The sequence below is a fragment of the Glycine max genome, chromosome 4 (genome assembly GCF_000004515.6).
Source record: "Glycine max cultivar Williams 82 chromosome 4, Glycine_max_v4.0, whole genome shotgun sequence".
NCBI classification, from domain to species: Eukaryota; Viridiplantae; Streptophyta; class Magnoliopsida; order Fabales; family Fabaceae; genus Glycine; species Glycine max.
In genome coordinates, this window is record NC_016091.4 from 12,856,820 (window position 1) to 13,000,998 (window position 144,179).

Here is a 144,179-nt window from a genome sequence, read left to right on the forward strand (position 1 = left end):
TTAATAGAGTCACTCATTATTGTTTGGCTAGAGTTGATTTTTTCATCCTCTACCATTGTTTCAAGTGGATATAGAGAAGGATTTAAATTTAGAGGTATTTCTAGGCTCTCAATGTCTCCTTCCAGCATCTCCACTACTTTGTTCATAGAGGGACGATCATTGGGTTTTAACTGTATACACCAAAGTGCAACTATGATCATCTTCTTTGCTAGTTCCTTCTCATCCTCTGTGACATCTTCCATTTTTATATCTCTCTTTTCCAAGTTGATCATAAATCTAAAATGGAAAGTAAAGTTGGCTTGAATGCTCTGCATGAGGATCTAGGTTTTTCCTCTTGCTTGCCATCTCCATCAAAAGCATCCCAAAGCTGTAGACATCAGCCTTATGGGATATTCCTCCAATATTTTTATAAAATTCTGGAGCTATATACCCAATTGTCCCTCTTGCTAAAGTCATAGTGACAATGCTATTATCTATTGGATATAACTTTGCCAACCCAAAGTCAGATGCCTTTGGGGTGAATTTTTCATCGAGTAGGATGTTGTGGGGCTTGATAACAAAATGCAAAATCCGCATCTCACACCCATGGTGGAGATAAGCAATCCCACGAGCTACTCCAATTGATATATCATATATTTCTTCATAGCTTAAATGTATGCTTCCATCTTTGGGAAAAATAAATTTGTCAAGGGATCCATTAGGCATGAATTCATAAACAAGAGCACATTTGGAACCCTCAGCACAAAATCCAATTAGTTGTACTACATTCGATCTGATGATGTATTCTTCCAATTGTTGCAACTTCACTTATAAAGTCGTGTCCATTACCTTTCGATTTGCCCAACATTTTTATTGCTACACAAGGCCCACTACGCAACTTTCTCTTAAACACAAAGCCATAACCTTCCCCTAATTTGTCCTTGAAACCTCCAGTTCTGAATTTCCTCGTATGAGTATCCCCAATAGGCATGAAGTTATTTTGTTCTAGATAATTTTCAATATTTTCATATATTGACAAATAATTATTTTTTGCCATTTGCATAATAGAAGCACAATAAACAATGGCATTCCAAACAAAAATTTGCCAACCCGTAATATACAAATATAAGTGGTAGCATCTGCAAGAAAAAATTACTTGAGTGAATAAATTGTGTAATAAAGAATCATTTGATTACTTTGTTAATTTGAAATGTAATGAGTAAGGTATTTGTTTAGGCTATGTTTGGTAAAATTATGTAAACTATCAATCAAAAGTTCGAAAATTAGTTGTTTGTTGAAAGCTAAAAATTGTTAAACTAGCTTATAAATAATAAGTCTTTGATAAAATTATTAGTTGAAGTAGCTCATAAACATAAATGATAGCAATGAGCATGTTTATATGATGTTTTTATACAAAATTTTATTTTATTACATGAAAAAATATATTTTTTTATATAAATTAATTATTTAAATTATATTTTGTCATATTGTAGATTCCAATATTAATCTTAGATTATATCTTAAAATTAATGTTTCAACCAAGTTTAAAATGAAATCAAAACATAATACTTTTATTATATTGATTAGTGTGATGATACCATTGCATATTATTATTTTCATTTTAATTTATCAATATCTTGAAGTACAATGATAAAATAATAAAATAAATGATGTAAATAGTATAATAGTTAAAATAAATAATGTAATACAAAAATATAAAAAAATATTATAAAAATAATAATAAAGACCAATAAGAAGAAGATCTAACTTTGGCAAATATCAATCAATTTGGCTGCTAATGTTGGCGCATATAAGTCAATTTGTTCTTTAACGTTAGTGCGCATCTAGGACCCAATTGACTAATGTTTATCGAAATTGAAAACTATAGACTTGTTTAGTTCTGTTTTAGTTTTCTGTTTTCTTTTTTGTTATTACTCTTAATTACAAAACTGCTATCTTGTTTTCAATCGGCCTGTTTTCTATTTTCAAATTTCAAATATTTGTACAATAAACAGAGAGACAAAAAAAACTTGTTTTTACCATTTTCTGTACAAAATTTTGAAAATAGGAAACAAATAAAAAATAAAGTGGCAATTTTGTAATTAAAAGTAAAAATAAAAAACATTTTCTCATAGTAAACGAGCCCTAAATTACCTTTTTATTATATAATGCGTCAAAATAAACAATAATGTCAATATTAAGGACGGATTTGATGTTTTACTTATATTTTTTTTTCTGAAGGATACTTAATATTGGTTGTATAAACATAGCTTATATTGGTTATATATATAAACTATGTTGTTATATATACAATGAAATCTTTGTTTAAAACTGCTACATATTCAAGCAAATGATTCTACTCATCTATATGTATATATATTAAAAATATTTGGTTATACATAAATTCGTATATTTATCAAAAATAGCATTTTGTTTTGATAAATTACTTCATATACACTTCTCAGTTAAGAAAATAAGAATCTAAATAAACTTTTTGCATAAGTTAAAGAGTGAGAAAAAAAGTTATATACTAATAATATAAAACTGTTTCACACTCTTAATACATAAATATTAAATTTTAAGTTAAAATTAACTTATGCACATAATTTTTATAAGAATTCCTTTCATTTATTTTTTCCAAAATGAAGGTGGATAAATTGATTTTAGCTTATGTAAAATTTAATGCATTCAGCTTTTTTCCCTTTCACATGTGTGCATAGTAAAGTTTTGTTAAATGGCTGTTGAATTTGAAATTGCATATATTAGATTTAATACATTAGGTAAAAGTATATATCATTGAATATGATAGGCATAAAGCATCAAATTAACTTTTTTGTTATTATATATATATATATATACGCACATATATAATTGAAGCACAGGTGAATTAAGATGATACAATTATTACATGTTGTAGTTGATAGCAGCCACCATATCCCTACATCACAAAAAGAAAAGACAAAATAACAATTTCAGGATTCTTTTGATAATAAACGATGAAACAAAGAAAGACATGAAGTAAAAAAAAAAAAGCTTAAATATGTTTTTGGCATCTAGTCCCTAATAATTTTTTTTTTTTTCGAATCAAGTCCATAATATTTTAAAAGTTTTGTCCGAGGTTCCTATCTCGGGATCCTTTATCTATTTATGTGGCTGTTAATCGAACAAGTAGGTATGCGACGTATGGTACCTCGTGTGACTGCGATTCCACCCACCACATGGGATTGCACGTGCCAATGCCACATCATCAATAACCCCTTCAACCTCCTTTGTGACTGTGGTTCCACCCACCACCACTCCCCCTTTGACACCGACCAGTCCTCCTCCTCCTCTGCCTGTGCACATGCAGTCAAAACCAATTCAAAAGTTTTCCCATTAGGTGGCACCCTTGCTTGCTTCGTCTATTGGAAAACCAATAAACCATCACACCCTAAACCATTACTTGTGTACCCAGCAATCATCAAATGCCATGAAGCGATGTTTCTGTCCAACATTTGATCTAACACTCGACATGCATTCTTCTCACTACCACATTTGCAGTAAACCCCAATCAATCTTTTGCTCAATTCAATGTCCCCACAATAGGTCTATCTTCTCATAATTCCATGGACCTTTTTCCCCGATTCGAGTGACCTCATGCTCTCACAAATTCAAGAGCGTGAGATAAACGCGATAATCAGCAACTACACCTTGACCCTTGAGTTCCAATACTTGATCAAGGTTACCCTCTTCACACAGGGCCGCGAAGTCCACATTCAACAGGTTTTGGTTTTGATGGTCGAGCTTCAATTTTTGTTCATTGGGATGTTTCTCCTTAGGCAAAAGAGGGATTTTATGAGTGGAACAATTGTTGGTGTTGTCGTTTCGATGCCTGCTAGCATTAGGAACCGCATAGGTATAGAAAGGAATGAAGGAAGAGAAATGGGTGAAGACTGTGTGTGGAATGGAAGCCATTGATGCGTGGAGTTTGAGCTTCATGCTTTCTACTTTGGTAGTGTTCCAGCGGTAGATAAGGACAATCACCTGGATGCGAGGGAGGTGGTGGAGGAGCTAAAGTAGGTGCGGAACAAAACTATTACAACGGTGAAGGAGAGAAAGAGCTAGGTTTTTTGAGGTAGAAGAGAGATCACTCAAACAATGTTGTTTTTAATTTAAAAAAATTTCTCGTGTAATCCCACTCAAGCAACGAGTACACGTAGCACCACATGTCGCATGTCTGTGTATTCAGTTAACGGCCACGTAAGCCGATAACAGATCTTGATTAATGATAGGGACCTCGGACAAAACTTTTAAAATATTAGAGATCCGATTCGAAGGAAAAATTTATTAGGGACTAGATGTAAAAAATAAGTATATATAAGGGACAAAAACATATTTAAGAAAAAAAAACACAATGAAAGACTATTTGCATTATGTCATAAAGGTTATTGTTATTAACAAGTTAAAAGCTTTGCCTTTTTATTTAAAACTAACTAACGTTTTATTTAATGCACGGGTTCTTATAAATAGGTAAAATATAATAATCAATTAAATTTTTTGTTTGAAAATAAATTTATTAATTGGATGATGTTTTATGATATTGATAAATATAAATTAAAAGATAAAAATAGACCCATCAATTTGTTTTAAAAATCTAAAATATTTATTTAATTGATGAAAGATGGCTTTTGTGACGACTTGTAAATTTCCAAATATGTAAAATGTTAATGTTAAACAAGATAAATAAGATTTTTTTAATTAAATAATTAATTAAAGAAAAAGTTTTAATTTAACCTGGAAGCACTAGAAAATTATAATTATACTTGTCTTGGATGTTCCAAATGAATGAAATTTATTAAAAAAGAAATGATAAAGATTAAAGCAAGGAGTAAAATAATAATTAACTTATTGAAAAAAGTTTTTATAATAACATACATCATCCATTTTTCTTTGTAAATAAATTTTATTCACTTTCTATATATTCTTAAATTAAAAAAAAGCATGTCATGGTTTAAGCAAAAAGGTGCGAGAGGTTCAGGCAAGGACAGATGTGACACCCTCTACCCCTCACATATATACTAATAAGAAGAAAAAAAAATTCAAATATTAGTTAAAAGTATTTTTAAAACATTTTTTTTTACAAGTCTTTCAAAGGGGAAAAAGGCTCACATTCATTTTCTTCTACATCATATTCAAACTTGTCCAAATAAATAATAAAGTATTCTCAACTTAAACAAGGTCGTCTAAGCTTCATACAATTAATATAGAACCTATATCCTAATGTCACATCCTATCAGAGCGTTGTGTTCCCGTGTCCTCTAGCATGAGGTTCTTCATAGTCATCCACCTATTCATCTGCTCCCCCGAACACAAGTTCAAGATCATCACAGGATCCAAACACAACAACACACAGGGAGTGAGTTATCACATTCCTAGCTAATAGAGAAACAAGACAATTAAATATACATATTATATAAATGAGATACCACTTGCTTAAACATAGCTCACGTAACTTCACCACTTCGTCATTCAAAATTCACTTTTCAATCATCAATCACATTACACAAGAATCCCACACTTCGATCAAGATATAATAACACATCAATTAGCAAGCATATGCAACAGTTATGCTAAGACTCAATCCTATATACAATGTGGTACCATGTCAGTGAAAAATCACCCTGGGGCGCTTAGGAGTACATAACAAGACACACCACACCATGAGTTTGTCAGGTCACTCTCACAAAGTAAGATCATAGGGAGACCAGTCAGGGTCACGATGTTTTGCGAGAATGCTCCAACCATATGGGATCAACATAGGCTTAAAGGAGCACTCAAACCCGGTGACCCCCAAGGCCTACACTCCGAAGAGTCCGTCAGGGCCTCTCCCTCCTGATTCAGGTCCAACCCCTAAAATATTTTTTTTTTGCATGCAGACACTGCTCATGAATTATACAATACCAACGACCTTACACTCGTGTTTTAAACACGTTCAACACAATTGCGCTACGATTTAACACTGGTTCCTAAATAGGAAACCTACATTTTCTCTTTAACATTGTGCATCAACGCTTTTCTCAAGATAACGCTGGTCAGGTTATTGTACAATTCATAACTTACAACACAAGTAATTTCACATCAAGTGTTAACTACACACTTATCCACAACTAGAACTCATTCACAATTTCCCATCTCATAGTGTCATAATCCACCATCACATGTTTACACGTATCTCACAAATTAACACATGTTCAACTTTACATTTATACTCAATCTCAATAACAAAATTATAATCTCAAAGCAACATGTTATTCTAGAATTCATCACATACTCACAATTTGAATCATCATTTCATATCCTCAATATAACAATTTATATAAAAGACTATCACAACATGAGGACTAAAACCCCTCAAATAATATTACACAATTATATCAAAATCATAGGTCGAAATATACAAATATCAAGAGCACAATTTATCAAGCCATTTTTATTAGCACATCAATATTTTATTTATAATCATAAAGGAAAAATTGCAATTTAACAAACATCCCAAAATAAAACCTCAATTTAATCCTCTAAGGATCCCTACACATGTTCTCACTAATTCCCAACTGTGAATAACTCATCCTTACCTCTAAACGGACTCACGTGTCTTCCCACAGCGATAGCATCATCTCTAACGGTTCCCTAAGATTCCTCCAGTTTTTCCTCCGACTGCTCCGATAGAGTTCCCAAACGTCAGAGAAACGGAGAAAGGATTAAAGCCTCCATTTGGACTATCTTCATGCGATTCCTTTTTCTCCCTCCACAAACATTATATCACAAATTCCAACGGTCAAAGCGTGAGCAACTGAAATTCAAACAATATATCCAAATTTTGTGATAATCCAACGGTTAACGAAACCGGGATCGTAGTTTTACCAAGACAGCTCTGGGTTTCTGGGGGAAAGAAAAATGCTACAATGCGAGGGGTATTTCTCTTGGCTCAGACATCATATCAAAATTACCAACGGTGAGAATTCTCGGAAATGGGTTTCAAACATGTTGTTAAAATTTCACGACGATCCAACGGTGAATGAGTCCGAGATCGTCATTTTATCTAAGATAGGTTTGATGGCCTGCGGGAAAAAGAGAGGATTTTAGGAGAGAAAGAGAGAAAAAACGAAATTGGTAGGCAGAGGAGACTGAGAAGTCAGTCTGAAAACTGACCTAGCATGTCACTATTTATAACTAGGGGTATTCACGACCTATTATTTACTTTATTTATTTATTTTTATTATTTTATAAAAAAAGAAACTCTATTTTATTCTCCATCAAATGAATAATAAAATACCCTTCTTATTTTCTCTCAAACCATTATTTTATTATAACTATTTTGCTTTATTTATTTAATTATAAAACATCATTATTCTCTAAAATTTTATATACGAAAAAAATTGGGATGTTACAACAGACATCCCAACAACATTGGCATCCTCTCCCCAACCTAAACTCGGTTGCCCTACAAGATTTGTTTAATATAAAAATTAAAAATTGTAAGGAATTATAAAGAAATTAAAAATATACTAAACGCTATTTTGAATTTTGGAAATAATAAAACAAATTCATAATACGAAAGAAATTACTTAATACTAGTTTTTACTTCCATATATTACCACAGATAATGCCGCTGACTGCCAGAGAATTGCAGTAGTTGCTGTTTCCGAAGCATTGCAATGTCTGTATGGAAGAGTCGAAAAAACAGTTCTTTCCCCGACAATGATTCTCCCAGATGAGATGCACCAACGAAATCTCAAATCCATATAGACTAGTGCCCTATGTATCAAGGAGTAGGATAATTTAATTGTGTTCAAACCCCACCAAGATGTGGTCGCAACCATCTTTACATGACAACCAACTTGAAAGTCCTTTGCTTTTAAGTCACCAGCAATGGCGTATGAATAGCCGTCGACGACACAGGGAGTAGCATCCACATGCTTACCATTGTCAGTTACTGGATGGTTACAATTCATGAAAACTACATGCTGGAAAAGAAGGCGTCGCCAACTGAAATATGGACGTTGACCGGCAAGGTATGGATCCGTCACGTTACGATGAGTTTTGCTAAAATTCAATCGGGACAAGAAGATGCGTGGGGGGAGGAGCAATTTGGTTCTGGAACTCCGGGATCAGCCACTTGGAAAGGTGAAATTATTGTAGTTGATGGCCTGCACATGATATTTTCCGGAGTACAAATATAACACAGGGATCCGTAAGGTTATTTTCACATGCCAACTCGTACCTTTTGTCACCGCAAACTTATGGGTCGCCTTTTAATCGAAATAGATAACTTATGTTGGAGTACAAATATAGTGCTGCCCCTCCAAAGTGATTCCATATTATTGATCACACCGCTGCTAATGCTCCTGTTTATCAAAAGTAGTAGTAACAAGTGCGAAGAATCGTCTTGATGGCCTAATGAACCACCTATTAGATTTCCCTTTAAACTCGTGAAGGGGATGAAAGATGGATGTGGTTATCCCGGGTTTTGTCTTTTTTGTACTGAAAAAAGTGAGACCATGCTTTTGCTCCCTACAATAAAACTCCAAGTCAATAAAATAAACTACCAATCTCAGAAAATTTTGTTGACTGACCCAGAAAATTGTCTTCCGAACAAGTTTCTAAAACTCAACAATTCTGTCAATCCTCTTTAGCCATATGAATAAGAAGAAACAAACTTGAGCTTCTTCAACTGGAAATCGACAACTGAGAAACATGGAGCAAGCAGATCCATATTCAGAAGATACGATCTCCTGTCCGATTTACATGTTTGATTCAGACAACAGTGTCCTCAAATTGGATTTAACATCCTGTACCAAGATGTTTGACATTGTTGCGCCAGTCAAGGAATTCAACCAACAGGATAATTGGTTGGCTTTGAGATGGTCCAAACCAAATTGTACTGAGTGTGAAGCGAAAGGTAAGAGATGCAAATGGAAGAACAACAACACAGGAGACATTGAATGTTTTGACTGCAAGGGCAAACAAAATGGAATCCAGATTCCCAGATCATTGATTTTTGCTGCTACAGGTGAGACCAGACTCTTTCACACTACTTCACTTATCTTATTCATCTCTCAGGCTCTCTTTTTCAATCATTTGTCTCCTACTGTTTTTGTATGTTCGATTCTTTTGGGGCTGGTGGTCATTGCAATCTTTAAGATAATACACTACTTTAGAAGAAAAGAAGAAGACCAAGCACGAGTGGATAAGTTTTAGAAGATTACAGGACAGAAAAGCCTGCAAGATTTACCTACGCTGATGTTAAAAGAATCATGGGTGGTTTCAAAGAAAAGTTGGGGGAAGGAGCTCATGGAGCTGTATTCAGAGGAAAACTTTCAAACAAGATTTTGGTGGCTGTGAAGATCCTCAATAATACAGACAAAGAAGGGAATGAGTTAATCAATGAAGTGGAAATTATGGGCAAAATCCACCACATCAACGTTGTTCGTTTGCTTGGCTTCTGTGTAGAAGGACATCATCGTGCTCTTGTCTATTGTCTATTTCCAAAAGGATCCCTACAAAGCTTTATATTTCCACCGGAGGACTGTTAGAACTTACTGTTCTTGCTCACACACACAAACAAAGAGGTAACTCGAGGAAGGATAAAAGTGAGAGAGGTTCAGAGAGAAGCAAAACTAACAGAATAAGGAGAATGAAAGAATCGAAAAAATTATTATTGAAAGAACAATGAAACAATATTTATACAAGAGGGACAAAGACTGAATTGTATTTTGCATTTTGGTCCCTCACTAACAACTTGATTACATTCGTTATTAACTAAACAACTAACTTCCTATATTAGGAAGGCTTAACAAACAAAGTTAGAATTACTATCATTTCTAACACTCCCCCATAATTCTGACTCTCATTCAATCATGATCATCATCTTGTTTCTCAAGTCTTCAAATCTGTTCTTCTTCAAAGGTTTGGTTAGTAAGTCTGCAAGATTATCTTCTGACTTGCAGTATAGCAGTTTTACCTTCCCTTTGCTCACCTTGTCCCAAATAAAATGGTACCTTGTTTCTATGTGTTTACTTCCACCATGATCAATTGGATTTTTAGCAAGGCTAATTGCAGATTTTTTGTCCACCAGTATGTTTATAGTTTCAGTCTTCTGGATCTTCATTTCTTTCAACAGTTTTCTTAGCCATAAGCCTTGACACGAGCACATTGATGCTGTTATGTATTCAGCTTCACAAGTTGATAAGGCAACCGTATCTTGCTTCTTTGAACTCCATGACACCGGTGCACTTCCAAGTAGGAAAATATATCCAGCAGTGCTCTTTCTATCATCATTATCTCTTCTCCAGTTTGAGTCAGTATAGCCAACCAATTCCATGTTTGAACTCGTGATGATATTTGGCAGTAGAATACCATAGTTAATTGTGCCTCTAATATACCTTAGAATTCTCTTTGCTGTCATCATGTGAGGAGATTTTGGAGCTTGCATAAACCTACTGATCAGTCCAACACTGAATGCCAAATTAGGTCTTGCATTGCATAAGTACCTTAATGAACCCACAATCTATATGTACTGAGTTTCATCAGCAGGTTCTCCTTCATCTCACAAACTCAATGCCAATCCTGTTTCAGCTGGGGTGGCTGCTGCATTGTAGTTAGTCATTCGAAACTTCTTCAACAGGTTTGTAGCATATTTGCTTTTATGCATCACAATTCCAGCTTCAGTTTCCTTGAACTCAATTCCAAGGAAGTATGAGAGAGATCCTAAGTCAGTCATTTCAAACTGATTCTTCAGCAATTACTTAATCTTGTCAATCTCTATCTTGTTGTTTCTTGTGATGAGTAAATCATCAACATAGAGGCAAAATATTACTAAGTCTGACTCATTTTCTCCTTTTTCATATACTCATTCTTCAGTTTGCATACCTTTCCTTCATGTCCAACAACTTCAAATCCTGGTGGTTGCTTGACAAACACTTCTTCTTCAAGAGGACCATTCAGAAATGCGGATTTTACATCAAGCTGATACATTGACCAGCCTTTCATGCTTGTTATTGCAACTACAAGTTGTAAATGTATGTGTACATGATTTTGATGATGTCAAAAGAAGAATCAAACAAGGCTCATTTGCTTCAAGATTAATACAAGATTGCTTCAACAAGCAAAGCCTTGCTTCAAGATTAACTCAAGATCAAGCCTTGCCTTAAAACAAAGTGCTTTCAAGACATTCAAGGCTCTGGTAATCGATTACCATGCAGTGTAATCGATTAGCAGAAGACAGGGTTGAGAAATAGCTGTTGAAAAGGATTTTGAATTTGAATTTTCAACATGTAATCGATTACCATATGTCTGTAATCGATTACCAACAACGAAACTTCTGAAATTCAAATTCAAAAGTCACGACCCTTCAAATTATAACTGTGTAATCGATTACACAAACATTGTAATCGATTACCAGTGAAGAGTTTTCAGAAAATATGCCAACAGTCACATCTTTTCATTGGATTTGTGAATGACCATCAAAGGCCTATAAATAGGTGACTTGGGCACGAATTTTAAGATAGAGTTTTGATTGATCAAAATGTCTTATCCTCTCAAAAGACATTGAGAGAGATTTCAAAAGAACTTCATTGTCAAATGCTCTCTCAAAAGAAATCCTTGGCCAAACACTTGCCAAATCTATAAGGATTCTTACATGGATCTTCATTGTAATATTCTTCTCTTGAAGAGAGAATTCTTCTTCCATTCTTCTTACTCAATGAAATTAATTAAGGGACCGAGGGTCTCTTGAGTTGTAAGGATTCCTAAACACAAGGGATGGGTTGTCCCTGTGTGGTTCAGAAGTTGTAAAGGATTTTCCAAAGATAGTGGAAATCTCAAGTGGGTTGCTTGAGTACTGGACGTAGGCACGGGTTGTGGCCGAACCAGTATAAAACTGTGTTTGCATTCTCTTTTCCCTTATCTCATTTATGTTATTGCAATCAATTTTGCCTTGCATGTTTAAAGAACATCATTAAATTGATTGTTGCTGCTTCTTCTGCATTCTAAGTCTATCCCTCTTAGGATTATTGAGGCCACAAGGTTCAACAAGTGGTATTAGAGCAGGATTCTTGTATAATGTTTAAAAAAATTCAAGAATAGATATGGCCTCATCCAAATTTCCATTTTTTGAGGAAAATTCTATCAATAGGCTCTTATGTTCAATGGTGAGGGTTATCATTATTAGAAAACCCGAATGCAGATCTTTATAGAAGCCATAGATCTAAAGATATAGGAAGCCATTGAATTTGATTCATTTATTCCTACAATGGTAGAGAGAAATGCAACTACATAAAAAAACTAGAGAAGAAAGATGATGATGAAAGAAGAAAGAAGGTTCCTCTTTAGCCCCAAAATGCTGAGTGTGATCAACTTAGGCACATGAGATTCAATTGTCCTGTGTTTAAAAGAAGAATGAAAAAATCCGACAAGATGAATTTCAAAGAGAAGCAAGAAAAGAAAGGATATATCACTTGGGAAGATAATGTCATAAATTATTCAAGTGATTCAGAGAAGAAAATCATAAGTCTGGGTATCATGATGAAAGACTATGAAAATGAAGAAGAGCAAAGTCGATACATTGATAGAAATTTCTCCAAACACATGGCATGCATCAAAGTTTATTCATATTTCTCCCCAAGATAAATGAATATATAATTTATGGAGACAACAAACGAAGGCCACATTTCTCCCCAAGAAAAGTGAATATGCGATTTATGGAGACAACAAGCATAGACCACTTGATCAACAAGCCCAACAAGTAATATCAAATGATGCCAACAGGTCACTTATCTTTGATTGAATATTTTTGATGATTTTTGTCTATGATTGTTAACTTTTGATTGACTTTTGATGCTTGTTTTCTACTTGAGTTTAGATTGTCCTTGATGATTGTGATTGTATATTTGATTGATTGTGTTTGATTGTGTTTTTTATTGATGTGCTACTATACTTGTTTTTGCTTGATCAATATTGAATGATTGATTTAATGCCTTTTGGTATCACTTGATTCTCATACATTACAACAAGTGGTAACATTTTTCTGCTCTCTATTTATGATTTGTTTTTTATGTTGACAAAGGGGTAGAGAAAGATAATAGATAAAATAGTAAGAAAAATTATCTATTCTTTATGAGACAATTTGTTTACATATGAAAAATAAGAAATCTTCAACTGTCTCATACAAGCAATCATTGCAAAATCAAGAGGGAGTAAACTATATGCAAATAGATATTTTTCTTTGTTTTTGCTCTTAACCTACAGGTGGTTGTCATCATCGAAAAGGGGGAGAATGTAAATCATGAAGATCTTGATGATGTCAAGAAGAATTTTCTTGAGAAAGGGGGAGAATGTAAATCATGCAAGCTTTGATAGTGTCGAGAAGAAATCACAAGTTTGTCATCATAAAAAAGGGGGAGAATGTAAATGTATGTATACATGATTTTGATGATGTCAAAAGAAGAACCAAACAAGGCTCATTTGCTTCAAGATTAATACAAGATTGCTTCAACAAGCAAAGCCTTGCTTCAAGATTTACTTAAGATCAAGCCTTGCCTTAAAACAAAGTGCTTTTAAGCCATTCAAGGCTCTGGTAATCGATTACCAGGTAGTATAATCGATTACCATAAGACAGGGTTGAGAAATAGCTGTTGAAAAGGATTTTGTATTTGAATTTTCAACATGTAATCGATTACCATATGTCTGTAATCGATTACCAACAACGAAACTTTTGAAATTCAAATTCAAAAGTCATGACCCTTCAAATTATAACTGTGTAATCGATTACACAAACATTGTAATCGATTACCAGTGAAGAGTTTTCAGAAAATATGCCAACAGTCACATCTTTTCATTGGATTTGTGAATGACCATCAAAGGCCTATAAATAGGTGACTTGGGCACGAATTTTAAGAGAGATTTTTGATTGATCAAAATGTTTTATCCTCTTAAAAGACATTGAGAGAGATTTCAAAAAAACTTCATTGTCAAATGCTCTCTCAAAAGAAATCCTTAGCCAAACACTTGCCAAATCTATAAGGATTCTTACATAGATCTTCATTGTAATATTCTTCTCTTGAAGAGAGAATTCTTCTTCCATTCTTCTTACTCAATGAAATTAATTAAGAGACCGATGGTTTCTTGAGTTGTAAGGATTCCTGAACACAAGGGATGGGTTGTCCCTGTGTGGTTCAGAAGTTGTAAAGGATTTTACAAAGATAGCGGAAATCTTAAGTGGGTTGCTTGAGTACTGGACGTAGGCACGAGCTGTGGCCGAATCAGTATAAAACTGTGTTTGCATTCTCTCTTCCCTTATCTCATTTATGTTATTGCAATCAATTTTGCCTTGCATGTTTAAAGAACATTATTAAATTGATTGTTGCTGCTTCTTATGCATTCTAAGTCTATCCCTCTTAGGATTATTGAGGCCACAAGGTTCAACAAAAGTCTCACTATTTCAATCCTTGCCACAGGGGCAAAGATCTCACCATAGTCTACACCTTCTTTCTGTAGGAATCCTTTTGCCACCAATCTGGCTTTGTGTTTAACTACTTCACCAGCAGGATTTCTCTTTACTTTAAAAACCAATTTTACAGCAATAGGTCTTTTAAGTTTAGGTAACTCCATTAGCTGCCAGGTATGATTCGTCTCAACTGATTTCAGCTCCTCTTTCATAGCATTGACCCACTTGTCATTCTTCAAGGCTTCTTTAAAACTCACAGGTTCAACATCTGCATATAGGGCAAAGTGTACAATATCACCTTCATTTGTGATTTGGCTATCTTTCATGACTTCATAATCTTTCAACATTTGTGAGGGTTGCAAAACCCTTTGAGACCTCCTGGTTCCTCTTTTAGTGTTCCTTGTAAACAGTTCATCAGTAGTGTCACTCAATTCTTCTGGAATGATTGAATCTACCAGAACCTTGATTGTATTGTTTATAGGGTCCTTCTTCCACTCATATTCCTTTAGTTCATCAAATATCACATCTCTGTTCATAGAGACCTACTTTGACCTTGGATCAAGTAGCTTGTAACCTCCAGTTGCATGATAGCCTATAAGGATCATTTGTTCACCTTTATCATCCAGTTTCTGCCTTAGCTGCTCAGGGACATGCTTATAACAAAGTGAACCAAAAATTTTGAGTTGATTCACTTTTGGTTTAGTACCAGTCCAGGCTTCTTCAGGTGTCACTCCTTTCAGTCTCTTGGTAGGGCATTTGTTGAGTATATAGACTACTGTTGCAGCTGCTTCACTCCATAGGAAATGAGGTAGCTTCTTAGTCTTCAACATGCTCCTCACCATATTCAGGATAGTCCTGTTTCTTCTTTCAGCAGCACCAATGTGTTGTGGTGTATAAGGTGGAGTGAACTCATGAGTGATACCTGCCTCATCACAAAACTCAGCAAATTCCTTGGAGGTGTATTCACCACCTTCGTCAGTTCTTAATGTCTTTATACAGTGGCCACTATATTTTTCTACTGAGGCTGTATATTTTTTGAAAATTCTAATCACCTCATTTTTCTTCTTGATTATATAAATCCAAGTCATTCTAGTCAAGTCATCTATGAATGTTACAAAGTACCTGTTTCCTCCCAGGGATTCAACCTGAAGAGGACCACAGACATCTGAATAGATCACCTCCAATTTCTGTGTTGACTTCACTGGTACAAATTTCTGAAATGCATTCCTTGGTTGCTTTCACTCCAGGCATTCTCTGCAGTTTTCTGTCATCTGTCTCAGCTGAGGTATTCCTTGAGCCATTCTGTGCAGTTGACTCAAATCCTTGAAATTCAAGTGTCCAAATATGTAGTGCCACAACCATTCCTCTCTACATGTCTCAGCCTGCAAGCAATTGTGCTTCATGACTTGAATACCAACCGTAAAAGTTCTATTCCTGTTCAATGGAGCTTTGATGATCAACCTTTTGTCCTTGTCATAGATCATCATTTCTTTGTCCTCCATCACCATTTTGTATTTCTTTTCAAGTAGTTAGCCAAGACTCATAAGATTGCATCTCATGTTTGGAACATAGAGCACATCCTCAATGTATGACACTGTACCATCCCTTCTTTTAATCACAACCTTGCCATGACCTTCAACTTTTATAGTGTTGTCATCTGCAAATCTGACCTTGTGATTTACTGACTCATCAAGGCTAACAAACCAGTCCTTGTGACCAGTCATATGTGTTGAACATCCTGTGTCCAAGTACCATTAATCTTTTGCATCGGCTCCAGTCTTTGTTGTGACCAACAACAACACTTGTTCAGTGTCAGAAACAGCTCCTATGGCTGATTGCGCTTCATCATCAGCGTTTTTCTCCTTATACCAACATTCTTCTGCATAGTGACCTCTTTTTCAACAATTAAAGCATTCAGCATTTCTTTTATCCCATTTCTTTTTGCCTCCTCTTCCACGAGTACTAGAACTACCACTTCTTTTACTGCAGCTATCTCCACTTCTTTGATCAGGTTGAGGTTTGCCTTTATCTTTGGAGTAACCTCCTCTACCTCTTGTGTTTTGGAATCTCCCTCTTCCTTTCTTGCCTTTGTGATTATTAGAACCACCATTTCTTGACTGATGGTGTGCTTGCAGGGCTTGTTCTGTAGCCTTATCATTTGCTCTTTCTTGCAATCTTTGTTCATGTGCCTCAAGTGATCCTTGTAATTCATCAACAAATAATGATTCCAAGTCCTTTGATTCCTCAATTGCAACCACAATGTGATCGAATCTTGGATTCAAGGTCCTCAAAACTTTCTCAACTAACGTCAGATTAGTAATTGTATCACCACAACTAGTGATTGAATTTGCAAGAACCTGCAATCTTCCAAAGTAATCTTCAATGTTCTCAGTCTCTTCCATCTGCAGCAATTCAAATTGCCTTCGAAGAGTCTGAAGTCTCACCTTCTTGATCTTATCAGCTCCTGCATAAGCCTTGTTCAGAATGTCCCATGCTTTATTTGCGGATTTAGCATTTGCGATTTTCTCAAAGTGAGAATCATTGACACATTGATGCAAGATCACCAAGGCTTTGCAGCCTTTCTTCTTCAGATCCTTGAATTCAGTCTTCTGTGAATCTGAGGCTCCTTCTTTTGGAATTTCTATTCCATTCTCAATCACATCGGTCAAATCTTGAAATCCAAGCAAGGCTTTCATTTGCACACTCCATATGTTGAAGTTCTTGCCGGCTAGAATTGGAAGATTTGAGGGAAAATGACCATTGGAAGCCATGATTGGAGAATTGGTCCCTTTTTCGAACCTAGCTCTGAAATACCACTGTTAGAACTTGCTGTTCTTGCTCACACACACACACGAACAAAGAGGTAACTTGAGGAAGGATAAAAGTGAGAGAGGTTCAGAGAGAAGCAAAACTAACAGAATAAGGAGAATGAAAGAATAAAAAAAATATTATTGAAAGAACAATGAAACAATATTTATACAAGAGGGACAAGGACTGAATTGTATTTTTCATTTTGGTCCCTCACTAACAACTTGAATACATTCGTTATTAACTAACCAACTAACTTCCTATATTAGGAAGGCTTAACAAACAAAGTCAGAATTACTATAATTTCTAACAAGGACAAGGACCATTTCCTTGGCTGGGAGAAATTGCAATGAATTGCTCTTGGTATAGATAAAGGGATTGAGTATCTTCATCAAGGTTGTAATCATCTCATTATTCACTTTGACATCAATCCTCATAACGTGTTACTTGATGACAATTTTACTCCATAAATTTCTGATTTCGACCTAGCCAAATTGTGTTCCAAGAATCCTAGTTTGGTGTCCATGTTAGCTGCTAGGGGAACCTTGGGATACATTGCACCTGAAGTTTTCTCCAAGAACCTTGGTAATGTGTCTTATAAGTATGATATTTACAGTTACGGAATGTTGTTGCTAGAAATGGTTGGAGGAAGGAAGAATGTAGACATCTCACCTACACAGAATTTCCATGTTCTCTACCCAGATTGGATCCACGACTTGGTTGATGGAGATATACATATTCATGTTGAGGATGAAGGTGATGTTAAAATTTCAAAGCAATTAGCAATTGCTGGACTTTGGTGCATTCAATGGCAGCCAGTAAACCGTCCATCCATAAAATTAGTTATAGAAATGCTAGAAACTAGAGAGAAAGACCAGTTAACTGTGCCTCCTAATCCATTTCAATCAACAACGGCCACCAATATTAGTGGACTCACTTTGGCAAGACGACCTTTAAAGTTGGAAGCAATTCAAGAATGAGAGAATTGCAACTTTTACACTCACAAAGATATGTGTTTTATTGATTTATTCTCACTAGGAGAAAATAATGAGTATTTTAATTGTGGAAAAAGTAACAGTTGTATATTATGTAGTCAGATTAAATCCAAACCCTAGTACTTCAATGTATTTGGTTCTACCCTAGCTAGAAAGGAAAAAATGTTTTGCTAATTTGAATATGTTGTAAAAAATCATATCTGACAAAGAAAAACTTAAAAACATGAAAGATAGCTAGCACAAAGAAGAATTTGTTATATATGAAAGCAAAAGATAATTTACAAAATTGAATAATTTAATTAAGAAACTCAAACTCTCATAAATCTTTGCAGATTTGATTCTCATGTGTTTCTTCTTTTTTTAAAACTTTTTTTCCTACAATTTCTTGCATCACCTTTTTATATTAGGTTGCAAGTAACACGAGCCTCTCGTCTTGAATAGTTCAAACCACAAATTAATGAAATAATGTTTTACACTTATTTACTAAATATAGTAATCCTCAAACCATATGCTACAAATCTCAACTTTGGCTTCCATTTTTCTCGCCCTCACTCTCCCATCGCAACTCTCTCTCGCTCTCTTGGATGGCACATATATTTTGATGGGAAAAAAATCTCCCTAAAAGAAAAATGGTTGCTCAAAATATCCTTGGCACAACTTATTTTTACAATATTTAATTATAATCACTACTAGAAAAAATGATTTTAACATCGCTAACTTAACATCGATTTTTGATAAAATGGATGTTAATAAAAATGTGGTGGCATATTCATAAATTAAATGAGTTTGTTAAGATCAATTTTTTCAAAAACTGATGTTAAGATGAGTTCATTAATGCCGATTTTTAAAAATCGAAGTTAACGAACTCATGTTAACAACGGTTTTACAAAATGAATGTCAATAAACTAAGGTTAACATTGATTTTTGAAAAATCGTTGTTAATAAGAGTTCATTAACATCTATTTTGTAATAAATTGATGTTATGAAATGATCAGTTAACATTGGTTAAAAAAATCGATGTTGGACTTGCATTTAAAATTATATCTAGCCTCCATGAGCCCTAACTCATTTAATTTATGAATATGCCACCACATTTAAAATTATATCTTGCTTTTAAATTGATGTTGGACTTGCAGTTAAACAAAAACATTATGTAGTAAAGAGAGTGATCTAACAATGTGGGAGGAGTCACAAGAGGAAAGATAAGAAGGACAAATGTGTCTTTTAATTGTTTTGTGTGGAAGACAAAAATTTGTCCTATGTTTTAGTAAGATACAACTCTTGTGTTTTTTGTCCTATCATCCTTTAATTTGATACTTATTTTGTTTTGTCATACATTTATTTTTACAATCAAACATGTAACAAGAAATTTTGTGTTGTCTTGCCCTTTACTTTTTTGCAAATCAAACAGACCCTCAAAGGATCGTGGATGTAGATTTTGGCAAATAATTGGGTTTCCTTGAAAACATATATGTGCATGCATATCTCACAATAGACTAGAACCTGAGATGTTTTGTGACGATTCACATTCCACAGCTGAGTTAAGAACTACATATGCTAAAATAACAAGGGTGGTTATCCTGATATTGACCTAGAAGGCCTAGAAAGGCTACAAAGAAAAGTGTTGTTGAGGAGCCATCAGGAAATCAACAACGTAAAAGGTCCAACACCTTAAGGTGCTCTACTTGCAATCAATTCGAACATAGTAGTAGAACAAGTCAAAAGGAAGAAGTGAAGAACAAAAAAAAGGTGAGCATGATGTTATATATTGTGATTTGTTTGTAGTAATTGCCTAAATCTGATTTTTTTTTTTGTTTTAACATAGACAAATAATGGTGAGCAATCTTGTACCTAACCACATGGTAACTTTGGAACCTCTCAGCATGTGCAAAGTCGGGTTCCTCTTTCTCAGCAATCAACAACCACAACTATGGTAATCTAAAAACAATTAGAATATAATTTATACCCAAAAACAATTTTCAGCTAATACATGATTTTTTATATTGATTGGTGGTTTTTGTGTACATAGAAATGCAAGTAAATTCATAACTTCCTACTTCATCGTCAACTAATCCAAAAGAGAGAAAAATACCAAGAGCAAGCCAAAGAACAAGCCTGATCAACTGAAGTGGAAAATTCATGTGCTGCATTTTTTGAAAACAACTTGTTGAACTATTTTTTTATAGTACAAACATGTTTATATGGTATAGACAGATTTTAGGAAACTCTTATGTTTAGAAATGCTGATTTAGGTTTGTTTAATGGGTATAGTCAAAGTGTTCTTACTTATAGTTCACTTGTGAAGGGTAACTACGTATCTTTTTTTGGGTATAGTCAAAGCATTATGCTTGTAAATGGGCCGTTTATTTTGGGTAACACACTTATGTGTTGCTTATTTTATGAACAAATTCAAAAGGGACAATATTTCAAGGGGGAGAATGGCATGTAGATTATTTGTTTGGGCAAATACAAATTTAGTTACCTCCTAAAGAACCATCTTAATGAAGATACAATACACCTAACATAATTTCTTATTACAAAACAAATTCAAGTAAATACCAAACATCTAACATAAAGACCATCTTAATTAAGTAGCTACATCATTTCTAAAACCATACAAATAACAACTACATACAATTAGCTACTCACTTAACTATAATAATTAAAATTCCAATAACAATCACAATTAAAATTCCTTCAAACACTTTCAATTTTTCCTTCGATTTGGAAATCTTTGCCTTCACACTACTAAAAACGTACCGTGATACCCCAGGGCATTTATGCATTTCTTCAAACTCATGTATGTACAGTATGCAATCATTAGGGCATAGATAAATTTTCTAATACTCCATACCGATCAGACACAATATCTTATTCTTCTGATAATAAATTTTTGGAAACATTTTTTCCTCTAGAAGCATATCGTGCACTACTTGAAGCAGTGAAGTGAAGCTTTTGTCACTCCACCCATATTTGGCCTTGACATTAACCAGACTTAACATTGCTGACAACAGGGTCAAAGACTTCTTGCACCCCGGATACAAAGACTTCTTTGAATCACTTTCCAATGTATCATACATAGGGGAATGTGCTTGCTGAAAAGACTCTTGCCCAAGATCACGAATCATATCCTCTAATTGATCTCTTATTTCTACATCAATCGGTTCAGTTTGGGACCCCCTTTGTATGTCTGTCAATTCACTATGTCATATTCATGTCATATAATTTTTCTCAATCCCATCACACAGAAAATGTTCCCGTATGTCGTCTATTACTTGTCGTCTCTCATTCAAACAGTTTATACAAGGACAAAAATATTTTTCCTCCTGATCCGGTCTACTTCTTTCGGAGACAAATTGCAAGAACTGTTCAACGCCTTCCACATATGCAGGGCTCATGTGACTTGCATTCATCCAACTTCGATCAATCTAATTAATAACTCTGTGATACTCACAAAGTTATTCCATGCATGAAAACCTCACTTTTTTCATTAAAGGTATGGCCATATCCCATTCAGGAAGACATTTTTTTATAGTAGATTCATACGTAAAGGTTAAATCTCTTTTCTTAAATTTGACAAAATTTCAGCAACATTTCACATTGATCTCTAAGTACACGACATGAAAGGGGTGACATGAATTCATCCACAATCAAGTATGCACTCAAAGAACAAAGTGAAATGCATTGTACCAAAATTTCATTAAATTTAAGAAAAAAGACTTAACTTATACATATGAATCTACTATAAAAAATGACTCTTTTCAAACTGTCCAAACAGACAATTCAAGATTCAATACAACAATTAATCTAAATTGTTCAAAAAAAATCATTATATTCAATCTCAAACGAGAAACTAAGGTTCACTCATAATGAACATAACTTGTATATAAAGCAATAGTACACCATTAATCACATAATATAAGTTATAAAAGCCTTCGTAACAAACAAAAAATCCCGAAAATAGTATGACAAACATTTGTACTTGTGAAGATGGTCACTAACAATAACAATGAATGATCATGATGGAAACAAGAAAAGAAAAAGTGCCTACAAATTACAATTACAACTACAAAATTTTATTTAAAGGAACTAAAATAAAAATAAAAATATTTAAAGTACTAAAATAAAAAAAAAAGATTACTCCTACCAAAATGTTATTTAAGCCTAAAATAAATTAAAAAATTATAAATTATTTTCATAAGGTCAAGTGAATTTTATATAATTATTTTCATAATGATAAAAAATTCAAATAATTTTTATGAATTCTTAAATTTAAATTAATTATTGTTTTATACAATAAAAAATGTATTATGATGCTGAATATAAGAAAAAACTTAAGTCATGCTAATTAAAAATGAAAAATAGTGTCATTTAATTTTATCAATTTCATTTAAATAAAATGTCCCTCTTAGGTTGTGGAATTTCATTTAATTGTATCAATTTCGATACTCTTGTTACACCTTCTCCCTTAGTTGTTATCACCATTAATTATACAATTCTCTCTGATTTTTTAGTTTTTTAAAAAAAATGAAAATTAGAAAAGAAAATAAATGAAATATACAACTCGAACATAAGGGTACGTATATACTTAGTGATAATTAATTACACAGACTTATGTTTTCAAAATCAATCTATATATCACGATAAAGATGGAAGCAACAATTCCAAATGTTCCATTATATAATTTATTCTTCTTAAATTCATTGGAGAAAGATGAAAAGAATGGAGGCTAGTATGAAACTTCTAATTAACGAAAGTGTACAATATGTAGCTAAAGCAAGCTAAATCTACTCAAGTTTGTATCCATGTCAGATGTACTTTGGGAGATTCAAAACTTCTTCCACATTCTATTTATTATTTTTTCCAATGGATCTCAGATGTAAAAAGTGGAATTGTACAAAATAACATTACACCAATACCATTTTTTTATTGATACACCAATACCAATTATTATAATTAAAAAGCTTAACTTTTAGCACGAGCATATAACAATGTTAAGAAGAGGAACAAACATATTAGTAATTTGAAGTCTAGCTAATCCCAATCATTGATTGGAATAGTTCAGAAGAACACAACATTCTTATGCGTAATCTCACATTCTTATGCGTAATTTTGAGCCCCTATGCGAATGTGACCAAATATAAAAAGTCTCATCCAGCATTCATTCTGTATAATTGTGATTTATGAGCAAGTTGCCTAGGACAAAATAAATATGGTCACGAAATGTAAATGATTGATTCAGAAAAATGGCCTGAGTTTCACGTTTGATGCTAATCCTAACAGCAATTATCTATTACTACTACTCAGAAGAATATTAGCTTCCTCATGGTTATTGACGAGATCAAAATACAGCCATACAAACATGTGTTGCTTCAAAATTTCAGTTTCACCAAACAGATTTGAAGCAGATTTTCATCAAACAGAATTGATGAAACAAAGTTTGCAGAAGCCACAATTGGTTCAGCACAAACACAAACACACACACGCACCTTTCACACTTTAAACGAAAAAGAAAGAGAAAGAGAAGTTCCTAGCGGAGATGCGACGCTCCGGCGAGATGTGACAATAGTGCAAGACGTCGATGGCGGACTACAAAAACACAACTCTGCGAGAGGAACAAAGTGGTGACGCAAAGAGAAAAAGAGTGGAGGCGCGAGAGGAACATAGTGGAGACAGAGAGGCACGGGAGAGAAGAATACCAGATTTGGGTATAATTATTTATATAAATAATACTATGTCATCCAAATCTTCAAGTCCCTCCTCATGGCGCATGGTGCTCCGTTTGTGCCTCGTGACGCCGCCGCAACACAAATCCAGTGATCGATAATGGGCCAAACGTGAAGGGGACGACGTGAACCTCAAAACCAAAGTCAACACAGCAGTCTACGTGACATTAAAATTGCCAACGATGCACCTCATTAACGGCATTACTTTCAAATTTAACCGTAAAGACTATTATGCAACACTTATGCAAAGATAGGGACTATTTTAACATTTCAATAAGCTATGGACTAATATGCAACAGGGTTACAAAGTTAGGGACTAAAATTCCTATTTACTCAATTTTTTTATTAACAATTACAAACAAACATTGAAACCTCACAATATACCCCACATTTGGCCTTTTTTATAACAAAGGAGAAACCTATAGTAAGCCCTACACATTTGACAAAAACCACAAAACCAACAATTAAATTGACCAAGTATATGCACAAAACGTGACTGGACTCAAATACCTCCACAAGCGATGACAATGGTACCATGAAAGGTTGCAAAAGACAAACCATAGCATGCAAGCAGTCTAACATGTGACTACAACCCTAGCATCCACAATCGCAAACAAGAAACTCTGCACAAAGAGGAAGATGGGCAATGGTTCAAAGATGAAGGAATGGGGATCACCTATCAAGATGAAAGAGAACACATGCAAAGGTTCAGAGAAGAAGGAAGGAGAACATGAGGACGGAGGAAAAGGCTTTCTTAGCACCTCCACGAAAGAGAACACGGGGTAGAGGAGAACCTTAGAACGACCATTTTCAGGTCTCCACCACTATTTGCATGGAGAAGATGAGCCTCTGTTTTGATCGAGAACACGAGAACATTGAGGGGGCTCATACTCTGTTTGGGTCACTTACAGTGAGGGACAATTTCAAGTTTTCATAAAAACAAATTAAAATTTAATGTAAATCAATTTAAATTTCCAAATGGCATATTAACACCAAGAGAGTAGAGGTGCCAAAGAAATGATTTTTAAAAAAGGGGATACATGTATAATTAGTGTAAACCTCATGCAATTTGCTCTAAAAAACATTAAGTGTGCACACTTTCCACTAAGAATTTGTTGTAAACAAGGATGACAATGAGGTGGGTTTGGATAGTAACTATCTGCCCTGTTGGATGAAAATTCGTCCCATTGCCCATTTAGTTACCTTCCAGATACTTGTTTCAAAATTATTGTGAGTTTTTTTATATCCTCAGGTATCCATGGATACCTATGAATATTTCTTATAATATAAAAAAACTAAAGGAATATCACTTCCAAATAGTGCGACATTTCTTGAAGATGGACCCAACAAAATGGAATCTGGAAGTGAAGTTTGGCATGTTGGAGCAGTGGCTTTTCAATAAGGCGAGTGCAAATATCACTACCATGGAGACTTCGTCATTCATAACCTACCATCATTAGGAATACCTCGGGTGGTAGTTGAGCTCACTTTTCCCATAGGATTGCTCTCTGCACTGATTGGAAGTAGTGTGCTATAAATCCAAGCACCAATGACAAGTATGCGTGTTCGCCTCTCACTTTTCACCCTTAGAGGCGATGAATGATATCCTATTGAGTTTGTTGACAAGGGTGATGACTAGTGTGTCGATACTACTATGCTAGGATTCGTGAGTTAGAGTATTACTTAATAGTGATAGGACATGTCGATATTGCACTGTATGATTTGATTAAGTATGTTATGCTATGTTTCTTTCCCTAATATGGTTTGTATTATTTATTTTCCATATTTATATTTTAACGTTTATCACGTGAAAAATTTTCAAAGTTTTTCGTAAATAAATAAATTTAATAATTTTATTAACATACAAATCAACAACGCTTGATGCATGTTTTTGGACAGTATAATTAACAAGGAATATATGTTACAATTATGAAAAGGAGCATTGGGGTTGTGCTAGCTCCTTTTCCTTATATATAAGGATCCAAAGCCCCTCACAAACCAAATACATTTGAATACAATTCCAAAGGCAACTCATCAAAAATGGAAAAATTATGAACACCCAAATGCGCAAGTATGGTGCCACTAGGATTGTATGCTTAAAGACAAGCAATTAAATCCAAAACTAGTCCAATTTCTAGACCATATGAAACCCAATACCATTCACGGCACACCACCACACCTTTCACAACTAGGAAAAGTGAAAACCAAATACACCAACATATTGTTTTTTTTAATCAAAGTAATAATATAAGGTTTAACATTATAAGACCTGGGAAAAAGCTAACCTAGTCCTATATGTATGAACAAAGACAAGACACGATTTGTCTTTCATTAAAATATGTGAATATCACCATGCATATTAGAGTAGATTGAATCCATACACTACTAGAAAATAGGGTTTTTACATCGGTTATTACAGACTGATGTTAATGTAAAAATACAACATCGGTTATTTAAATAATCAATTTTATATAATAAGAATTATAAAAAAAAGATATATATCTTCAGATAAACATCGGTTTTAAAAAAAAAATCGATGTTGTTAGTGACAGCTAACATCGATTTTTTAAAAAACTGATGTTGTTAGTGGCAGTTAACATTGATTTTTTAAAAAACCGATGTTGTTAGTGTCAGTTAACATCGATTTTTTTCAAAAAAATCGATGTTGTTTTTAGGATTTTTTTTAATATACTATTTATTTTTTCAATAACCCCAAAATTAACCTGCAAATTTTAAAAACAGACCATACATCATATAATTTTCATTCTGTTTTGAAACAGTTTTTACCAGAAATTCCATGAGAAATTTTTTAATTACTATGAATTAAAAGAATATTTAATGTTAAGGAGACATGGATTGTAAAAAATGTAAAGTAAGTAAAGTACAATTACAAAATTTCCTAAACATCCTAAGTTTCATTTTTAACTTTCAAATAATATTTTTCCCATTAGAAGCGAAGCACCTTCAATCTCTTCGGTTCCAATGGTCTAGCATCATTGAAATACAGCATCATATAATAAAATATAAGTTAATAATATAATACCATCATAACAAAATGAAATTTGTTTGAATTAAACAATTACCGTTTCCTAATTATTCTTGAAGTTCCTAAGATTATAGTTGACATATAATGCATGACGTAATACCCACATTCAGTGCTTCCTTTTTGTCTATTACACTGAATACATTATGAAATTTAGATATTCAACGTTAAGTATAAATTAGTCTACACAGTACTAAAATATAACTTGAAGCATTGTTTAAATGACTTACTTTAACAACAATCCACCTAACAGCAGCCTCGGATAACTTTGTGGAGTATCGTCAAGTCCTTTCAAAGCACTGCTGAATACAAACATGGATGCTTATTGTACGATTAAAATATTGATATTCCTAACTAATGCTAATGCAAATGTATTGAAAACAACATTGACCTGTTAATTATTCCTTTGAGATAGTTGTCTGGCCTATTATGCAATGAACAAAACCTGATGACAACATTTTCCTTAGGCAAAATGACAACCATTTGCCAATGTGCACCGTAGTGAAGACCAATATAGGTTATTATCCTATTATACATTATTTAAATTCATTTGTTCAGTTTAACTTACCCATTCAGGTAGGCTCTTAGGTACACATCCCATTTTGAATTCTACATCCAGTTCTTAATGTAACTTTCTTATTCAAATTGTGATTGCCCATATCTTTGGATGGACTGTGGCTCGAGGAATCCATACACATTGGAATTCCCCACTCGCATATTTGTCTCAGTCATAGCCTATTGTTGTTAACATAAAGTAAATTATGTATGAATTTAAAACAATAAGTTAGGTAATAAACAATATTGTAAATTGACTTACAAAATCCACAACTGTATAAAAGAGATGCTGAGACATTGACCACAACATGTTATTTCAGATAGGTCTTCATGTTTTATGTACAAGGAGAAGTTCTCATTAAACACCCCAAACACGGTAACATCCCACATAACCTGCAATGACTTCAGAAAAAGTTGTGGGATGATCAATGTCATCAGATATAGGGGATCATCTACATCATGATCCGGTCTATCTGCAGGTTTCACCGGTCCCACAGCTCCCTATTTATCCAACATAGTTAATTAACATGATTTAATTAAAGTGAACACTTTAATTGAAAAAAGAAGCATTTAATGACACTGAAATACATGTTCTGATAAACGCTTGATAAGATGTGTCGGCCAAGCAAGGAAGGTGTTAAGTGCCTGCCCCACTAACTTAACCTCTTCAGTGGGTACAGGAATGGGAAAATCTGCATCTCTAACCTCCTCAACACCAACCTTGACTTGATCATGCAACAAATGAATTTTGTGAACGATTGTGGATCCCTCATATAACAACCCATATTTTTCTGAGTCACCCGTCTCTGGATCGTTCCCTGAGGGATCAACATAACTCTCCTTTGTACTGACACGAGCAGATGAAGGACCAACCTCAGGCTCAGGAGGCAATGCAAGTCCCTGTGATTGCATCTGCAATTGAAACTAGGACTACATTTGGCCGAAGGATAACATTAGTTGTCAAGTCACTTTTTCTGTGATCGACTCCTCTAGTTGGTCTCTGATTTTTTGCGTCAGCTGCTCCAGCTCTTCGGGAGCAATGAAGGAAGACGTGTGAGAGGTCCTTGGAGTCGGTCTAAAGTATTGCTTGATCGTGACACCAGCTCTAGCAGCACGCACAAGACCAGGGTGTTCTGGTCGCCCAATAGCAACAGTCAGTACATCCTGACATCCATGGGCGACAAAGGAACCCTGTAAGGCTTACTCCTCCAACGAATCCTGTAAAGAACACATTTGTTGGTTTACTCAATCACACAATAAACATACATAATTGCAAATAATAATTGAAAGTGACTTACATTCTTCTCAGCAATTTCCTTTGATGCCTTAGACATCATTTGCCCAATTTTCTTGGTGCGGGTCATCTTCCACTTCACGTGTCGTCTGATGGGAGATGGAGGATCAATCACAGTGTCAGTGTTTCCGGATTGAGCAGCTTCCTCTAATTTTTTCTTTCTCTTCTCATCGATCAACTTGTTTTCTAAATATTCACAACCCCCATGAGACAACATGTGAGGGGCAGTGTTTTATTTCTGGATAGCCTGTGCCTTCTTTCGCACATCCTGTACAAATTAATCATTACTAAAAGTTATCATTACAATGTATAACAGTAATTCAATTTAAAGTTTAAAACAATAAAAATCACAAACTTACCTCCCACGAAGGGTCTCTGCAGGTCTGACAAAATTGGGCCCACTTCTCCTTGCTAATGTTGTACTTTTCGCATACAGTGTCGTCAACACTTTCCTTGTCGGCTGCAAGTGCCCATTTCGATGTTAAATTGTCTCCATTGCTCCCCCACAGTCTGCAGTATTTTTTTTTGTCCTCAGATCAGATGCTTCAGGGATATCAAATTCAGCCTTACAAACAGAAAATTACATTCTATTGTTACTAAATTACAATTTCATTGTCAATGAACAAAATGAAAGATTTAAATAAAATACCTGAATATCCTCCCATATCAAATCCTTCTGAGCAGCAGGGACTTGTTTCCAATTCTCGTATGTGACATCCACCTTATCATGAGTGACGATCCCCAAATATGTTCTTAACTTCTTTATGTGGGGACCGTCAGCTCTCTGCCCCAACTGGTCTAGTCGCCAATGATCTTAGCCGTGTGGCTTTTCTTGTCTGCTTCAAGGTAGATGGCAACTGCGAAGAAAAAAACATTAGTAATTTAACATTATCGCAAAACTAAATAACTTATGTAAATGAATGGACTGAAATGAAATACATAATAAGAAAATTACATTAGACGAGGTTAATTAATTATCCTTCATCATGATCATTACGATTAGCATGAACATCGTCAGCTTCTTCTTCTTCGACGATGTTAGGCAACATTAGTATGGACAAAGGACTAACATAAGTATCAATGTATTAATCATCATCTTCAACATTAACACCAATTCTTTTCCCATGTAGAACCATTGACCACCTTTCATCACAGGGGTCTTGAACATAAAATACTTGTTTGGCTTGTTCTGTCATGATGAAAGGGTCATTCTAGTAAGCGAGTTTCTTTAGATCTAGCAACGTAAATCCTACATCATTGGTCTGCACACTGGTGTTGCTGTCAACCATTTCAATTTGAAAACATAGATAATAAATTTTACATAGTTAAGCTCCCAAATTTCTTCAATGAAACCAAAGTAAGGGATGGAAGCTACACGGGGATTTTCATCATGTACACTAGCGAAGTGTTAAGATTTAGTCCTTAGGATGACCCCATTGTTTTGCATTGTACTTTTTCTCGTATTGTGCTTTTGTATAGAAGGAATACTTGTTTATATCGTATCTTTGCCAAGTTATAACATTTCTTTTAAGCCTATCTGCTAGTTTTCTTAACGTTTCAGAAGCATTATCATCAGCAAAGATTGTATCTTTAAACCAATCTAGGAAAGTCTTGTTATGCTTTTTCAAGACCTTGTTCTTCAACATTTTTGGATTACTTTCCTTCACTAAACCTTCATGGCGATGTATGTATGGCAAAACTTCATTATTGTTATTCAACACATACAAATGAGCTTGTTGCAAATCTTCTATAGTTGGAGTGATAACATATAGTCCTCTTGAACCCTTTCCTCCTACTCTTTCTTCATGCCGAGACTCAGGAAGCCCAACAGGTTTAGCTTTCTCAATGTACCCTGAACAAAATTCAACGGCTTCTTCTGCAATGTACCTTTCAACAATAGATGCTTCCGAACAATGTAGATTCTTGGTATATCATTTTAAGATCTTCATGTATCGCTCAACTGGGTACATCCACTGCAAATAAATAGGACCACAACATTTGATTTCTCTGACCAGATGAACAATTAAGTGAACCATGATATCAAAGAAAGCAGGAGGAAAATACATCTCCAACTGACACAATATAACATTTTCCAACTCATCTAACTTCACAGGATCAAGGACTTTGCTACATATGGCATTGAAGAAAAAGCACAGCCGAGTTATGGCAAACCTGACTTTGTTAGGCAAAATGTCTCGTATGGCCACGGCTCAGCTAGATCTTGACAAGTATTCAAACCATCTTTCGTCTTGCCTTGAATGTTAAAAAGCATCCCAATGACACTATCACATACATTTTTCTCCACATGCATAACATCAATACAATGTCTAACATCTAGATGAGACCAGTATAGAAGATCAAACAAAATCGACCTCTTCTTCCATATGCAAGTCTTACTTTTTTTCCTTCTTTTGGGTCTTTCCAAATATAGTATTCAGGTGTTGAACCCACTGGAAGACCTGGTCACCAGCTAATGGTATTGGCGCAGTTTCATGCTCTTGACTTCCATTAAATGCGTTTTTCAATCACTTGTAAGGGTGATGAGGTTTTAGAAAACGTCGATGCCTAGTGTACACTATTTTTCTACCATGTTTAAGTTGTATGTAGCTTGTGTCTTCTTCATAGATGGGGCATGCATAATGGCCCTTAACATTGTAACTGCTCAAATTCCCATATGCTAGAAAGTCATTAATGGTACAAAAAAGCATTGCATGTATTTGAAAAGTCTCATTCTGAAACCCATCAAACACTAAAACCCCCTCGTCCCACAACTTTGTCAAGTCTTCAATCAACAGACTTAGATAAACATCGATGTCATTTCCTGGCTATCTTGGGCCCGATATCATCATAGACAACATCATGTATTTTCTCTTCATGCACAACCAAGGAGGCAAATTGTAAATTACTAGCAAAACTGGCCATGAACTGTGTTAAGTGCTTAAACTGGCATATCAATTCAGTCCATCACTAGCTAGTCCAAGCCTAAGATTTCTTACCTCTTTGCCGAAATCCAGATACAAACAATCAATCTTCTTCCACTGGGAGGAATCAGCCGGATGACGGAGCATTCCATCATAGTTTCTACCATTTGCATGCCATGTAAGGTCTTTTGCATCGTCTTCATTAGCAAACAGACGCTTAAACCTTGGAATGATGGGAAGATACCACAATACCTTCGTTGGGGGGCCCTTTTTTGAGTTTTTGTCACTACTACACTCGTCATCATCCTTCACTTTGAACCGTGATACCCCACGCCTAGGGAAGTTGGGCATTTCTTGAAATTCATGTCTGATAGTATGCAATCATTTGAGAAAGCATGAATCTTTTGATACTCCATACCCATTGGACACAAAATCTTCTTGGTCTGATAGTAACTTTTAGGCAACGTGTTTTCCTCTAGAAGCATATCGTGCACTACTTGAAGCAGTGAACTAAAGCTTTTGTCACTCCACCCATATTTGGCCTTCACATTAACCAAACTTAACACCGCCACCAATAGCGTCAAGGAATTCTTGCACCCCAGATACAAAGGCTTCTTTGAATCAGTTTGCAATGTATCATACATAGAGGCATGTGCTTGCTGAAAAGACTCTTTTCCAAGATCACGAATCATATCCTCTAAGTGATCTCCCATTTCTACATCAAATGGTTCAGATTGAGACACCCTCTGCATGTCTGTCAATTCACCATGCCATATCGATGTCGTGTAATTCTTCTTAATCCCATCACACAACAAATGCTCCCGTAAGCCGTCCAGTATTTGTCATCTTCCGTTTAAACAATTGATGCAAGGACAAAAATATTTTCCATCCTCATTCGGTCGACTTCTTTCAGAAGCAAAATGCAAGAACTGATCAATGCCTTCCTCATATGCAGGGCTCATGCGACTTTCGTTCATCCAAATTTGATCCATCTAAATAATAACTCAGTGATACTCACAAAGTTATTCCATGCATCAAAATCTCACTTTTTCATTATAGGTGTGGCCTTATCCCATTCAAGAAGACATTTTTTATGGTAGCTTGATACGTCAAGGTTAAGTCTCTTTTGTTAAATTTAACAAAATTTTGACAGCATTTTGCATTGGTCTCCAAGTACATGACATGAAATCGATGAGATTAATTCCCCGATAATTAAGTATGCACTTAGAGAACAACTAGAAATGCATTGTACCAAAATTTTATCAAATTGAACAAAAAAATCTTAACCTTAACGCATGAATCTACCATAAAAATCTGAGTCTCCCCAAACTGTCCAAGCGGACAATTCAAGATTCAATACAACGATTAATGTAAACTATCCGCAAGAATCATTGTATTCAATCCCGGGAATCTAAGGTTCACTCATGATAAACATTAACTATATGCACAACAATATTCATTAATCACATAAAACAACGTAAAAAAAGGACATGGTTTGCATTCGTACATGTGATAATGCTCACTAACAGTCTCCAACAATGAATATCGTGACTGACGATGCAAACAACAAAATGATTAGTGTCTCTGAGCTTATGCTGTAGCAAACAAGGGTTCAGTCTATTATTGCTCAATTGTCATTAATACTCTACCTACCATGTAACATAATTGTGGGAAAGCAGACTATGTCTTACAATAGTCGTGTAAACTTATGTACAGAAAGCTTCTAAATTAAAAAGCCCATTTGCATGGACATCCATGATATAATACTTCTCAAACAAATTCTCACCATTAAAAGTAAGCAAGAATTAAAATCATAAGCAGCTTCATGGAGATCACGGCGTAAGTGCTTATCTAATTAAGACTCAATAAGATCTATACAATGTTTCTTATTCCTAAATATCTCCTTAATTGGATTCATATTTATATCCCTCGGCATATGATAATAGCCAATGGAAGTTTTTCATCTACATCAACACTCCTTAATGATCTGATTAGAGAGGGAGTTGTTGTATTTAATTCAATAAGAAATATGATTTCAAAATTGCTTATCTATCAAAAGTTGAAAACATTTCCAACATGTTTACCATAACACAGTTTTTGCTAATTGGGCTAGTAATTAGTAAATGCTTTTTAATTAAAATGTAAGGTGAATATAGTAGCAAAAATACATATCAAAGACTAGAATTTGAAACTACTAATCAAGGTGAAACAACTCTACATCAGTACTTCTTGGTAATAATCTAGTTTGGGTGGATTATTGATTGTTCAACTGAAAATAGATGTTAGGAAAAGTTGCTATTGTTAAATAGTGTACAATGTCAGTAATTATCCAATAGCACACAATGGCAAATTTTCCAGCAGCACTAATTAAAAGAAAAGGAACTAAGCAACACTAATTAATTTGATTTTTAATTTTAAAAAACACACTTTAATTATCACTATTATCATCATTTTCGTATGACTACCATTAGCAGGCCCAGCTGGCCCACTCATGACTCAACAACTTCAGCTGGAAACATGTGAAACAATATTTTTCGAACCCTTCATCACATCTAAGACATTGACGTATTTGAAAAATGAAATCCCAAAAGAGCAGTCCATTAAGAAATTGATCAAAGTTCTTTTCATCAGTCCAACTAGCAGTGGAAATTCTACATTCATTTTTAAAAAGAGAAAAAACATGCAATAGAAGCTTTTAAAAGAATGAGAATGGTATACAAATGCCTAAAGGGGATAAAAGAAAATCAAGTTCAATGCATACAAACTACACAATTCTTTACTGGCATAAATAATCATTCCCTCTGACTAACAAAATTTGTTGCCAGTCATTGCATTACTTACTTTTATGGTATTGGTCCAATAACAAGCTTGCTGATATCAACTAGGCATTAATCTTCAACTAATAACTTAAACTTCTAGCTTAGTTGGTTTGGTCCTTTGATGGTTTTCGTGTATATTGACTAACTGTCCTAAGATGTTGAGCATGGTTAGTATAGATACATTTCCATTTGATATGACCCTACCTACTTCAAATTAATAACTTAACCATCCAATTTTCTCACTGCCTATTAAAGCTTAATTTGTAAATTAACATAGAGAAATATGATAATAATAACTGCTACACGTGTCGCTTTCTTCATACCTAACTAACCGTGTGACCTAAAAGTAAGTAGTACCCAAACGAAGCTCCAGATCCAAATCATAACCTATAGGAAAACCTATCTCCAAGTCTATCCTAAGAATCTTTCCATTCTTCAACATTTTGCACCCATCATGATGAGGCTGAGTTGTTGTTAGGGTCAAGATTAAGGTTGTGCCTTATAGGTCCAGCAGCTTGACCTTGAACTTCATGAATTGAGGGTGATGACTGCCTCAACCTTGGTCTATCCCTCCTATGAACATTCATGTGTCCACCAAGTGCCTGAGCAGACTTAAACTCCTTTCTACAAAAGCTGCAAGTGTATGATCTTGGTGGCCATGGGAAGCCATTCACGTAGTCCTGATATGCAATATTATGTTTCCCAATTCAGAATTATCATTTATCATCCATTCTTGAAAGGGCTCCTGAGATCTTGTTTTTCAAGACCAGGTTTATACATAACTTCAAACTAGTGCCTCAAAAGCTTGGACAACCAATATTGTCGATTAGTTGTGGTAATTCTTTGGTGGAGCAGGTGCTTCAAGCCAATTTTCCATAGTCTTTATCCATTAAGGCAAAGGAAGCTTCTTACTCCTTTAACATCCTAAGAAATCGACCATTCTAGGACAGCTTGAACTCTAGAATGATCAATTTCCATAGTCTTTATCCATTAAGGAAAAGGAAGCTTCTTACTCCTTTAACATCCTAAGAAATCAACCTATACATTGTCAAAGAAAACTAACAAATGCTTCAATAATAATGGCCTAAATATTGAATTCGTGGTGGATTGGAAGCTGGAGGTCCAAATGGCATGGCAAGGTACTTATATTGCCCCTCATGTGTGCAAAAAGCAGTTTTGTGAGTATCCTCATCTCTCACACTTATTTCATGGAAACCAGATTTTAAATTCATCTTAGAGAAAGATGTGACCCGTGCAACTAATCCAACAACTCATTTATGGTAGGCATAGGTCATTTGTCTAATAGAGTGACCTTCTTCAACACCTTAGCTGGTATCACTAGAATAGAAAACAAGTGAAAAAAAAAAAGAGTAACCTTATTGCACGATGATGACATGATAGTTGGATCTACAAGGTGGTAGTCCCTTGGCCCTTGCTATTATAGAAAAAAAGAGTGATGCTTGTGAAGGATATGCTCTAGTTCTCCTCTATAGGAAGAACCTTGGTTGTATTATCATTGACAAGAACAAGGTGTTCTCACCAACTATTCCATGTCTCATATTATTCGATGCGAAGCTGTAGTTTGGTTTATATCTAGAACTTAATACCCCTTAAGTGTAAAAGTATTGCGACCATTATCCTGAAAACTTGTCCTCTTCTTTCTCCAATTTTTGTAGTCTTGCATAAGGTCTCCAATAACTCAACCTCTAGAATGATATTCACTCCTCCAAAATACAATACATATGCATCTACCACTATATTGTGCCTCACTCCTAACCTTGTCCTCAATAGCTTCAAATACCCCTGACTCTACCCTCTTCCTTATATAACAGACAAAAAATTTATTCTCTCTATATAACTAACTCCCCCTTTCTGTTAATACTTCTTATAGTGAATTATGGGCCCTGGTTAGCAAGTTGAAACTTCGGTCACTAAATCGGCCATATGAGATTCATGGCCTTGTTAAAAAGCCACCATCTACTGACTCTTTTTTATAATAGTAACAATGACGATTCTCATGCATCTATCCTAATTTGTTACTAAGTTGATCCTAGTGGGTTTACACTTCAATTTTAGTGACTTCCCTGGGAAAAGAAAACATAAGTTTAATGTAAAGTTCTTTTTATGCCTACACATTATTAAACAATATATATATATATATATATATATATATATATATATATATATATATGAATTTATGTTAAAGAGACACAGAACAGAACCATGCTATACGGCAACATAACCAAGATTTCAAGGGATCCTCTAAAAAACCAATAACAAAACTTGTTAAGGGAATTAACAAATAGCAGAATTTTTATTTAAAAAATACAGAGAGCAAATACAAAACAGAGCCATGCTATACTACCATATGTTTAGTGAAATGTTAGAGAAGAAAAGAATAATTTTACCTGCAATATTCCTTTTGTGGATGAAAGAAATAGCAAGTACAACTCCTAAAGCTACAGCAATGGAGGTTCCAATAATTATTTTGGAGCTCTTCTTGCTCTTGATAGATTCTTCACAGTTGAATTTGATCAAATAAAATAGAAATGGTTAAAGTCCACATTGAAGGATCAAGATTAAATTCTCAAAGATTATATATTTTGATTTACATTTAAGTTTAACACAAGGCTTACCTTTGGTGAAGGAGCAAAGACTGGTTGTGGCTTAAGTTCTACTGATGGTGGCGGTGTAACTGGGGTTGCAGGCTTACTTGGTTGTTCTTCGTGCAAAGAAATAAAAAAACAAGAACAATGGTTACCTATGATTGTTCATAAATGTTTGAGGAAACATACCAAATAATATTTCTACATGTAACAAAAACACTATGCATGTATTCTATGAGAACTGAAATTTGTGTTGTGATCCACTATCTCAACCATGGACCTAACTCTCAAGCCAACATTCCTTCTCATGTGCAAAGCAGGAACGCCAAATTGGTTCACCCTAGATCCGCTGGGAATGCGGATCATAGGGTTTGCCAGGATTGATTCCTTAGGCTTATATAGAAAACCAGACCAACAATAATCCTTAGGAATTCAGCAGACGAAGTAAGATCAAAGGAAAATTATTCTCCAAAAAATTCACCTTTACATTGAAATCCTATTGCAACCAATTAAAATTCATACTAGATAGTGCTTCATGAACAACAACACAAATAATAATTACTAGAACAAAGGGGTCACTGCTAATAGGCTCACTCACCTCTGATATAGTGTAAATCAAAGGGCCTGAGCCTAGTCTCAGGGTATCTAAAGCTTGAAACAGTCAAAGTACAACTTTCCTAAATAGATCACATGTAGGTTGCGACCAACTAAGGGAATTTAAAAGCTTAGTTTAAGGGAATTTATAACTAAGGGAAGTTAACATAATGGCAAGCACAAGCAAAACTTACCCTGTGATTGCGAGTACAAAGAAGAGCAAAGAGTGCTTTGGTGCCAATGAAATGGCTGCAAGGAAAGCAACGAACGTCATTCAAAGACAATGGCAGTGACGACATGAATTTTTCCGAAGCAAGAAAACTTACCAGGACACGGCGATGAGCATCATAGCAGACACAACCAGAGCGCGGCGACGACCTAAGGGTGGCTTTGCGAGACTGAGCGTGGGGGGTCAGGGACAATGGCAGTGACGAGGGTGGGTTTGCGAGACTGAGCATGAGCAGAGAAAAGGGTTTTGGGTTTTTAATTTAAGTAAAAACACAACATCGGTTTTTTTTAAAAATCGATGTTAACATAACCCCGTTAACATTGGTTTTATCAAGAACTGATGTTAACATGACCCCGTTAACACCGGTTTTGTCAATACCGATGTTAATAAACTCGTCTTATTTACAAGTATGCCACCGCGTTTGTGTTAACATCGGTTTTGTCCAAAACCGATGTTAACCTAGCAATGTTAAATGTATAATTTCTAGTAGTGATAACATGACTATATATATTTGAAATCTTTGAACAAAGTTTTAAATTTGATAACCCATTTTTTAACCTTTGAAATATAAAACAACATTAAAAGATATAGAGCAATGAAATATATAGTTGAGCAAGTGTTCAAGAAAAAAGCTATTGTGCATTATCAAATATTATTTTGTACTAGAGAATTAATTATTTGCAATTTCCATGGAAAAATCAGAAGAATTAATAAAGTCACTCATTATTGTTTGGCTAGAGTTGATTCTTGAATCCTCTGCAAATTCATGCGGATATAAAGAAGAATGTCTCTTTCAAGCATCTCCACTACTTTGTTCATAGAGGGGTGATCATTGGGTTTTAACTGTATACACCCAAGTGCAACTATGATCATCTTCTTTGCTAGTTCCTTCTCATCCTCTATGACATCTTCCATTTCTATATCTTTCTCTTTTCCAAGTTGATCATAAATCTAAAATGGAAAGTAAAGTTGGCTTGAATGCTCTGCATGAGGATCTAGGTTTTTCCTCTTGCTTGCCATCTCCATCAAAAGCATCCCCAAGCTGTAGACATCAGCCTTATGGGATATTCCTCCACTATTTTTATAAAATTCTAGAGCTATATACCCAATTGTCCCTATTGCTAACGTCATAGTGACAATGCTATTATCTATTGGATATAACTTTGCCAACCCAAAGTCAGATGCCTTTGGGGTGAATTTTTCATCGAGTAGCATGTTGTGGGGCTTGATATCAAAATGCAAAATCCACAACTCACACCCATGATAGAGACAAGCAATCCCACGAGCTACTCCAATTGATATATCATATATTTGCTCATAGCTTAAATGTATGCTTCCATCTTTGGAAAAAATAAATTTGTCAAGGGATCCATTAGGCATGAATTCATAAAAAAGAGCACGTTTGGAATCCTCAGCACAAAATCCAATTAGTTGTACTACATTCTCATGATGTATTCTTCCAATTGTTGCAACTTCACTACCAAAGTCGTGTCCATTACCTTTCGATTTACTCAACATTTTTATTGCTACACAAGGCCCATTATGCAAATTTCCCTTAAACTCGGAATAATAACCTCCTTCCCTTAATTTGTCCTTGAAACCTCCAACCATCTTCTTAATTTCCTTGTATGAGTATCCAATAGGCATGAAGTTATTTTGTTCTAGATAGGTTTCAATGTATTTGTACATTGACACATTTTTTTTCCGCCATTTGTATACCAACAACACAATAAACAATGGCACTCCAAAACAAAAATTTGACTACCCATACTATACAAATAGTCATGGCAAAATCTGCAAGAAATTGAGTGAATAATTAGCTTAATAAAGAATCATTTGATTACACTGTATATTAGTCAATTATTTTAATTATTATCAATATTTTGAAGTAAAATACTAAAATACTAATACAAATAATATGACATGTAAATATTAGAATCCTTTAGATGAGTAATCAATTAAGTCACTATGACATGTAGTAAAGACTAAAACAGTAATTTCAACAACAATAATATCAACCTAATTAGGACATTTTAATTTTCAAATTTCAATATATGAAAGCAAATAGACTATTATAAGCCAAATTTCAAAACAACAAATATGATGAATTATTTGTACATAATTATTTTTTTCAAATAATAATAATATGAATAAAGTGTAAATAAGGTGAGTTTCCATCACTTTTTTTAAATACTTCTATGTTTAAGAACTCTCTAAACACATTCCCGAATAACATTAACATATGAAGACAAAATAAAATTTTCAAACTAAGTGATTTCAAGGTGCTCAAATATAACCGAACTAAAAAAAGGTGAAAAAAGTTATCGAAGTCATTTTTTTGTCATCTAAAGTCTTTATTTTTTTACCTGTGTAAATTAATCCAGATAGCCATAAAAGTAAAGGAGCATATCACTTACACATATAAGTTCATTGCCTTCTTTTTATTTTACTAGTAACCATAGTTAATTAGTAAAAAAATTATATAAGTTTTGAACTCAACTCATAAAATTTCAGCATGACTTACTTTCTATAATTAGAGACTTCCAAAAGTCAACTTCCATTGAAAATTTCAAAATTAGTCACTACAATATTTTAATATATATGAGAAATTACCAAGGGTATCATATTAAAAATTCTTATAAATATTTAAAAAAGTTAAGCAAGATAAGTTCTAATACAATAATGCTAAACACATTTAATTGTTATTGAGCTTCTTGTTATGTTGTATGTTTCATGATCACCCAATTGTTCTACAATCTTGAACATTCCATCCTTAGCATGTTATCCTAAATAACTATGGGAATACTCAAAACAAACATCAAATAACTAAAAATATAATCACACAAAAACTCAAAAGATTCATCCTATGAATGTTATGTAAACACTCATAAATCAATAAACATTTAATTAAACATGATTCTTGAACATAAGGCAAGACAAGTAAAGTTATTCATCTGAAAGTCAATTAGTCATGAAATAACACGTGACATGCATCACAATATCATGCTGGCACCCCAAAAGTCAAGGAAGCACTAGAAGTCATGCACTAGAAATTAATGAATGTGCAAGTAACTAGTCATAGGATTTAACATCAAAAGCTTAGTGGTTAGTTGTGAACTTGGTTATACAATGGTTCTACCATTATACCATTATTTTAATCTATTTTCTCTAAGACTCCCCTTCTTAGAATTAATGATCTTATTCTTAACAGCATTAGACCGCCAAGAGATAGTGCATCTTTCCCTTAGCTTGCAGGTTATAACTCTTGACCTACAATTTACCCTCTCCTAACCAATCTCTAAAGAAATTGCATTGCTTTTAGCTTGTCCCACTCAAGGCTCAAGAAGCATGATTGGTTCATATTATTTAGTTCCTTTAATCTCCCTTAGGCATAGTTAGCTCTAGAGGTATTACTGTAAACATTTCATTAACTTTTATCTAATTTAAATGTAAACTAAGGACATGCAACAAGGTATTATAAATACATTACGACAAAGCACAAATAAATAATATTATGAATTTATTTGTTAGCAAATGCTCACAATATCTCTCATACATATGCAATTATATTATTTGCAAAATAAAAAATATATATTTGTCCCCTGTTTGCTTTACATGTACTATAGAGACAAGAATCATGGCAAACAATTTTTTCCCATCATTATAAATAATCAAAGATATGTTCAATCACAATCAATAATTAAATCATAATCAACAACATAGGACAACCCTTGCACACTAGAGAACATTTCAATAAAGTAATTAAGGAAATGGGTTTATCCCTCATAGAGATAGCAACCCTCATAGGAAAATTCAAAAACATGCAAGGCTATCCAACAAGTAATAGAAGTAACAAGTTGAATCAAACACTCAAAACATGTGGCAATTTAAAAATAGGAGATTTTAGATTTTTCACATAATATCATTACCGAAATCTCCTCTAATATCATAAGTCATTCCTCTACTTCAATCAAATGTGAGTTGCCACGAAAATTTGATAAATCATTCCCACGAAATCCAAATAACCCCACATATTAAGGATTTGAAGACACTATCGCTCCAGCGACAACTTCCCCATTTCCCATCTGATGAATAATCTATGTTTTCTTTTGCATAACTTTGACCACCTAATCCAAAGCTATATATGGAAAGCACCTCACTCGTTATTCCCATTATTAGTTCCAATGAATTTGCACACTGCCCCTCAGATATTAGATTGATCAAGTACAATACCCAAGGATTAGTAGGCATACCACCCCTCATATATTGGGTTGATCAGTCCCAATATCTAAAAGATTAGTATCTTACATTTATGGTTCTAATAAACAGTCCTATGTGCCCATATTTTATTTTTTGTAAACGAATCCACTACTAAAATTTGATTTAGGATCAAACTACTATGATACCATAAATGTAACACCCTTTGATTACAATAACAACCTGTAATAAAAATATACATTAAAATGTCCATAAAATAAGAATTTAGAAATTTGAATGGTTCAAAGTACTTTAAATATTATAATAAATGAGTCCTTATGTATGTATAAATAAACAACTTTATTCTCAAATATGGGCATCTACAAAGTTTAACTAATAATGAACTAAGTCTTCAATTCTCCTCTATCTCAAAAGTTTTTCCTTGAACTCTGAAAACAACACTTTTAATGAGACAATATTCCTAGTGAATAACATAAGTTCTAAAAGAGTTCTCAAATAGTGTTGTTCTTAGTTGGCGCGGTAACCGGAGAATCCAACCATGATATCCACAAAATTAAATTAAAAAGACTTAAATATGTTGGAGATCCCTGAAATATACCTGAATTTCGTAACTGATCCCTGAAAAAGTTTTGATTCTCGTTGGGTCTCTGAAACTTCAAGAGTTTTGTGGGAGATCCCTGTCGTTAGTCTCCGTCCAAAATGTAATGATGTGGTTGTTAGTTGGACACTTCAGTAATATGTATACGAAGCCACGTCAAAGGTATCAATGACATGACATGGCACCTGGATTTTTTTAATTTTTATATTTAATTTTTAAAAAAAATCCCGCACCCATTTTTCTTTTTTTCCCCTTTCTTCTTCCCCTCTTCTCTTCTTTCCTCATTGTTTCTCCTTCTCCGGCAACCCCAAAACACCAAACACCACATTTGTCCAAGTTGAAACCTCCTTTGTATAAGCCAACCCCAACCACACAACAACAATAGCTTGAAACCCAAACCCTACATAATCAAAATTTGAAATCCAACACCACTACCACCACAAACAACAATAAGGAACTCGTCCTTGGCTCCATCAAATTCAATATTGTATGTTTCGAACATCGATTACTCCCTCACAAACTCAGACCTTCACACGCTCTTCTCCACCTTTGGCCATATCGCACATGTCACTATCACAGAGCCACGTGCGGAGCCGCGGGGCTCACAGTCGAGCGGCGGGAGGATGGAGTTGGGGACAAAGGCTTGTAGTGGCCGCGAAGGTGGGGCCGAAGTTGACGACATCGAGGAAGCAGGGTGAAAATGGAAGGTGTGGTACTTGTGCATGTGGACGTGGGAGTGGTGGTGGTCGGAGGAGGGGGAGGCGAGTAGGAGGAAGATGCAAGGAGGGAAAAAAGAGGAATCGGTGGAAATTGAATTTGGGTTTTGGATTTGGGAAGAGAATTGGGAGAGAGAGGACAGGGAAGAGGTGACGGAGAATTTGCACACGGTAGGGCGGAGGGGGGGAGCAGCGGGCGAAGAACCAATCGAGGAAAGGAGGGAGGTGGGGAGGATGGTGTCGATGGAATCAGGGAAGGACGAGGAGGAGAGGAAGCCAATGATGGTGGCCAGGAGAGTGGCGGAGGAGGAGGTGTCATCGTCATCTTCGACGGTGTAGTTCACATGTTTGGGGGTCGGACGTGACTTCATACGTGTATCACTAACGTGTATCACTAACGTGTATCATGTTTTGGATGAAGACTAACGACAAGTATCTCCTATAAAACTTTTGAAGTTTCAAGGGCCTAATGAGAAGCAACAAATTTTCAGGGATCAGTTTTGAAATTCAAGTATATTTCAGGGATCTCCAACATATTTAATACAATTAAAAATCATATATACACACTTATAAAGCAACCATACAAAATTATTCACTCAATGAAAGAACACTCTAGTAAATAAACACCAACACTTCACTGCACTCAATTCTTGAACAAACAAATATCACGGACACAACTCATTGATTCCCAGAATCACTAGACATAATTCTTTGGTTCCCATAATTGGTGTGGATTTCAGATTCTTGAAAGGGTCTATGAGCTCATATCCATGTAATAGTGTCCCACAACCTTCCCCATCATAGAGGAGGTATCTAGAATCTCTTCCCATCCTAGATGGAGGTATCTATTATCTCATCCTTATCCTAGATAAAGGTATCTCGTATTTCTTCCCTGTCTCAGATGGAGGTATCTCATGCGTATCGAATCCTAAAATAAAATATACACTACCTCCACTTCCTAGAAGATGATGATTGATTCACACATAATTAGAAAACATCATTCTAGATAATTACCAAATAAATACTCTAATTCTATACACACTAATAACTCACAAAGTCATACCCCAAATTATAACATCATATAAGTCAATAAATAATTAACTATGAGATTCTCTTTGTTTCTTCTTTCTTCTCAATCCTATATAATCTACTAATTTTCTATTATCTGAAAGAAATCATTTATAAAATTCTACAAGAAAAGAATTGTCTATCCTTATATAAGTACAAGAGTATATGATTTAAGATTGAGTTACTTGAGATATATTTTCAATAGATTTGGCTAATAAAAACTTTCTTTATCTTTTTTACTCTATTATCCAGATTTATCTAATTATTAACATGATCTATTATTTTATTTTCTTTCAAGATATATTAAGATAAAACATGATAAGACTTAAAAATCGTTCTCAATGATCACCAATTCAAATATAACAAATACCTTCACAATAATAATCTTTTAATCATGTTAATTATTATATGAAACTGCTATACTTTCTTTTATAATTATTAAATAGTCTAGCAATTCTTATATCAACCACCTGATCTTTTTGATGGTAAAATTATTATTTAACTCAATTAGTTTTAAATAAAGTATTTAAAAAAATCATACTTTTTTAATTCAATTATTTCAATAAAATTTAATATATCATAATACAAGCATTCCAAATATATATATATATATATATATATATATATATATATATATATATATATAGACACACATAACTATATATCATCATAATTATAATCATTTTAATTCAAATAAATTCTTATACTAATAATTTTTATATTAAAATTAATAACAATAATTATAATAAAATTTTAGGATGCTACACCCAACATTAGTAATATGGTTAAATAAGCTTTTCAGTAAAAAAAAAAATTAAAAACTAAATGTTCTAGTCTAGGGTTCCTGGTGGGGATTGAGGTTCACTTTTAGAGCATAAGGTGTATTCTCATTTGTCCCTATCTTGGTGTTTGCCTTATATAGGGGCTCCACGAGGCAATCCTATCAAAACTTTCCTAATATTATAGGGATAAGATATGATAGGATATATTCAAGATATAACAAGATTTTACACTATATGATTAGATATGCCACTGTTATATATCAAGCATGACAATAAGTTATTGGGTTAGTCTGACCTAATACCGACCAAAGGATAGACAACCCCTCAAGTTTGAGTGCATAGCACAAAGAGGCTAAAAGCAACAAGGGATTGACATGGCACCGCCCAAAGGGTATGCTAACTAATTAAAATGCATTACTCTTAGTAAAACATCAATATGGTTCTTAAAATTGATACTATCCATCAAATTAGTTTGTAACATTGCAAAAGTAGTAAATTTGATTTCTAATGGGCAAATATTAATCAATTTGGGTGTATGTTGGTACATAGGATATAAGTCAATTTCTTCTTTAACATCAGTAGTGGGCATCTAGAACAAAATTAAAGTGACTAATGCTTGTCAAAATTGAAAACTATATTCATGTTTTACATCTGTTTTTTTTTTATTAATCAATTTTAATTACAAAGTCGTTATCTTGTTTTTGATCTGGTTCCTATTTTCAAATATTTGTAGAATAAATAGAGAAAGAAGTTGTTTTTACTATTTCTTGTACGAATTTTTTAAAATAGAAAACAAATTAAAAATAAACTGGCAATTTTGTAATTAAAAAGTAGAACAAAAGAATTAAAACAATAACACTTTCTCAAAGTAAACAAGCCCTAAATTATCGTTTTAATCTATAATGGGTCAAAATAAATGATAATGCCAATAATAAGGATGGATTGGATGTTTCACTTTTATTTGTATGTTTCTACTCATCTATATTAAATACCTTTGCTCATACACACTTTTATTTCTTATTTTCAGTTAATTGGTTCAATCAATAAGTTTTGACCTTTTTGCTAAGCTAACTGTTATTTTCTCTATAACAATTTTCAGTTATGATTAGGTAGTTGTTAGCTTGTTGGTTGTAGAGGCTATAAGTAGGTTAATCTTCATAGTTTCTAGTGAGATTCCAAATATCATTGTATTTTTTTTCTTTCTCTTATATCATTGTGAGAAAATTTGTAATTGAGTTGAAAGATATGTTGCATAAGGCCACAAAGGCCTAAGACTTAACATTTGGATTTGTGACTTTTGAGGGGATGGAGTGCTCACTCTCGTGTTACCATTTTCAAGATTCGATGTCAAGCATGAGGCTGGCTCTCCAACTTTTGATTGATAAGATTGACTCATGGTGGGAGCACAATGATGCGCTTCATGTTGATCGTTTCTACATCTACCTCTGTTATTGTCTAGTGTCGGTGGATGCACTAGAGATTAGGCCCCCTATGGTTGATCTTTATGTTTGGTGGACCTAGTCCAGATCATCTTATTACCATTTTTTTGTGCGCGTGCATAGGTTGTCATTCCATCCAAGTCTACCCCGCCACCTGTGGATAATGAGATGTCTTTTGTAGGATCTGACTATTCATCTAATGACTCTAAGGCTACTCTCCCTGCTTCAATTTCTCCATGGTCAATGTTACCTAAGCCTCGTGCACTGCTATCTGGGCCTCTTCGCTTATCTTTGACCTAGGCGGATTCCCGTAGGGTGGCACCACCCATGGTGAACTTGGTAGACCTTGTGTCTAAGAATGGAAAAGAGGATTCTAAGGAGGATACGTCTAGCAAGAAGGATCCATCAATGGAGGAGGACCTATCTATGGATGAGAGGGCCTAGTGACGGAGCTGGAGCTGATGGAGGAAGACTCTACATAGGATTCTTCTTATGGATCTTGTTAGAAGGCCGTGTACATCTTACTATACTTATTTTGAGTACAGTTGACTTGAGCTTGGGTATAGGTGAATGCTATAAGTCTTATATTTTCCACTTATGTGTATTTTAGGATGAATAGACCTAGGCTAAGACCTTTCGTATTATTTAGTCACCATATGCTTTATATCTCTTTTCTTAATACATTAGGACTGTATATGCTACTTATTTCTTCCACCAAGACACTTACACCTTGCTACTTATTATCACTTATGAAACTTATTTATGTACATATTGTGTTCATGGAGGTTCACTTGTTTATCCATATTTATTACTTGAGAACATATGGTTTATTTATGCTACAAATGATTCACGTTTACTTACTGACACGTGGTTTCATTATGTCATGTGTTTACAACGAGAAAATTATGTATGTTTCTAAAATGGAAACGAGTTTGAGAAATTTATATAAAAAGTTTTTATTTTTCACAAAATTTCCTTTACTTCATCTATCCTTATTAAGTGGTATGAATGTCATTGGAACGAACCATTTTAATAAAGGATAAGAAAGGGTTATTTTATATATCTATCTAAGCCCATATTTTAGGGCGTTGTCTCTTGTATCACCCCAGCTACTTTTAGGATCATTGATTGTCCCCACAAACACACATGAGACTTTTCAACGTGGTTTGTTCTCACTCACATGATTTTCAAGAAAAATTCTCTAAAGGTCACCCATCCCAAAATTTCTCCAAGCCAAGCACGCTTAATTGTTGAGTTTTTAAGTAATGGGCAACCAAAAAGTAGATGCATCTTGTTGTCATAGGTAATACCAATTAATTCTTTTAATTCATTGTCAACTATAAAGTCACATACTTGCAAAACCTTTAGATTCATCTCATTTGGGTGTGTATTCATTTCAAATTCAAATCCCTCCTATTGGAAGCCTGCCAGGAGCTACTCCTTGTCTGAGTCACAACTTTTTTGCACTGGCGACTACTCCTTAGCTTTTTCAGCATCTAGGATGTTACATGATGATGTAGAAATGTGGCGCAACCATGGGATTAAAATAGATAAATGTGTGAAAGTGTATGTCAAGGCTCTAATATCGAAATCCAGCATCCCAAGATATCCATATAGAGTCCAAAATAAAGAAATCACTTAAAGAATGTGTCCTTCCAAAATTAATTAGAAGTTATTGAGGAAATTAAGAATATTAATATATTTTTTCCTTTTTAATAAAGATAACATATTTATAGCTTTAGTTTAGTAATAAGTTAATTGGTGATATTAGGAATATATAATATTTTATTATTTCTTTTTATTTGGTTTCTAGGAAGTTTTATTTTTTCTTATATATAGAGAAAGCATAAGTACTCAAAAGAGAGATTATTATTGAATTAAAAATTGAGGCTTTCTCATTTTCTCAACCCTTGGTATTCTCTTGAATCAACAAGCAGTTGAACCCTATCTCAACTTCTCGGCATTCTTATGAATCAATGAGTTATCCTTAGTATTCTTACGAATCAACGATTTCTTGAAACCCTAGCTTAATCCCATTACTACATTGCATCAGTTGGTATCAGAAGTCAGTATGATCGGGCATGATATGACTAAGGAGACATGTTACTCATGCTAACCTGAAGAATGTGATTCAATTGATCAAGATCACATGGTTGTAGTTGAAGGTGGACCACTTAACACAACAATTGGTTTATTTTCAATCACAACCACCACACCATGTTTGTCTAGTCCTGGACATTGATCATCGAACCTGCGATGACAATGATTTTAACATTGATGACTACCCCTTTAATGTTCCCACTCAATCAGATTGTTGTTGGTAAGATGGATTCGAGTTCGATATGCTTAGTTTTGATGTCAATAGTGAACCTATTTACCACACAGATGATGAGTTTTGTAACATCCTAAATTTATGGACTATAGAAATAATAATCAAAAGACATCTTTTAAGGAATATCTTTTATAATTAATGATTAACGGATACCCTGAGGCATTATTAATAACAAGACCTTATAATAGGATTTGATGAAAATAAGATAATAGGACCCGGATGAGGAGTCAACGCCTAGGTTGGGCCAAGACACAACAAACACCCACACACCCACACGACTTTTATAAAGAAAGGTAGGGAGAGTTAGAGAGAAAAAGTGATAGAAAGAAAGAAAGAGTTAGTGAGAATGAGAAGAAAAGGAAGAAGAGAAGGAAAAGAGGAAGAGGGAGAAGGAGAAGAGATCAGAGCTTCAACGTGAGACCTCTACAATGTGAGTGTTTTCCCCTTAGCCCCATTGATTCCTTGTTTGTGATTGTTTTCCCCTATTTTCCCTTTTGAACCCAAAGTTAAGAAATTTGGGGATATTGATGATTAGGCATGATTGATGAGTTTTTTGATAAGTTTAATTGGATAGAAATACAACAGAAGTGTTTAGGGCTTGATTTTTGAGCTTAGGGATGCATGGGAAACCATTGTTGACCCCCTTTGTGCAGATCTCGCAAAATCACGATTCTACAAAAGCCTAGTACTCTTTGTGCGAGCAAGTTCCTAGGGGAGTTTGTTGGTTGGGCAAGTAAGTTGTCAGTGGAGTTAGCTAGCTAGGTGAGCGATGCTCACTGGACGAGTATAGGTGGAGAGAAATAGGTCTATAACCCTCTAGAAGTTGTTTGAGGATAGTTAAGGGTTAGATTGACTTAGTTGTTCCCTATGCTTGCCTCCATATATATAATCCTTGATGCTTGATTCTATGATGTATAGGTTGTTGTTGATAATTTCCTTGTTGGTAGATGTATTCTTCTGGATTGTGACATATGCTTAGGATTGTATGAAACGATGAATCTCTTAATGAAAGAAACTTAAGACACTTAAAACTATACCTATGCCTCTTAGAAAAGAAAAGGTTAGGGAGTTTCCCCTAAGGTTTTAAGTAAGAGTTTTTATGAAAAGTGTTTTAGTTTCAATAACAGCTTTCAGAAAAGAGTATCCCCTCAATGACATAAGGTATAACCTTCCCTGGTACCAATCACATCCAGCATACTATGGTGTGCAAAAGGCTAAGGATCCTTTATGTTACCAAGGAGTGATAAGTTTACAAAATGTTTATGAAAATGATTCTTTATGAAAAGGTTATTATGAAATAGTTTTAAAGAGAAAGTTAAGATCTCAAGTAAGGGAAGAGATAGGCAACCAAGAGGAGTTTCAAGAAAGTAAATCTAAGAGGCCCTCGCTAGAGGTGAGTGAAAGGACTGTCACCTAGACACTTATGGGGGAAAACCAACCATCTTCATCAGTGAAGGTGGGGTTCTTCATAGAGAAGGACACTTAAAGGAAAAAAGTAAAATAAACTCCTAGGTTGGCCCACTATCACATTCTTAATCATTGCATCATTTTGCAAATACTATGTTGGAGAATGTATCCCATGTTTACATACACAATCAAACAACTGACAATAGTCAATTGTGTTATCAAAATCATTACTACAAAAGAGTATGTTAATGTCTATTACAACATACATATCATCTACCTTATACTACAACAAAGTATGTTTTTTGTAACATTCGAAAAATGTCGCCAAAACATGAATAAATGTTACTAAAATATTTTCACGACATTTTATTGAATGTTGTGTATATCTCTTGTTGTTAAAGACTTTTAGTAACATTTTTTCATATTAATAACATTTATAAAAAATTTACTAAGGTTTTTAGTGACATTTTTTCATACTAATAACATTATTTTTAAAAATGTTACTAAAGGCTATAAGCAATATTTTTTCAATACATAGGCAACATTTTAAAAATGTTTCTAATATATATGTTTTGTAAACAACTTTGTATTAAAAATTATTCACTAAACAAATTAAACAAGGTGAAAAACAACAACCAATTAAATCAAACACCATATGAGAAAAGACAAAAAAATCAAATCATAAATAAACATGAATAATCAAATAATAAAAATTGATATATTTAAATCACCTTAACTATGAAAAACAATTAAACGGACATAAAATGGAGCTTTGTTCCCCAAACTGCAACAATCAGTAGAGATGGCTTACCAAAAACAATTTATTTTAGGCTTTTTGATTGGTAATATGTTGAAAATGGAAAATTAACCCATAAAATACACAAGGTAATTAGGTTTTGATCCCTTGTGCATTAATGTGGTGATTAACAAGTTGGTGAACAAGATTAATAGTTCAATCAGAAGGGACTCCAATTCTAAATCTTTGATTGGGGTGTTTGATATCTATGGTTTTGAAAACTTTAAATCTACACTACTACATAAAAAGGTTTTAACATCGGTTTTGGAGGAGTTTTAACATCAGTTTAGAACCGATGTTGACACTATCGTCATCGAAAGTAGGCAATTTTCAACATTGGTTTTAAAAAAATCGATGTTGAAAGTCATATACAACATTAATTTTTGGCAAAACCGATATTGAATGTGCTATACCACATCGATATAGCATCGGTTTTGGCCAAAACGGATGTGGTATAGCACATTCAATATTGGTTTTAGACCAACCGATGTTGTTTTTTTGCAATTTTTAAAATATTTCGTCTGTTTTTACAATGAATCAACCTGCAAATTAAAAGCAGAACTAACCCAGACAGTTTGTATAATTATGGTATTGATTAATATTGAATAAATAACTTGAAAATTATCACAAAACCATGATTCAAGTCATTGAAAAAATAGTGTAATAGTGGACAAATTGCTTAAAGTTACATAACATAATTTACAATTTAAGTAAAATAATATATCAAGTTTGTTGCTTGTATTTCTCATCGGTCTAAATTCAAAGAACTTATAAGGATCTCCAACTAAGACAATAAAAGATGTTAAACTAGAATTCCTAAGTCAAGTGTTAACAAGTATATTAAGTATGATACAATGAGGGAATATAAAAACTAACGACTGGGAATCAATAAAACATTTCAAATATAATTTTTGCATATATAACAAAGAAAAATAAATCAACCTATAATAACTCTTCTCACACTGAAAATAGGCAGATATTACCTTTGCTCTAAAATGCTTGGGATCTCTCTTCTCGCCTTCTTAATTTTTTATCTTATTTAAAAAAGCATAAAAAATAGTATAAATGAAATTTCTCTATGTAATACTATGATAAGAAGATAAAAAAGAAGGTATCTTATAATAATAATAAACAGAAAAGTAGGTAGTATATCGCTAGATGGCACAACTATGCAAAGAGTTTCTTCTCACCAAAACTATGCTACTATAAAAGTAAATGTATTTGGACATAGAAGAGTCCACATGCATTAGTTATAATATAGGACGGTATAAAAATTAACAATATTTTTTTATTAGTTAAAAAAATTAACAATATAAGATTGAATGTGTATCCTTAATTTTTATAAACATTAACTAATTTGACTCTTCTTAAAATAATATATTAATTTTAAATTAGAATATTTAAAAATATTTCTTCATTACAATATCACATTACATACAATCTCATAATATTGATGATTACTTGCTTAAAATAACTACATCCATATGAAGATTCTACCAGATGATTATTTATTATTTTATAAAAAAACCAAGCTAATTAAAAAAGTTTCAAGAGGATTAAAAGCAAATAAAGTTATAACAACCCACATTAAAATCAATTAAAGGATATTAAATCCATAATCAATCTTGACAAAGTTGTGGCTTGTGATTGTGAAAATGCAAAGCCAAAGCAACTACACCTCAAACACCACAAGTTTGTGCTTATATTTGCTGCATAGTTGCACACCATATTGATCTAAGGATTGTTTTTTCATGTTTTCTTTTTGTATAAAAAATGAACATTTTAAAAGCCATTATGAAAGATAAATTACTATACCCTTCAAAACCATGCATATCTCTCCATCTGTCTGCATCATTCATGCCATTTTCATTTCTCCTCTCAAATTCTCTCACCTTCTCTTCAATCCGTTGATCTTCTTCAATCTGTGGTTCGTCTTTATCAAGTCGTGTGTGGTTGTGGTTGGTGTCCATCATCGTTCCACTATCGCTGCCATGAGGTGCCGTGAGTTCTACTGGTTTTTTTGTGTTTTTATTCTATATTGAACATAAAGATTGTCAATCCATATGATCCATATGAATATTCAATCTGTACAATTCATACGGATTACCAATCCATAGGATTATAAGGATTCCAAATCCATATTTTTTTTAATTTTATATTTTTTTTATTTAATAAATTATTTGCTTAATAAAATTATTTATCAAAAATTTAATGTTTAAAATTTTCCATTATTTATTTATTTTTTAAATAAGTATTGTTGTTAATTTTATATAATTATTTAATTTAATAAATAAATAATTTATTTAATAAATTTTTTTATTTAAAATAAATTTATAAACTGTTTTTTTATATAATTATTTCATAAATATTTATTTTAATACTTTTATATATTTAAAATATTAATTTTTAAAATAGTTAAATTAAAAAAATTGCAAAATTTTATAATGTATATATTTTAAAATTTACTTAAACAAAAACAGGTAATATTGTATAAGAAAAATGTTTTTTTACTAATATATTTGTATGAATATTAAATATTTAATACTATTAAAGATTTATATAATATTTTTTTGAAGTTTAAAAATATAAAATTAATATCTGCATTCATTTATTAATATTTAAAAATATTAAAATAGTTATTTATAAAATAATAAAGTTTTAGTTTATTAGAAATAAAAAAAAATTGTACTTTGATTTTGACCATATATTTTAGTTTGCTAGATTTAGTGATTTCAAGTAAAAAAACTAAAAAAACAATTTCTACATTGATTTATGAATATATAAAAGTATTAAAATAAATATTTATAATATAATTAAATCTTTATTTATGAATAAATAAATTGTAATTTATAAAAAAATTAAAATAAAATTGTAGTTTGATTTTGATGAGGTATTTTAGTTTGCTAGATTAATCATTTAATGTTAATTTAATTTTTTTTATTACATTTGTTAAAATATACTACATTTAATAATATAGTAGGGTTTTAGAAGATTTTTTAATTAATTTGTTAGTTAGTTTTTGAGTAATAGTATGAAAAAAAATGTTTTGAAATATGAAAGTCAACTATTATTTGAACGATGACATTATTTGATATTAATGTGCAAATTTGTTGATTATGGTTAGAACCAGATGATTGCGTTAAGCTTTAGATAGAGTTTTAAGAAGAGCCTTAGGCCAACAACATATGCAAGTAGACAACGGACATATGCAGCTGTTGCTGAGAGGATGTTGACCATGTGGATCATGCTGCTGACGAGGTTCTCTAGCAGTCTCAGGAGCTAGTTACAAATTATGTAGTTACTCAGGGTTTTCCAGGTGGTCAAGTAAAGGCAGTCTATATCTGTTTGTTTTATAGGTACTATCTATGAGAAATATCAAATTGCAGGCATTGGTTAATTTCACTGCATCATGATGACTCCAACATCCTTCAGTTTATGTCAATGAATACACTCATCATGTTCAATAAGCTTCATTAGTTGTTGCATTTTACTATTATTGTCTCTTATAGAAGAATGATATGCATATGTTGCATTGCATACTTGCTTCATTGTTGTAGAACTGTTGGCATTGTGCTCCTTCAATGTCAGTTGACTAACATATGGATGTCCACCGAACGACTTAGCCAATGCATGATTATGACTTCTACATATTAAATTCACCATCCACTTTTCACCTCCCAACATTAGTTTCCCTCGCAGCTTAAAGGGACACCCACATTTTCTACTGCCAATAACTGTTCGTACTAAATCTTTCTTGTATGTCTTATATTTTCCACTCCTCTCAACCAATTAAAACATATGAGGTCCTTTCTCTCTTTCCATTATTTGTGTTTGACCTCATTATCATCGCCACAAAACCAATATTATACGCAACAGAGTGAGCCCAATGCAAAACGTCATCACGGGTAGCAAACACCTACAAAAGGGATAATATATGTTTAGTCTTCAAGGGACATTCATTTATTTACTTTAACAAAATACAAAATTGTATCAATACTTTAGAAGTATTAAAGGCATCACAACAATCAATATTTTCAAACATGTCAGGTTCCTCTCTGTTATCTTCATTCATATTAATTTCTTCCGATATTATGTTGTCATATACTCCGTCTATCTTTACAAAACATTAAAAAAAAAAAAATCAATGACAAACTAACGACCCCTAACGACACCATACATAATTCTAATTATTTATAAATAAATCTATTTATTTTAAACAACTTCCATGTTCAAATTTATTTTAAAATCTTTTACACTACATAAGTATGTCATATATCAATAAATGTGTTTTTTAACATATACTATCATATAATTTTATTATTTTTTCAGTGCATATACTAATATATTATATTGAAATTGATAAGCATATATGTGAAAATTTATATCAAAATTTTCATATTTTATACACTGCATAAACTTGAAGAGATTAAGAAAAACAACAAATGATTTTAGAATTAAAAAATAATAATTTGTGTTTACTTATCACTATTATTATTATTATAATAAAAAAATTGATTTCTATGAATAATTATTTGATATAATTTCTTATTTTAATCAGATTTTAGTTTTTTTTTTAATTTTTAATAATTTTTAGAAAATGGAATAAATGTTTAAAAAATATTTAAAAGAAATTTATTTTATATAAAAAAAATCTGTAACATTGATGGGAACCCTTATCGGGGTTGGTGTGAGCTAGAATGCTTCAATGGTGACTTAATTTGGCCCCGCTATTTTTACCCTTTCTTTATGTTTTCACACCTCCATTTTTTCTTATTTTTTTATGTGTTTAAATTGGAAATGATACGTTGACACCCTTTAAACTTAAAGAACAATACTATTTTTTAAACAATCAAGGAGTTGGTGTATGAAACAAAAAGGAAAAATATCTTGAAAAAATTTCAATATATCAATGTAATTTACTCTAAACAATGACAGATCAAGGGGAAACTAGCAAAGGCCTTGCCCCCTGAAAACTCCTTGTATTTGTTTTACTAACAACACTCTTTGTATATTTAAGAAGAGAAAAATAAAAATATTAATAGAGAAAAATAGAGTGTTAATTAAGTTAGTGTTTACATAACTTATCTCTAGTTTTACACATAAAATTAATAATAAATATTAGTGTCAAATTCATAATTTATTAGATAATTGTGTATAAAAAAATTAACTTCCCTTAAATATTTATCGGGATTCATCTTTGTCTATATATTAGCATATAAATATCAATGTAGCATCTAAATAACTTTCCAGACGACCCTAATCCTAGTTCACCTTATATTTCATGTTGCAACACCATGAAAAAAAAACAATTGTGATAGGATGGGTCAAATAAGGCCCAAAAAGAAAGCTAGTTAATGTAATAGTATTTACACAAATATTATAAAAAATTATAACTAAATTTATACAAAAATTAAAAATATATATTTTTAAAAAAAATTAGGTTATACAGATTGAGAATCAGTGTAACTTATACGGATTGATAATCTATAAGAATCAATCCGTATGATTCTTACAGATTGACAATCTGTATAAATCATACGAATTGTCAATTCATATAATTCTTACGAATTGCAAATTTGTATGTTTAATAGCACAGATCGAAGTTGTTGGAAAAAAACATATCTCCACCGTTAAACTGCAACACCAACCACAAACTATCAACGAACCACCGCAACAATGCACCTCGACCAAACCAGCTACAACAAGGAGGACCTCAGCCAAAATGAAACAAAAATGAATGGTGTATAAAGTAAATAATGAAAGAACGAAGGAAGAAGAAGTTAACAAGGATAATTTTGGAATATTTATAAAAGTGTTGGGTATGAAAGAAATTCTTCCCATGTAAGAAAAAAATTCCCCAAATTTAATGCAAACTTTTTAGTCTTATCCAATCACGGCCCAATGCATGCTAAATCCACAAAACTCATTAAAAACTCACAAAATTGAACATACTTAAGCTTAATTTTTTAGGCCCAAATTAAATTCAAACCTTTTTGGGCCCGCCCATCTTAGTTGATTTTCCTGTGGTGTAATTTGGTTTGCTTTTTGTTTAAAAAATTGTCTAATCCAAACATAAAAATTATATGTAATTTAATTTGGTTTGATTTGAATTTAATATCAAATTTGAACTAAACCAAATAATTTTTTTTTGTGATTTTTACTAAAATAATTATTTCATTATAATTTATCACTTTCTTTTCATCTTTTAAAAATCAAATTATATTGAAAACCAGTTAATTAGAATCTATAAAATTTGTTAATATGTTGAACATTCTATAATAAAAATTATTAAACTTTTATCTATTTAAGTACCTAATAGTCAAAATTAGATCTTATGTAATATAGTTAGAATTGCAATTTGATTTGGTTTGATTCAATTTTATAGATTCTAACTTCAAACCAAACCGAACATACAGGTTAGCCATAACCAATCCAATTGAATATCGAATTGGTTTGATTTTAAATTTTTAAGTAATTTTTATTTTTATTTTAAATTGATTTGGATTTGAATATGTACCTAAAAACTGAAATACTAGACAACAACAACAAATAACAATAAAAATAACAAATAACAAATAACAATAATGATAATAATAATAATGATAATGATAATAATAATAATAATAATAATAATACACTTGAGTACATGTCATACTTTGGTTATGTTAATTTTTACAAATGGTTATAATATCTTGAGGTATGACATTGAAATAATAGAATGAATAATGTAAAAGTGTAATGGTTAAAATAAAAAGTGATATAAAATATCTAAATAAAAAGAATATATAAAATAAATGAATGATGCTACACATTAACATCAATTCTCTAAGATGTCTACAAACATCTGATCCAGCCTGTGTTTAGATGCCATGTAGAAATATTCCTTACTTCATTTCGTTTCTTTTAATGCGAGTGTATGTGATTGACACATGAAATTGTACCTTGATCCTCTCTTTAAGTTTTTCATATGATAGGGATCGTTCAAGTGATACTATTGGCTGTCTCTGGAAAATATGCTGAGTGCTGGTTAAGTCCTATTTCTTTAAAATCTAAACAAATGGACCTGCTTCTGATATTATTCAAACAGCTTCATTTCATCACATAGGCATGAAATATCAGGCATTATCCCTCCATCACAATACCTATATATCCCGTCTCCTGCTAGATCATTCAACAATGCAGCAGGTTCTCTGGCTCCTCCATGCTGTAAGAATTTTGTTCTTAAAGCAAATCCTGTAGTGGGTGAAAGTGGATCCTCCTGGCACAGCTTCTTCCATATGGTTGCAGCAAAACACTTTGCATACAAATAGCTATAATAACCTGCATAAGAAGAAATTAAGTATTATACCAAATTTCCCCCTAAACTTAAAATTTCAATAAAGGAATAATCTCAAGCTGCAATAAAACATGTTTTGGTGGCATCAATAGGATAAATATAGCTACAACAATCATGTACAAAAATTCTAGCATTATTAGTATTGTATTGGACTATTTAAAACAGTAACATTTTATTCTTATTTCAAATTTAAAATTCAAAATGTGCAACACACAGCAAACTAGTTTATCAAAAGGAAATCAACTACCTGCTAATTCAAAACTAATGAGTTCTGTATATGTTAGGAACCAAGAATTGAAATGGCACAAAAAAAAAATTATTGAATAGGATGAGAAGAACAGAAAATAGGAGAGAAAATTCTCCTCCAAGGATTTTCCCTTCACAGAGGATTTCTCCTTTCACAAAGAGCTAATGCTCAATCTACAAATGATAAGATTCCCCTCTCTCCTATCCTTCTTCCCCTATTTATATCTAATAAACCCCTCTAACTAACTAACTAATCAATATCCTAACTGCAGTAACTAACTCCCCCTTCCTCATAGCCCTAGTATATGGCTAGGCATTTATTCATATATGCAAGCATCAAGTTATTCAGATTTCACTATGCTCAACATCATTGATACAAAGGGATTTAAAAAGAAAGTTCGGACTTCCAACACACCTGCACCATAATTAAGTAGATGACTAAATCGGGCCTCCCAATGTGTGCCTTCCACATGTTCACAACTAGTGTGCTCTCTTTTCAGTTTTGCAACAACAGAACTAATATCACCATGAGGGAATGGCTGCTCTCCAAAGAGTGTCTGGTCAACAAGAGCATAGAAGATCTGACAAAAAATACAATTAATGTGTTAAACTATGTTAACTATTTCTCCTTCATAAACAGAAAAGTTATGTACTAACCACTACTGTGTCCCCAGACAGGCAAAAGAAAAAAAAAGGAAAATTAAAAAAACCTGACGTTGCAGATCTGTTGCAGCAAACATATCTCTGGCACCCTGCATTGACTCAACCAACTTCTGTGGTATTTCTTCACCAGTTGAATGGTGTCTCGCAAATTTTTTCAAAACTCGATAATCCCATGCATAGTATCTGTGATAAAAAGTAATACTTAGTCAATCACACTCCACCAAATCAATATGACAGCATCAGCAATGAGCGGTAACTGAATTTGTCTAGATCATTCTTCCATTATTATTATTATGTAATTCTGAAGGCAAATTACGTAGGCCTTAATAGTAAATTAGATCGTAATAGTTATATAACAAGTTATTTAAGTGTGGTCTTCATTTAGTAAGTCCCTATCCCTGCCATCCAAATTATAGGGGCTAAAACGGATTAAAAAGTGTATGTGTAGCGACTAAACGAATTAAAAAGTGTGTGATGATTAAAATGATTAGTTTCCAGGTATAGGGACTAAAACATAAAGATTGTGCAGGTATAAGGATCTAATGAGTAATTAAACTTGTATTTTTTCTACCATCTCATTTAAGGTTAAGACTTAAAGACCATAGTTCTTGCAGCATTCTACTTACTCAAAGAGGTTGGATGGTATTTCTGCAAAATCAAGAACCGTTCTGGTGCCCGAAAAATGCTGGTAGTCCTACAATGAGAACATGGCAGCATCGGATTACAAAAGCAGCAAGCTTTTTTAAAGGTTTCAATTATCAAGAAATGCTTGCAAAGGTATTTTGGTTCATTAAACAATATGGTAAGACAGTTGATATAGTTACAATTTCAAAACTCATTAAAAAAAATGTCATTAAAGTTTAAATCAATTAGCTCAAATCATGTTCATACTTATGCCTTCATAATATTTGATGAGAAAGATATTTGACTTCCATAGATTACACATGTTACAGATATTAGAACATGTGAAACTCATAAATCCTAAAGATTACAATGTAGCCGACAGAGAAGCTACTACGGTATCTGCAGGAAGCATTTGCCTCCGGACCCTGGGTGACGCTTCAATTAGCCACATATGCCAACTCATGAATGAAGAACAAAAGAAAAGGCATTATCATTACATTAACTAGGGAAATGGAAACGGGAAAATTATATTTTATTATGCATTTATGTTATTTAGACAATAAGATTGCTAATATTCCTTTTATATTGTAGATATTCATACTCTTAACTAGATAGGAAGAATCTGATGTAAACAAGTGACGAATATGAATCCCCATAGTTTTGGAAATCCTTGTATATCGGACAGATTCTTTTTTTTTTTTTTCTTTTTACGGTCTCCCAAAGTAATTTCCCACCTAGTAGATAAAACCATGATTTTGAAACCCGGAATGGACTGGCCGGTTCAACCAGGAACCAGTCACGTGTCCAGTCCAGCGCTTCCTAAAGACCGGTGCATTCTTAAACCGGCACAAAATCGCTGAACCAGTCATAAACCAGTAAAACCCAGTGGGTTAACCAGTTTTACTAGTTTCACTTAGAACTGTTTCTTTTTAAAATAAAAACTTTCAAAATCAGGTCGTTTTGGTTTTTTTAAAAGAAAATTATGATTTATGATACTTTTAAGTGAAGTTTACTTTTTATTATTATCAATTTATGCATATTATGTTATTTTTTGTTCAATATTGTTAGGATATTATATTAAAACATTAAAAAAATTATTTTATTAAAATCATTTTAACCTCAGTTGAACCATTGACTCTTGAACCACCGGTTCGATGACCAGTCCAATTCTAAGAACATTGGATAAAACTAATCACATGGTGTTGAACCCAAGATCACATGCTTAAGGGACCTGAGATCCTTCCAACAGACTATAAAACAGTTAGTGTAGAGATATTTGAATAGTAGAAGTAGTTAACTTTGAAAACCGATTAATTGTTTATATTATAATAACTTAATTTACATCTTGAACCCAAATTTCACAAATGTTTATCTTTGATTCTGCCACGTCATATAGATTTATCCTCATTTTGTAAAGCAACACTTTCCTCACGAAAGATCAAGAGAATACCGTTCTTGAAAGCAGTGAATGAAGAGCATGTCCAAACTCATGAAATAGAGTTTCTACTTCCCAATGATTGAGCCTTACAGCTGATGGATTCCGAGAACCCGAAAAGTTACAAACAAGAGCTACAATCTGCAAAATTATCACAATCAAGCATCAATAAGAAGAATAAACAGTCTGCCACCTATACAGTAACTTGGTCAGAAAAATGTGCTTAAATGAGCATTGTGCATCAATATTAGTTTAAAAAAGGAAATTTTATTTTTGGAAAGCAAAACTCATCGGACAATAATACATAAGTCTATGAAAAACTACAGTTCGTTATTATTTCTTACTGACAACTATCCAAGCAAAATTTACTATCTCAGTACCCTCAACACACTTCAGAGGAGCTAAGTCATGAGATAAAATGACAGGTAGCTTTTTCTTGAAACTCAAATAAACGTTAAATCCAACTTCAACAATATGCAGTTGAAAAATTGTCTATGTTCTTTAGTTGATAAAATGACAGGTCATTAACTGTTTTATTATTTAGGATAAGAGCTAATTGTCTATGTTCTTTCAGCATTTTATTTGTTTTTATTGACATTTGACAGGGTTGATATAATTAACAAGTTGCATACCCAGTAAGCTTTCAACTTTTTTGTTTTGATTGGCAAAAATATGAATATATTATAGGCTTAATTAAGTTTTTTATACCTGGAATATAACCTGTTTTCAAAAAACTATCTAATATTCATTTTTCCCCAGATACCTGGAAAATTTTTGCGTTTCATTTTAGTGCGTGTCATCAGGCTACATCCATTAAGTGATGACGTGACAGACAGAGTGCCATGTCATCACACCTAGTCACTAACCATGTAAGCATAGGCCTCTCCACATCATCAGGCCCACACCATCCTGGCCCACTCCCTCGCGGCCCAACAACTCAGCGTCACCTTCTACCCAAACCCCCACGACCTTTGTGAGGAACACCCCGAAGTGATTCTCTTATGCTCCTCCATCATCTCCACCTAGTGCGTGCTCCTCACTCTCCCCCTCCAGCGCTTAAAACGCAGCACACTCTTCGTCGAGGTGCTTTCCATCAAAGAGTTCCCCAAAAACCTCCTTCTCCACGCACTCCCCTCCGATTTCAACATTCTTTGCACCCACCCCATGTTCAGCCCACAGAGCGCCCCTCGCGCGTGGACTGGCCTCCCCTCTGTCTACGAGAAGGTCCAAATCGTCGCCGACAAGCACCAAATCGCGCGCTGCAAGAAATTCCTTGGCATTTTCATGAGGGAAGGGTGCAGGATGGTGGAGAGCTACAGATACACCAGGGGCAACGTAGCACTTAGGCGGGGTCGGGGCAAGGGCAACAAGTCATGGAAGTTTTCAGCTTAATCTTACCAGCGCTATATCTTGGGTGCGCGATATGGTGGGACTGTCTAGCACAGACACCCCCAAGAATCCCTGAGTTACAGTAGCTGGTGGAGGCAACGCAAATCGGGGAACAGGCAACTTCTTCCACAGAAGTAAGGCAGCTAGTAGACCACCTCAGTGAGCAAGCCAGGGAGGTGGCCAGTGAAGCTTCATTGGAAAGAACACCCAAAGTTTATGGAACTGATTTTGGTTGGGAGAAGCCTACAAAGGTGGAGATGACTTTCATTTTCTTAAAAAAAAAATAATTTAATGATGTGGACGTCTGTGCCTACATGTTTAGTGATTAGGCGCCTACATGTTTAGTGATTAGGCGTAATGACGTGGCATTCCATCTGCCACATCATCACTTAATGAATGTGGACTAATGATAGGTAGTAAAATGAAACGCAAAATTTTTCAGGTATCTAAGGGAAAAAAATGAATGTTAGGTAGTTTTTTGAAAACGGGCTATATTCCAGGTATGAAAAACTTAATTAAGCGTATATGATATATAGTAATAAAATCAGTACAAGTGGTGTTGTTGTATTTACATCCTAGAGTCATTATGTACAGAGGTATGGTGTCCTAATACAAGCTTTAGTGCAAGAATTAGGTAGACATAGATCTGTAATAAACTAGGATCCCAACTACAAAAAATCTATAAACCAATCCCCCCAGAACACAGAACCAAACCCTGATGTTGCTAGACCATGTGTGGAAAGGAATATCAAATCCTTTTTCTATATTTTTAAGCCATGTCCAACAGAAAAATAACAGATCATCCATCAATTTTTTACCGTTGAAGCTTTCGTTTGAGAAGACTACCCTATTCCTATGGTACCACATCATCAGATCAAAGAAATCCATCAAGTTTGCTTTCATTATAGTCTGATACCATTGAGATTGCAATAGGAGTGTTGAAGGAAGTTTTCTCTCGATAATTCCAGGAAGACACCTGCTGTGTTTAGCCAAGATAACGATTCCCACCATAGTGACATGGTTTTGACACAAGTAAAGAAAAGGTGAGGCACATCCTCATCGCAACTTCTGCAAAATGGGCAGCAGACATCGATCATTTCCACATTCCTTCTCCTCAATTGAACCTTTGTTGGCATTTTGTCCCGAATCAACCTCCAAGCAAAGTGTGATGCTTTACTTGGGATTTTTAGCTTCCATAAAGCAAGCAATGCTTCGTCGTGATTTTCATCTATCATATATCGGTTGAGCAACATTTAAGCATTCCCCAACTATATCTATTTCACCCTCCAAAAATAATCTCCTCCACTAGAACTGTCATTCCCAATCTCCATTTGTTGCCATTCCTAGTTGTTGGATATATTGTTGTTGCTGTTGAGAAATGCGGTACATTCTTGGGTACTTCTCCCGCAATGAAACCCAATCTTCCTTCCACCCATCCTCCTAGAACTTCACCTTTGATCCACATCCAATTTTTCATTTTGTCCCACTTTTAAACCTGCCCCCCTCCTTAGTCGAGTTGCAAATAATGCTTAAATTCCGTCACCAAAGGGACTCTCTATGGTTCCTTCTTGTCTCATCTAAATTCCTCCAACTTCCACATTTGGAGTCCAAAACTTGTGCCCACAATTCTCCAGGGTGATGAAACAAGTTCCAACACCATTTTCCAAGTAAAGCATAGTTGAATTTCACCAAGTCCCGAATGCCCAAGCCACCTTTCTCTTTTGGGAGACAAATTGTCTCCCGATTCACCCAGGCAATCTTTTGTAGGTCTGAATTTCCCCCCGTCAAAAACCAACACTGCATCCTCACCAACCTATCCACCACCAATCTTCGGAACCCTAGAAAAAGATAAGAATTGGGTTCAAGATTGACTTTATCAAAGTCACCCTTCCCCCAAAAGAAAGATATTTGTGTTTCCATTTTGACAATTGAATTCCATGTCTCACTACGCCTTGGGTTTTCCCCAATAGGGATACCCACATAAGAGAAGAGTACTAACAACAATCTGCAATTTAGATAGCTGGCAGCATTATGCATCCATTGCTCAGACATCCCAAACACCCCAACTCAAACTCAAAGTTTATCTTCAGACCCGACACCAACTCAAAGCTCCTCAACATCACCTTGATCGCTTTTACATTTGCCATCATTGCTTTCCCAAAGAAAACCGTATCATCAGCATACTGTAATAGACTGATGATCACATTGTTTCTTCCTACCAAAAACCTTCAAACAGATTCTTCTCCTAGGCTTCTCATCAGTCCAGTTAAGCCCTTTCCTACAATAATGAACAGGAATGGACTAATGGGTCCCCTTGCCTGAGTCCTATTTGAGGGGTGAACTCATCTGGGGGGCTCCCATTAACCAGTATAGATATTGAGGCTGATTTCAAGCATCCTTCAATCCATCTAACCCATTTGGTACAAAACCCATCTATTTCATCATATCCAGAAGAAAATCCCAGCACACTGAGTCATACACTGTCAACTTTGAACACTAGGCAGCTTTTATTATACCTTTTTGCTTCTTCCACGGCTTCATTGGCTATAACCACGTGCAGCATATGCCTACCCTCCATGAAAGCAATTTGGCATTCACTTGTTATGGTTGGCAGCACCTTCTTAAGTCTTCTAGATAATAGCTTTGCCTCAATTTTATATATACAGCCTATAAATGAGATAGGTCTGTATTCATTGAGGCTTTGAGGATCATGGACCTTAGGGATCAGAGCTAGGATGGATGCATTGCTTCCTTCCAAGAATACTCCATTAGCATAAAATTCATCCAGAAAGCGAAGCATATCTATTTTGACAATATCCCAAAATTCCTTGATAAACTTGAAATTTGGTCCGTCCAGTTCGAGGCTCTTTGCACTGCTACAATCCCACATTGTGGCCCTCACTTCTTCCTCTTCAAAACGTGCCACCAAAGGATCATTTTCTTGCTGACTGATAGACTTAAATTTGACCCCATCCAACCTAGGTCTCTCCCACCCCACCTGCTCAAATCTCCTCTTGAAGAATTGTCTAGTTTCCTCTTTAACCCTGCTTGGCTCTTCTAACCAACACCCACCGACAAACACTCCTCTAAGCATGTTGTATCGGCCTTTCCAATTTACAATCAAATGGAAATACCAAGAGTTACAATCCCCTACCTTAATCCATCTAGTTTTTGCCTTTTGCCTCGTAATGGATTCATTTAAGAGTGCTGCCACCCAAAGCTCCTCCTGCAATTGCTTTCCCAATTTTATCTCTTCATCGTTCAGTTGTCTGTCATCTCCTTCTTTTTCCAGCTTATTAAGATCCAACTCCACTCTTTTCATTTTCTGCTTGATATCACCAAATTGAGCTTTATTCCATTCTTCTAACCTCTACTTTAATCTCTTGAGCTTTTCTTTTAGAACGAAACCCCCCTAACCATTTACAGAGTTCTCCATCCAGCAATCACTAACTACCTTCCTGAAAGATTTATCCTCAAACCAGCCATCAAAAACCTGGAACGGCTTCGGGCCCTAATCAGCAATAATGGATCTCAATATAATTGGACAGTGATCTCAGAAATTACGGTCCATGATAAACTGAGTGCTTCCTTGTCATTTGGAAAACCGTTTTGCGGAGACAAGGATCCTATCTAATCTGCTTTTGACAGTCCCATTTGGTATGTACCAGGTAAATTTTCACCCCACACAAGGCACATCCTCAACCTCCAGATCAGCAATGCAGTCATTTAAATTCCTTCATGTTACTAACAAATTGCTCCCTTTGACATAGTCCAACTCTTTCTGATGGTCTTCTAACGCTATTAAAATCTCCTAGTATACACCAGAGACCCCCAATGCTTGCAACTCTGAGCTGCCTGACCTGATCCCATAAATTTCTTTTCAAAGCTGCATCACATGGCGAATACATGTTTACTATTGTCACTTTTTCACCATCACCAACCCATATCCCTTCCAAGTAAATGAAATCACTTCCAATCATCTTCTCAATTTAAAAGTTTCCTCGCTCCAAAGACATAAGATTCCCCCAGCATTATTAATTGTTGGCTGCATTTCCCATCTAATTTCAAAATTGTCCCACAGAGCTTGACATAGGGCCTTATCTATCACTTCCTTCTTAGTCTTTTGTATGCACAACATGTCTACTTGTTCTTTTTTCACCATTTTTCTAATTGAAGCCCACTTTAAACCCCTCCCCAATCCCTTTATATTGTAAGTAATGATCTTCATCAATCACCTACACTTCTTCCCAGCCTCTAAGCTTCACCCTTATCCCTTCCTTCCATACTAACCATTTTGGACACCATTGTTCCTGTTGGGGAGATTCGAGGGGTACACCTGTGGACCACGAGCCACCACATAAAGAGATCTAACACCACACTCTAACCCAAAACCTTATGGCTCAGGTTTATGGGTCTTCTCCTCACTTATATGGTGCTCAACCTTTCCACTTCTACTCGATGTGGGACTTCACCTCACACTTGTAACCCAATACATCTCCCCCTCAAGTGTGAGTCTCTTCCACATGGTAGTCTCCCCCTCGAGCGGAAGTCTTTATCATCCACGAGTATAGTCATGGCCACCTATGGTACTTGCCCTGCCCGCTAGTCATTCTGGCCACCTGCGATACTTGCATACTCGTCTGAGCCGGTCACCAACTTGAACCATTGGCTCTGATACCAATTGTTAATTGTTGGGGAGATTCGAGGGGTACACTTGTGGACCACGAGCCACCACATAAGGAGACCTGACACCACACTCTAACCCAAAACCTTAAGGCTCAGGTTTATGGGTCTTCTCCTCACTTATATGGTGCTCAACCTTTCCACTTCTACCCGATGTGGGACTTCACCTCACACTTGTAACCCAATATGTTCCCTCCTGCTTGCTGAAATTTATTCCCATATTTTTTACCATGTCCCAATTGCTTGTTGCCTCTTTTACCATCTCACAGCTTCTGGGACTTGAGGCAGTTTTAGATACCATTGTGACATGTTTTTCCTTATACTTTTCATCCCTCCTAACAATTTCCTTCAACCCACTACCTCCATTCAGTTTGGGAGAAGCCGCCTGAGTGTAGTTGTTTGGGCCACTACTAAACTCCTTTTCTTCATTACTATGCACCGGTCTCATTTGTCTTTCATGAAATCCATCTATTACCTTGGGCCCAATCTGTTATTTACCCCACCTATTTCTTGAGTATACCTTCCAAGCAGCTTCAGGCCCATTTAGTTTAAGGCCCAAAAGATTGTGTTCCCCTTCTTCTGAGAAGTCCCTTGCCTCCATCTCCTTTAATTAAAATTTCTCCTTCGGGTGTGAGCCCCTTTCTTCCCCACTATTCCCATTTTTATTGCTTCTTTCTTCCTCCTCATCAGAGACCGCATCACCTACCACCTCTACGGCCTCATCCCTACGACCCCCATCAACCTGACATCCTTCTCCTTGGTCCTCCCTGTCCACATCACTAGTATGTCCCTCCTGGGTGAAGGTTTGGTTTCCACCAAAAGCACAGGTCAGCCATGCCTTTGGTCCGAGTTTCTTTCACAAGACCCAATATGAATGGGTCCGCATGTCGGTGAGTACAATACCCATGTCCTGGTTGACCGTGGTTAATGACTTAGTGCAGTGACCAGCGAACAACTGCTACAACCCAAAATTTCTATTAAGCTCGTCTCCATCTGCAGTCAGTGCCATGTTGGTCGTCAGAGACTCGCCGTCAAATTGTGCTTCCTCCAACTATAGATCCAACCCCATATCGCTCCCATCTAAAGAGATTTCTTCTGACGACTCTACAAGGCTCCCTCTGTTGCAATTAAATCTATGGGAGTTGTAGCACATCTCTTATACAATTTTGACCACATAGTCGACCCCATTAATGGACGTCATTCCAATATGGTTGATTATAGGGGTCCATGGCATCTTGACGAGAACTCGTGCCCTGTCCAAACGTTGAAAGTCTTCTACATCCTCGTCGACATCCACCACCTCACCAACCCTCTCTACGATCTTTCTGATGTTTTCCAAATCCCATGCATGTAATGGGATCTCCCAACACATAATCCAAACCATTCTGAATCCAGTCCTCAGACTTGGGCTCTATTTCTCCAAGGTATGGAACATGGATAATCTACTTTCAACTCCTCTACATAAATCTTCTGCTCTTGTATCGTTGAGCCCCATGAGTAACACCATGTCACCACCGAGGTACTTTGGCTTAATGTCTTCACCTCCGTCCCACTTAAGCTCTTCTTCTAGTCTATCAAACGTTGCTAGATTCTTCAGTCTACCTACCCAAGCTTTGCTTAACCATGTATTGTTTTCCATAGGTATTGCTAGCTGGATAGACGAACGAGATGTCGGGCCCGTTGCCTCCGTATACCTCAGTATCCATCTTTTCACCATATTTTTGCTACTTATTGCGACCACTTTAGCATACGAACCAAATTATGTCTCTCGTTGGGGATTCTGCTTCTAACATCCTCTATATCCAGTGTTGTGTGCTCTACTATCGCCTAGCCTTTATCTTTGTCTCTCTCAACTAGCTTTTCCTTCACCAGCTCCGTCTTATGCTAATCATCCTTGTTGACTCTGTCATCTTCTACTCCCTTTCGTGCTTCGGAAGATTCGCATGTAATTTCAATCCTCCGAGGATCTAATTATCCAGTTGTCTCTCGAGTTTCCTGACATTGTCGACCCCTTTGAATCTCAAGAAACCATATCTCCAGCCGCTCCTGTTTCTGTTCTTTGCGATGAATACCTCCCTGACATCGCTCCACTTCTTGAACTCGAACCACAGGTCCTTTTCCCCTAAATCTTCCAGAAAACGTGTGTAGAAAGAGTATATATCTGATGCATCCCTCCAGTTTTTGCTCCTTCCCTTCCCTCATTGTGCTGCCATTGTTGTCGCATCATGTTGAGCGTACCCATTCCCAACGGAGTTGAGACAAGATCTCTCACTCACGCACTCTCTATTTCCCTCTCACACCCACTCGGTGTTTCTCCCTCTACCTCTCTCTCTCTCATCCTTTTGTTTAAATTTTTGGAATAGTAAGATTTCAACTTGACATGGAGCATGAAAGAATATAATATAATATTAGTTAAACTCATAGGCAATGGGCTACATGTTCAGTTAACTTATGGTGCACCCCAAGTAAAGGATATATGTCTTCATGTAGTTTAAATATAGGGCTAAGAAAGTGTTATGCATTGAACTATTGCAATTAATTAGTGAAATAGAGTTCCCATAGTCTCACATCTCCATCATTTAACTTTCAGAAACCATCTTGTTTTCCACTGGAGGATTATCTCTTCTCTTTTCTTACTAATATAACACCTAATAAAAAAATGAGAACTTTAACATAAAAGGCACTGCATATATGATGGACAGAAAGAGAAAATTATATTTCTAGTTAGATGCCTCAATTAGATTAAGGAATAGGGAATAAAGAAATTTTCACATACTGGAAGTTGGTATTCTGTTTGAGAAATTCTGCGAGCCCCTTTAATTGCAAAGTGAGCACAACCAGGATACTTTCCCTTTCTTGAGTACAAATCGAGGTAGAGATATCCCAAGTCACCCTGAAATGATTTTGAGTCTCAGTGTCTTCAAACTGATTGATAAAAAAAAATAGCACAACATTATTGATATCAATCATCAATAACAATGTGACATCTTTGGCAGCACACATAAATTTAGTCAAGGTTCAAAGATATAAAATCTTGATACGATCAAAATATTATTAGGACAACAGAAATACTTGATTAGAAAAGCAAGACAATTAAAGGAACTCAGAGAGAAGGGGTAAGTACACCAAAAAATAAGCATCGTGTGCTTAAACAATAAATTGATAAATTACAGGTCTTCCCAAACATAGTTAGACGCAGCACCAGATAATCCCACCATGGCAAGGGCCAATCATCAATTTACATTACAGTATGACAATGCTGTGATTTTTTTTTTTTTTTTTTTTTTGATCAGCAAAGATAATATTTTATAGATAATAAAAGGAGTACCAGAGGTACTGTAATACAGCGGTATGAGTACCATAGCAATGGTTCCAAAGTCAGACTAAACAGGTCTGAGAGGGAACCATTATATGGGTACAGTAATATACATCTATTAGTCAAAAAGCTATCCTCCACTAATGCTAAAGCCCTGTCTAATGCTACTTGACCATTGGTTAAAATGGGTAGTAAAATCTTTCTCAAAGTGCCTGAGCCACGTCGATAAAGTGAATATTGCGTCTTCAAACAGTTTGTTGGCGTTAAAGGTTGCATTAGAAAACACTATGCTGTTCCTAAGCTTCCAAGTGGACCAAGTTAGAGCCAACCACCAGCATTGCCACCTTTGCATCCTAACACCATCAGCCTGAACATCTATGTGTTGGAGGAAGTGCTGTTTTGGGGTGAAGGGGACAGCACCTTTTAAATTCAGCCATGAGATGGTTTCCCACCAAATAGGCTGGATTCTATCACAGTGAAGAAATAAGTGGGCTGAATCCTCCTCGCTGTTTCTGCAAAAAGGGCATAAAGTGTCTGCAAGCTGCACTTGTCGACGCTGTAAATTCTTTTTTGTGGGTAGCCTATCTATAATTAACCTCCACGCAGACATCATTCTCCCCCCATAGAGCTTGACAAGTAGACCTGTCAATTGTCTCCTTTTTTGTTTCCTGGATACACAGCATATCAATGTGTTGTGTGTGGACCATCCTTCTAATTGCTGGCCACTTGACCCCCTTCCCTAACCCTCTTACATTATAGGTGATGATGTTCATGGGGTTGTTCTCTTGTTCCCCAATCTCTCAGCCTCTTTAGCATCTCTATATTCCATTTCCATTAACTTCTGCATGTACCCCTGTTGCATGGACCCAGAAGTCACTCCTAAGTCCAGTGCCATGTTCCATAAATGTTGTGCCTCTCTAGACTGGTTATGGTCTGAAGTTTCATTCTCAATTAGTGGTGGTGCTATTATGGCCTCGGGAAATTTCTTCTTTCGCCAAGTTCCCCTCGAATAGCAACTGAATGGGTTTTGTGGAGCCAATTGGGTTCGCAGCGGGCTACCATGGTAAAGGGCTAATGTATTGCTAGGGGTGTGGGTAGCAGTTACAGGCCCAGAATTATTCTCTGCCTCCGGGTCATTTGGAGTGGGTGTTTGGTGTGGTAGGGGCTTTTGTGGGGTCAAGGCATGTGGTCTGGTTGCACAGGAGTGCTGTTTTGATGTATGGGGCGGACTGGAAGTGTTTGGGTTTGTGTTTCCTTCCAGAAAGGTTACGGGATGGTGGGCTGGTAATGAGGTAGGGGTGTGGATAGCAGAAATAGGCCCAACCTTATCACTCCTCTGCTGGTCACGTGATTTGGTTAAAAGGCAGATCTCCTTCCCCTTGAAGGCAACAGTCTCCTTCACGCAACAATTTCCCCTTTCATGCAAGGGGCTGTAGCTATCTACTGGGGTACGCATACCAGCGGACTGGTTTTGACCATTTTCAAGCAAAGGCCACTGGTTGATATGTGGGTCAGGTGTCAGGAGGCTCACGCAATTCTGAGAAGTCTTCTCTGGGCAGGGGATTTTGAATTTAGCCTGGGCCGACAAAAGGACCCTTTGGGTGCATGCAGTGCCCGTTGGGTAATGGTCTTCTTTGGAACCGCCGGGTAAAGGGTCATGGCCGCCGTTGTCCGTAGAGCAGCACCCGATATCCAAGTTCGAACTTCCCAGCGTCGAGCCGTTGTCGTCGTGCGTAGGTGGAGGAGCCACCGCCGCGACTTGAATGTTATCGGGGTCCGATGTACGACGCGGGCTGTCTGTATTCTTCTCTCCCGGCGACGATCCATTGATAGCAGCAGTGTCCACTGAAATCGCTGGCGCTACCGGCGGCGATTCTGTAACGGGCCACGGTGAGCCCGTGTCACTCTCCTCCGAGAGCACTTCCTCTGATGAGGTAGCCTCCCTTCCGCGCCCCCAATATGATAGGTCTGGTAGAGTTGCGCTTTCCTCAATGATGTACACATTGAGGATCTCCCCTTGCATGTGTACACTGACTGTATGATTGATTAGGGGGCTCCAAGATGTTTTGATCAACACCCGTGCCACGTCCAGCTGCCGGAGATTCTCTACGTCATCTTCAACAATCAACGCCTCGCCTAACCCTGCCGTAATCTGTTTGATATGCCGAATATCCAATACCGATAGTGGAATCCCCCAGCAACGTACCCAAGTTAACCTGTGCCCTGGACGTAAACTCGGATTCCACTTCTCCATTGAATAAAAAATGGATTCCTGTCCTGCAACCTGGTCATCCATCAAGTTTCGAGCTTGTTCATCTGTGAGTCCGAGAAGCAAGATCATGTCGTCTCCAATGTACTTTGGGGATGTCGTAGCAGCTATTTCCCACGGGAGTTCTTCTTCAATCCTATCATACAGAGCCACATTAATCAATCTCCCCACCCATGCTTCCTTAAGCCACTTCGGCGCTGTTACCGGTATGTCGAAATACACCGTGGATCGCGTTCTACGGTAGATTCCGTCGTCCCTGGTAGATATGATAGGTCTACCCCTCTGTGCCGTCGAGGTGAGATTTCGCATCACAGCTTCCGCATATGATCCACCCCTTATACCCGCATTCGTTTCTGACTGCAGTCGCAGGTACCCACCTCTGTGCTCCACCTCCTTTCGCTCTCCCGTTGCTCTTCCCTAAACTGCCTGGTATAGCATTCCCAACTTTCTCCTATCGAATTTGGGGATGTTAACATACAGCTTTAGCCCCCCAAGGATGATGTTGTCCAGCTTCCTCTCCAGAGAGTGTACATCCTCTACTCCCTTAAATCTTGCGAAACCGTATCTTCTTCCATTTCTGTTTCTCCTTTTCGAAATAAAAACCTCCCTCAGATCACCCAACTTCTTGAAGATGTACCACAGGTCTGTCTCTGTAACGTTGTCGGGAAAACGGGTGAAGTAGTATGAGACTACATCCTTGTGATCCCTCCAATTACCTCGCGTGTAGCCATGTTGATGTCCATTCCTAATTCCGATTGAACTCAGACAGGGACCCTCTCTCGCTCTCTCTCTCTGAGTCTTCTCTCCCTTCTGGTCCTAACTCTCTCCCACCCATAGTTTCTCTCTCTAGTGTTTCTCTCTCCTCTCTCACTCATCTTTTAACTCTATTTTCATTGTATACAATGTTGTGATTTGAATGAGGAAGTGAGCGGAAATAAAAGAAAATGATAGAAAGTGTAAAGAGAGAATCAGAGTGTCTCTGGAATTTGTGATATTCATTTCACTAAATGAAGTCAGAATAGATTTCTCATATTTATACTTTCAGTTGAGAAACAGAAGCTAGGGTAGATGCTATGTATGTTGTAACAGACTTTAACATACTCCGTTGTAGTAATGATTCTGATAACACAATTGACTATTGTCAGTTGTCTGATTGTGTATGAGATACATTCTCCAACATAGTATATGCAAAAAGATGGCAATGATAATGATTGGAGGGCTGACATTTCTTTTTCAAACGAAGGGTAGAGAATGTGATAGTGGACCAACCTAGGAGTTTATTTGACTTTTTTTTCCTTTAAGAGTCCTTATAGATAGAATTTACTCAAATTTGGACCATTTTATTGAATTCATAATCAAAGATATAAGTTGTATACAAAAAGTTAAAACTACAGAAATAAATTGTCTGACTTAAAAATTTCTTAACAACATTTCAGTGCTATCCACTGGACCCAAATTCATTTTCAGACACAAATTTTCACACCAAATACCTCTTCAGGATGATCAAGAGACAGTTTAAGTACATGTGGATCCCAAGATTCACCAGGTGCTAGAGGGATGATACGAAAGGTTGCACCAAACAATGACTGCACCAGAACCTTCAAACCCTCAATACAGTTTGACAGAGAAAAATATGAACCTACAACCTGCATACATGATTTATGCATTGAAGTGAAAAATACAGAGATATGTATTAATGACAAACAAAACATGCATCTATATTATAATTACCGAAGCATCCAATTTATATGAAGAGGACTTCATCATTGTCATGTAATAGGTCTCATCCCATGGCCTTAAATCTCCATCACTTCGACCGCATTTTTCTCTCTTGAATTTCATAACTAACTTACGCTCCTAAGATCACAAGTAAAAGAGAAAATCCTAGTATAAGTTACAAGCACAAGCCACTTTATCTGTAACACCCTCATGCCCTAGAAAGTATGCCTTAAAGGAATCTGTACCTCTATAGACTTAGCCTGGACCATCTTGCTCATTTCGAGTAAAAATGACGTTACGACTTTTGGTGATACAGCCATGTTAGGCTTAACAGAAAATTCAGCATAAGATCTAGACCCCATTATCTGGATCAAATAAACAATCAGATGGTAAAATCATTATGTTATGACGTCAAAATAGAAGAAATAATTAGCTGTTAATAAAAACTTAAAATTACCAAGCAAAGTAAATGTAAATAACATGATATACAGTTTTTCATTGAAAATAAAATTTTAGCCTAAAAGAATTCAAACCTTTTTATTTATAATTGTTGGAGCACATGAAATTCTCTGCTGATTTCATTATTTTAGTTTTTAATCGTGCAGATTTATTTCCCTGTAATTTAGTTTTTTTCTTTAACTCTAATTATGACAGCAAGATTATAGCCCTTAAATATTGGGAATTGGGTTGTTTTTTTGGCCACTCTTGTTGATCAGTTCCTGGTGTAAGAGCAGTTTCTTTTTCAGACAAACACATAGATTGGCATGATTTGTTACATATTCCAAATTCCAATCTCCTAAGTTATACCTTCTCCCTTTTTGTCTTTTTTTCGTCAAAGTACTTGTCCTTTTTTTACAAACTTTTTCTCTTCTTCTTTAATAAAATTCTTGCTCTATCTATAAAGAAAGAAAAGTATCAAATGTATTCCCCAAGCTATAGTCATATACTCATCATACAAATACATGATAGGGATCTAGAAATCATGTTCACCAAACAGCAACATAGAATACGAGAGAAGAGAAGACACTAATGTTACGGCACCGAACAACGGGCTTAATAAAAAGTATCAGGGTGCCTCATGATGCTACAGACCTGAGCTAGCTCATGTCGTGCAGATATAAGCCTTTTGAGGACATCAACATTTGCATGTGGCACAGAATTTCCTCGTATATATACCATTTTCCTAACCTTAAAATACAAAGAGAAGTTGATAGATATCCGTTAGTTAGTTAGGTTAGTTAGGTTGATCTGGCCTTTAGGCATTGAAGGTGCAGACCCTTTAAGTTCTGCAGCATTCTATCTTTGTAATTGGGTTTTATCCCTATGTCTTCCTAATATTATAAAAATACCAGGTTTCTATTAGAAGCACATAAAATTAAGCATAAATAGTCATTTTCGTCTCTGAATGTGTAGAGTACTGACAAATTCGTCTCTGAAAGATGAAAATTCAAATTTTAACCCCCGACAAATCTATCCATCCGTTAACTTCCGTCCATTACACATTCAGGGACGAAAATGACTATTTACCCTAAAATTAATTTAAGTTCAAATTGGGAGGAAAAAAACAAGTTCATTACTTCGGATCATTTGAGAGTACCAGCAACTTTATAAATACTCTAGAGTCTGAATAAAAGATTTCTTAGAAGATTAACATGATTAGAAATGCTTTTTCAAAATACATGAACTTACTGGACTGTCCTTAATAAGACCTGTGAGTAATCCTTACTACAAATACCAATATACCTGGTAAACTTCTAAATCATTGAATAGAAACTACCTCATCATCTGATGAAAATTGTAGTACAGATGTAAGAGTTTGTGGGTTTGTCGTAATCCGAAATCCTTTCTCTTTTAGGGTGTCCCCGGACCCTGATAAATCCTTGGTTATTAAAGATTTTGAACAATAGATAGGCTTTACAAGATAATGCAGATTCTTGGGGATGCGAGATGAAGGATATATATCAACAGTTCCTGGGTCCATTACAATATTTTCATTGTACCTAACCAAACCAATAAATTGCAAACTGATCAAGAGCACGGCAAAAGTAGGCCAAATTCAAACATGCAACAGTCTACTTTTGGAGAGAATAAATAATGAAGCAATAACTGAATTGAAATCTCACATCGAAACATTTCACAAGCATGATCAACTCCAATCAAATACAATTTATAGCAATAATGTCACCAAGTTCAATTTTTTCTGGTCTTAAAAATGTAGCCAACCTTAAATGTCACCTAATAAAATTTAACTCTCCTTAAGTATAAAACATATCAGCAAAGTACAAGTAAAAAATGACCATTAAGCCCAACAGTAGGATAGGAAGGGCAAACAGTTAAAAAAATTCAACAGTTGTGAAAAGCTTTTCCAAACACTTGTTCCTCCCTATAGAAATCTCTTCATCGTCATGTGAGGGAATTCTATTTAGAGTCTCTCGGGCTTATTCATCACTAAAATACCACTTAATCAACCAAAAGTCAATATATAATAACTTATAGCAGTAGCAGTTATCTAATTGTTTATAAAAAATAATAAATAAATATTTGATAGGCTAATTTTACCCAAGATTCAAAGAGAGAGCCATGCAATGAAGAGGGGTGCAACTTTTAGTCCACCTATCAATTGGTATAGAATAAAACATTCCAATAATGTTGATGTATCATTTGACTCTTTTCCTTCATGCATATATATAGATGTCTTCACTATTTCTATCATAGTATCCCACATCTCATCTCATACACCAAATGTATTGTGGGGCTATCTGTATCACAAGCCCTAACCATATTATCGATAGGCTCAATGAAATCAAAGATATATGCAATTTTGTTCCACCATACATCATTCAAAATAAAGTTTTTCACAGTTTGGGCCTTGTCCACATCATATTCTCTGTAAGCATTCCACTCTTTACTAATAACCATTGATTACAAAGAGCCATTCAAAATAAATCTTTTCAACATCACTACAACATATGTAATGCATGTTTCAACAACAGCAAGCAATTTTAAAGGTGAATAGTGATTAGAAATAGTCAATTTCAAAGAGTGGCTGATGATAAAGTTCCTAACTAAAGAAACATCATCAACAACTTGAGTAATCCAACTGCATTCACCATAAGCTACCTCATTTTTCCCATATTCTAGGCACACATGTGTTCTTCAATGCATGAACAACACAAACAAATCCAAAAAATTTAGGAAATGGAACTTCAATGATCATTCCAACACCTTTGCATCAGGAGCATTATTTTTTATAATGTGGACTACATCTTCTCTCCCTACTTCTATAACTTATGTCATCCTATCAGTTGTATAATGTTTGTTTTGAATTTCATCAAAAGCATCACCAACTTTTAAATAATAGACCCCTTTCACTTGTTACCATAAAATTAATTTAAGGTCTTTGAATATTTGTCAATCCATCAAAAACTAAATTAACCCCTTTTGCCTTCTAAATTGATTTAAGCAAACCTCTCCCCACATGTCTTCTCTTGATGGAAGGGAGTTGTCTTCAAAGCATTGTATCTAGGAGGGAGAAGATGATAGGACTGGACCAGAACAGGGAAATCGTTTTATTCAAATTAGAATGCCACAACTCAAGGATTACACACTCTGATGGATTCAAGGTCTCATCACCCTCCTATTCTCTCCAAATTTCTGTCCAACCCCAAACTAACCCCTCCCAAAGCTATTTGTAGCCTCTTATCTAACTACAATTGGTTATAACTAACTAAAAGTTATCTTAGCTGTCCTACAACTGACAGCTCTCTAACTCTTCCAAGGGTATTTTCTAACATACACCTTTCCCCATCTATTTCCCCTCTATCAGAAAATCACCAAGATTATGATTTGCAACAAACAAATAAGAATTTCTTGCAGGGCTAAAAGGCAATAAAAAAGAGTAGAACAAACTACCAATGAAAATTTTAAGATTGTCTTTATCTTCTAGATTAAATAAATGATCTCTCTTAAAGCCTATTTTTCTTCCATTTTAATTAGGAGTTCTCATGCATTTCTCAATGGAAAATGTGACATGCTTAGGTTTCATTCTATTTTCAATCAATTCAACAACTGATTTCAGTTATATCAAATACTCATCATTTACATTTGAGCACAAAGAAATTCTATTCCATAAATTCAAGTGTTGTTAAATGGCGGCCATGGCGGCGCCATGGCGGTTTTCCGTGGCGGATTTTCGAAAAAACGCCACCGAATAGCGGTGGCGTTGCGGGTTTGGGATGGCGGCGCCATGACGGCCGCCATAGCCATGGCGGTCGTGGCGGGGTGGCGGAAATGGCGGAATTTCGTGGTTTTTGTCCGCGGTAGGAGTTGGGCCGACCCGACCCAACCCTACCCGGTTATTCATTAAATAAAAAGACTCCATCCCTACCTGCGTCGACCCAACCCTACCTGCGTCCCTCCAAAAGAGCTTACCCAGCCGCACGCACGAACGAACCGTCGCGACGAGCTCCGACACCACCCAACAGCCTACCTGCCTTCAGCCTACCCAGCCGCCGCCGCGACACCACCCCCGGCAGCACGCACGAATGGCGGCGACGAGCTCCGACGACGAGCCCCGACAACGCACGAAGAAGAAGACCCGCGAAGGAAGAAGACGAAGTCACGAAGAAGAAGAAGACGCGGGTCTGCTTTTTTTTTTTTAATTTTTTTTGGGCTTTTTGCTGTTTGACACCCCATTTTTTTGTCTACAGCTTTTTTTTTTCCTTTTGCTATTTGACAAACCTTTTTACTGTTAACAGTCCTTTTTTTTTTTCGTATTTGACACCACAATTTTTTTTTTCCTGTTCAGACCTCTTTTAAATGGCTGAACCATCATCCGATGCTGCTACTGCAAGTGCAACGAGGAAAAATAAGGCAGACCCAGGCTGGAAATATTGTCATTCACTAGTGGAAGGAGATACAAACACCATTGTTTGTAATTTCTGTGGAAAAATCACTAAGGGAGGAATAACCCGAGCCAAACAACACCTGATTGGGAAGTCGGGCAACGTTGCAGCTTGCAAGAAAACTCCCCCAAATGTAGTCGAAGAGTTGAAGGAATATATGGCTACAAAAAAAAGTGGGACCACTTACAGTACTTCTGGCAGTGGTAATATGGCAAATATAAGAGACTTTGAATTTGGTGAACCGATTGGATGTGATGGAAGTGAAGAAGATGAGTTTGCGGACTCTTGTAATGCTGCTACAAGTGCAAAGACAAAGTGTGGGACTAAAAAAGGACCAATGGACAAATTTTGTAAGAATCCAGAAAATGCAATCAATCGGAGAAAAATGGAGATGCTGAGGCAAATGAACATAAGAGAGTCAATGGATAAGAATGAAGTATTGAAGGTGCATCAACATATTGCTCGCTTTTGGTACCAAGCAGGTTTGTCATTCAACCTCATTAAATTGAAAAGCTTTGAGAACATGGTTGCAGCCATTGGTCAATATGGGCCACATTTGCCCATTCCTAGCTATCATGACATCAGAGTTCCACTCTTGAAGAAGGAAGTTGAATATACTGAAAATTTGATGAAAGGCCATAGGGAGCAATGGGTCAAGTATGGTTGTACTATTATGTCCGATGCATGGACTGATCGGAAACAAAGATGCATCATTAATTTTTTGATTAACTCTCAAGCTGGTACCATGTTTTTGAAGTCTGTTGATGGCTCTGATTTTGTAAAGACAGGTGAAAAGCTTTTTGAGTTGCTTGATGCCATTGTGGAGGAAGTTGGAGAAGAGAATGTTGTTCAAGTTGTAACCGATAATGGGAGCAACTATGTTTTAGCGGGTAAGTTGTTGGAGGAGAAAAGGAAACATATTTATTGGACTCCTTGTGCAGCTCATTGTATTGATTTGATGCTTGAAGATATTGGGAAGCTTCCCTTGATAAGGAAGACAATTAGAAGGGCAATTAATCTAGTTGGGTTTATCTATGCCCATTCTAGTACCTTAAGTTTGTTGAGAAATTTTACAAACAAGAGGGAATTGGTGAGACATGCTATTACTAGATTTGCCACTTCTTATCTAACCTTGGAAAGGCTTCACAAAGAGAAAGCCAATATTAGAAAAATGTTTACTTCTGATGAATGGACCTTGAACAAGCTATCTAAGGAGCCTAAGGGAAAAGAAGCTGCAAAGGTAGTGCTCATGCCTTCTTTTTGGAATAGTGTGGTTTACACTCTTAAAGTCATGGCTCCACTTGTGAAAGTGCTTCGTCTTGTGGATGGTGAAAGGAAACCAGCCATGGACTATATTTATGAAGCAATGGACAAGGCAAAAGAAACAATTATCAAGTCTTTCAACAACAATGAAAACAAGTACAAAGATGTGTTTGCAATCATTGATAAAAGATGGAATTGTCAGCTTCATAGGCCATTGCATGCAGCTGCCCACTTCTTAAATCCAGAGTTCTTTATGACAACACTGACTTGGAGTTTGATTTTGAGGTCACCAATGGTTTGTTTGAGTGCATTAAGAAGTTGATTCCACAATTTGATGTGCAACAGAAAATTCTAACCGAGTTGCATCTTTACAAGATTGGTGCTGACCACTTTGGTTCCGACTTTGCAATGGCTCAAAGGAAAACCCATTCTCCTAGTAAGAAACTTTTATCATACTATTTTTTTTATGTATTAGTTTTATAATTCAGAATTCTAAGTTATGCTCTTGGTTGGTAATTGGTATTGCAGCATATTGGTGGCGAATGTTTGGGTCACAAACTCCAAATTTGCAGAAGCTAGCTATTAAGATTTTGAGTTTAACTTGCAGTGCTTCAGGATGTGAAAGAAATTGGAGTGTCTTTGAGCAAGTAATTGTGACAACTCTAACTATACTTTTTAATTTTATTTAATTTTGATGATCAAGTTTTATTTGGAGTATATTTGAGATTGAAATCAACATTTATTTGTTATGTTGTAGATTCATTCCAAAAAAAGAAATAGGCTTGAGCACAAGAGGTTGCATGATTTGGTGTTTGTCAAATACAACCAACAATTGAAGCAAAGATATAATGCAAGAGATGAAATTGATCCAATTTCTCTTAATGATATTGATGTATGCAATGAATGACTCGTGGGAGAGATGGATCAAAATGATGATAATGATGCTGGAAATGATTTGGTATTTGAAGATGATGATGCTCTAAATTGGACAACTGTGTATCAGGCTTCGGGGGTTGGAGAGTGTAGGATGTATACTAGGCGGAAAAAGCAAAAAACAAGTGTTGCTGCTGCCCAAACTTCTAAAAAACAGGCAATGATTGTTGGATCTTCATCAAGGAAGCAAAAAGCAGTCCAAGAAAATGATGAGGATCTAGATGTTGAGGAGAATATTGATGTTGAATTTGAAGAAGAAGAAATCATGGTCAATTTTGAGGCGTCTGATGGGGAAGAGGGAGAGGGAGATGCTCCATTACCATATGATAACAACGAAGATGATTATGTGGGGATTGGAGAAGATGATTAGAGCCTCAACCTTCACTTTGCACTTTGCATAATTTTTTTTTTGATCAGCAAAAATAAGTATTTATATTAATGAAGTATCAGGGGTACTTTAAAGTACAGATATAGGGGTCAGATTTTTGGTTCCATGGCAGACTTAATGTAGTCTAACATAGAACCAGTTTCTGGGTACATAAAATATAATAAACTCTAGTAACAGTCTAACATTACACCCTGAGCTACCTACTAAAACCACTTGTAATGTTACTAGACCAGTGGTTGTAATGGGTAACAAAATCCTTCTCCAAGTTTCGAAGCCATGTCCATAACAAAAAAATTGCATCGTCCATCAGTTTGGTAGCGTCAATTGTTTCATTAGCAAAGATGATTCTATTCCTATGCCGCCAAATAGTCCATGTCAGGGCTAACCACCACCATTTCCATCTATTGGTCCTTATCCCAAGATTCACGCCAAAAATGTGCTGGAGGAAATGTTGTTTTGGGTTCATTGGGAAGGCCCCTACCATGTTCACCCAAGACCATGATGCCCACCAAACTGGTATGACCTTGCTGCAATGAAAAAACAGGTGCCCTTCAATCTCATCCGTACTTCTGCAAAAAGGGCAGCTGCTGTCATTTACCTCTATATGTCTCCGCTGCAAATTAGCTTTTGTCGGGAGTCTATTGTTGAGAAGCCGCCATGCGAATACAGAAACTTTAGATGGGATCTTGAGATTCCATAATTCTTCGAAGGTGCTGTCATGACTCTCCTCCGCTGACTCAGCCAGCATCATTTTGTATGCGCTTTTTACAGAATAATGGCCAGTTGGGTCTGCTGTCCACAACCATTGATCTGCTGTGTGAGGCTGAATTGACTTTCCTTCAATATCTTCTAGAAATGATACAGCCATATGTATTTCACTGTCGAACAACGATCTCCTCCACCTAAAGTCCCACACCCATCCTGAATCTTGCTGAAACCCCATCTGCTGAATAAGTTTATCTTGCTGACAGGATATGATGAACAGCCTAGGGTACTTGGTTAGTAGGGAACCCTCACTGTCCAGCCAATTATCCTCCCAGAACTTAATCTTGTCTCCACGTCCAACCCTCCATGAAATTGCACTTTGTAATGCGTGACCGTGTTGTGGATGTTGGAGAGCCAGCTTTAGGTCCCTCCACCATATGGACTCGATGTTGTCTCGTGATGCTTCATTCAATTGTCTCCAGCCACCATACTTGGACTCTAACACCCTGACCCACAGTTCCCCTTGATGCTGGAACAAGTTCCACTTCCATTTTGCGAGTAGTGCCAAGTTGAATGTTGGTATGTCCTTGATTCCGAGTCCCCCTTTCTCCTTTGGAAGGCACACAGTCTCCCATTTGATCCAGGCTATCTTGTTTTGGTCATCACCTCCACCCCACAGGAATCTTCTTTGTAAACGCACCAGCTTGTCCACCACCTTTTTAGGAACCCTGAAAAAAGAAAAGAAATAAATAGGAATGGATGTTAAGACAGATTGTATGAGAGTCACTCTCCCCCCGAATGATAGGTGTCTTTGCCTCCATTTCGATAGTTTTTTCTCACATTTACTGATAAGAGGGTCCCATGTCTGACACTTTCTTGGATTCGCTCCAATAGGAATACCCAGGTACGTAAAAGGGACAGCCAACAAACTACAGTTTAGGTAATGTGCTGCCTCGGACTTCCACTCTTCCGGCCTGCCAAAAGCCCCAAAGCTACTCTTTGCAAAATTAATTTTGAGACCTGAGATGAGTTCAAAGGTTCTCAAAATCGCCTTGATAACTCTAACATTCTCCATAGATGCCTCTCCGAAGAAAATTGTGTCGTCCGCATACTGAAGAATGCTGATTTCCACCTTGTCCAAGCCCACTAGGAATCCCCGAAATAGGTTTTTCCCCGTTGCTTGTGACATCAGCCCATTTAATGCCTCAGCTACAATATTAAAAAGTAGAGGTGCTAATGGGTCCCCTTGCCTAAGTCCTTTCTGAGGGAGGAACTCAGGTGAGGGACTCCCATTTACCAAGACCGAGATAGATGCGGATTTTAGACACCCTTCAATCCACTGTATCCATTTTGAACAAAAACCCATCCTCCTCAACATGTAGATCAAAAAATCCCATGAAACTGAATCGTAGGCCTTCTCATAATCAACCTTGAATACCAGGCATGGCTTTTGACTCCTTCGGGCTTCTTCGACCACCTCATTTGCTATCAGCACACTATGAAGCATATGTCTTCCCTCTATAAATGCGGATTGCCTTTCATCTATGATGAGATGCATGACCTGCTTCAATCTATTAGCCAGGATCTTAGCCACGATCTTGTAAATACAACCTATTAGTGAAATAGGCCTGTATTCCTTGAGCAATTGTGGATCCGCCACCTTAGGGATAAGGGTTATGAAAGAAGCATTACAACCCCTTGGAAAGATTCCGTTAACATAGAACTCATCCAGGAACCGAAGCACGTCGGGTTTAAAGATGTGCCAAAATTGCTTGATGAATTTGAAATTAAGTCCATCAGGGCCCGGGCTCTTTTCACTCCCACAGCTCCATACAGCTGTCCTAACCTCATCCTCATGAAATCGCTGCACTAACAGTTCGTTTTGGTGGCTGTCCAAGGTGCGGAAAGTAATACCGTCCGGTCGGGGTCTATGATGGTCAGATTCTTTGAATTGTTGCATGAAGTGGCATCTGACCGCCTCTTTAACTCTCGATGGTTCCTCATTCCAAGATCCATCAATCATCATCCCTGATAAGCAATTCCTCCTGCGGCTCACATTCATCAGTAGGTGGAAATATCGAGAATTGCAATCACCCTCGCTTATCCATTTAGACCTTGCCTTCTGTCTTAGTAGGGACTCATGTGATTGAGCCGCTACCCACAAATCTTCCTGGAGCTGTTTCCTGAGCAACATCTCTTGGGAGGACAATTGTCTGTCTGCTATGGTCGCTTCTAATTTGTTTAATTGTTCCTCAATCTTCTTGTATTTCTTGAGAGTATCACCAAACTGCTCATTATTCCATGCTTTTATCCGCTCCTTTAACCTTTTAATCTTTTCCTTTAGCACATACCCTCCCCAACCTCTTTGCTGATAGGAGGTCCAGCTTTCCTGTACAATCTTCTGAAATGATTTGTCCAATAGCCAACAATCAAGGATTCGAAACGGTTTAGGACCCCAATCTACACTCTTGGATGAGAGCAAAATTGGACAGTGGTCTGAGAAGTTCCGATCCAATGTATATTGAGTGGTTCCCGGCCATTTAGCAAGCCATTCTGGTGATACAAAGAACTTGTCTAGTTTACTCCTTGCAGACCCATTCGGTCTATACCAGGTGAACTTTTTCCCCACCCATGGCGCTTCCTCCAGCTCTAGCTCATCAAGCCATTCATTAAACTCCCTCATATTGCTATCCCCCATTCCCCTTTGATTGACCCCCACTCGTTCTTCTGGTGTTCTGATAGTGTTGAAGTCACCCAATATGCACCATAAACTTCCTGTGTTTGAGCTTTTCAGCTGCTTAATCTTGTCCCATAACACCCGCTTGTTGAGAATCACAAGGGGAGTAAATGTTGATGATGTGAACAGATTGTGCTTCCTTAATCCACTTCCCTGTTAACATTATAAATCCATTTCCGCTGACCTTACTTTCTAGAGAAAAGGTTTTGTCACTCCATATGCACACAATTCCACCAGCTGCATTAATTGCTGGTTGAGATTCCCATTTGACGTCCGCATCCCCCCACAAAGCTTGGCACATAGGTTTGTCAAAGAACTCCTTTTTAGTTTCCTGAATACACAGCATATCTATGTTTTGTTTAGTAGCCATCCTTCTAATCGCTGGCCACTTGACCCCCCTCCCTAACCCCCTAACGTTATAAGTGATAATCTTCATGGGGTCTTGCTTCTTACTCCCAGCCGTTCTGCCTGTTTGGTATCTCTTGCTTCCATGTCCGCTATTTTCTCCACGAAGTTGATATCCATTGGCCCGCCAGTGACACCAAGGGCTTGTGCCATTTTCCATATGCTTTCTGCCTCCTCGGTCTGTTTAGTGGGTAATTTATCATCCAGCAGTTCTGTTTGTCCATGGTTATTGGGTTGATTGTCAGTGGAGTCCTGATATTGTTGGAGTGGGCTATAATTAAATGTTTCCGTAACTTTGTGGGGGTTTGAACAAGCAATGGGTATATGTTCCTCTTGCTTTTTGCGCCACCTTCTTCTCGAGAAAACTCTGCATGTACTCATTGGGCCTACACAACTTTTATTTGGGCTGCCAGTATGCTGAGTATTTGTTACCACGGGGGTGTGAGCAGCAAAGCCAGGCCCACTTACATATTCCTCCCCACAGTCACGTGACTGATGGGTATTTAGGATCTGCCTTCCCGACAACTCAACAGCTCTCTCCTCCTCATGGTTTCCTCTTTCATGCATCATTTTTGAATTAACCCCATGACTGATGATAAAGTGATCCTGCCCATCCCCTTTTCCATCCATGATGCAGGTGTCTTTCTGTGTGACCGTGCCGCCACAAGTGTCTGCGTTCCCGATGCTAGCTGGCTGGGTAGTGTCACTGTCGTGAGTCTGGGTTGGCACCATTATCCGCTGGATAACTTCATTATCCTCTGTATATTTTGTTGTTGACGGTCCACCGGTTAATAGCGCACGCGTTTGGTCTGTTTTCCCTAACGGTGACGCCCTTTCCGGCGTGGTGGTTAGGCCGAACGCTAGCTCAGGTCCGTTGGTTGGTGTCCCATACGCGATCTGCGTTTCAGACTTCTCCTTGTTCAGCTTCAGCGTGACCCTCGGCGACTCAACTTCACTGTCGTCGGAAAAAATTTCTTCTGAGGAGCTTTGATACAGCGTTCGCCGGCACCGACATGTGTCGTGGTGGATTGCGGTCTCCTCCGTTATGTGGACTTTGTAAACCTCTCCTTGGACATGCACGTTGACCGTGTGTGCTATTGGCGGCATCCATGAGGTTTTGATTAAAATGCAAGCCCTGTCCAGCTTCCTAAGCTCGTCGACATCGTCATCGACGTCCACGAGTTCTCCGATGGCAGCCACTATCTTTCTCATCTGGGTGGTGTCCCACACCACTAGCGGTATCCCCCAGCAAGTAACCCAGGTCAGCCTGTACCCCGTCCGCAACCGCGGGTGCCACTTCTCCAATGAGTAAAAAGGTGATTCTCCTTCTTCGGTTTCATCGTCCATCAGTCGCTTTGCTGCGTCCTCAGTGAACCCGAGGAGAAGGACCATATCATCCCCAATGTATTTTGGCGATATGTTGGCTCCGATATCCCAAGGGAGATCATCTTCAATCCTATCAAACGAAGCCAAATTTCTTAGCCTCCCCACCCATGCCTCTCTAAGCCAGTTTTGTGCTGTGGGTGATAGTTCTAATTGCACCGACGAACATGATCGATAGCTGTTTTGATCATTACGATTTGTTGTCCTCTGCATTTGTGCTCTGGGTATATTCCTTGTCACTGCCTGCGCATACGAGCCTCTCTTTAGATACGTTCCGGGGTGTCTTCCATGGGTTGACTCCTTTCCAATGAACTCAGCTGGCTGTCGTTGTTGAGCTGCTGAACGTGTCTTTCCAGCTTGTACTCTTGCAAACTTAGGGATATTAACATGCATCTTGAGCCTGCCAAAGAGGGAGTTGTCGAGTTTCCTTTCTAGTTCGTGCTTGTCTTCCACTCCGCTGAATCTGACAAAGCCATATTTCTTCCCCAACTTGTTTCTCCTTGCTGAAATGAAAATTTCCCTCACCGCGCCAAACTGTTTGAAATAGCGCCACAACTCCTCCATGTTTGCTTCATCGGGGAAACGGGTGAAGTAGAAAGATTGAATATCTTTCTGATCCCGCCAGTTTCTCCGTATGTAACCTTGTCGTTGGCCAGTACCTTCTCCAGCGAGTGTCAGACCGGGACCCTCTCTCAGATTCTCACGACCACTCGTTTTCCTCTCCCTTCTACTCCTAACTCTCTCCCACCCAGTGTTTCTCTCTCTAGACATATCTCTCTCTTCGATTTGAACTTTGCACTTTGCATTATGTTTTTATCATTTTCTTATTTTGAACTCTTTAATGAGTTTATTTGGTGTTGGTACTTGATTATTGTATGAACTCATGAAACTTTTTTAGTTTATTTGAATGCAATCCTTTGTTTTTTTCAATTTCAATGAGTTTATATATATGTTTTTTTTTTTTGTCCACCATGACATCCGCCATTTTCCGCTACGCCATCCGCCATATTTTTATGGCGGATTTTTGACTTTCCGCCATGAACCGCCATCCGCCATTAACAACATATATAAATTCTCAAGAAATGAGATTTTACTCTAGAGTTAATAATTTCTAAAAAAAAATTGACAGGAGTTACAATACGAACTCTCGTTTTCTCCACCTTTTGATCTTTCATCACATGTGCTAACAGTAGCCCAAAGAGGATAAATGATCAAATAAAGTGATCATGCTCCTTTATGGGGATGTGTTACCATTTTAGGAAATGGATCAGAAGGTGCAGGAAACACAAGCTGGTCTTGTAACTTCTGTCAAAAAGTTTTAGAAGTTATTACTCTATAGTGAAAGCTCATTTGTTGAGTTTTTATGAAACTGAAATTTCTGTATATTCAAATGTAAATGAAGAGTATTTGGATGAATTGAAATCAGTTAATTAACTGAAAAAGAGTGAAACGTAAGCATATCCCATTGCTTACTGAGAAAACACATGAGAACTCTTCATTAAAATGGAGAAGTGGACTTTTAGAGAGAGCATTTTATCTACAAGATAGAGATCATCTTAAAGTCCTCATTGCTAGAATGTTTTATCCTTCTTAATTGTCTTTTAACATTGCAAGAAATCCTTATTATGCTAATTCTTATTTGTTTGCTACAAATCATAATCTTAGTGGTTTTCTCCTTCCTGGATACAATGCTTTGAGGACAACTCTCTTCAACATGAAAAAACACATATTCAGAGCTTGCTTAAACCAATTAAATCAACTTGGAAGGCAAAATGAGTTAGCAAAGTTTCATATATCCAAAAAAAGGCCTTTAACTAACTGCATGCTGCAAGTGAATGGGTCCTATTTTTTAAAAGTTGTTGATGTTTCTATTGAAATTAAACATTATCTAGTTGATAGGAAGCCATAAGCTATAAAAATAGGGTGAAGGAGAGCTGGACCAGGGAAGTGCGCTGGTAATGTTCCAGTAGGAGGAGAAAAGGATGTTGCTGTTTGCTCAGGAAAAATGGCTCAAACAATTGATACCATATTAGATTTTATGAAATCTTGTCTCTACACACACCATTGTGAGTACCAAATGCTACTAAAGGTAATAAATGCAGACCACACACCATTGAACTTATACTTACATGAGTGGGGCAGAGTAATAAATGCACATTCAGTAGGACACAAGTGAGTAATGTTATGTTATAAAGGTAAAAATTAAGATCCATATCACATAACAAGTTGCAAAGTATAGGCGTCTTAGATCCATCTAACAAAGTGATAGGGAGACTGAAAGCAATGTCACACAAATGCAAGCATAATTCGTGATTGCAAAATCACTTAAAAGAAAATTCTGCTACAAAGCAAGAAGGCCAGTGATGCTCTATGAGTACGTGTTTGCGACACTCTACAAGTAAATGTTCTACTGCAAAGCAAGAAGGCCAGTGATGCTCTATGAATAAGTGTTTGCAACACTCTACAAGTAAATGTTCTACTACAAAGCAAGAAGGCTAGTGATGCTCTATGAGTATAGGCATCTTGGATCCATCTTATAAAGTGATAAGGAGGCCTAAAGAATTGTCACACAGATTCAAGCATAACCTGTGAGGCCAAAGAGACAATTGGAGGAACCATTGGAAAGGCCTTGCTCTTTATCTAAATAGTAGGTTTTAGATATTGCCAAATAGCATCAACTAATCCATAACGCCAACCCCACAATCCACAGTGAGAAAAGGCTTCATGGCTGGCTGCATTGCTTATAAATCATACAATTACTCTACACAATTGAGAAATTTCAATGTCTAGCAAATTTGTTAATGTGACTTCATGATATTGAAGTTTTGGATAACAAAATTTTCAATGTTGTGATTGCTCTGTCATTAGTAGCAGTTAAGGACCTGCTCTCTTTACATGGTACCAGTTTACCAACAAATACGAAAAAAGAAGGGGAAAACAGTAGAAATATAAACTTATGTTTGGGGAACAAACTGCTTCCAATAGATAAAAAAATTAATCATTTTTCATAACATGCAAAAGTGTCACTGCAACCCATGCATAACTCAGTTATAAACATACTCTCTGCATAGCTGAGAAATTTCAATATTTAGCTTGTTCACTCGATCTAATTTCTCTGCAAAAAAAAAAGTGCATCACATAAGAAACATTTTAAAGAGAGAAAGCTCCTACAACTTTATTTGAAAGTATAACATGGAATTAAGAGTAATATTATTACCAGGGCAAAGATGAATTCCACCCCTTTCAAAGTCGGCGCGTAAGTTTCTAACTCCCCTTTGAGCTTCCTCAGAAAGCATATGACATTCTTGCTCAGCTTTCTTCACCGCATCATATAGATCATGATTTGTGTTCAGATACTGTACAGAAAAAAGATAAAATACCAAGTGCAGGTGCTGGGGTTAGATCTCTTTGTAAAATGAGCTTTATCATGTGTTAATATAATGTCTGCATCTTACTTATAGCACTTAAATGAAGATTTTTTTTTTTTTTTTATCAGCAAAAGTAATATTTATATATATATGGGGAGAAGTACCAGAGGTACTAAAAGTACAAATAATAGACAGATATGATATTTGGTCCACAGTTAGGATCTAAGCTAGGTACATTGTTACATTAGTCAAAGCAACCCATCTATCCTAATTGCAGAAAGCTGCCGGTAGATTGCTAGACCAGTAATTATAATGCGCTGTGAATCCTTACTCCAGCTGTCTGAACCAAAACCATACTAAAAACATTGCTTCCTCCATCAACTTGCAGCCATTGAATGGTTCATTCGAGAAGATAAGCCGATTTCTGTGTTGCCATATTGTGAAATTCAAGGCAACCCACCAAACTTTCCATCTGCTGTATTGTTTTTTCCCATGTAAGCCATTTGGATGTTGTATAAAGTGCTGCCTCGGATTGGCTGGCATTGCTCCCAGTGTGTTAATCCAAGAGAGGGATTCCCACCACAAGGGTTGTGTTTTTGGGCAGTTGAAGAATAAATGAGAAGCATCCTCCTCCTTATTCCTGCAGAAGGGGCACAAATGGTCATTTAGCTGTATTTGTCTTCTTCTTAGATTAAGCTTGGTTGGCAGTCTGTCTTTAACTAATCTCCATGCAAAGATGGCTGCTTTGCTGGTATTTGTAGTTTCCATATCTCCGTAAACACGCCATCACTATTTTCCTCTGTTGCTTCTCCTTGCATCAAATGGTATGCACTCCTTGTGGTGTATTGTCCATTAGGTTCTGCTCTCCATTTCCAGCAATCTACTGAGTGTGGATGGATATGAATCCTTGCTGTCTCTTCCAAAAAACTGCTAGCCGCATCAATTTCACAATCAAATAAAGGCCTTCTCCATTGAAAATTCCATTCCCAAGCCGTGTCTGTATGTCTTCCCATTTGTTGAACAGTTTGGTGTTGCTGGCTGGATATTTGATAGAGCCTTGGGTATTTCGTCATTAATGCCTCCCCATCGCCAACCCATGTGTCCTCCCAAAATCTGGCTTTGTCTCCACACCCCACCTTCCAAACTGTTTCTTGTTGGAGTATTTTATTCAGCTGGTGTTCATGTGTGACCTCCATTAAATCCTGCCACCATAAGGATCCATTGCTTGCTCGTCAGCCTTCAGCTAGAGACCGCCACCCTCCATATTTTGAGTCCAATATTCTAGCCCAAAGATCTGAACTTTGCTGCATAATATTCCATCTCCATTTCCCCAACAATGCTCTGTTGAATGTTGTGATGTCTTTTATGCCCAAGCCACCCTTTTCTTTTGGTAGGCAAATGGTTTCCCATTTAACCCACGCAATTTTCTTTTGGTCCAGCCCTCCACCCCATAGGAACCTTCTCTAAATTTGAGTCAGCTTAGCAGCCACTTTAGCGGGGATCAATTCAAATACTTGGCAGCCTGCATTGTCCACTGTTGTGTCTGTCCCACTGTCCCAAAACAGCACTTTGCATAATTTATTTTAAGTCCAGATGCAAGTTCAAAGGCTCTGAGAATGGATTTGATTGTCTTAACATTCTGCATAGTAGCCTCCCCAAAAAATATGGTATCGTCAGCATATTGTAGGATGCTAATCCCCACAAGAAATTCAGTGAACAACTTCTTTTTAATTGCTTCCCTCATGAGTCCAGTTAGGGCCTCCATAGCTATGTTGAATAAGAGGGGTGCCAATGGGTCACCTTGTCTGAGTCCTTTTTGTGGGGCAAATTCAGGTGTGGGACTGCCATTTACCAACACCGATACAAAGGCTGATTTAAGGCAGCCTTCCATCCAATGAATCCATTTGTCGCAGAATCCCATTCTCCTTAGAATATAAGAGAGGAAATTCCACGATACTGAGTCATAAGCCCTTTCGAAGTCAACTTTAAATATTAGGCATGGCTCTTTAGCCTTCCTTGCTTCTTCCACCACTTCAATAGCAATTGCTGCACTATGTAGCAAGTGTCTTCCAGCTATTAAGGCAGATTGTCTTTCATCAATAATTATTGGCATGATCCTTTTTAATCTGTTTGCTAGCACCTTAGCCACTATCTTGTAGACACATCCTATGAGCGAAATAGGTCTAAAGCTGTTCAAGTCTTGGGGGTCATGCACCTTAGGAATCAGAGCAATGAATGAGGCATTGCCTCCTCTTGAAAAGCTGCCATGAGCATGAAATTCACATAGGAAGCGCAGGATATCAGGTTTCATGATCTGTCAGAAGTGCTTGATGAACTTGAAATTGAGCCCATCCGGGCCTGGGCTCTTTTCACTACCACAATCCCATACCCCTCTCCTTATTTCTTCCTCAGTGAAGGTATCCACCAACATTTGGTTTGCATGTTGCCCAATGCTGTTAAAGGTGACACCATTTAGAGTTGGTCTAGTCTGTAGTGGTTCTTGGTATCTTTGCTGAAAAAACCGTCGAATTTCTTCTTTCACCCTGTTTGGTTCCTCTACCCAGGAGCCATTAATGAGCACTCCATTGAGTGTGTTGGTTCTGCGGTGTGAGTTGATCAGCATGTGGAAGTAACGGGAATTACGATCGCCTTCTTTGATCCATCTAGATCTTGCCTTTTGTCTCATTAATGATTCATGTGTCTAGGCTGCTGTCCACAGGTCCTGCTGCAACCTCTTCCTCTTCATGCTTTCTTGGGAAGTCAACTGTCAGTCTGCTGTGTCATTTTCTAGTTTATTTAACTCAGCCTCTATTTTTTGCATGTTGATGAGTGTGTCTCCAAACTGCTCCTTATTCCACAGCTTCATTCTTTCCTTCAGGCGTTTGATTTTCTCTTTAAGTACATAGCCACCCCAGCCTCTTTGTTGTGAATTTGTCCAACTTTCCTTGACCATCATCTCAAATGACTTCTCTTTGAGCCAACAGTCCAATACTCTGAATGGTTTGGGCCCCCAATCAGAGTTTTTGGATTTGAAGAGCACAAGGCAATGATCCGAGAAATTTCTTTGTAGGATAAACTACGAGCTGGCTGGCCATTTAGAGAGTCATTCTGGGGAGATAAAGGCTCTGTCTAATTTGCTTATGGCTGTCCCGTTGGGTCTGAACCAGGTATATTTACTCCCTATGCATGGTGGCTCAATAACTTCAACATCATCTAACCATTCGTTGAAATCATTGATGGGCGTATCATCCACCCCTCTCTGAGATATTCCCACCCTTTCAGATGCATTCCTTACACTATTAAAATCTCCCAACATGCACCATAGGCTCCTCGGGTTCTGATCCTTGATCTGTTTTAGGGATTCCCATAATATTCTCTTATTGTGGGAATCACAAGGGGCATATATGTTGACTATAAACACCTTCTGGGCTTCTTTTCTCCAAACCCCTTCCAACAGTATAAACCCCCGGCCACTAACCCTTCTTTCCACATTAAAGCTTTCTTCACTCCACAGGCATAGCAAACCACCCGTCGTATTTATGGCAGGCTGTAACTCCCAGGTTACATCATTATCTCCCCATAAGGATTGGCACATTTTGGTGTCTATTTGCTTCTTCTTTGTCTCCGGAAGGCATAGTAGATCAACCTTGTGTTTCTTCACTAACCTCCTAATGGCAGTCCATTTGATCCCCCTCCCTAGCCCTCTAACATTATATGTGAAGATGTTCACGGGACACATTTCTATTTCCCAGCTTTTCTGCCTCCTTTCTATCCCTGATTTCCATGTCTGTGATGATGTCTATGAAGCTTTGGTACTCATTTACACATGAAATTCCCATTTGTTTTGCCATATTCCAGTGATATTCTGCCACCTGTAGAATATGAGAGTTGTCAACAGAGATTGGCGCTACATTGTCGGGTGTGTGCTCCCCCTTATTGGGCATGCTGATGTTTTCGAGGCCCATTTTAGTCTGGTCCCGGTCTAGCTGTTCAACAGGGTTCTCATGGTGGTTGTGGGTCTGTTTCTTTTTGTGCCACGTGCTCTTTGAGTACACCTTCAAAGAGCACGGGGTAGTAGCTGGAGCTTTGTTATGAAATGGACTTGAAGATTGTTCAGCTGGTGTTGGCTAGGTGGGGAAATTAGATAGGCCCAAAAGTGCTGGCCCATTATCACCATCAGTCTCCTTTAAGGGTTTGTCATTATTATTATTAAGAGAACCATTTGAAATTTCAGTGTTGTCTACGCTTGGGACACGTAGGCCACAGGATTCATTCGGGGCTGGCCCACCTGGTCCTAAGTTGACTTGCGCTGTTTGCCTCTGCATGTAACCCCCTTTATCCTTCTGTTGATTCATATCTGCTCTGCTCTGATTTTTCATGCACCCCCTGGATGTATCCACTGTCTCTTTTCTTTTTCTTTGTTTGTGTAAACCAAGCCTGAGCCCAAGGTGTCTTGCGTTACTGGCGCTTTCCCTTTTCCGGCTTCCATATCGATCGCACCAACCTCGACAACTATGTTGTCAGGCCTCCTACCGAAGTTATTGCCCAGTGGGTCATAGGAAGTTCCACTGGGTAACAGCAGATGCCCGTTGTCTCCTGCTTCGTCCCCTTCATCAGTGATGTTCCAGATGTTGTCGGAGGGTGCATGGTCGTTGTTCGCCGCGCCGAGGGGGTTGCCAGTATCGTTGTCTTCAGACTCTATCTTGTCCGACGACCCATCGAGGTGGCGTGTTTTGCAGTTGCATGTGAGGGTATCGGGCCCTATTTCTTCAACAAAGTAAATGGTGTGCTGTTCGCCAGCGATATGGAGGTGTATGGTGTGTTGCAGCAATGGTTTCCACGGGGTTCTAATCAACATCCTCACTCTGTCCAACCTCCGGAATTCCTCGGCATCGTCGTCAAGCTCCACCAAATCTCCTATCACTGCAGCTATCTTCCGAAATTGTTCCGTATCCCAAGCTACTAGGGGGATTCCCCAACACTGAACCCATATTAGTTTGTGCCCTGTTTTCATGTTAGGATTCCACTTCTCCAGCGTATGGAATTGTGTCGACCCGTGCTGAGCTTCCTCCAATGATAGCGCTTCCGCCCTAGAGTCCGAGAGGCCTGGGAGCATGAACATATCGTCCCCTAGGAATTTGGGCACGATGTCTGACCCGAGCTCCCATGCGATTTCTTCTTCAGCTTCTACAAGTGTTTTCATACTCTTCAGACGTCCGACCCATGCATCAGAGAATCAGTGTTTGCTTCCCATCGGGATGTCGAGGTAGAGTGAGGACTGCGACTCTCCGTAGCTTTGTCTGGCAATAACTGTACCTCGCCCCTGGCCTAGGCTCGTCGGCTTTGTGAGCAGGGCCTTCGCGTAAGACATTGAAGGTCAACTGTGTTGCAGGTGTTGCATGTGACTCTGACGTGGTGCAGGATTTCCCTGAGCTCCGCTGCTGTTCCGCATTCCAGGACCTGGTCTTGGCTCTGCTCGTGGGCCGTTACCTCTGTCATACTTTGGTATATTAACATATAGCTTCAGCCCACCAATTACCAGGTTATCAAGCTACCTTTCCAACCTGTTGATATCTGCCACCCCACGAAACCTCACAAATCCGTACCTTCTCCCCCCTTTGTTCCTGTGTTTGGAGATGAAGATCTCCCAAACTTGCCCCCACTCTCTGAAAATGTTCCATAGATCCTTCTCATTCACGTCTTCTGGAAATCTGGTGAAATAAAAGCTTGTAATATCTGTCTCGTCCTTCCACCTTGTTTGGGTATTCCTAGATCGTTGAGGCCTATCGTAAGTGTAGCTTCGTTGTGGGTCATTTCTTTGTCTCGAGTCCTTTCTCACTCCCCCTCTGTTTCTAGAGGTGACCCTCACCCACCCCTCATCTCTCTCCCTCGCGGTTTCTCTTGCTCTCTCTCCCTCTCTCTCTCCTGTGACTCTACCTTTTTCTTGATTTATTTTCATATTCTTCCCATGATGAAGTCAACAATCTATAACTTTGATTTTAGCGCTGCTGCTTACAACTATTATTGCTACTGGTTTTTAATTTTTCCTACCTGTATATATAGTCCCTTTCTTACTTTTCAATTCTGTAAGATGGAAATAGTCTTCTTGTCCTTGTATTTTCTCCATACTTAGATCTAAAATTTAGATTCCTGGTCTTCCTATCCAATGCATTGAAGAGTCCAAATCTTCAAAGCTTAACTTTAACCACATTTTTTTTTCAAATGATGATTGGTTTGCAAGTTTAATCAAATGCGATACTTCTTGGTTCAGTAGGTTCTACGATGTCAAATGGTCGCTAAATGTGAAGTCTAGACTCATCTATGTCTTGATTAAAAATTTATATGTACTTATTTTCAATTTAAAGTGCTTCTTCAGGTTTTAAGGTCAGACATAACTAATTTGTCTTACTTCAGTATTCCAACCAGCAACAAATTTGTCCTTAATGCCATTCTACTGTTTATGCAGAAACCGTACATGAAATAAGCCTATGGTCCACTTTGATTCCCACAATATTCCATTCAACAACCTAACCCAATGACCTAGAAATCATATTTCCTTCCTGTATTAAATCAAACTTGCTTTTTCACAACTATATAGACATAGACAATGATAGATAAATTAAAAAAAGCAATATCATAGTTGTTGTAGGATACTAAAGGAAATATTGTTATTGTATTTCACCCATACTACTACTACTTTATGTCAACAACAAAAAACAACTAAAACATGGTCCTTGCCTTCAGAATTGTGGGACTACAATGTTCAAGAAGTGCTTCTTTCCTATTCTGTCCAATATACAGAAAACATCTTTAAAGACAAATGCTAACAACACATTCTCTAATATATTATTTTGAACACACTCTACTATTGACTGAAATTTATTAGAAATCTCAAAGTTTTGTGGGTTCCTCTTCTTTTTTTTTTTTTTTTGAAAGGCAAAAGATAATTTATATATTATTCATATTAGAACACAGCAGCACCAGAAGTACTACTGGTGATTTACATAGATGTAATGCATCTAATACCCACCCACCAATACAGGATTAGAACAGCATATACCCCCACATATACTAAGAAGAGAACCTAATTTAGCCAAAAAATTCTCCAAGATTAGACGACCAATAGTTAAAGGAAGTGCAGAAGTTTTTGTCCCTAGACTTTAGCCATGACCACATAAGGAATAATGCATCTTCCATGACTTTTGGCGGTTCAAATCTTTTGCCTTGGAATATGAGGAGATTCCTATTCTTCCAAATTGAGCTTGTTAATGCAATCCACCATGTGTGCCATCTGTTTTGATTCTTCCCAGCTCCAAATCCATCACAGAATTGAGTGTAATGAGATGCTGGAGAGACTGCTAGGGGTCCAACCACTCGCTTCCACCTCATTGATTCCCACCAAAGACCATTAGTCAATTTACAGTGAAAAAATAGATGGCCAGCTTCCTCTTGATGAGATCCACATAAGGGGCAATTTTGCTCCTGAATGGGAACATTTCTTCTTAGGAGATTATGTCTAGTGGGTAGTCTATTTTTGATAAGTCTCCAAGAGAAAATCGCAGCTCTTGAAGGGATGTTAAGCCTCCAAATTGTCTTGTAGATATTGGCCTGAGGAAGATTGCTGTTAGCAGTGGTTATCAATCTATAAGCTGACCTAGTTGAGTATAAACCCGAAGGTTCAGCTGTCCATCTCAAGGTGTCCTTCATTTGAGGTTGAATGTGTACATTACTAATTACTTCCATAAACACCACAGCTGCACCTTGTTCATGATCAAATAAATTTCTTCTCCATTTTAAATCCCAACACCATTGACCATGAGCCATGTTACCCATATTGGATATAGAGCTGGTCTGCTGTTTACTGATGAGAAACAGTTGATTAAACTGCTGCTCAAGATTTGAATCAACCCCAAGCCATTTATCCTTCCAGAATTTGACTATGCTTCCATCCCCTACCTTCCAAACCAGATGCTGATGAATAGGGCTAAATTCAGGTTGCTTAATTACTTTTCTAAGATCCCTCCACCAATGAGAGTGCCAAGGTCTATCACTGCCATTGTTAAGATCTGCCCAGCCACCATATTTTGAGTTAAGTATTCGAGCCCACAGCTGATCTTGATTAAAGGCTAAAGCCCATAACCATCTCCCCAACAAGGCTGCATTAAAACTAGAGATATCCTTAATCCCTAGACCCCCCAACTCCTTTGGAAGGCAGATATCCTTCCATTTCACCCAGGCAATTTTGGTGAGGTCTTGAGAGCCCCCCCACAGAAAGTTCCTTTGTAGGGATCTCACTTTATGAGCTACTTTTTGAGGAATTCTAAAAAAAGACAAAAAAAATATTGGTAGAGCAGTTAAAACTGAATTTATCAATGTGACCTTCGCTGCCATTGATAGAATTCTCTGATTCCACTTAGACAACTTTGATTCGAATTTTTTAATCAAAGGTTCCCACACCAAGCAGCTAGATGACTTAGCCCCTAAAGGAATCCCCAAGAACTGAAAAGGAATCTCCATCTGCCTGCACTTGAGAAAATGAGCTGCATCAAGAACCCAATTGTTATCAGCTCCAAATATCCCCACACTGCTCTTGGAAAAATTAATCTTCAACCCAGATGCCATTTCAAAGCCTCTAAGCATGGCCTTCATCACAATCACATTATCCCATGAAGCTTCTCCCACAAAGACAGTATCATCTGCATATTGCAGAATGTTTACTGGCACCTTCTGTTTTCCTACTAAGTAACTGCTGTACAGACCTTTGGTTAGAGCTGTCCTCATCATGCCAGTCAAGCCCTCTGCCACAATATTAAAAAGGAAAGGGGCTAAGGGGTCCCCTTGCCTCAAACCTCTAGTGGGGGCAAATTCATTTGAGGGGCTGCCATTTATGAGAATGGATATAGAAGCTGATTGATTGCAAGCATTGATCCATTTCCTCCATATAGGACAAAACCCCATTCTATCCATCATATAATCCAGAAAGGTCCATGAAACAGAGTCATAGGCCTTTGCAAAATCCACCTTAAACACCAGAGCTGGTTTCTTGCTTCTTTTAGCTTCCTCTATTACCTCATTGAGAATCAAAGTTCCATGAAGGATGTGTCTATCCTTTATGAAAGCAGTTTGTCTCTCATCAATGAGTCCAGGCAGTAATTTTCTTAACCTATTGGCCAATAATTTAGCTATTATCTTATACATACAGCCAATGAGGGAGATGGGCCTATAGTCATTAAAAGACTGTGGGTGATTGATTTTAGGAATTAAAGCCAAGAAGGATGCATTACTACCCTTAGGAAAGCTTCCATTGACATGAAACTCATCCACAAACCTCCTGAAATCTGGTTTTAAAACCCTCCAAAACTCTTTTATGAAGTTAAAATTGAAGCCATCCGGCCCAGGGCATTTATCTCCACTGCAACTCCACACAGCCTCCCTAAGTTCAAGATCTGAAAATGGGGCAATCATCTCCTCCCTCTGAGTGTGAGTAATGGTATTAAATTGAACCCCATCCAAGGTAGGTCTGTCATAGTTTTCTTCTGTGAATCTGGCAGTAAAGAAGCTTACAGCTTGATCCTTAATCAATTTTGGGTTCTGAACCCATGTGCCTTCAATGAACATACCTTGAATTGCATTGTAATGTCTTCTGAAGTTGATAGATTTATGAAAAAAGGCCGTGTTATTATCACCTTCCCTGAGCCATCTAATCCTTGATTTTTGTCTCAAGATTGATTCATGAGCAAATGAGACCTCCCACAATTCCTGCTGAATGGACTTCATGGTCTTCACTTCATCATCCCCCAAGGTTCTGTCCTGGGCTGAAATATCAATTTGATGCAACTGCTGCTTCAGATGTTGTATTTTATGCCTAGTAATATCCCCAACCTCAATACTCCCCCATCCAGGTTGCTGATCCCCACACCACACATCCTTGACCAGAGCTTGGTATTGTTTATTTTTATGCCAGCAATCCATCACCCTAAAAGGCTTAGGGCCCCAGTCCACCATGTCTGTTTTTAGAAGGATTGGGCAATGATCAGAATAATCCCTATGCAACACTTGTTGAGAAGAATCAGGCCATTTAATTAATCACTGCTCAGATACCAGACATCTGTCAAGCCTACTCCTCACAGATCCATTTGGCCTACACCAAGTAAATCTACTGCCATAGCTTTTAATTTCCTGCAGCTCCATGTCTGAAATCCAGTCATTGAACCCAGCAATATCATAATCACCCACAGTCCTTTGAGAGGAGCCTATCCTTTCATCCATGCTTCTAATACTGTTGAAATCCCCAAGGAAGCACCAGACACCCTCAGGGTTAGAATCTTCTAACTGCTTCAGTTGATCCCACAATTCTCTCTTCCCAGCATTGTCACAAGGTGCATAAACATTTACTATGAACAGATTCAGATCTTCCTTAATCCATCTCCCTGCCAACATTAAAAAATTTGTGCCTTTTACCTTCCTATCTACCTCAAAGGCTAAATTATTCCACATGCAGAGTAATCCTCCAGCAGTGTGAATGGCTGGGACACTATCCCAAGACACGTTAGAGTCTGCCCAAATGTTCTGACAAACAAGCTTGGTAATACTTTCTTTCTTTGTTTCCTGTAAGCAAACAAGGTCCACCTTATACTTTAAGTTGAGCTTGCGAATAGCAGCCCACTTAGCCCCCCTCCCCAAGCCTCTACAGTTATATGAGAGTATTATCATTAGTGCATTTGTCTACTCCCTTCTCTGCTGCCATGTCATTATCTCTCTGCTCCAAATCTGCCATAAGACCCAAGAACTGCTGAGGATCTCCCCCATGGGTCAGCCCCATTTGATATAGTAGTTCACGCTGTCTCTCAGTGATAGCTTCTTTTTCTTTTTCTAATAGAGCAGAGTTTAACTCTGTTAAAGAGTCTTGTTGGGCTTCTTTCTTTTTGTACCACTTCTTTCTTGTATACACCTGTAGACCCTTGGATATCTCCTGATGCTGCTGATGAGTTTCGTTCAACTGGGCTTCTGGGGTGTTAATAGTGGAAGGCCCAATATGATTGTGGGCTTCTGAATATCCATAAGGAGGGGTGTGTGAACCGTGGGAGGTAAACTCCACGTGTTGACCAGACTTGGGGGCTTCTTCTTCCTCATAAAGGGATTTTTCAGAATCACAATCAAAAGGACTAGAGTCTGCTTTGATTATTTGAGGAAACCTTTCACCCAAAGCTTCTGCGTCCATTGACTTTTCATTAAACGTTACATTATCTGGTAGCTGCTTTTCTGTACCCCATTCAAATTGTTTCCTCTTCAAGCTTTCAACAGTATCCGAGGTAGACTTTGAGACCATCAACCTGTCGGGGGGGTCATTACCCACTGGTTCATTGATGAACCCAGTGGTTAATGGATCTGGCTGTGGGTCGTGACGGTGATGGGCCTTTTCTCCGCCCAGTTCTCCGACGGCCGTTGTCGGAGGTAAAGCCGTCGACCACGATCGCACGGTGGCCATGTCGTCGTCGTCTACATCAGAGATGATTTCTTCAGAGGAAGCCCATAAGCTCCTGTCATGGCGGCACCCGTTTGGCTCTATACCACCGTTCTCTTCGACGATGTAGATGCAGTAGCTAACGCCATCAATAAGGACGCGCGTGGTATGGTGGACTAACGGCGGCCACGGCGTCCTCACCAAGACCCTAGCCCGATCTAATCTCTGCATGTGCTCAACGTCTTCATCGATGTCGACCATATCACCCACTGCCGCCACCATTTTACGAATATACTCCGTCTTCCACCCGAGAATCGGAATACCCCAGCAACGAAGCCATACCAATCTGGTATCCATCCGCAGCTGAGGATTCCATTTCGTTAATGAGTAGAACAGTGATGAAGACTGTTCTGTCTCTTCACCGATGATCTCTGCTGCTCTCTTATCTGATAAGCCAAGAAGAAGCGCCATGTCGTCACCCAGATATTTGGCCGATATGCTTGGGCCTACATGCCAAGCTACTTCCTCGTCCAGCCTTTCGAAAACCTCCAGCTTCTTCAATCTGCCTACCCAAACGTTTTTATATCTAGCCTTGTCTTCCTCCGAGATGTCCAATGACAGCGTAGTCGATGATGTATCGCCTCCGGCAAAAAGGTTGTTCTCTCTACTCGACTGATTCGACCTCTGTATCGGCAGTGCTGCTACCTCTGCGTATGATCGATTGGTTGTTTTGTACACTGTAGCTCTGCGAGGAGCCTCCCCCAGGCGTATATTTTCAGTCATGTCCACCCTTTCACCCACAAGCCTGTGTCGGAGTGGTTCCTTCATCATGTCACCACGTCCGTACTTGGGGATGTTAACGTGTAACTTGAGCCCCCGTATGAAGCTGTTATCAAGCTCCTTTTCAACACTCCTCCTGTCACCTACTCCTTTGAAACGAGCAAAACCATATCTCTTCCCCTCTCTGTTCCTCCGATTGGGGATGAAAATCTCTTTCAGTTCCCCCCAGTGGCTAAAATGTCTCCAGAGCTCCGCCTTTGTTACCTCCTCTGAGAATCTAGTGAAATAGAACGAGGTGATGTCTACATCGTCCCTCCAGTTCCGTCGAGTTCTTTGCTGCCAACGTCCTTTCCCGCCATGTGTCTGTGTGCGCAGATATCTACTCCTCCTTGACTTCACCGTTTTCCACTCAGAATCACCAGCTTCCGACTGCACTACTTCCTTCTTTCGTTCCCTCACTGTGTTTCGCTCAAAGGCATTGAAACTCTCTCTCACTTTGTCCCTCTCTCTCACATTCTCCCTCTCCCTCTCTCTCACGTTCACTCTCTCCCTCCCTCTCACGTACTCTCTCTCACTCGCACTCATATTCCTAAACTTTCACCTTGTCTACGCACACAGACATTATTTAATGAGTCTCAATTATTAGTAGATTTTAATTAATAGTGGAGTGTGTTGCTAGCACTCCTCATCTTATAAAATAATATCATTATTCTGTCTCAAAATGTTTTAGAGTAAATTCTCTTAGAAGTGGTTTCCATATTTCATTTTTTTTTTGTCAGCAAAGATTAAATATATATAAATTGAGTACCATATTTCATTATTGATTCCTTATTTAATTAAGATTATTATTAGCATAGCATTTGAAGTTTGAGCATAGAAGGAACAAATAACCAAAGCACGTAGTCATGCTCATGCACACATACCCAAACTTTAAACACTTAACACAACAAAAAAACAAAAGCACAAGATTTTTCCTTTTTCTTGGGCAATGCTATCATTACACGAATTAATAATAAACATAAAGAAAAGCAAGCGGCAAGCATCACCGGTCACCTCACATGTAGATATTCATTAATTTTCATCGATGCCTTGGTGGCCTCCTCAACAAACTCCCTGATTTACCAAAACAAATAAAATAAAATAGAAACATAACCTCAAATGATGTCAGAAGCATTAGATTCATAAGTCACTCATCATACTAAAAAATGAAAGTGAACTAATTAAAAAGAGAAACCAATTACTACTACTACCACTAATAATAATAATAATAATTATAGTTTACCCTTATATTATAAATTCAAATACACAACAAAACTCTCATTCTCTCTCTACAAGACATTCTCATTTTCCAATATTTTTTCTCTTCTCTCTTCTAGAGGTGCATTTCACACACTATTTTGTAACTAACAAATAAATTTCTCTCTATTTCATCTCAAACTAACCTCCTTGTATAGTTGATTTTCTTAATTGTCCATCTCTTCAATCTATCTTTTTTTATCTCTAATATTAAATTGAATTTCAATAAAAAAAAATTAAAACAAATTGTCAACAGTTAAAAAAAAACTTATATCACAATTTCAATTGTTCATTACAAATCCAAAATATAATTTATATATTAAAAATGTTTATTTATCACAAATTTCAAATTTCAAATTATACATTTATCCTGCCCAAAGCAAAAAGCTAATTACTAGTTCTAATAGTAATTCTAATTCTAATAATAGTAGTAGTAGTAGTAGCAGTAGTAAATAGTAAGAAGAAAATAACCTGTCAGGGTGGGTATTCCTACACAATTCAGCAGAGTCGACAACAGAGCAGACCTGATGCATGAAACATGCAATCAATCCAAATAATTTAGCGACCGAAAGTATGGGTACAACAAACAAGTAAAGTACTTATTTTAGCATGGGAGTCTAGCTAACCATGTGTGTGAGTTATTATAAATCTTGATACACATTTTTTATTCTTATGAGTCGAGGAAACAAAAAGTATTCATTCTCATTGAAACAACTTACAGTATCAGAAATCTCATCCATTGCTCGCATTACTTCAGCAGCTGGCCTTTTCGAACAAATGTAACTAATGAGTTCTCCAGACCTAAAAATCCAAAACAAAAAAAAAAAAAAAACAGTGGTCATTGCACCATTATTAGTATACCATACCATATCATACGATAAGTATGATATGATAGGATTACCTTTGAATGGCATCATCGACGAAAGGTTGAAAGCCTTTGGGGGTCTTCAAATGGGGGAAGCCATAGAGACCGGTGGGAGTGGAGAACGTTCTGATAGCGACGCCGAGAAGAATATTCCGTTTAATCTGACGGAGAATCTCCCAACTGCTTCTTCTGATCACAACACTCCACATCGCTGCGCTCATGCTTCTCAGTTCGCACTGATTCAAAACGCTGCGCCCACACCTGCTTAAAAATGTTAACCTTAACATAATAGACCCGGACCCGGACCCGGAAACTTTTCATAATTTGGTTCCAAACAAAAAAAAATACGAATAAGATAGTACTACTTTCTAATAATTAAAAAAATTCTAATAGTATGTTTTGATATACTAATTAATATATTAAATTTAAATTAGGTCAAATTATTTTTTATTACACAAAATTAGTTAAAAAAGGTAAATTGGTTGTGAACATTATTTAAGAATTTATATTAATTTTAAAATGTTATTATGTTTTGTCTAATATTGATATGCATATCTTATAATTTTGAACTAAAATAAAATAAATTAAATTATTAAATTATTAAAATGTTTTTTGTGTATGACCAAAGACAAATCCAGAGATCTATTAGAGGAGTACTGGTTTTTTTATTCCTTCAAAAAATTTTAAATGTCTAAATTCTAATAAATAATAATTTTCAAAAATTATTTACTATTTTTACACACAAAATTAAAATAATTTTTTATTTTTTTGAAAAAGTAAATAAATAAATTTTTATTTTAAATAATAATAAGCTTAACCGTTATCATAATAATAATAAACCTACAATTAATTTTACACTAATTATTATTGTCGTAATAACAATAAACATAACTAATTTTTTCGGAATTTTATACTATCTAATCTTAATCATCATTATTATAAGATTAATTTTATACTATCTTAAAAATACATATTATATATATATATATATATATATATATATATATATATATATATATATAAAGACATAGGAAGTACAAAGGAAGGGAGGGCTACTACCCTTGCCTGCACCCTCATAAGTGTGTATGACATAAGTAATTAAATGTTTCTTTATTATAATAAATTACATGATAGTTCACCTTTTATATATTACATCAACCGTTGAATTGGTTAAAAAACATTATATCATATATTCCTATTAGAAAGATTGTGGTAGATGTTAAATAAGTAAAGCGGTATAATCTCACAAAACCTTCAAGTGTAAGTGTAGTTTACCCTTTTTACTATGGACTTAAACGCTAGACATCTATCTTGATCAAGGTCTGCAACTACTCTTAGTAATCATGACTCCGTTTTCAAGAAAACGTACTTCTCAAATCACTTTGAAATGGTATGTTTGTCAATCATAGCTTCTTTAGTCTCCAAGAGAAACTACTAAATTTCTCATGAATGGCATCTAGAAAGGGAAGCCATAAAATTTGCTTGGTGTAATTAAGGAGTAAGAGCTTGTCTAAGAGAGTTTTTTTTTTTTTTGCATCTCCTGATTGTGAGGTGCTCTCCAGCACTAGAAGTAAATATTTTCTTGCAAGAGTTATATATGGTATTGAAAACTATCACATTGAAACAGCAAAATATAAGATAAAATTTGAACAAACAAATGTAATTCAATTTATTTTTGAAGCTCAAGTACAACATCAAAGCTGAATTTTTCTCCTTCCTCAAAAGTAGTTTCAAGATCTTCAAAGCTTTGCTCAACTCTAAGGTCCTTGCTAACTATCAAACACTCCTGCAATGAATTTTCCCCGAAAATATAGTATTAACAGAAAAAGCAAAGGTTGGAAATTCGTATTAGCCGTAGAGATATTAGAAAGAGAACATGAGATATAATTTACAAATTTCAAATGTAAAAATCATGGCAGTGTAGATTTGGGATAAATTACATTACATACTGCCAATCCAAACACTGTTTTGAAGTTATACTATGATAAACCAATAATAGTGAAGTGCAAATTTTGAAATGTGTATCTTAAACACTTTCATAATCAATTGCAAATTAGAAGCCACTATAACTACTTAGATTTACATGTATTATTCAATTAGTTGACCTTTCAATCAGTACATCAAAGAGTATGATACTGGGGACATAATCACTGTCAAACTAACTATTGCCGAGTACATTGTCTCTTATGATGCATAACTTATGTGGTATGCTTCTTGTTGGGCTTGATATTAATATTTTAATTGATCTTTGTTTAAAGGAATGGAAGAATACGGACAGGTTTATTCAGAGTAGTTGAGGATTCCATTGATGTAGATGGATCTTTCTCACTCTCCATTATAAAATATACATTATTTCTGCCCTTTCTTTTTTATCTATTAGCTGCATAATTTGCTAGAAGGAACAAAATTAGGAAATACTAGATTTAGCATATGGCAAAATACCTTCTCCACGTATTCAGCTACAGTTGAGTTGATTATTTTCTTGATAACTTCATTGAAAACTTTGGAAGGTCCAAGCACCTCTAATAAAATGTTTTTTGGTATCTGTTGGAAACACATAATACAACCATATATTGATTTAATCTCATCTCCTTTATATCGAAAGACTTCTGCATCTGAATTTGCATATATTGAACTAAATTGCATATTACACACATAAGTTGTTCGATACTAGCATGTACTATTTGGCTTGGAACTGACATTTCCCTAATCCCATAGTAAACTATGGTGTGTAACATAGGATTTACATATCTACTAAAGCTTTAAGAGCAACAATGTGATTCCAAATGGGAGTAGATAATGGAGAGCACCACTTTATGGAGAATGATAAAGTATAACTTTAGCATTCCATAAAAGCAATAATTATGGATAAAAGAAACCAAGAAATATGGGGAAAAAGCATCAAAATACCATGAAACATATGCAGAAACCAGGAGAAAGACTGTTATAGCCAATTTTATAGCCTCTACCCTTAATCAAGTTTCCAAAAGAAAAATATATTCTAGAGATACTTTAGCCAGAATTTAAACATAAGAATCCTAAAATAGTAGTTTGGAGAAACAAAAATGATGACAAGGAAAAACATGAATTCCCAAAGAGTTTTATATATCACCAAAGAGAATGCATGAGTTCTGTTACATTATTTAGTACCTATCCCACTCCTTTAATAACTGAAGGATAGACTTCATGATTTAGTACCCAATGAATGATGGTTTTTAAACATCAGATTACATAAAGAAAATTATGCTATTCCCCAGGAAAAGAAAAGGTCTTATTAACCAAACTATCAATCCACAACATACCCAAAGGTCTCATAATTTTCCCAATTCTATCTATGACCCTGCAAAAAATAGTTTAAATTCAGAGAAAATGGACTTCATCATAACAGAACCTAAGACATAAAATAATCTCATTTGTTTCAACCCATCACATACAGGAAAAAAAGTTGAGTATCTATTAGCATTCCAATTCTATATCAAAAGATTGCCAATAAGATAGCTATCAGAAACTTACATCTGGCGTTTTTCCTGGTAGTCCTCAAATTGTTAGAGCAGCAGTTGGCCATCCAAACAAACACAGGAAAAATGTAAAAATTTATTGATATAGAAGAAATTTACAGAGAAAAGTCAAAAACAAGGAAGCCTAAAGAGGGAAGAAAAAGATTTTGGAGGACTCAATTGAAATTGACAGAAATCTATATCAGTTCATCAAGTTTATAACTATAGATTTTTCTTTATCTGATATTAATATTGTTAATGCTGATATAGTTTTATTGCAATTTTTGTTCTGTTATTATTATCATTTTTTAATGTGCTAAAAAAAGACTGCTCCATCTAATATCATCAGGGAGTAGTTTTATGGTCTAATGAAGAGCTCTGACAAGAGAGAAGACAATTTTAAGAAACAAAGGACTGCCTAGCATCTCATGGCTGATCATATCATAATCATGATTAAAATTGAGATCCTATCATGATCTATCTTATAATTATCATCTATGAGATTTACATCAAAATGCATTTGGCTTTTTATCTTCATTTGCTTTATTTTCCTCTTTTGATAATGAATTTAATCCTCTTAACGTAACAAAATTATGCATCAAACATCATTAATTGGCTTTGAAATAAATTGAACATGAATCACCACCAAAATTCATGACAAAAGTGAACACTCATTGGTAATAAATATGTTAACCAATTATGATTAGCATGCTATGCATTTGTGACCAAGAGTAGCAGCAGAAAATACATTGCCTTTGCATAGACTCCCCCCGCCAAAAAAAACAAAACACAAACACACACAAATAAAACAACAAAGTACTCTTCTATTTTAGGTACGCATAAATACTCCACCTCCTTTTACTCTTCGAAATCCTGGGATAGGTTGTGCAGCTGCAACCATTTTCTTAAAGACGTCATCAAATATCCTTTGAGTTTTGTTTCCAGATACTTCTACGCTTATCTGGACAGAAGAGTTAAAAGAGGGTTCAAAATATGAGCAAATGGCAACCATGAGTGTTGCTAAAAACTTTGAAAAAGAAATCAACAGAAAAACTATATATGCTCCTCTGTCACCTCAATCTTTTAGTCAAAAAACTTGGCTTTATACAAAAGCATATTTATGTTTCAGAAAAATCAAGATCTTGTATACGCTTATTGTTGTATAATGCAAAGTACTATGTGTACATAACTAAACTATTAATTTTAGCGCAGCTGTATTCTCTGTGCAAATAGAGCTGTTCAACTCACTTATCACTTGTGTATTCCAATTCTAGAAGTTTTATCTCATATTAATCACATGCTTCCTCCCCGCATTTTGGTTGAGCATGCTCTGTTTGTACTCCTTCTAAATGACAAGATAAACCCTGCCAAGTTAACCAAACACATCTGTTGGGTTATTCTTGTCTTAACTATTCAAAAATGGTACTGATCTTTTTCACCAGACACCAATCAACAAATGCCTATTTCACTTCTGCAAGTGTTACTTTCATTGACACTATCCCATTTTATACTCCTACCACCAACTGTATTTATGTGCTGCTGACCTCCCATTCCTCCAATATGAATTTATTATGTTGAGTTAGGATCCAGATTCATAAAACTCCACCTCCATCTAGCCCCTACAGTGTCCCTGCTGACTCACCCTTCTGGTTTAGTGCCTTTAACTACTGTGAATCAATTCCATCCCTATAGTCCACTAGCTCTCAGCAAAGGTATTGATTTGGCCCACAACCCAACCCCATCTATCATTTTCTGAGCTTATCATTGTTTATCTCTTCTATATTACACCTTTGTTTCTCCTTTTCCTTTCTATCTTCTATGGATATTTTCCCTTTTCACTTAAATTTTATATGATACCTTTAGTTCACTAGAATCATTGTTGTCAGCAACAGAGACAGAGAAGTCCTCAAACTGATCAGAAGAAATTTGGGCATCTACAACAAGGAAATCAAAGTCCGAGAGAAATTACTAACATGCAAATTATGATTTATGATTGAAATAAGCATACAATCAGAAAAGAAAAACCAGCACCTGATAATACATCAGCAGTAGGAAGGCATTTAATGTATTCCCTGTAAAAGGAAATGGAGATTTCAAAATCAATTTAAATAATTTAAATAGATTCAGTTTAAAATCAGATGGACAGCACTGTAAGAAAACTAATTGCACTGAGGCAATTGAGGAATGACCAGACAATAATGTTTGAACAAATTCTACATAAAACTCTGTCAGGATAGTGATGTTTGAGTCAGTAAACAAAGAAATAGATACTATAATTGAGGAAAAATGCAGCAATGCCCCAAGTTTTGTAGTGTAACTATGTGAGGAATTTTAATGGCTTTGTTGTATAATACAGTAAAGACTCAAATAGCCATCCTATGCAATTTGAAATATAATTCAGAAAGAAGAAGTGCCTTCTTAAAATATTTCTTGCACCATGTCTAAGCTTCCATGAAAGACCGAAATGTCTACAATTCAGGCTAGGCACAATAAACTCATGTACTCTCTGCTTACATGTGGCCACCTGAAAAAAAAAATAGGTTACCAAAGAAGAAGCAACAAACTATCATTACTGGATTCTTTCAACATAGGAAGACTTGGTAATGGGAAAATAACCAAACATTTAAGTTTAAAAAAACAAATAACTTCGTACCCCATTGCCCAGAAGCTCTTCGCTATGCGAAGGTATGGGGGAGGGATGTTGTACGCAGCCTTACCCTTGCATATGCAAAGAGGCTGTTTCCGGATTCGAACCCATGACCAACAAGTCACCAAGGCACAACTTTACCGCTGCACCAGGGCTCGCCCTCAAGTTTAAAAAAAAAAAAAAAAAACAAATGAAAATGAGAAAAGAATAACCTGTGGAGTTAGATTTAAGATGAAGGTTTGAGATGCTGCATTCATTCTTTCTTTCTTTCAAATGTCTCCACAGTATTTCTCTGATTAGAATCCAGTTTCTTTCTTTGGCCAATTCTGTTTCTACCTATGGCATCCAACCCCCAAAGAGAGGGTGTGCCAGAAGAATATTAAATATGCACCACAGTTCTTGGAACCTGTAAGATTCTTTTTCCCCTCTTTAAGGATAAACATGCACCCTGTAAGAATACATGTCATGTAATCATCCTACTGCTTATACAAAAATCATGCATCAAACACATTTGACATAACTCCATAACCCATAACCACAAAATACCCCCTTTGACAACATTAGGAAATTTTAAACCTGCTTCTATGCATTAACATATCACCAATGGAGAAACATAATCCACTAAATCTAGATTAATACTCTAGTCCTGTCTATCTGCATTCAACTCTGATCAACTAAATCATACTGTAAGGATAAAAATGCACCAGAATGTAATCATAATGCTCATACAAAATCATGTAATCATACCATGAACAACTAAAACATAATCCACTAAGAATAACATGTCATGTAATCATACTGCTCATACAAAATCATCCATGAAACACAGTTGGCATAATTCACACTATATCCCTTTCAAAACATTAGGAAATTTGAAACCTGCTGCTATGCATTATCTTCCGGTTAATGGCGTGACTTAATCAACCAAATCTAGTCTAGTTAAACATGTCTAGCTGCATTCAACTGTGATCAACTATCTTTATCTTTCTTCAAATAAAAAGGGAAAAAAGAATCAGTGGAAGAATATACTTTCAAATGAAAAAAGCCATCCTCACTGACCATTCCAACAAATAAATCTATGACACAAAACAGAAAACACCAGAAATGTACCAAGTGGCAAACAAAATGTAACTAAACAATAAGCAAAGCATTTTAAAATCTTTAAGTTATACGTATTAATGTCTTTCATAAGATCAGTATGTAAGTCTACAGAAAGAAGCATTAACTACTATTAAAACACAACATAAAAAAAATATGTTAGCAACACATCATTTAATACTCTCTTTTCAACACTTAATTTTCTATTACTAGGTAAAGTTTTAGAGAAAAAGAGTTATACACTGAAAGTGTAAAAAGTTTTACACAATCATCCAATCACAACCTACCATGATAAATTTGTTGACTTTTAAAATAATTATCATATAGTAATTCAAACTGTGTTTTGTGATTGGATAACCGTGTAAAACTGTTTTTACAGTACATAGGCATTAAAACAGTTTTATATTAGGCTAAGTAATAAAGAATGGAACCAAATTATTTAGTGATGCCCATGTAAAAATTTCACCAAATAACGTGCTGCTAGCCTTCTTCACAAACATAATATAAATATAGAGCACGCAAAAATGAAGTCACCATAATATATATAGCCTGTAACAGAAAAACTTAGCATATATTTTCTTTTTATAATTTCTAAGCCACCAAAATGAGATTTCACACACCCTCATGCTGCAAGTGTGTAACCCAATAGCATAATTTAAAGTTCGAAGATTCCACTTTCGGTATTATTGAATGTGAGTGTGTGTGAGAGTGTGTGTATGTGTGTGTCTGCAGCGTCAGGCGCAGTTAAAATGAAAAGAAAGAGATTTAGGAAGGGGAAACAAGCTATCACCTCTGGAATGCTCTACGGCGAGACTCTGCTGCTAGCACTGTAGCACTGCCTTATCTTTGTTTCGCATTGTGAAGTTTCCTTTTAAACTAGTTTTTTTTTCTATGACGTGATTGTAAAAAGAAAGAAAACTTATAGAATTTAATTTAAATCTAGCTATGTTTTTTCTTTGAAAAATTAATAAATTTTGATTTTTTTCAATACATTTTAAATATTTTTTCATATAACATTATATAATTCAACTTAAATATACTTTTCTCATTATATATAATTTTATTTTATATTTTATGATTTGTTTCATGTTAATATATTTAAATATTTTTAGTGAAATTGTTACGTATGACAACATTATATGTAATAATTATTTTAAAATTCAATTGTACAAAAGAAAAATTGTATCAGTTCATACAAATAGGAGCTACCCTTACATAACTATTTTTTTTATACTAACGCATACATAATAACTATGCAAGATACTTTCCCATGACATGCCTTTGAGATGACAACATTCATTTGGAGCTATTATTGTAGTTTTTATTTACTTATCGGTTATTGAGTTTGACTGACATGGAAACAATGATAACAATTTGGGTTCATGTGAGGAATTCCATAAGACTCAGTCAATCCCAATGGCATCCACACTATTGACATATTTTATCATTAAAAAATGTTAAATGAAAAACAAAACACACATTGAGAATTCATTTGTGGGGTTCCTAGTGTTTTTAAATATATGTTAAATGTCACTATTGATTCATTATGTTTCATAATTATTTTGTTTCGATATATTAAGTTTTAAAATTTTTGATTTTATTCTTTTTTTAAAAAAATATATCGTTTTAGTACTTTTTTCAATATTCAGTTAAGAACGTTAGTGTTATGTTAACTTTTAAATTTTAAAAAGGGATCAAAATGATACATTTTGAAAATATAAAAGACTATAATGAAACTTTTAAAACTTAATATACCAAATCGAAACAATTTCATATATAATGAACCAAAAGTGACATTAATTAAGTATTTTTAAATAAATAATTTTACATAGTAGCAATTTTATCACCATCTTTATTTTATTTAAAAAAAATAAACAACTAGAAAAAATTATCATCTCCTCCAACCTCTTCTACATTTGAAAAGGTTAAAAATACACCATCACACATATCAAACAACATCAAAACATCATATTATTGGAACCACCCAAAATTCTTATACTCCTCACCGAAAAACAAACCTTTCATACAACTATGTTATTGGAAACAAAAGGGAGATCAAAGCAAGAGTTGTCTTCGACAAAAGACAAAACCATGACCCAAACTCGACAATTAACCCAAATCTGAACAAGGAAGTCACAGTGTGGCTCTTTGTGAGGTCTATGAGTAAGACCCCAACTGTTGCACATGGTTGGACCAGGCAAGTAAAGGATTTTCTATTTGATATCTACAATTGGGTCAGGGAAGATGAACAACGCAAATAGGAGTCGAATGGTGTGTTTCATTGGAAGATGATTCTGACTAGCCCGACCGGTCAAATCTCATCCACAATCGGGTGCTATCAGTCTTCTTCTTCACCTTCGTCTACACATTGTTGTCGGGGGCGACGATGAGATGGTTGTTGTCATTAGGTGAGGTGTCAATTCCAGTTGTGTAGAGAGGTTGCGGTGGAGACGAAAGCGGGGGTGGGACAACGATCTTTTTGGGTTGACGGCAAGAGGCGAAGTAGCGAAAGGAGAAGAGACATTTACCCATTGTGATTGAGAATAGTTAGTGAATGAAATTATTATCGTTATTAAATTATTGAATTGAGTGAAGAGAATAATACTAATAATAATACGAAAGTGAAAGTGGTTGTTATTCATGGTTTCAGATCCATCTTTTCTTCATTTACTTAGTGGCTTTTATTTTTTAAAATAAAAAAGAATGACGATTTTTAGCCTACACTATGTTAATTTAACTATTCTAAAATTTAAAACACCGACGAACACTAAGTTTGTAATGAAAAATTGAAAAAATGACTAAAATGGTACGTCTTGAAAACATAAAGGACCAGAAATTAAACATTTAAAACATAATGTACCAAAGTGAAATAACTTGTGAAACATAAGTGACCAAAAGTGACATTAAACCTTAAATATATAAATGAAAAAAATTTGTTGGGAAGTTGATATGCTACAAAACCAATTTCTTTATATCATTAAGATTCAACGTATTTTGAAAACTAATTTTACATCTAAAATATTTTGAAGATTAAATTTAAAAAATGTATTAGTGGTGTAAAAACTAGCTAGAAAGGTTCATTAGATTACCTTTGTCAAAAATTTCATGTGTTTTAAGGTGAAGATATTGCATTTCACTATTAGGAAGAGAAAATGGTTATGCATTAGGAGTGATTAAATTTAAATTAATCGAAAATCACTCAGAAAAATTAAAAATCAAACTAAACTGGTTCTTTTTCTCAAATCGATTGGTTTGGTTCGATTTGCGGTTTGTGTTTTTCAAACTGAACCAAATCGTAAAACTTATATTACTTTAGTGTTATGCATTTTATGAGTATAACACTTGAGTTTCACAATGTTTTGTAGTGTTATTTATATGAAATTTACACAATGTATACCACTTTCTTTTTCAGATGACCTTTTTAAGATATGCTTGGTTTAAAATATATGAAAATTTGGCAGATTTCTATAGGTTTAGCATATTAATAAATTTCGTAGATTGTTAACAACAATTTTTTTTAATATAATTTAATTTAAAAGATGAAAAGAAAGAATATAAATTTTGATGATATAATAGTTTAGTAACAACCGCAAAAACCAAACCGAACTAAACCACAAACTTCTAGGTTGGTTTGGTTTGGGTTTTAGTTTAAATGAAAACCGAACTGCATATTTTTTTAAGTTTGGTTTGAGTGACTTTTTGATTAAAAAAATTGAACCAAACCGAGGCGTGAACAGTCCCATTATACACTGTCAAATGGTGATTCAAACGTATGAATTAGTTTGTGGATTTTTAAAATAATTATCTTAAAGTAACTTTACCCATAATTAATATACTATTTTACATTATCAATACATAGACATTAGGAATGCTTACATTAAATTTCAATGTATCAATAAGATAAGGTATAACCAATGCTTTAACTAAAAAAAGGGTAGAATACACTTGTGTCTTTATTTTACCCTCCTTTGTTCTTTAAATGTAGGTTTGTTTTATTTAAAACGCATTCTAGGTTTATACACAAATATTAATGATATGCAACTATAGGTCTATAGCCAATAGGAAGCGTGCAGCTAAACATGATTACAAATTGCTACGTCCAACGTGGACTAAAACTCTAACATATCTAGAAAACACCCTTACTATTTGTTTGTAACGCAAGTTGGTTTACACCACCCACTTTGATTTGCAGGTGGGGTTAAAAATGTATGGAAGGAGAGAAAGATGCAAGGAACTATTGACAATAATTGTTTTTTCCCACGGGAAAAATAAGCTATGAGGAGCCTTTGTCACTAATTCCAAAGGCTGCTTTCAACTTGTTAAGATGTGGTAGTATCTTGATGCTTTGCTGGATTGACTGGTCAACACAGAAAACCTGATGGGAATAAATTTATATGCCCACGATCCAAGTCATCATGTAATCAATTCTAATTTTAATAATAGAGTATTATTTTATTTTCATTGTCATATTTCATTATTTGACCAAATGGTCCATTTGATAATGTCCTTGATTAAAATTAAAGACTTGTTATTATAATAGAGATTATGATAATGAGAAACAAGTTTGTTCTAATTTTAATCTAAATCATTCTTGATCATAGGATTATTGTAAATAGGATATCAATAATCCGGATAGATTAATATATATGTGATAGTATTTATTGGTTAAATATTAATAGATCTCATTTATTAATTTGCATATATAAATGAGTCACATGTTGATGTGATCATTGAACTGACTCAATTAAAATTTTCTAATGGTTAAAATTTACCATAAACTGTCAATAGAAAATTCTCAATAAGAGGTATAATAGTTTTCTTTGACTTGAGATTGTCATAGTAATTAACAGGTTATTTGTTGTATTTTGATTATGAACATCTAATGCTTTAGAGCACTTGTGTTGGATCGAGTGGCCTCAGAATAATTAAAAAGGGGGGGTTGAATTAATTATTCCTAAACCTTTACTAATTAAAAAATTACTCTTTTAAGGCTTTTACTTTTGTTGTTAAGAGAATATGGAGTAGAAGAGAAACTTAACAGAAAGTAAAAGCGGAAATTAAAATGCACAGCGGAAAGTAAAAGAGTAGGGAAGAAGGAAACAAACACACAAGAGTTTTTATACTAGTTCAGCAACAACCCGTGCATACCTCCAGTCCCCAAGCGACCTGCGGTCCTTGGGATTTCTTTCAACCTTGTAAAAATCCTTTTACAAGCAAAGATCCACAAGGGATGTACCCTCCCTTGTTCTCTTTGAAACCCTAGTGGATGTACCCTCCACTAGAACTGATCCACAAGAGATGTACCATCTCTTGTTCACAAAAAGAATTCAGGCGGTTAGTCCTTGGCGAATTCTTTTTGGCAAAGGGAGAAGAGAATGAAAAGGATGAATAGTACAAGTTTTCAAGGTTTAGAAAACCAGAAAACTTCATAAAGCTTTTGGTACAAAGAAGAAGAAGAAGTTCAAAGAGATTCAAGGCTTGTAAAGGATTGTATGAATAAGTGTTTAAGATTGTTGTTCGAAAGATTGATTGAAAATGCAAAACAAAGCCTTGCTTTTATAGACTCTTCATGTCTGGCCAAGAAGGCCATTCAGAAGAGTTATAACTTTTAGAAAAACTTAAAACCCATTTGAAAAAGTCAAAACCTTTTTGAAGAGTTACATCTTTTGATTTTTCAGAAACAGTCACTGGTAATCGATTACCAAATAAGTGTAATCGATTACACAAAGCTTTTGAGTGAAACAATGTGACTCTTCATTTTTAAATTTGAATTTCAACGTTCAAGGACACTGGTAATCGATTACCAAAACATTGTAATCGACTACAGCCTTTTGAAAATATTTGGAACGTTGTAAATTCAGTTTGAAAACTTTTTCAAACTCATTTTGCTACTGGTAATCGATTACAACAATATGGTAATCGATTACCAGAGTGTAAAAACTCTTTGGTAAAGGTTTTGTCAAAAACTCATGTGCTATTCAAAGTTTTGAAAAAACTTTTTAATACTTATCTTGATTGAGTCTTTTCTTCATTCTTGAATCTTGAGTCTTGAATCTTGATCTTGATTCTTGAGATCTTGAATCTTGAATCTTGATTCTTGATTGTAGACTTTCTTCTTGAGTCTTGAATTCTTCTTGATTCTTGAACTCTTGACTTGTTCTTGATTCACTTGAGTTGTTCTTTGATATTTTGAGCTTTTTGTTCATTACCTTTGTCATCATCTTTTGTTGTCATCATTGTTATCATCAAAACACCTTTGAATCATTGTTGATTTATCATGAAGCTTTGCCTCCACAATCTCCCCCTTTTTGATGATGACAACTTCTGAAATCAAGAAACACACATACACTTTTTCCTAGTCGATCACTCTTATAAATGCTCCCCCTTTGTTTTTGAATTTATGCTTCTCTTAAAATTAAATTGTTTACTCATGTGAGTTCTTGATTTATCCCTATTTCTCTCCCCCTTTGGCATCAACAAAAAGCCAAAGTGCGTATCAAACTTAAAGTATGCAAATATATCTTAAACATTCACACAAAATTCATAAAAATATTAACCACAACATGAAGTAACAATCATAAACAGATTAACTTATAAAATCCACATAGTCAAATAACATACTTGTTCAACCAAACCATGCAAATAAGAAAATAATAAATTGTTCAAATACCATAGTAATATAGAGATTTATTTTGATAAGTCACTAACATCTATTAGTCCTAATTCTCTTCTTATGTTATAGAAGGTATCTTTACTTAGTGGTTTTGTAAAGATGTCTGCAAGTTGATTTTCAGTATCTACAAATTCTAAAACAACATCACCTTTTAAAACATGATCTCTAATAAAATGATGCCTAATTTCTATATGCTTGGTTCTAGAATGAAGAACTGGATTCTTAGATATGTTTATGGCACTTGTGTTGTCACATTTTATGGGAATGTGATCTAATACTATTCCATAGTCAGATAGTTGTTGTTTCATCCACAAAATTTATGCACAACAACTACTAGCAGAAATATATTCTGCTTCTGCTGTGGATAAAGCTACACTATTTTGTTTCTTGTTATTCCAAGAAACAAGTGCAGACCCTATGAATTGACATGTACCACTAGTACTCTTCCTATCTGTTTTTGATCTAGCAAAGTCTGAATCTGAGTATCCTACTAGGTTACATAAAGAATTCTTAGGATACCATAACCCTAAACTAACTGTTCCTAATAGATATCTTATGATTCTTTTTGCTGCCAATAAATGTGAAAACTTTGGATTTGATTGAAATCTGGCACACATGCATACACTAAACATAATATCTGGCCTACTTGCAGATAAGTAAAGTAGAGATCCAATCATACCTCTGTATTGCTTCGGATCAACAGGTTGTCCAGATTCATCTTTATCAAGATAACAACTTGTATTCATAGGAGTAGCCCAAGTGTTTTGAGTTTTCCATTCCAAATCTCTTAATGAGTTCTTTGCAATACTTTGCTTGATTGACGAAGATCCCATCATTTGTTTGTTTGATTTGTAATCCAAGAAAGTAATTTAACTCACCCATCATGGACATCTCAAACTCACTTTGCATATCAATAGAAAACTCCTTGCACAAAGATTCATTAGTAGATCCAAAAATTATATCATCAACATAAATTTGTACTAACAAGATATCATTATCCTTCTTTTTTATGAATAAGGTAGTATCTACTTTTCCTCTAGTAAAATTCTTTTCTAATAGGAATTTACTTTATATTTTATACCAAGCCCTAGGTGCTTGTTTTAGGCCATAAAGTGCCTTCTTTAATCTATATACATGGTCTAGTTTTTGTGAATCTTCAAACCCAGGAGGTTGTTCCACATATACCTCCTCCTGAATCAGACCATTTAAGAAAGCACTTTTGACATCCATTTGATATAGTTTAAAATTCACAATAGATGCATATGCTAATAACATCCTAATTGCTTCTATTGTAGCTACAGGTGCAAATGTTTCTTCATAGTCTATACCTTCTTCTTGGTTATATCCTTTTGCTACAAGTCTAGCTTTATTCCTAATTACTATACCATTTTCATCCAATTTATTTCTAAATACCCATTTAGTTCCTATGATTGTATAATCTGAAGGTTTTTCTACTAATTCCCATACATCATTTCTTTCAAATTGATTTAATTCTTCTTGCATAGCTACTATCCAATGGTCATCTATAATAGCTTCTTTAAAGTTTTTAGGTTCTATTAATGAAACAAATGTCATATTATTGCATAAATCTTTAAGAGAATGTCTAGTTGTTACCCCTTTTGAGATATCACCGATGATGTTATCAAGAGGATGATTTCTCGAAGTTTTCCATTCTTTAGGAAGATTATCATTTTCTTGTGCTGTGTCATCTTGATCATCCTTGTCTTCATCATCTCTCTTTCTTTTCAGATTTCTTTCTTCATTTTGAGTATCTTCCAAAGTATCTGTAATATCATCAACAAACTCCTTTCTCGGGGAGGTAATGTTAGTTTCATCAAAAGTAACATGTATTGATTCCTCAATTGTCATAGTTCTTTTGTTGTATATTCTAAATGCTTTACTATGTAAGGAATACCCAAGGAAGATACCCTCATCTGTCTTGGCATCAAACTTTCCTAGACTTTCTTTACCATTGTTTAGAACAAAACATTTACATCCAAAAACATGTAAATGTGCAATATTTGGTTTTCTATTGTTAAAAAGTTCATATGGGGTTTTCTTAAGAATAGGTCTAATTAAGGCTCTGTTCATAATATAACATGCGGTGTTAACCGCTTCTGCCCAAAAGTATTTTGGAAGAGGTGTGTCATTTAAAAGAGTTCTAGCAATTTCTTCTAGGGCTCTATTTTTCCTTTCTACTACTCCATTTTGTTGGGGTGTCCTGGGTGCAGAAAAATTGTGTTCTATACCATACTCATCGCAAAACATTTCAAAATCATTGTTTTCAAATTCACCTCCATGATCACTTCTGATGGAGATGATTTTGAGATTCTTTTTGTTTTGAATAACTTTGGCAAGTCTTCTAAATGCATGAAATGCATCATTCTTATGAGTAAGAAATAAAGTCCAAGTATATCTAGAATAATCATCAACAATTACTAATGCATAGTAACTTCCACCAAAACTCATGACCCTAGATGGTCCAAACAAATCCATGTGTAATAATTGCAATGGCTGAGTGGTAGAAACAATATTTTTAGATTTAAAGGATACTTTTGTTTGTTTACCTTTTTGGCATGCATCACATAACTTATCTTTTTCAAATTTTAATCTAGGCAATCCAATAACTAGATCTTTTGAAATTAACCTATTTAGATGATCCATGTTAATATGAGCAATTCTCTTATGCCATAACCATGGATCACAGTCTTTACTTAAAAAGCATCTATCATTTATAGAATTTTGTTTTAGGTCAATCATGTAGACATTATTTTCTCTAAAACCTATATGTTCAATATCTTTGTCATGCTCATGCTTAATAACACATTTTTCAGAATCAAAAGATACTTTATATCCTTTATCACATAATTGACTAACACTTAATAAACTGTGTTTCAAACCTTCTACAAGCAACACATTTTCAATAGGAGTAGAAGAACTCGTACCTATTTTACCTACTCCAATAATTTTGCCCTTGTTGTTGTCGCCGTAAGTAACATGTCCACTTTTCTTGGGGGAAATAGTTGTGAATTTGGATACATCACCCGTCATGTGCTTGGAACATCCACTGTCTATGTACCATTTCTTCCTTATAGAATCTTCTTTGTTATTCTCATCAGATTTTGTCATGAGACACAAATTGACTTGGTCTTCATCATGATCTTGGAATAACCTGTTCCTGAAAATACTTTTGAAAGACAAAGAATCTAAAGAGGCCATTAATCTTGAAGTTGTTAGACTTTCTACAAGAAACCTGCTCTGATACCACTTGTTGGATCGAGTGGCCTCAGAATAATTAAGAAGGGAGGGTTGAATTAATTATTCCTAAACCTTTACTAATTAAAAAATTACTCTTTTAAGGCTTTTACTTTTGTTGTTAAGAGAATATGGAGTAGAAGAGAAACTTAACAGAAAGTAAAAGCGGAAATTAAAATGCAAAACGGAAAGTAAAAGAGTAGGGAAGAAGAAAACAAACACACAAGAGTTTTTATACTAGTTCAGCAACAACCCGTGCCTACCTCCAGTCCCCAAGCGACCTGCGGTCCTTGGGATTTCTTTCAACCTTGTAAAAATCCTTTTACAAGCAAAGATCCACAAGGGATGTACCCTCCCTTGTTCTCTTTGAAACCCTAGTGGATGTACCCTCCACTAGAATTGATCCACAAGAGATGTACCCTCTCTTGTTCTCAGTCAAACCCAAGTAGATGTACCCTCTACTTGTACCACAAAGGATGTACCCTCCAATGTGTTAAGACAAAGATCTCAGGCTGTTACACCTTTGATACTTTGTGAATGGGGATACAAAAGAATTCTCAGGCGGTTAAACCTTTGAACGCTTTTGTATTAGGGAATGGGAAGAATTAAAAGAATTCTTAGACTGTGTCGTTTTGAATTCTTTGATAAGGGAGAAGGGAGACACAAAAGAATTCAGGCGGTTAGTCCTTCGTTCTTTTGGAAAAGGGAGAAGAGAGACACAAAAAGAATTCAGGCGGTTAGTCCTTGGCGAATTCTTTTTGGCAAAGGGAGAAGAGAATGAAAAGGATGAATAACACAAGTTTTCAAGGTTTAGAAAACCAGAAAACTTCATAAAGCTTTTGGTACAAAGAAGAAGAAGTTCAAAGAGATTCAAGGCTTGTAAAGGATTGTATGAATAAGTGTTTAAGATTGTTGTTCGAAAGATTGATTGAAAATGCAAAACAAAGCCTTGCTTTTATAGACTCTTCATGTCTGGCCAAGAAGGTCATTCAGAAGAGTTATAACTTTTAGAAAAACTTAAAACCCATTTGAAAAAGTCAAAACCTTTTTGAAGAGTTACATCTTTTGATTTTTCAGAAACAGTCACTGGTAATCGATTACCAAATAAGTGTAATGGATTACACAAAGCTTTTGAGTGAAACAATGTGACTCTTCATTTTTAAATTTGAATTTCAACGTTCAAGGACACTGGTAATCGATTACCAAAACATTGTAATCGATTACAGCCTTTTGAAAATATTTGGAACGTTGTAAATTCATTTTGAAAACTTTTTCAAACTCATTTTGCTACTGGTAATCGATTACAACAATATGGTAATCGATTACCAGAGAGTAAAAACTCTTAGGTAAAGGTTTTGTCAAAAACTCATGTGCTATTCAAAGTTTTGAAAAAACTTTTTAATACTTATCTTGATTGAGTCTTTTCTTCATTCTTGAATCTTGATCTTGATTCTTGAGATCTTGAATCTTGAATCTTGATTCTTGATTGTAGACTTTCTTCTTGAGTCTTGAATTCTTCTTGATTCTTGAACTCTTGACTTGTTCTTGATTCACTTGAGTTGTTCTTTGATCTTTTGAGCTTTTTGTTCATCACCTTTGTCATCATCTTTTGTTGTCATCATTGTTATCATCAAAACACCTTTGAATCATTGTTGATTCATCATGAAGCTTTGCTTCCACAACTTGTTGAATGGATATTGGATATGATTAAATACCTGCAGAATTAATGATTAATCAAGAAGGAATCCATCAATTCTTGGAAATGAGTTTGAGCTCTATGAATAAAATTATATCCTGACCAGGAAAATTAAATGAAAGAAGAAATGAGTTTCTTAAGTCATTATGAGTTAACTCAAAAGGGTTTGACAATAATATCATACTCTAGAGTTAACCCAGAGTTGTAAAGATGGAATAAATTATTACACTACTCTTATAATGGTTCTTGAAAGTAAAATGTTACTTCATGCTATCCGGACATTAAGCAGTGTTGCTAGATGCCTACTTTGATTAGTATATTAATTTGATTGATATATTACCGGCTTAGTATTGAACCTACAAGGTCACACACAAACGAGTGTTCTAATCTCTGTTAAAGAAATTGTTTTAATATTTGATGATTAATTAAATTAGAGAATTTAATATGATCAAATGATTAATTGATTTCAAAAAGGTGGAATGTTATTATATTTTTGCTAGCACTGAGAATATAAATAATATGAAAGATTTGGTGAAAGAAGAGAAACAAACAAGTATGATTTTGTATTTGGAATTTGGGTTGAAAAGGCGGCTAAATACAAGTTTGACTTGGTCAATTATTATTTCAATTTTAATTTCTAAATGGTTAGCAATAAAAGGTAACAAGAAATAACAATTCAATGATTTCTATCATCACCCAATGACTCAAATCAAATGCACATTTAGTATTACAAATAGTCTAAGTTCAATAATCATGGTCTTCACAACTTGTGTTTCGCACTGGCCAACAATCCACAACTCCCATCCTCCCAAGTCAGATAAAATAATTTCCAAGTATTGCAACTATCAAAAAATTGCAAAGAACCAAATTTGGAATGCACAAAATGCAATTTAGAACAACCAACACTCTAAAAAAAGGCAATTAGAGAAGGTTGATTGTCAAAAAATACAGGAACTAGAAAGTATAAAATTGTATAATGTCAATCAGCCAACCCTCAATCATTTTTCATTGAATACACCTAGAAACAGTCCCCAATTAATCATCCTTGCATATAGGTTCAAAGCTTCTTTAATTTATAAGAGTTTCCTTAATAATTTTATACACTCTTGAAAATTTAAATCAGTAACAGATAATAAAACAAGAGAGAATATGATAACAGAATTATGGGGTAGCTTACCTCAAACATTGCCATCTTATTAACAAAAGTGTTTTCCACTTTATTAAGATGATTAATGCAATTATTGACACAATGGTTTACTTCTTCCTGCCTTTTGCTTATCAAAGCACTCATATCAACATTTAAAAAAGGCTTATTGAAATTTTTCAATCAAACGGTCAACTATATGGAATTGAAAGTAAGCTTTATCAAGGAAAGAAATTACCACATGCTCATTTTATGCAAAACTAATATCAACGTTTAATAAATCAAACTGATGGAAAGAAAAATATAGGACTTAAGGTACAAATAATCAAAACCTGTAATACCTAGAAATATTCAAGTCATATGCATTTATGACTCATAAGACCAAAAGAGTGGTACAATAATTTGAACTAAAACCAGAAACGAAGAAATAATGTGAGACAAAAATCAGCTAGCCAAAGGGATACAACTTTTTGGTCCCAATTCTTATGCCATTTCGGTCATCAATAGTACTGGTATCAATAGTAAAAACAAACACTAAATTACTTGTTGCAGAAAAGGACCAGAAAGAACCTGAAGAGTAAAATTGACATAGTCTTGGATAGGGACAATCTTAGTTTGAACAACCTCATCCAATTCTCCGAGTTTCTGCCTCAACATCTCTGAAGCAAATTGCTCTGCACGCTTTTCCTCCTTTTATACTATTTCGTTTCAAACGTTTTAGAGTCCCCTTAACGGTTTAAACCCTTCACGGTTTTTTTCCTTGCCATAAAAAAAATAAGAAAGTTTTTAGCATAAAGAAAATATGGTAAAAGACTTATGAATGCATGTGATGTTGTAAAACTTCAAGTTTTGAAAGATGCAATGCATCATTTATTTATAACTAATTAACTATGCAACAAATTTTCCCATCACATGCCTTTGAGATTTCAACATTTGGAGTGTAGTTTTGATTAATTTGATTTTGAGTTATTGAGTGAGATCAAAGAGACAGGGTCAAATGATGATTTGGGTTAAAGTGAGGAATTCTATAAGACTCCATTAATCATCCTAGTATAACTTGAGTTAGTTGTTAGTTACCTAACTAACTAAGTTTGTTATAATTAGTTAAAGGTGGTTATATTAACCATCCTAGTATAACTTGAGTTAGTTGTTAGTTACCTAACTAACTAAGTCGGCTATAATTAGTTAGAGGTGGCTAGTTTTTTGTTATGGTAGTTATAGAGAATATATAAGCAATGAAAGATACTTTGTATTCAATTTTTGATATATGATAAACACAATTTCTGATTCATTTCTATGATCAGATATTCTTCCTATTCCAATAGCTTTCTTCATAAGCTATCTCTTTTTCTTCATTTGAGTTCACCCATGGCATTCCTACATACCTTTATTATGATATCAGAGCTCTTCAATTGAAGAACTCTGCTGCACTACTCTATCCTTCATCTTTCTGTTGTTTGTTTGTTCAGTCTTGTTAGTACTCTATTGATTCTTCAGGATGAGTGAAAAACAAGATGAATCTCTCAGTGTTCATAGCCCTTACTACCTGCACCCTAGTGAAAATCCAGCAATCGCATTAGTTTCACCTCTTTTGGATCCAACGAATTACAATTCTTGGAGCAGATCATCCTTCACGACCCTGAGTGCGAAGAATAAAGTAGAATTTGCTGATGGTTGCCTTCCTCGATCAACCTCGAATCATAGATTGTACGCAGCTTGGAAAAAAGCGAATAACATGGTGGTTTCATGGCTTGTACACTTAGTTGCAACTTCCATTCATCAAAGCATCTTATGGATGGACAACGCGATTGATATCTGGAAAGATTTGAAAGCACGATACTCACAAGGTGATTTGCTTCGAATTTCTAATTTACAACACAAATTAGCTTCAATTAAACAAGGAGACATGAATATTACTGATTATTTTACAAAGCTGGGAACAATTTGGGATGAGCTTGAGAGTTATCAACCCAATCCTATGTGTAGAGATAATCACACAGTAGAAACATGTTATAAGAAAAATGGTTTTCCACCTAACTTCTTCTCCAATAGAGGAGGTGGAGGTAGAGGTTTTGGTAGAGGGGGGACAAGAGGCAAAAACACCAATGGTAAAGTTTGCACCCACTGTGGTATCATTAATCATACAGTGGATGAGTGTTATAAGAAGCATGGTTATCCACCTGGTCACAAATTCTATAAACCTCAAGGAGCTTCAGTTAATAACACTATTAAGGAAGAAGAAAATGTTTCAAGTTCATAGACTAGTGATCATGGCCAAGACATTAAAATCACTTAGCAATAGTATCAAGCACTTAGGTCTTTGCTGGCTACCAACAATAACAGCTCTCATGGATCACAGGTTAACTAGTTTGGTACAAGTTCTGCTCATACATCAACCATAGGTAATATATTATCCTTTGTTTGTAATATTCACAAGTTTGAAGTTGCAGCATGGATTTTGGACTTTGGTACTACATATCATGTTGCATTCTCATTGACTTGTTATTCTACATACAGAGAAATAAATCCCATAGTAGTTTGCCTGCCTACTGGTCAACAAGTCATAGTCACACACTTTAGAACAGTCAAATTTATTGAGTTTTTACACTTAGAAGATGTGTTATACTTGCCATCTTTTAATTTCAATTTAATCTCTATATCAAAATTGTTTTCTGCATTGAATTGCAAGTTAACCTTCTTCCCTAATTCATGTTTGATTCAGGATATAAGCAGTCACCTGATGATTGGTACAATTGATGTAGTGGCACCACCTGCTCTGTAGATGGAACCTTCGTAGAGCTACCACTTGAGAGAATCATTTTGGTCTTTTTGCCCTGGCCAAGGGCACACCATGTTCGAAAGAGATCCCTTAGACTCCATTCCTACCCCGTCTTCTTAGGATTTAGGTTGCAGCACAGTTTTATGTAGAACTGGCTATGATAGCAAAGAGCAGAAGAGAAGAAAGATATGTATTGTATATAATAAGATAATCGTTGAGAGCACTGCTAGAAAGATAAAGATGGCGATAAGAGATTCGTTTTGTCTTTCTTCACTTCTGATCTTTATCTATGACATTAACTTGAACTTTAAGACAAGTTTTATTCATAACTAAAAAGCAGATCGAAAGAAGCATAGGTACACTGAACACTAACCCAATCCAGATGAAACTACTATTCTCAGAACCCGAATTCTCTTTTTTAGCGAATAAAGATTGAAGTCTCTCTTACACTTACTATATTTAAAATATTTCTAATTTATCATATGAAAGAAGGAGAAAGGGGGTTGAAGGTTTGTACAAGCTTAGAATACCTACTGCCGATTATGTTCCCAAGGCTGACAACAATTTCATTTCTATTAAGTCTGTGTTGTCTTGTAATAAAGAAGTCATTGATATTTGGCATTTTCGTTTGGGTCATCCTTCATATGATAGGATGCAATTGTTAAAACAAACTTATCCTATGTTGACTTGTGATTAAACCTTTGTCTGTGACACTTGCCATAGAGTAAAACAGAGCAAACTTCCATTTCCTAATAGTGACTCCTATGCTTCTAGTCCTTTCTCTTTGATACATGTAGATATTTGGGGCCCTTGTGCCACAACTACTTTGAATGGACATAAGTATTTTCTTACAATTGTGGATGATCATACTAGATTTGTTTGGATTTTTATAATGGCTTCAAAATTTGAGACTCAAACTCATTTACAAGCCTTTGTTTCCTATGTTAAGAGGCAATTTAATACAAAAGTGAAAGCCATTCGATCAGATAATGGTGCTGAGTTTATCATGAAACAGTTTTATCACAGTACTGGTATCATACGCCAGACTTCCTGTGTTGAAACCCCACAACAAAATGGAATAGTGGAGAGAAAACATCAGCATTTATTAAATGTTACTCGAGCCCTTCTTTTTTAGTCCAAGTTACCACCAATTTTTTGGTCTTTTGCTTTACAGCATGTTGTTTTACTTATCAATTGTTTGCCAGCTCCATTTCTTAATAATATATCTCCTTTTGAAAAATTATATGGCACTGGATATGACATTTCTTCTTTAAAAGTCTTTGGTTGCTTGTGCTACACCAACACTCTCACTAATAACAGGAAAAAGCTTGATCCTAGAGCTTTTGCTTCTGTTTTCTTGGGCTTCAAGCCTCACACTAAAGGGTATATTACCTTTGATCTTTCCTCTATAGTCATAATGGTATCTAGACATGTCATTTTCCATGAAGATTGTTTCCCTTATGCTTATCCTAGTGCCTCTTAATCTTTTCCCACATTTCCTGTACATTCCTATCCTACCATTTATGACCATGGTAAAGATTTGGTTTTTTCTTTGCCATCTTCACACTCTACTATCCTTGATAATTCTCAAATTCCTAACACTTCTATTGATCATTCACAATTGGATTCCTTAGACACTTCTTCTGATCCATCAAATTCACCAATTATTGTTGCTCCTAGAAGATCTAACAAGGAAAGAACCAGACCAAAGAAGTTTCAAGACTTTCACACTACATTCACATCAACTGTTGCTGATCAATCCTCAGGTACTCGTTATCCTTTAACCTCTGTTTTATCTTACAAAAATTTGTCTCCTACATACCATAGTTTTATAATGGTCACATCCTCTGAGACATAACCTAAGTCATTTAAAGAAGCTTCCCAATCAGACAAATGGATCAAAGCAATGAATGCTGAAATTGAGGCTTTAGAGGCTAATCATACTTGGATTTTGACTGACCTCCCTCCTAACAAATCTGTTATTGGATGCAAATGGGTTTATAAAGTTAAACACAAGGCTTATGATGGGTTAGTAGAAAGATATAAGGCTAGGTTAGTAGCCAAGGGGTATACTCAGATTGAGGGTCAAGACTACCTTGATACTTTTTCCCCAGTGGGTAAGATAACTACTATGAGATTGTTACGTGCTATAGCTGCTGTTAACAACTGGCATTTAAAGCAATTAGATGTGAATAATGTCTTTTTGCCTGGAGACCTTAATGAAGAAGTTTACATGACTTTGCCTTCTGGTATGTACTCAACAAAATCTAATCAAGTTTGTAGATTACAGAGATCTTTGTATGGCCTTAAATAAGCCAATAGACAGTGGTATGCTCGATTTTCCATTTTCCTCATCTCACATGGCTATAGGCAATGTTCTTCTGATCATTCTTTGTTTATTAAGCAGCATCTTTAGTCTTTTACTGCTTTACTGGTTTATGTAGATGATATTGTCTTGTTAGGCAATGATCTTCTAGAGATTAAGTCCATCACTCAACTTCTGGATGAAGTTTTTAATATCAAAGACCTTGGTGACTTAAATTTTTTTCTTGGATTTGAAGTGGCTCGCAGTAAACAAGGGATCAATATTTGTCAAAGAAAAGATGTTCTTGATATATTGCATGATGCATGCATGTTAAGGAGCAAACCTGTCTCTACTCCAATTGATTATGTTGTAAGACAACACCAACAATCTAGTAGTCCACTTGATGATACAAAAGCTTCATCATATTGCAGGCTCATTGGTCGCCTTATTTACCTCACCAATACAAGGCTCGATGTTACATATGCAGTGCAACACTTAAGTCAATTTGTAGCTCATCCTTCTTCAACTCATCAACAAGCAGCCTATAGGATTCTTAGATACTTGAAAGCAGCACTAGGTTCTGGTGTATTTTTCTTTGCTTCTAGCATATTCCAACTCAAAGCATTTAGTGACTCTGACTGGGCAGGATGCATTTATACCAGGTGATCTATCACTGATTACTCAGTTTATCTTGATAGTTCCCTTATTTCTTGGAAATCCAAAAAGCAGGCCACAGTCTCTAGAAGTTCTTCCGAGGTTGAGTATTGTGCACTAGCTAGTGCTACATGTGAATTACAATGGTTAACCCACTTGCTTCATGATTTTGGGATTGTCTACACTCGACCAACTCTTTTGTTTTGTGACAATCGCTCCGCTCTTCACATTGCTGCTAATCCTGTCTTTCATGAACACACAAAACATATTGAGATAGACTGTCACATTGTCTGAGAGAAACTACATTCAGGCCTTATCAAGTTGCTGTCCATTGTTTCTGCTCAGCAACTTGTAGACATATATACTAAAGCACTTCTACTAAGCGCTTTCAATTTTCTTTAGTGCAAGTTGGGAATGTCAGACATACATCCTCCAGCTTGAGGGGGATATTAACCATCCTAGTATAACTTGAGTTAGTTGTTAGTTACCTAACTAACTAAGTTTTTTATAATTAGTTAGAGTTGGTTATATTAACCATCATAGTATAACTTGAGTTAGTTGTTAGTTATCTAACTAACCAAGTCTGTTATAATTAGTTAGAGGTGGTTAGTTTATTGTTATGGTAGTTATAGAGAATATATAAGTAATAAAGATACTTTGTATTCAATTTTTGATATATGATAGACACAATTTCTGATTCATTTCTATGATAAGATATTCTTCCTATTCCAATAATTTTCTTCACAAGCTATCTCGTCTTCTTCTTTTAAGTTCATCCATGACATTCCTACGTACCTTTATTAGACTCGGACGATCTCTATGGAATCCACACTATTGACATGCGCTCAATGCCTAATTGATTTGAGATGCACGCATGGACACTGGCTCCCATATTGGAGGAATTGCCAAAATACAATAAGGACTCTGCTTTTGCCAAGTATAAAATACAGAGTTAAATTTTATAAAAACTATGATTTTGTAGCTTAAATTTGTTTTAAAAAAAAATTCACTATTAGCTCTTAAATAAAATTTTAACATTTTTAGTCTGTGTATTTTGTTTTTACTAATATTAACCTTTTCCGTATTTGTCATTAAGTAACAAAATTATCCCATAACTTAAGAGTCACGTTGTCATTGTTGGCTTAATGACATCACATCATTAAAAAGTTTAATGAAATAAATATGATAATTTTTTAACATTTTATTTTAATACCTCGTCAGCTGGTATACATAATTGTCTCATTTTTTTAATAATGTAACAAGTCACTAATGTTGTTATTATGTGATAATTAAAGTTAGTGAGATTAGAATCATTAACAGAAGATAAAAGAAGTATGAAACCAAAAATCCCAAAAAAATTGTTTAAGGATTAAAAATAAAATTTACAAGAAGTTTAAGAAAAAAAATATAGGTTAGCCTGAAATGTATGGCATATCATGTAAACAATTCAAGTATGTGGTTTTCCCTCATTTTTTTAACACATCGATCATTAGTGGTTAGTAGTTTTATGCCAAAAACACCCTAATTAAAGAAATGCTTTGTCGTACCAATGCACCATGCTTTAGAGGAGGTTGTACCTCTAGATAAGATTGTTCAAATGTTAATGAACCTCAAAGGTCAAAAATTGAGACATCACCGGAATCCCTACACTTACAAAACAGATAACTTTCACATTCTGGGACTAGTCACTGTTTTGAGCAATAGGTTTGTTGCAATTTTCTTATTCTAACATCAATGAAATTAAAGTATATTATCCTTAAATTATAATTTTTTTGTAAAATTCCTCATCAATTATTTTAAAATTTATTGAAGAATTTTTAATTTCATTTAAAAATTATGTTCAATTTTTTTAGTAACCATCATGATTCGGTGAGATCTCAAGGTTTAATTATAAGAAAAATGACAACCTCAAAAAAGAATTATAAAAAGAATCACAAAAATTATATAGAAAATGTTAGATGAAAAGAACACACTGAGAATTCAATTCTCCACATAATTTTGAAATGATTTTTTCACCTGTTTCATTCATGAAAAATTTAAATACAGATGTTTAGTTTAAGAAAAATATGAATGAAATAGGAAAAAGAATAGGTAAATTCAACAATAAGGATAAAGTATGTAAATTTAGGAATGCATACATTAACTTTTCATAAATAATCAATCCAGATAAGATACAACCAAATAAATCAATGCTTTCACGGAGAGCAAAATTGTGTCTTTTACCCTCTCTTTTAAAAAGAAAAAAGAAATAATGTAGGAAGCTTTCAACAAGCTACGAGGAACCATTGTCCCTAATTCCAAAGGAAGCTTTCAACTTGTTGGCAAGATGTGGCAACGTCTTGATGTTTTCCTGGATTGACTGGTCAGCACAGGAAACGAAATCATTCATAGCATCATTTTTCTTCTGGAGCCTAGCTGCCTCGTACTTATCTTGACACACCATCAGAGATCTATTCAATCTCTCCTGCACCATGTTGAAAACACTATCAGAGTCAATGTTATCAGTGACGGATGGCAGAATAAGGCAGAAGGCCAAAATTCCCCCATATAAACACCCCATGGTGGCCTATGGTACCACCATAGTGGGCCTCCCTTCACAAATTGCCTATGGAGGTTGGCAAATTAAATGTCAAAATGCTTCCAGGAAATAGAACATGCCTGAATGTCAGATACAAAATATACAAATAATTTGGACCATTAACTAGCGGAGCAGATAATCTAAGCAGCTTGAATTCGCAATTAGTTAACCATGACTTGCTATCAACTTTCATACAATTAGAAATTTCAAATGCAGACAAGGACAGAGTCCTCATTCAATAAAAAAAAAAACAACGAGTAAATGACTCTGGCCGGTATTAAAACAAATAACGAGGGGCATTAACAACTGTAAGAGTCTTGGTTTTTCTATAATATGGACAGGGGTGCTCCCCAGTCTCCCCCCTCCAAATCAACAATTTCATAAGACTTCCCTTAATAATTTTATACACACTTAAAAAATTTAAATAAGAAAGAACAGATGATAAAACTGAGAGAATATGATATCAGAATTATGGGGTAGCTTACCTGAAACTGTGCCATCTCATGATCAAATGTGTGTTGCACATTAGAAAGAGGAATACTGCAATTTTCGACACAACTGCTTATTTCTTCCTGCCTTTTGCTTCTATCAAAGCACTCATATGCACACATAAAATAGGCTTTCTGCAATAATTCAATCAAATTATCAACTATATGGAATCGGAAGTCTGCTTTATCAATCAGACAAATTACCACATGTACCAATTGTATGCAAAACAAATATCAGTATATAAAATCAATGTGGTGAAAAGGAAAATACAGGACTTAAGGTACAGAAAGTCAAAACCTTTAATACCTAGAAATATAAAATCCATGTCATGTAATAATTTGCATTTACGACATATAAGACCAGAAGAATGGTACAATAATTTGAACTGAAATCAGAAATGATATGAGACAAAAATCAGCTAGCCAAAGGGGATACGACTTTCTGGTTCCAATTATTATACAACTTATGTCATCAAGACATAAAACCATCCAATCTTCTAAGGAAATATTAAGTACTGGTATGTATCAAAAGTAAAAACAAACACTAAATTACTTGTTACAGATAAGGACTGGAAAGAACCTGAAGGGTAAAATTGACATAGTCCTGGACAGGGGCAAGATTAGTTTGAGCAGCCACATTTACTTCTTCAAATTTCTGCCTCATTCTCAGGGAAGCAAGTTGCTCTTCATGGGCTGCAAAGTGATCCATCTGATACTTACTGTCAACAATGAGGTCTGCACCCTTAGTTTTGGTGATAGCAAACTACTTTATCCGGTTTGATTTGCTTCTTAATATGGTTGCCTACTATAGGCTTTTATCTAGTTGAATTTTTTATAGTAAGCAAAACCAAAAACCAGGGGAAGACCTGGGTTCGACCCCCAGATACACTCTTTGGTAGGGGCAAAGGTGTGACTATGTCCCGACTCATAACCGATCCTTTGTCGGTCAAAGGACTGAAACTTGTGGGATACCTTGATAGGTGGTTACCAAATAAAAAAATCAAGACGAAAACAAATTAGGGGCAAACAACAAATCAAAGAATCCATCGTCAGAGACCACGCTTATACCATTGAAGCTTGCAACAATAAATAAAATAAAAACTCGTTTTTTCTTCCGTGAAGAAATGAAAGGGAAAATAGGAGAATGAAGCAGAAGACGATGGAACTCACTAACCTGAAAATGCGTGAAATGAATTTCTTTTCGGAAACTCTCAATCGCTATTGAGTTGCAACTCTGCTCTTCTGCTTCCTCTTTCTCTTCGTACACAATTCCGTTTCAAAGGGTTTTAGGGCCTTTAGGCCCTTCCAGGGTTTAAACTTCAAACAAAAAAAGAAAGAAAAGGAAAGTGCTTTACAAAAAAAATAATATAAAAAACTTATTTTTAATTAATTGAATAGCTTCCTTAAAAAAATTATTGAATAGTAAATATTTTTAATCATTATTTTCAATTCTCAAATAATATAATTTAAAAAAATACATAAAATGCATTTTTAAACTTAGAACTCATTAGGCATAATAATAATATTATTATCTTATAAGAAAATATATTATTTCTCAAACTATAGAAAATTTATTTGGCACCAAAATTTATACAATAATTCATATAACTTGTGTAGTTGTTTTTATTTGAATGAGAATTTTGTGTGTTAGTCCAAGTGTTTGTGACTAAATAAAAAATAATATCTATTCTTATAAAAAAAATTATTATATGATTTGTTTTTATACATTAGAAGAAAGAAAACACAAACAAAAACAAACAAAATAATGCAATCTGTGTGAGGAAACTCTTAAAGAGTATGCAAAACAAAGGTTATGCAGATTTGGAGGACACACATCTAAATCAAAATAGGTTGTTGCAAATCAACTCCTTGCTCAGCTAAGTTATTTGTCATAAAGTTGTCCTCCCTTAAAGTATGTTGGAAAGAGAGAGGCTCCACTCCTTGTCCATGAAAGTTCGTATGTTGTTGATCACGGCCGCTAACGAGTGTGTTATAGGAACACCATTGGCAATCATCTTCAAGGCCATAATAGAATTTGATTCACATATGATATTCTTTAGACCCTTCGATCAATCAATTTTTAGCCCATGAAAGATTGCTTTGAGGTCTACATTCATATTAGTAGTAACACCACACGGTCCAACAAATCCCACTATCCAATGAGCATCTGAATATCTGATAACTCCACCAAAGCCTTATTTGCCTGGATTCCCAACTGATCTCCTATCAGTATTAAGTTTGACAAATCCTTGTGGTGGATAGTGCCACTTAATGTCTCTAGGTTTGGGAATATATATACTTTGGCTTGCAAAACACTTTCTGCACCAACGAACAAATGCCATAAATCTTGATTATTATCATATGAGAGTTCCAGGTTTGATTTTGAAAGATTAGTTTGTTCCTCACTGTCTAGATACACCAGCAAGCAATGAGGAAGATGTCCACACTCATTCCCTTAGCGTAGAACTGCAGCCAAGTTGTTAGGCTCTAGTAGTTGCTACTAGACTTTGAGGGCCAGAAACTCCTAATACGAGAATAGAAAGGTAAAGTATTGTATTGATTTATGTCGTGCCTTATTACATTTGATGAGTATTTATAATGGAATTGTAATAATAGAATTTGGAATTCTGTGATGACAAGGTCCTAACGGAAAGAGAGAAAATATTCCTAATGGCAGACAAGATCAAGAGCTGCTCCCTTGATAGCCAGCTCAGCAGAAACGGTTATAGGAAATCTTTAAGGTAAGTTGGGGCCCTGCTCATCCTTTGTGGTCGTGCTTTTGTTGCTTCTGGTTTTTCTGTGTTGCTATCATTCCCTATGCCTTCCAAAAGCACCTTGTCCTCAAGGTGGTAATCAGTTTGAAGTTGGGTCCAGTCTTTCCATGAAGTATCATCCGATGATAATCCTTGCCATTGAACAAGGACTTCTAGCTTGGAGTCAGCTGTCTGGTGTGTGTTCAATATAACTAGAGGTTAAATGATAAGATGATCATCCTTAGTGAGCACTGTTAAGGTTATGATGTGAAGGTTGTCACCGGGGCGTGAAGAATGAAAGGGTTTGAGTAGGAAACAATGAAAGATCGGGTGTGTACAAGCTTCTACAAGTAATTGAAGTTTGTAGGCTGATAGCCCAATCTTTTTGATGACCCGGAATGACCCATAAAATCTTTTGGCGAGCTTGGAGTACCCAATGGGTTGACCCGAAACGGAGGTCTGCCAGTGTGGCCTGAGTTTGACCAGAACCAAATCTCCAATCATAAACTAAACGTTGCGACGTTTAGTGTTTGCAAAGTGCTTCATGTGAGCCTAAGCCTTTTCTAGTTTCTTCTTAACTTCCGCAAAAATTGCCTCTCGATCAGTGAGCATGTTATCAACAACGTCAATGTTAGAATCACCTGCCAGATATTGTGGAAAATTAAAGGGCTTTTTGCCAAAAGTGATTTCATAAGGAAAGAAGCCCGAGCCCGAGTGCCAAGATGTGTTGTATGACCATTCAACCCGGTGTAGCAATTTTCCTCAAGATGAAGGCTTCTTATGGACAAAGGCTCAAAGATACTGTTCGATAACTCGATTCAAGACCTCTATATGGTCATCTGATTGAGGATGATACACAGAGCTCATGCGTAACTGTGTCTAACTTAAACGAAAGAGGTCTTGCCAAAAACGACTAAGAAATAGGGGATCATGGTCCGAGACTAAGCTTCACGGCATTCCATGGATTTTCCCAACAAGGTCCATGAACAGGACTGCAACTGTGTAAGAAGTGTGTCGGGTTGGGAGCATACCCAGATGAATCCCTTTTGAAAAGCGGTCGATGACCACAAGAATGGTGGTATAGCCACGAAATGCGGGTAATCCAGTTATGAAGTCGAGAGACAAGTCCTCCCATGGCCGACAGGGAACTGGTACCGAGCATAATAGACATGTGGCCTTCTTAGTTTCATATTTCGTGTGTTGACAGTCGACACATGAAGCAAATTCAGTGTGCTCATCGAGGTGGTCAATAATAGCTTGTCAGAACTGAGCAAATTCTAAATCTTGAGCCAACTGGGCCTTTAATTCCTCCAGAAAGGTTAAACAAGGCACTGATAATAGTGACAATGTACCAGAAGGGCCTTCCGGAAGTCTGGACAGAGCATCAACGACCACGCTGGTATTACCAGAGCGATACTGAATGTTGTAATCATATCCCATTAGACGCGCGAGGTACATCTATTGCTCCGACGTCTCTATCACCTGTGTTAGCAACTCTTTCATACTATGGTGGTCTGTGAGTATATTGAAGCGACGACCAAGTAGATACTGGCGCCATTTTTTTACGGCGGCCGTAATCACAAATAATTCGTGAACATACATCGAAGCACAGAGCAGTTTCAGAGGGAAGGCTTTGCTAAAGTAGGCAATGGGGTGACCTCGTTGAGATAACATCGCACCCATGCATGTCCCTGACGCATCAGTCTCCACCGTGAAGGGAAGTGTGAAATCAGGCAGGTGAAGGATGGGAGTCGACGTTAGAACATACTTGAGGTGAGCAAAGGCTGATTAGGCTTCCAAGGTCCACTGGAAGGGCTCAATTGTTAGTAACTTATTCAAAGGTGTGGCAATCGTGGCGTATCCAAGAATGAATCTTCGATAAAAATCGACGAGGCCCAAGAAGCTACACAGAGCGTGCGCAAAATGAGGTTTGGGCCATTGTTGGATGGCTTGAACTTTGGCCAACACTGGTTTGACCCCACGCGACAAGACCACATGACCCAGGTATTTGACTTGGTGTTGAGCAAACGTGCATTTCGAAAGTTTTAAAACAAATTATTCCTTCAACAAGACTCAAAAGGTTTTCTCCAAGTGAATTATATGATCCTCCAAGGTTGAACTGTATATGAGAATGTCATCAAAGAAAACGATAATAAATTGACGGAGGAATGGGCGAAAGATAGTGTTCATTGTGGCCTGGAACGATGAAGGTGCACTACACAACCCGAATGACATCACCCTAAACTCAAAGTGACCATGGTGTGTGAGAAAAGTAGTTTTACAAATATCATCTTCAGACATGAGGATCTGATGATAACCTTGCAACAAATCCAACTTAGAAAACCAGGAAGCACCGACTAACTCATCTAACAACTCATCAATTATGGGAATCGGAAAATGATCCTTGATCGTAAGTGCGTTCAATGCTCTGTAATGAACACAAAACCTCCAAGTGCCATCATGTTTACGAACCAAGAGAACAAGGGAGGAAAAAGGGCTTGTACTAGGTCGAATTATGCCTCTCTGTAGCATAGAATCAACCTGGGATTCGATTTCGACTTTTGGGTAATACGGGTAACAATAGGGTCGAACATTGATAGGGTCTGAGTTTGGGGCTAAGTGTATATGGTGGTCTGTGGGTCGGGAAGACGGAAGTGCCTGGGGAGTTTGAAACAGGGAAGCAAATTGGGTCAAAAGGGATTGGATTGCCGGTAGTGGTGTGTGTTGGGATTTGTCGGAAAAAAGGGAGGTCAATGGGGTTTAAAGTGATATGAAATTAAGCACTAGCACCTACGGTGCGGACAAGGTGTCTCACCTGGGTGGGAGAAAGGGGCTGAAGTGTGGAGGTATCCTTACCCTTGAATTCAATAGTACAACCCTAGTGCAGGAATTTCATGGACAAAGTAGTATAGTCCGTGAGGATGGGGCCTAACGAGCGTAACCATTGCACCCCGAGAACAAGGTTAGCACCACATAGAGGCAGAATATGGAGGTCAATAGTGAATTCAATGTTCTGGATCATTACCGGCACAGTTGGACATAATTGTTGACAATGGAGATACTGACCGTTGCCCACCATAACCTTGAGAGGGGTGGTGTCGCAAGGAGAAAGGCCCAAACGCGAGACCAAGGTGTCCTGGATAAAGTTGTGGGTACTACCCCCATCAACCAGGATCAACACCTTCTGGGCAGCAATCAGGCCTGATAATCACAGAGTTTCTAGGGCCAAAGGACCCGTGAGGGAGTGTAAATTGAGTTGGGCTGCATTCAGATCAACCGGGTCGGGCGGTTCGGGTTCAAAGCCCAAGGGGATATAATCTTCAGCACAACGATCATCCTCGTCTGCAATCAAAAGGAAAACCCTAGAGCTGCAATGATGGCCACGATGATACCTTTCCTCACAATTGAAACAAAGGTCTCGCTCAGGGCGTGAAGCCAGTTCTTCTGATGTCAAGTGTTTGAGAGGAACAGAGGAGGAAGGTTTTGTCGAGGAAGATAATAGTGGAGGAGGCGGCAAAGAGATGGGGGTGGGGTTGTAGCGGTTATCCTGGAAGGAAAAGGAGGTGCGCGACCCTGAACGGCACGGTGAGAGTCTATGAGCTTCTCCTCCTGAAGACATGCGAGCTCAGCTGCCTGTACCAACGATAATGGTTGCAGGGCTTGTACATCGTGATGAATGTCGGGACTCAGACCCGAGATACAGCAACTGAGAAGGAAGTGTAGAGGAATACCAACGACGCGATTTGCCAAGTCCTCAAACTCATAGAGGTAAGAATGGACTGTGGTTTTCTAGGTTAATTTGAACAAGGCACTAGTCGGGTCCTCATATTGGGAGGGTGCGAAATGGGTTTGAAGGGCATAGAGGAAAATAGGCCAGGAGGTGAGCTGACCGTTGCTGGCCATCCATTGGAACTAGGCCAAAGCACGACCATCCATATAAAAAGAGGTGATGGTTAGCCGTTCATGGTCGGGGGTGTTGTGATATTCAAAGAATAGGTTAATTGTGAATATCCAACACAATGGTTCAGAGCCATCAAAGCGAGGCACGTCAAGCTTCATACGGTGAGGCTGGGCAGAAGGGGAAGATGGTGGGATGGTGGTGGACGAGGTAGGTGAGGATACAAGGTGTTACACCCTCTACCCCATACATATATGTACTAATAATAAAAGAAATAAGAAATCAAACTTGATTAAAAGTTTTTAAAACACATTTAAATATAAGCCTTTTAAGAGGGTGGAAGACTCACATTCACCTTTCTAACATCATAATAAAACTTGTCCAAATAAATAATAAATTCACTTCGACTCAAAACAAGGTCGTCTAAAACTTCATACAATTAATATAGAACCTATACCCTAATGTCACATCCTATCAGAGCATTGTGTTCCCATGTCCTCTAGCATCAGGTTCTTCATAGTCATCCACCTATTCATCTGCTCTCACGAACACAAGGTTCGAGATCATCACAAGATCCAAACACAAATAACACACTGGGAGTGAGTTATCACATTCCTAACTAATGAAGAGTAACGAGACAACATGTAGGTGTAAATATCATAAAAACAAAATAAAACTTACTTACACATAGCTCACATCATTTCACCACTTTGTCACCCAACATCGCATCATAACATAACATGTCTCATTCATCTTCACAATATTCACATATTCAAGGATCAACACACAATATCACCAAGTCAATCAATATCGATCAATACACAAGCGTTATGCAACATATACACTAAGACTCAATCCTATATGCAATGTGATACCATGTCAGTGAAAAACCTTGTCGGGCGCCTAGCAGTACATGATAAGACAAACCACACACTAGCAAGTCAGGTCACTCTCACTAGGTAAGATCATAGGGAGACCAGTCAGGGTCACAGTATTTTGCGAGAATGCTCCAACCATATGGAATCAATATAGGCTTAAAGGAGCACTCAAACCGGGTGACCCCCAAGGCCTACACTCCGAAGAGTCCGTCAGGGCCTCTCCCTCCTGATTCAGGTCCAACCCATAAAATATTTTAGCACACGGACTCTATCTATGAACTGTACAAAACACATGACTCCTCAACTGTTCTCAAAATAGTTTATCTCGTCGCCTTTAAAGGGTCTTAGCATTAACTCGTCGCCCTTAAAGAGACTTAGCATTAACTAGTCGCCCTTAAAGGGACTTATGGTCGTGTGATTGTAGAATTCACAGCTCACAACTCAATGCACACAATATCTCAATGCACATATATATCTCAATCATATGCATACTCAATTTATCACATACACTCGATCTCAATCACAATGGTATAATCTCAATTTAACACGTTATCACACCTCATGAATCATATACATTTACCTATGAACTATGCAATACACACAATTACTCAATTGTTTTCAAAATCATTTTAACTCGTCGGGTTCCCACAGTGGATCCCATCACAATACTCGTCGCCCTTAAAGGGTCTTACAATTGTGTGATTGCATAGTTCATAGCTCACAACTCAATACACACATCTCAATACACATTTATTTCACCATTTATCACAGGTTCAATTTATCACATACTCATAATTTGAATCACAATTTCATAATCTCAATATAATAATTTATACAAAAGGTTTATCACAACATGGACAATAAAACCCATCAAATAATTTTACACAATTATATCAAAATCATGGGTCAAAACGCAAAAACATCAAGAACACTCAAGTTTATCAATTAATTCTTATCAGAACATCAATTGGTGCGTAAAGACAATAATATTGTATTTATAATTGTAAAGGAAAAATTATAATTTAATAAACACCCAAAAATAAACCCCAATTTAATCCTCTAAGTATCTCAACACATGTTCTCACTAATCCCCAATTGTGAATAACTCATCCCTTACCTCTAAGTGGACTCACGTGACTTTCGAAAGTGATAGCGGAATCTCTAGCGGTTCCCTGAGATTTCTCCAATTTTTCCTCCGACTGCTCCAATAGAGTTCCCAAACGTTAGAGAGACGGAGAAGGGATTGAAGCCTCCATTCATACTGTCTTCATGTGATTCCTTTTCTTCCTGCACGATTATTATCTAGCAAATCCCAACGGTGAAGGTGTTAGAAATTTAATTTTTAACAAAATATCAAACTTTCGTGAAAATCCAATGGTTAACGAATCCAGGATCATAGTTTTACCGAGACAACTCTGGGTTTCTACGGGAAAAGAAAAAGTCACGATGCGAACAACATTTCTCTCATCTCCGACATATTTTAGTAATTCCCAACGGTGAGAATTCTTGTAATTGAGTTGTGAACCTGTTTATTAAATTTCATAACGATCCAACGGTGAATAAGTCCGAGATCGTCATTTTTCTGAGACAGGTTTGGTAGTTTGCGGGAAAAAGGGAGAGCATTGAGAGGAGAAAGGGAAAAACGAAAATGAGGGAAAGAAGAGGCACCGTCAGTGTGAAAAATGACCTAACGCTATTTATAGTTAGGTTTACTCTATTTATTTATTTATTATTTTATAAAAACAAACTCTATTTTATTCTCTATCAAACAAATAAATAAAATACCCTTTTTATTTTCTCTCAAACCATTATTTTAATTAATAATTATATCTCCTTATTTATTTATTTATAAAATCTCATCATTTTTCTAAAACTCTATTTATTTATAAATAATAATTCTTTTTAAATTATCTTAGGAAAAATGGGATGTTACACAAGGGATTTGGGTGTAGCCAGGATAGTGATAAGGGTATCAAGTTTGAGTCATGGTTTGAAGGTTTTCACTGAGCGCCAGTTGATGAGTGGTGAGCTTGGCAATGGCGTCCTTCACTCTGTCCGAGGAGACCTTCGAGCGGGTGGACTCCGCCATTCGAACAAGAGCACCAAATTTTTAGGCTCTAGTAGTTGTTGCTAGACTTCGAGGGCCATAACCTCCTAATACGAGAATAGAAAGGTAAAGTATTGTATTGATTTCTACTTAGCCTTATTACATTTGATGAGTATTTATAATGGAATTGTAATAACAGAATTTGGAA

At 35.9% G+C, this 144,179-nt stretch overlaps 4 protein-coding genes and 3 pseudogenes across 7 annotated transcripts; 2 read left to right on the forward strand and 5 right to left on the reverse strand.

Annotated features, from left to right (window-relative positions):
* Positions 1 to 3,933, reverse strand: part of LOC100791986 (PR5-like receptor kinase) — a 3,991-nt pseudogene extending 58 nt beyond the window's left edge.
* Positions 3,934 to 8,715: 4,782 nt separating this feature from the next.
* On the forward strand, positions 8,716 to 18,252 carry LOC106798487 (rust resistance kinase Lr10-like; annotated as a pseudogene).
* Positions 18,253 to 35,077: 16,825 nt separating this feature from the next.
* Positions 35,078 to 43,957, reverse strand: LOC100793567 (rust resistance kinase Lr10-like; annotated as a pseudogene).
* Positions 43,958 to 58,022: 14,065 nt separating this feature from the next.
* LOC100794972 (mitochondrial intermediate peptidase, mitochondrial) lies at positions 58,023 to 105,834 on the reverse strand. Its single transcript, XM_003523819.5, has 17 exons — positions 105,618 to 105,834; positions 105,436 to 105,517; positions 105,188 to 105,240; positions 104,479 to 104,533; positions 91,026 to 91,164; positions 90,869 to 90,923; positions 76,868 to 77,090; positions 76,183 to 76,278; positions 75,336 to 75,455; positions 75,103 to 75,228; positions 74,862 to 75,017; positions 70,563 to 70,679; positions 61,730 to 61,855; positions 60,282 to 60,349; positions 59,703 to 59,838; positions 59,408 to 59,573; positions 58,023 to 58,730 (listed from the first exon to the last, which is right to left on the reverse strand). The coding sequence occupies exons 1-17, from the start codon at positions 105,800 to 105,802 to the stop codon at positions 58,486 to 58,488; spliced, it is 2,148 nt and encodes a 715-aa protein (XP_003523867.2). The 5' UTR covers positions 105,803 to 105,834; the 3' UTR covers positions 58,023 to 58,485.
* Positions 105,835 to 107,179: 1,345 nt separating this feature from the next.
* LOC100798146 (trigger factor-like) lies at positions 107,180 to 113,725 on the reverse strand. 3 transcript variants are annotated; one of them, NM_001254375.2, is made up of 9 exons: positions 113,614 to 113,665; positions 111,938 to 112,152; positions 111,493 to 111,602; positions 111,110 to 111,150; positions 110,936 to 111,012; positions 109,931 to 110,039; positions 109,095 to 109,108; positions 108,024 to 108,125; positions 107,180 to 107,367 (listed from the first exon to the last, which is right to left on the reverse strand). In NM_001254375.2, the coding sequence occupies exons 2-9, from the start codon at positions 111,980 to 111,982 to the stop codon at positions 107,251 to 107,253; spliced, it is 615 nt and encodes a 204-aa protein (NP_001241304.1). In that variant the 5' UTR covers positions 111,983 to 112,152; positions 113,614 to 113,665; the 3' UTR covers positions 107,180 to 107,250. The 3 variants fall into 3 exon arrangements, with proteins under 3 accessions (NP_001241304.1, XP_006577822.1, XP_040870465.1); XM_006577759.4 differs by having other exon boundaries at positions 107,226 to 107,367; positions 111,938 to 112,173; positions 113,614 to 113,725; XM_041014531.1 differs by lacking the exon at positions 110,936 to 111,012 and having other exon boundaries at positions 107,226 to 107,367; positions 111,515 to 111,602; positions 111,938 to 112,173; positions 113,614 to 113,725.
* Positions 113,726 to 127,089: 13,364 nt separating this feature from the next.
* LOC106798488 (uncharacterized) lies at positions 127,090 to 127,851 on the forward strand. Its single transcript, XM_014775082.1, has one exon. The coding sequence runs from the start codon at positions 127,090 to 127,092 to the stop codon at positions 127,849 to 127,851; it is 762 nt and encodes a 253-aa protein (XP_014630568.1).
* A 5,601-nt stretch (positions 127,852 to 133,452) lies between these two features.
* On the reverse strand, positions 133,453 to 135,704 carry LOC100796033 (protein FAM136A). Of its 2 annotated transcripts, none has more exons than XM_003523820.5 (4): positions 135,570 to 135,704; positions 134,976 to 135,114; positions 134,393 to 134,530; positions 133,453 to 133,793 (listed from the first exon to the last, which is right to left on the reverse strand). In XM_003523820.5, the coding sequence occupies exons 2-4, from the start codon at positions 135,102 to 135,104 to the stop codon at positions 133,602 to 133,604; spliced, it is 459 nt and encodes a 152-aa protein (XP_003523868.1). In that variant the 5' UTR covers positions 135,105 to 135,114; positions 135,570 to 135,704; the 3' UTR covers positions 133,453 to 133,601. The 2 variants fall into 2 exon arrangements, with proteins under 2 accessions (XP_003523868.1, XP_006578360.1); XM_006578297.4 differs by having other exon boundaries at positions 134,976 to 135,367; positions 135,570 to 135,696.
* Between the last annotated feature and the right edge of the window lie 8,475 nt (positions 135,705 to 144,179).

Excerpts from the sequence above, each read along its gene's own strand:
- LOC100796033 (XM_003523820.5), bottom strand. The coding sequence starts at position 135,104 with ATGGATCACTTTGCAGCCCATGAAGAGCAACTTGCTTCCCTGAGAATG. Across the intron at positions 134,531-134,975 it reads ATGTCAATTTTACCCTTCAG|AAAGCCTATTTTATGTGTGC; the intron begins GTTCTTTCCAGT and ends GAATTATTGCAG. Across the intron at positions 133,794-134,392 it reads ATGAGATGGCACAGTTTCAG|GAGAGATTGAATAGATCTCT; the intron begins GTAAGCTACCCC and ends AACATGGTGCAG.
- LOC100794972 (XM_003523819.5), bottom strand. The coding sequence starts at position 105,802 with ATGAGCGCAGCGATGTGGAGTGTTGTGATCAGAAGAAGCAGTTGGGAG. Across the intron at positions 91,165-104,478 it reads AAATTAATGAATATCTACAT|TATCTGAACACAAATCATGA; the intron begins GTGAGGTGACCG and ends TTTTCTGTACAG. Across the intron at positions 76,279-76,867 it reads AATTTTCATCAGATGATGAG|GTTAGGAAAATGGTATATAT; the intron begins GTAGTTTCTATT and ends TTGTATTTTAAG.
- LOC106798488 (XM_014775082.1), top strand. The coding sequence starts at position 127,090 with ATGAGTGAAAAACAAGATGAATCTCTCAGTGTTCATAGCCCTTACTAC.
- LOC100798146 (NM_001254375.2), bottom strand. The coding sequence starts at position 111,982 with ATGAATGCAGCATCTCAAACCTTCATCTTAAATCTAACTCCACAG. Across the intron at positions 111,603-111,937 it reads TCTTAAATCTAACTCCACAG|GTGGCCACATGTAAGCAGAG; the intron begins GTTATTCTTTTC and ends TTTTTTTTTCAG. Across the intron at positions 111,151-111,492 it reads GCAAGAAATATTTTAAGAAG|GGAATACATTAAATGCCTTC; the intron begins GCACTTCTTCTT and ends TTCCTTTTACAG.